This window comes from Gordionus sp. m RMFG-2023, chromosome 1, assembly GCF_954871325.1.
Source record: "Gordionus sp. m RMFG-2023 chromosome 1, tfGorSpeb1-WG-v2, whole genome shotgun sequence".
Lineage (NCBI taxonomy): Eukaryota > Metazoa > Nematomorpha > Gordioida > Chordodea > Parachordodidae > Gordionus > Gordionus sp. m RMFG-2023.
The window spans coordinates 1,415,055-1,559,233 of record NC_088775.1 but is presented as its reverse complement, the minus strand read 5'-3'; the positions used below and the strand labels follow the sequence as shown (position 1 = coordinate 1,559,233).

General features: G+C 28.1%; 2 protein-coding genes across 6 annotated transcripts; one reads left to right on the top strand and one right to left on the bottom strand.

The window, feature by feature from the left end:
* Nucleotides 1-53,704: 53,704 nt before the first annotated feature.
* On the bottom strand, nt 53,705-73,905 carry LOC135931031 (exodeoxyribonuclease-like). 5 transcript variants are annotated; one of them, XM_065467886.1, is made up of 12 exons: nt 73,857-73,905; nt 65,369-65,410; nt 65,235-65,324; nt 65,121-65,189; nt 65,009-65,077; nt 64,934-64,966; nt 63,898-64,104; nt 59,088-59,298; nt 56,920-56,991; nt 56,543-56,686; nt 55,904-56,084; nt 53,705-53,983 (listed from the first exon to the last, which is right to left on the bottom strand). In XM_065467886.1, the coding sequence occupies exons 2-12, from the start codon at nt 65,384-65,386 to the stop codon at nt 53,863-53,865; spliced, it is 1,215 nt and encodes a 404-aa protein (XP_065323958.1). In that variant the 5' UTR covers nt 65,387-65,410; nt 73,857-73,905; the 3' UTR covers nt 53,705-53,862. The 5 variants fall into 5 exon arrangements, with proteins under 5 accessions (XP_065323958.1, XP_065323959.1, XP_065323957.1 ...); XM_065467887.1 differs by lacking the exon at nt 73,857-73,905 and adding an exon at nt 73,479-73,514; XM_065467885.1 differs by lacking the exon at nt 73,857-73,905 and adding an exon at nt 65,719-65,852.
* Nucleotides 73,906-74,283: 378 nt separating this feature from the next.
* On the top strand, nt 74,284-101,965 carry LOC135922156 (uncharacterized). Its single transcript, XM_065456584.1, has 4 exons — nt 74,284-74,584; nt 98,378-98,851; nt 99,854-100,941; nt 101,159-101,965. The coding sequence occupies exons 1-4, from the start codon at nt 74,532-74,534 to the stop codon at nt 101,827-101,829; spliced, it is 2,286 nt and encodes a 761-aa protein (XP_065312656.1). The 5' UTR covers nt 74,284-74,531; the 3' UTR covers nt 101,830-101,965.
* The last annotated feature ends 42,214 nt before the right edge of the window (nt 101,966-144,179 follow it).

Genomic DNA, 144,179 nt, shown 5'->3' with positions numbered 1-144,179 from the left:
TTTCTTCATATTTTGAAGTACTATGTCTGAGCCATATTAAAAAAATTTTTTATTATATTTTAAAATAAAAACTACTATGTTTAAAAGTGAAATTAAAAAGGTAATGTTAATATGCACCAATAACCAGTATCAGGTATAAGATGAATAATTTTAAAAAATATCGCAACTTAATTCTGAAAGGTCGAAACATCGTATCCCCAAATTTTAGCTTTTATATTAATAAAATGATATTTTTTAAAATTAATAGCATGATTATATCCGCGCCAATTTTTTCACTTTTAAAAATTATAGCGCCTAAATTTTTCCCATCGAATTGATGTGTAACTGTTAGGGATATATTAATTTAATCTATGGATATCAACAATTCGTTTGTTCATTCATGTATATAATTTTATAAATTATAGTTGTTTATTAATATATTTAGTGTGTGACTTACTTTGTTTATTTGTCTCGTTTACTAAAAAGTAATAAATATAATATTTGAGACCATAATCAAATTTTCAAATAGATGTCACCTCTATATGCTTATATTTCTTTTATTAATCAAATCGAAAATGCATTTTATCTTCTTAAATGATCATAAATTAATTGGCCTGATTTGATTTGTTATCGCGTAATTACAGGGTAAACATCATAGAGAAAACAATTATAGATAAACTTTTACAGAAAAAACATTTATAGAGCATGTCAATTTATAGAGACTGTAACTTGTTATATTTCCCCAAATATATCTACTAACTTAACTAGTTGCATTACATTTCCAAAGTAACTTTTAACAACACTATCTATTATATTTTATATTCTTATCTTTAAAAATATATTTCGCAAATTCCTCACAAATCATATCGAAATTTTGTTCTACCATTAATTCTTCTAATAATCGAAAAATCTTGGGTAAACATAAGCAAATAATTTTCTGTGCTAATTGTAATAATTTTCTAACAATAAAAACTACCCAATTATTCGCTTATATAAAGTAATTCTAATATTTAATATTATTTCATATCCTTTTATTCTTCTCCCTATGACTATATAGTGCCTGAGTAATAATTATACAAATTTACACAAAAATGTTATATATTATATTAAAATTCTTTATAAAATAATTCTATAAATTACATTCATTATATAAAATAATTCTCTATAAATCTATAAAATCATTCACTATAAAATCATTCACTATAAAATCATTCACTATAAAATCATTCGCTATAAAATCATTCTCAGTTAAATTATTCTCTATAAAATCATCTCTGTAAAATCATTCTCTGTAAAATTATTCTCTATAAAATTATTCTCTATAAAATTATTTTCTATAAACGACATTCTCTATATGTTTTCTCTATCAATGCAAAACTTTCTCTATAAACGGCATTCTCTACAATTATTTTCTCTATAAATGCTTTCTCTATTTTTATTTTCTCTATAAAAGTTTTTCTATAAAATACATTCTCTGTAATGGTTTATCTATATTGACGTGGAACCATTTGATTTTAGCCCTATAAAAAATAATTTTGATGAAACACTATATTTTACAAAAACCAATTTGAAAATAATAAGCTTCCAATAACGAAAATATTTTCTAGCAAAATTATGGTTTTATTTTATACCAAACTACTTAAAATTATTTTGTATTAAATGTCATTATTTTAAAAACAAATTTATTTAGTTGATGTTTTCTTGTAAAATTTAATTTGCCTAGCGATAAAAATAACCGTTCTCTTAAAAATGCATATAACATATATAGTATGTTACACTCAGTTTCAAAGATGTGTGCTAAAGTGAATAAATTTTAAAATAATATACAAGATAAAAATAATAACGAATAATTACGATTAAGGTTATAAATTGCATTTGGAAAGATAGATAGCTATAGATTAAAAAGTGCTCTCTTAATCTTTAACTATAATATATAAACTCATCATGTGTCTGAAAGGGATAATGGCTCAAAATGCGATAATACCCAGGGGGTTTATGTTAAAAGTTTTGGTATTTTTAATTAATGGTTTTGTTAATATTTTCGCTAAAAGGATTATATTAGAACGCTTGTCGTTTTTTTAATCATTTTTCCTAATCATAAATTATAATATCAAACACTAAAATATTTTAAGATACTTATTTAAATAAAATTAAAGAATTATCAATGAAATTAATCCACAATTGTCTTGTATAACACCTATGAATCTTATATTCCACTGATCGAATGCCAAACTCAGTTTTTACCTGCAAGTTTATGTAAAGATCCAAAATGTTATAGCTTGTTTTTATAAATGAAATCCCTATTATTCGTCCCTCACCTGATAATATTGTTGTAGATTACGATGACGGACTCTGTTTTAAGAAAATGAATCTCGTACTTTAGAGTCGCATAAAAACTGTTGAACTGCAAGTTATTTTTTCCTACGAAGTTCAGAAATTTAATTTTGATGTATTCCAATTTTACTTCTCATGACATAATTTTTTCAGTACAAAATCTTCGTTTTATTAAATTTTGCAATTTACAAAATTATCTTTTTCATTTTACTTGGTGTTAAAAATGGGTTTATATTCGATAATTTTAAATATTTTGTGTTATAATTTATGAAATTCTTTCCCTACATATTAAGAACCCATAAAATATAATAATTCCTATATCTATGGTATTATCAAATACTAGCATTTTTAAATGTTAATTTTCTAAAAAACAGACTAAATCATATTCTAAAAATATGAGGTTTCTTTTTTAATAAAATACGAAATGTCATTTAATTAAACGTTTTATAGTCATAAAGATTTCGAATCACGACATTTTTTTTTAAGTCACCCAATACAAAATGTTTATAAAAGCATATTAATTAATGTGTTACCCATTTCTTCATGATAAAATGCTATAGCCATTTTAAAATAAATAAAATTACTCAAGATAGAAACAGAGTATAAAAATATTAACGGAAATGAGCGCATAATCAGGCGATACGTGTAAATATTTCACGCAATCCCTATAATTTTAGTTAGTTTTAGAAAAATTAAAAATAATTCAAAAGCTAATGACCAAATCGTTTGAGACATAATATAGGTTTTCGATTATTTTTCTAACATAATTAAATCTTAATTATTTTGCTATTTTCAAACATTAAATCACTTATTTAGGGCTTTTTTTAAAAAATTTAAAAAATCTGACTGTTTGCAATATGTATATTCCAGTACCTCTAAAAATACCTACCATATTATATTTTAAACCATTTAATAGGATCATACATATTACTTGATTAAGAAGCATAATATAATGATTAGTGTTTGTTTTACTTTCGTTAAATTTCTCTGATGTGTCTATATTTAAAAAAATATAAATATCAAAGTGAAAAAACGTATCTATTGTAATCATTGTGTTGGGAGTCAAGACTTTATTTAATACATAGTAGTTTTCTCAACATAATTATTATTAAAGTGTAAATTGACATTTTAAAGCATTCGCAAATGCATCAAAATCGATTATTTTTTCCTAAAATAAATGAAAGGGCTAGAAATGATTATTTAAAAAGATTTCACTCCACCATATTTAATTTTAAGCTCTAATAAATTTCAAATTTAAATTTTTTACCAAACTTATTAAATTAAAGTTTTTTAATACCTTTACTAATACACAGTAATAGGATCTAGAGCCACCTAAGATGAAGAGTCCCCTCAAAATATTGAAATTTTTTTTAAACTACTAAAAAAATTAAATTATTATTGATAATGTTAGCTAAATCAAAGGTAATTTTATATTATGTTAGCTAAAAAAAAGTTTACTTAAGAATATAATTTTTAAAAAAATTTTGAGCCCCCCTGAGATAGTAAAGTCTAGTTACGTTCCAGTTAGATTTTTCAATATTTTAAAAGAATTCCAAAAATTAGGCAAACGAATTTAGTAATGGTGGACTAGATCTTAAATTCGTTCAATATATAATATATTTTGAGAAAAAGAAAAAAATAATTAATGTATTACTTTGTGGTGCGTAATCTTTACATACTATAGTGATTTAAAATATTTTTGTAACAATTATACAAACTGAAAAAAAATAAATAAAACATTTAATCATTGTGATTACAGCATATAAATATTTAAAATCATAGAAAAGTTATAACTATTTATTTTAAATTTATCTTATATAATAAGTTTGACATAAGGTTTTATTATTTTATAAAATTGTTTGGAAATTTATATTAAGATTATATACACATTCCTAGTGCAAATAAATATATAAGCTTTAAACTATTATGTGAAGCCGGATATATTGACGACATTGATATCTTTTCTTTCGATTTTAAAAAGAAATATATAATGAGATATGATATAACCAATTTTTAATCCTTAGGTTTTTTATAGAAATATTATTTTGAATTTCATTTCCTTAAAATTCTTTCTTTTAAATGAGCAATAATACACATTGAATATTTACCTTGTTGAGAGTTCGTTAAAAATAAAAATAAAATTATATTTATTAATAATTATTTTTATATCTAATATTGTTTTAAAATTGTTAATAAATACTCAATTCGAGGTTATTTGTTAAAGAAATTGCGAAATTCCAATGTCGTAAAAAATGTTTTATTTAAGTTGCAGGTGTAGGATTGTGAAACCAATACTCATTGTAATGTCAATACCGTATTGATATTATCATTGTAGAATCAATACCATATTGATTTTTAAGAGATCTTTTCATCGCTTCAAATATATTGCCATTAAAATTGTAAAATATTTACTCATTATATATTTTTTCATAGCTTCAAAAAATATAGGCGGCCATTTTTGATTTGTCAAAAATTTATTTAAAATAGTTTTAATAGTTTTAATAGTTTTAAATGGTAATAGGAAAAAAAAACCCATGGAAAAAAAATTCAAAAAAAAGGAAAATTGTTATTTTTTTTTAAATTTTTCTTATCAATTTTTCTTAAATTTTTTCTTCCCAATTTTACTTTAAGTCATTGTTAATCTTTATTTTTCTGAACTTTTATCAATTTTTTTCTACTCAATTTTCATTTAATTTTTTTAGTATAACCTAGCAATAATTTATTGATAAATAATTTTGTAAGCGAACGCCACAATCATTTACATCTATTAAACTCAAAAAAAAACACAAAATATTTACGAAAAAATATTCAAGTAATAATGTCTAAATGTTAAAAATGGGATATATTTCCTGATCCATTATATATATACATGTATTTCGAAATGTCTACTATGAGCGCGCTTAAAACTGTCATTAGTACGATTATTAATATGTTAAATTATTGATATTTATTTTTTCAATTGTGGGACCACATCATAATCAGGGGATGCTTTTACCATTTGTGTCAAAGTACCCATAGAAAAATTTAAAAGCTAGGTCTGGAAAGCCAATACAGAACCGATGAAGCCCTAAGTTTCTTTAGTGGCATGATGGACGGCTTAGAATTTGTTCCTTTATATAATATGGGCAATGGCATTCCTTAGATCGGTTACTCCGAGTAATGGTATAGATATTCTTGAATATTTCGATAAAAATTACATCAATGGAGTATCAAGGAAGGTCACAAGAAGCAATTCTCAATCCCAGGCACCAGGCGCGTAACCAATGGGGGGGGAGGGGGAAATTTCCCCCCCCCATCGTAAATTTGACTATTTTCATAAATATCATTTTAAGCTAATAAAAATTTTACCCCTACCCCCCAGACCACCCCTCCCCACTCCATCAATCAAAATTTTACAAATATTTGAATATCAATTTTCCAACATATTATTCAAAAATATTAATAAAATGGAAAAATATTTAGTCAAAGAGATTGAAATCAAACTATAATTTATAAATAAGGTTGCGCATGAAAAAAAAGTAATGTGTCGTTAGCAGCGATATCATTATTGAATTCAATTGATCAATCAGAGTTTATCATTGCTGCTAGTTGCATCATTGCTGCTAGTTGCATCAATAAATTACTATAGCTCACTACTTTGTAGAAATTTACAAAAACCAAATTTAGATTTGGTTCAGGTTATTGATTTGGCGGAAATATACATGAACAGGTAGATACAATAAGAATGAATGTAGACGTTGAATCGAAGGCTAAATTTTATGATATAATACTAATTAAACCTCGTCTAGCACCTAGGCCATTATTGAGATGAAAATAAATATTGGCTCAACTGAAGAATATTATAAAATATCCATTTTCATCCCATTCTTAGATACTTTTTTATTGCAAATAAAAGTACGGGTTTTAGATAAAAAACAAGTCTTTAGCAATCTTCAAGTTTTATTACCCAAAGATCCTTCTTCATTTTCTAATGCCACTATTGGTAAAATTAAATATTTAGAAAAATTTTATTCCTATGAGATTGATACTGAAATAAATTTAATCAGTGAATTCGAATTGTGGTATAAATATTTATACGTTTAGCTATTTTACCTGAGCATGCTATTGATGCGCTCAATCGGTGTAAAAAAACCTTAGCTCAATTTCCTAATATTTCGAAGTTGTTTTATATTCTTGCATGTTTGCCTATTACAACATGTACGAATGAAAGGACTTTTTCCAACTTGAGAGGGTTGAAAACATATTTACGAAGTACTGAATCTCGGCTAAATGGGTTAGCTCTGTTAAATATACATAGAGATTTGGTTCCAACGACAAACGAAATAATTAAAAATCTTATATTTGATAAGAAGTTAAAAAAACTTGTTAATTTAATTATTTTCTAGTCAATATTTTAAACTACTATTAGTATTTTCAATAAAAAAATTATATTCTACTTATATTGTATGAGAATTTAAGCTGAGGCTAGTTTTTAAAGCAAATTTTATAAAAAAAATGACATTACACTTTATTTCAACTTTACATTTAAAAAAACTTTATTAAATATAATATACCTATCTTGAAATAATAAAAAAGAGGCTTGTAATATCCTATCCATAAGCACGAATTAGTAAATCCCCCCCCCCCTATAAGAAAATCCTGGATACGCCACTGCCAGGCACGTTGGTAAAATAAAAAATATTATGGTATGGCTAATTATTTTAAAATTGTTTAATTTTTTATAGTTTATTCCAAAATTTTGATGTCAGTAATTAAAAAATCGCAGAAAATTTATTAAAAATTTTGAATTTTATTCCCTTATAACGCTTCTTGCCTTTTTAATAGTAAATACATATAATATTAACATATGAATATAAGATTATTCCTTTATTAAAAGAAATAGCGATATAAAATCATTTACACCCCCCCCCCTCTCCTACAGTTATGAAACCGCTGGCCTCATCAAATCTACAATTCATCCAAAAATCTTATATGTGATAAATATATATTGATTTAAGATAATTAATATATTAAAAATTAATAGAATCATTAAGAAAAGAATATTATATTAAGGAGATCTTTGAGTCAATGGCTTGTTGGGGGGGGGGGGGATTATAAGATTCTCATTAATATCTTTTATTGATATCAATGATGTAGCCAAAATTTTGAATTCTGATATAGGATAATAATTTTCAAAATTTATAATAAATTTGGAACTATGTATAATTATTTACTCATAGAAATATTTTCACTTATTGTTTCTATTTTATTGTTCCCTTGTACTGGTTTATAAAATTATTAAGCACCAAGTTATAAGAGTTTCAAAATTAAAGCAAAATAAATAGTAGAGTGGATCTCGCAAATTGAAGTTAGGAGGGATGAAACCCTCTAGGTTTGGCGACCGTATTAAATTAATCAGGGCTGGCCTGAAAATCTATCTCAACCGAAAAAAGAGATTAAACATTAAATTAATAAAATTTAGATAAATTATTTAGTTAGAAACCATATAATATATTGGCATAAAGCTAATTTGAGGTGTCTAAAATGGAATAAAAAATAAATAAAAAATAGGCAATATTTTATGCCAAACAATTTGATCTATTTGATACTAATCCAGAACATTGATCGCTTTCCAAAAATAAACAAATTTTGATAGCCTCATTTTAAAAATAATACAACCTATCTTGGAAAAGATCTGCCCAATAGAGAGACCTATGGCTTTATATATGTTTTAACCTGAATGTTGTCTTTACGTTCCCTCTATTATGTACATTTAATTCAATGCTATCTTCTCCTACTATACATGCATATTACTATGGCATCTCTTCCTATACCGAAAATAAGTCAAAATTTAATCAATTTGTCCTTAGATTTTATCCATAGGCTCTCAATTTAAGAATTCAATCCAAATAAAAATTATCAAGGAAAATAAAATTTTCAATCAATGAAAAGTGAAAAAAAAGGCTTCATTCTTGAAGTTTTAGATGCGTCATAAATAATTATAAAAATCGTTGTTTAAATGAATAACAAAATTAAATGTTTTATACTTTTTGTTTTGTTCCCATTTCCTTCTATTAAAGATTAAGTTAAAAAAATTGTTATTATTTGAGGTTTAAAGAAATTTCGGCTCGGCTATATTTTATTTATTTTTTTTAAGTTCAAACCATCTTATAAAAGAAATTTTATTAAGAGTGAGAAATATATAAAATGGCCTCAATTCGAAGTTATTTTTTAAAGAAATTGAGAAATTCCAGTGCCGTAAGAATATTTATTTTAAATTAAATTTTTATTAAAATGCTTCGAGATAAAATGGCTTTCGTTTTTAATATAGATAGAAAAAAAAATCAAATATAAAACACTGATAGAGATGGGTAGAAAAATAAAAAAAATTTAGCTTATACATTAAAATTAACAAATCATCTTGGAGTTTTCCACTTGACATTTTTATGATTTTTGAGCTTGAAATGGATTTTAATTTATAAACCTAATAATTATATAAATAAAAACTGGATTTAAAAATATTAATTTATGGCGACGTTAAAGCACTGTCAATTCTTAGGTATTTTCGTAATCTTTGATAATTTATAATCACACATTGTGTATCTTTTTAAAATTATAAAAAATTACGATAACGTATAAACGTGGAAAATATTCAATTAAATATTGGCATAATTTTTTATTCAGCAATTATGAATAAATCAGAATTAAATAAAGATTTTATGTCTATATTTTAAAATTTTTCCAAAAAAATCTGTTGAATAAAGTTTTTGAGTATTTTGAAATTCTTTATCTTTTCCCCCAGTTTAAATAATTTTAAAAATATAGCTTTAGAATTCATACCAACTAAAAACATCATATTACATATAAAATTTAATTGGGGTGACTAGATTAATTTTTTTTTAATTTATATGTAATATTAAATAATCACTTTCAAATAAATTAGAAAATCTCCTTGTCAACAATTAAAAATATTTAATGATTAAAGCATTTTTTATCTTTAAACTTTTTAGGATTTCTTAAACTATTGAGTAAAACATTTGTTGCTATCTATTTTAATATATTACTTTTAATATTTGTCGTATTTTCCTTCTTACATTCTTTATAAACTTTGAAAAAAATTTTATATATAAATATAATCATTTAAAATCTCATAATATGTATTATTCCTTCATAAATTCCCAATTCGACTCATTTTAGCACTCAAAATAAAATGTAAAATATGATTTATTTAAAAAGAGACATATTTAAAATATTTTTTTTTCCTTTAGATAAACTTTTTAACCTATTTTGAGATTAATTAAGCGAGATATTAAAGACAGAATGTCAGTCTACATCTATATTTAAGACACTTATAATTTGAAACAATTCAGAAATGATTACTCACAGAAAGTATACAGCAACAATTACGGCGATTTTTAATTAATAAAGATTTCAGCTAAGACAAACATTGCATCTTCTTATTTATAATTACAATTATTACTTTTATTAACAATATATAATAATATATTAAAAATAAGCACCATTTTATAAAACGAAATTGGGTTTACAAGTTCTAAAAAAACACGAATAATTATTTTTTTTAAATACTAATTTGAATTTGTTTTAAAAACAAAATTCCTTGTTTTATAATGTAGGGCTTTTATTTTTCGACCTATATTTTTGGAAAATTTAAAGTTTCGCTTGACAATGTCCAAGTGAAGAGATAACGATTAGTAATAAAAACATAATTTGTTGATTTGGAATATTATTTTTTTACGTGTATATTAACAGAAGAAGAGAACAGAAGTTATACCATCTGGCATTAGGGGTCTTATAATAAATTAGCAGGCTCCAGAAGGTTTGGTATTCGGGCTTTCCTAAGAGTATGAGTAAAAACTGAATGAATCGCTCTGTGCCTTTCATGTCTGCCTTTATCAATTAACACCATATGCCTGATTGGAATCGATCTATATTCAACATTTTATACACATGCATGTGGTTGAAGAATGATACATCCAATTTGGTGTCTTATGGAAACTCTTGTTCGTCTAATGAGGTTACCTATGTTAAGATTGATGCTTCCAATCATTCATATCCACTAGTAAGCATTTTGTAAGAAGCTAAAGATATCCAAGCAATCAAGGCCAAATTTAAAAGATTATCTTTAGGAGTGATTGAGTGGTTCATCAAACGTGATGCCAAAAATGAAGATAGTTATAAATCGACCTCTCATTTTCGACAGTTAAAATATATAAATTCTAAATTTAATATATTTCTAAAAAATTCTAGAAAGCAATTAATGATTTCATTATTTTAAAAAAACGAATATATAAAAATATGTAAAATTAAAAATATTTGGTGAAGGTATTACTTTGAAAATATCTTAAGGAAGGTATTATTTTTAAAAAATTTGCCATTCCCAATAAGTCTTTAAAAAATTTACCATTCCCAATAAGTCTTAAAAAATTTCCCCATGAACACCTCAGAGTATAAAAAACTGCTCATAGGTAGAAGAAGATAAATTTTACTTTCTCAATTATAGACTAAACCCATTCGTGGGAATTTAATTGTTAAAAAAACATAAATTAGATTTAGCCATATTTAAGATTAAACCCTAAATATACAACTCTATATAATCAATCGCTACTTCATTTAATGGTGCTATCATACAGATATCATATATTTATGTCTAAGATAAAAAGAGTATTTTGTATTTTAATACGTATGCTCATAAAGATGATAGGACCCAAAGGTTATTGAAATAGTTAATATTTATAAACCTTAGGCCTCGAAATTTTCCCAAAAGATGTCAGGAAAAATAATCGGATAAATTGAAATAAATTTAATTTTTTGAACTTAATAATTTATTTATATACTGATATACAAATATGATTTACTTTCATTATTGTGGTAGCTTACTAGAGTGATTAAAAAAAAAATTTCAACGATTGTAATATAATGATTGTAGTAACTATATTCTAGAGGTAAAACCTCTTAAGTTGACTTAAATAAACAGATCGTCTTTCTAAGAAAGTTATACTGAGAATCACTATAGCTAGCTTTTACTATATAACATTTTAATAAAATATTTTTATCTAAAGCATATAATAATTAATGTGTTACATTGAAGTTTTCGCTTATTTTCTTATAATAAATTTTTATAAAAAAATCAATTAAAATTATATAAAAAAAAAAATGAGTATATAATGATTTTTAGTGGATGAGCAACTATGCACTGTAATTATATTGAATGGACCCCTTGGTAAGGTTAATTAATCTACTTTTTATTATAAATTGAGTGAATAATTTTGGTGATGAACAAACAATTTATTTAATTTAATGGCCTTAAACTATATCATCACGTAAATCTTATGCTGGTGTTACGGGATTTTTGCCATTGATGAATTACTATGATAGAGATCAAACAACGAAAGATTAGTTTTTAGTCTATATTTGTTCCCTGTAAAAATTGAGCAATGTTTACTTTTATTATCATTATATAAAATCTATTTCACATTTTTTCACTATTAAAATGAATATAGAAAGAAGGTGAGGGTAGAATAATAATAATACTAAAGGATGCTTCACATAAATCTATACAATAATATACGTTAACTATAGTTATATAATTTTATTTATGAATATTTTTTTGAAAAGGACGATAGCACAGAATGGTTAAGAAAAAAATAATCAGTTTTGGAAACCATATAATTTTAAGATTTCTAGGAATCGTGACTAGATAAATCCATTTAATTTTTTTGAATATGATAGAATTTAGTCAATTTTTACATTGTTTAAATTGAAAAATAAAGGAGTAAAATTTAAAAATAAAAATAAATAAATAATAAATTATAAATTATTATATAAAATGAAACAATTCCAAATTATGATTCTTATTCTTATGAATGATTCTGATAAATTATTTATTCCATTATCATTTCAATTATTCCAAAATTATTTTATTTGAGATATATTGATCATAATATTTATAAACATTGATAAAATGTTAATAAATAACGAGATGAACAAGCCATTGTGAAGATGATGTTCAAGCGAATGATTAGATGATAAGGATAACAAGCAACGAACAAACCAATGAAAAAATATGACTGAGGCTAAACAACAACAAAATATCAAATGAAAATTTTACTAAAAAAAAATGAAAAAAAAAATTTTTTAGAGGAGGAAGAAGTGAACAAGTTCAAGTTCGTTCAACAAAATTCGAAAATTCAAGTTCAAAATTCAAAAATTCAAAGTCAAGTTCAAAAGCGAGAATATGACCTACGACATATAAAATGATTGTTATAAATAAATAAAATTTTGTAAAAAAATATTTATATAAAATTTTGAAAGAGAAATGGGATGATCAATACAAATAGCAAATCAACAAGCAATGTTCAACCAACGACGTTTCAACAATGATTTTCAACCAACGATGTTTCATGATGTTATGTAATCGATTCAACAAACGATAAACTGGTCAAACAAACAATCTAAAGACATATTTTTGTAAAAATCTTTTCTTTTTTAATGACCTTTAAAATTATATTAATTTTCGTAAATGATAATATGTAAATAGTATTAAAATAATAATATTTATATAGCTGTAACAATTGTAAATATCTAGAGTAGTAATTTTTATAAAAATTAAAATAAATTAAATAAAGATTTTAAAATATATTTGTTTTGGTTTCTCTTTACCTGCCATCCCTAAATTCACTAAAGATAAATTTTATTGTAGGGATTTATAAATGTATGTAAAAACAAATAATAATCAATGTCTTACAATCACCTTTCAATATATTTACTAATTTTTTTTTTAAATAAATTAAAATTATATAAGAAAAAACAAGTACAAATAAAATGATTCTCAGATAATCAAAGGCGAGTATGTTTTCCAAGTATCCCTTAGTAAGGTAGATTAATTTTCTTTTGCTTAATAATTTAAATGATGAACATGGATCATTTTAAATTAAATTTGCTCTGCCCTATAATAAGTAAATTTCCTTATCACGATAGTAGTTAGACCATAGATGTTTGTTAGTATTATAGAGATAAAAAAAAAGAAGTGGGAACTGCTTTATTTTTATTCCATGACACAAATTGAGCATCACTTACATATTTTCACATATCACAATCTCTTACGCATATATTTATAAAGTTGACTATAAATTATAGTCAGTGCAGAATAATTTTTGTAAAGGAAGCTGTACTCTGTTCTATATATTATTTGTTATTTATAATTAAAAAACGTTTATTGTAAGCATTCTATTTTAAAGTACTTTGTACAAGAATACTGATTAATTAAGGAAAAAATAGACAATTTTAGATGGCCTATATGTGAAGTAAAGGACTGCAACCCAAAATTTATTGGAACCAAAGAAATTTTAAATGAAAAATAATATTACTTAAAGAATTAAAGAATTAAAGAGTTAACTAGAAATATGTTTTTGAGTAATAAATCTTTAAGACGATCCTCATCCGAGATAAGAAAAAATGTAAATACATAAACGACTTAATAAGGTAAAACATTAGACCTTTTTGAAATTTTTTTATATATCCTTTCTCTTCATATAATTTAGCTACTTTCGGGTTAAAAAATGTTAAAAATATTATGAAGACTGGGCCGGCTCACTATTTTCTAATGCTAAAAAATAAAACAAGTTATATTACGTTTAATTTAATTTCTATATAAATGATATCGCTTAAACATAAAAAAAACAGTTTTAAATTAAAAACTTTTTGAATAAATTAAAATTAATTAGAATCTTAGGTAATAACGATTGTTAAGAATAGGTTTAGCCATTAATGATCAAGATTTTTCAAGTGGATAAAAATGCTCAATTTTTTTAAATTATAATAATGATATTCTCCTAAATAAAAAGTTTAGCATGGTGCATATTTGCATCGTTAATCATTAACTGGTTAAAAATAATAAAAAGTATAATACCATAAGATAAAAAAACAATATAAATCTTTATTCTATTTTTGTAATTTATGATAAAAATGAGAAAATGTTTATATATTATGAAAATCCTAGAAACCTTTATTATGAAATGCGATATGTTTGGCACATACATATCGAGTGTGTATGGCAATATCTGCATTCGTCTTTTTCCATCTATAATTTTTTGATAAATAATATCAAGATGAATCAGTAGGGTTTTCACAATGCAAACTGGCTTGCGTGTCCTGTTCTTAAATTCTTTTCAAATTTTAGTGGTGTTTGAAATAGGTTAGTAACTTCTCGCCTAAATGCAAGCAAACTCTTCTTGTAATATTTATTCCTGAATTTGCAGATTTTCCATGAATATACAAAGCCACATCGACAAAATTGGTGAATATTGGCCACCACTATTTTTTCTGTTTTATTTTTATTCTATATGTAGATCTAGATGTGAGATTATCACAAATATCAACTCCACGCATGTGTTTGTTGTAAGCAATATCATATTTGGCTGAGGAATTTTTATTTTAAAAAATTCTGGAGTACCTTGAAACATTAGAAAACGAAGAGATATTGGCATGTCGATGCAACGGTCACGAATTATAATTCCAATGGACTATAAATATATTGTTTCATTTTTTGAACCTATAATCATAATATATTTTTCTTTTTTTGCTACACCCTTTATAGTTTCAGCTGGGCAATGCTCCATTCTATTATCCATCACAGTTCCACTTGTAATATATCCCACAAGCTTTAAGTATGACAAAAGTATAAATGAGGTAAATAAATTATAAAAATATATGATAATTTGGATTTTGTAATGCCTTTAATTCTATGATCACATTTCCACCTACCATATTCATTATACCTTTTTCCTTGAATATCAAATGATACGTAAACGTCGAAAGAAGCCAATATCCAAGATTTGTATCCGAATCTAATTGGTTTGTATTTTATGAACATTTTGCAAGAATGTCTTCCTCAGTATGATATCATCTGTTTATCTAATGATTAAATGATGTTTGAAAATTCAGTATTGTTGAAATTTATTATTCAATTTATTAAAGTAAGGCCTAACTTTATAAAATCTATCATGCAATTATCCATTTTAGTATTGTCTGCCAAATAAATATTATATTTAAAACTTCGAAATTGTAATTTAATTTTGATTGAATTGACAAAACAGGTGCATAATAAAAAGAAACTAAATTAAATAAAATGTACAGCAAGTAAGAGGTTACAAATAATTTTAAATTTATATGAATGATTTTAAATATTTTGGAATATTTATTAACCGAATATTTGTATATAATTCCATGTAATTTGATCGACTAGATAAAATAAATTATAAGACGAACAATATATTAGATTTAATCTCAGGGGTTTCAAAAAAAAATTTTTTTAATTAATATCAAAAGACATTTTTTTAGCTAACATTTTCAAAATTACCTTTTTGATTATAAAAAAATTCCAAAATTTTTAGGAGCTCGAGTCCCCCCCCCCTTTCCTTCTTCCAGTCATTGTATTGGTTTTAGGTATAATATAATAATTATAATATGCTTAATTTGATTTTGTTAAACTTTTTAAAATTATTTATATTGCTCTATGCTGTGCATCAAGGGCGTCGCTAGACTTTACAAACTCAGGGGGCTCAACTAAAAAAAATTTTTATGGTGGGCGAAGCCCCTCATATTCCCAATTTGTGGGCCTTCGGCCGGGTTATATTAATATATTATACTTTTTTAAAATTTTCTAACTTTTGAATTTCATATTTTGACATTTATTATATTTTGCATACAAAATATACTAACAAATAAATAATTAAAACAATACAAGACATATCTAAAAATAATATTTTTTAATACAAAATCTATTTATTACATTATAAAATATTTTCGATGGTTGATATAAAAAAAATTTGCATCTAAAGAATTACAATGATGAAAAAGGTTAATTAATTCATACATATGCCTCAATTGATAATGGTTTTTAAAAACCACATAAGGCTATATAATTCTTAGCAACTTACATTAACAAAAGGTCATGAAATAATATAACTCTGTTACCATTTTAGACAATGTTTTATAGAATGGACTAATAAGAAAAAATTAATAGGCCTTACCAAATTAACAATTCTTGAAGAAGAGAATATAAATGACCAATCCAAATTATAAAACTATATGGTAGTTAGAGCTTCCTCTTAGATGACATGATGTAAGCTAGAGAAGTAATCGAGAAAATTATTGTGAGATAAATGCATAGTAATAATTTATTCCAAAAAAGTATAAGAAATATATTTTTAAAAAGTAAGTAGACATATAGTTAATATTCCTCTATTATATAGAATTAGTTACAAAATACTAGATAAAATTTACTTTTACAGACATATTTGACAGTTAGAGAATATATTACAGTTAATATTTTAATAAATTTTACTAATCAATGCTTTTGATAATAAAAATAGCAACAATTTGCATTCAATTATTTAACGCCATCTATTTATTTAGATTAAAAATGATATTAAAAATTAATCTTTATATTATTCATCCCACAATGTCTTTAAAATATATTTTCTGATGTCCTTATCAATATTTTATAGTTTTCTGTAAAATATATAATTGGCTATATGGGTAAAAATTATTTGATTGTCATATGATAATAAAATTAGATATACTGTAAATCTACGACTGTTTATATTGTGTTTTAATTTTTTTATTTAATTTATGATTTTATTTTATCAATAGCTTTTTAATTATATTTTACTTTGTTAACAAACACACATTTAATACTACTAGAAGGTATTATAAAAATTGTAAACTATTTATAAAATAAAATTTATATTAAAACTATATTAAATAAAATAATAATTAAACATTTAATTAGGTATGATCTACGGGGCTTAATGACCCATGTATGGATACACAGTTAGAAAGACAGATTTCAGTTGATATTCTCTGTCGAAGGTAGAAGCCTTCTTTAGGATCACCTATGATTAAACGTAACCTTTGCCCTATTGTTTTGAATAATTTTGGGACTTGGGGTCCAAATGATCCACAGGTATCTGAGACTACCCGCAAAAACAAAACATAATTAAGGTTGCTATATTTGTTTGTTTTTGTGTTTTCGGCTATCGTGATAGAGTTAGAAGAAAAAGGTCTGGCAAAACGATTCCGCAAATATAATCCTAGGTGAGAAATAGACCTTGGTTCCAAAGGAGCGTCATACCATCTGGTCTGTTTAATTGTCGGGGCTGATGCTGGATGTTTCCAGGGTAGAAGGAAAGACTATCGATGTGGGTTTCACATAGGACGCATGATTTAGGTGTTACGATTTCACATCCTAAGCAAAGGCCTATGGCTATTCTGAGTTCTTCGTTGGTTAATAACAAGCCTAGATTAGTACTAGGTACAGTTTCTAACCATCCATGATAGCATATATGTGAAGTTGGAATTATTGGATCTGGCAGAGGGGTCATATTATTGTAATTATGTATAAATGGGTTAGAGTTTAGGTGGAGAGAGAGCGATGGAGATTTTCTTTGAACAGCTTTGAAGTGTAAGTAATCAACACAATAGTAAAATTCCAGTCTCTTTGTTTTAAATCAGGATATGAGCAATTTGGGGCATTTTTGCTCCAGGTGTCTAGTGCTGCTATACGATGTGAGTCGATATCCAAGTCTCCCAGTGTGTGTTGAAATTTAGCAACTGAGGATAAAAAAGCTGAAATGCTTAGGGATATGGGGGATTGTATACCTATACCACCTAACTTTAGTGGAAGGGTGGTTTGCATCCATAGGAATGATGAAAATTTGTTATTTAATATGGATTTGAGAGTATTTTTAAGTGGACTTCTAGGTCCAATAATACATCAGGGGATGTGAAAATTGTAGATGAACAAAAGGCATGTAAAAATTTTTGAATGAATATAAAATATTTCAGTAAATAGAAAGCTTGATGAGCAAGTAAACATTTTAAAATATTTTTCATTCTATAAAATTTAGCAAGGAATTCATCTCTAAAATGAAATAAAGCTTTTTCCCCTCCAATGGGTGAACCTAAATAGGTAAAGTTGGCTTTGTTTAATAAAAAAAATTTTTGGGTGGGCGGTCCGATTCAGAAGGGGAATAAAATTCACACTTCTGAGGGTTTAGTGACAGTCCTGTAATAGTGACTGTGATTTATAATTGATGGAATTTTTATGATTTCGTATAAAGGGCCTACTAGTGTGCCATCGTCCAGGTACCATACATTTAATTTAAGATCACAATTGAAACTCTTTTATTATTAATTGAATGTCCTGGCAGAATAATGCCGGACCTAAAGGGTCTCCTTTTGGATGTCCTGTTTAGAGTGAATGATAGAATCATTAAATTTTAAAAAGGTGGGTTGGTTGTAACATGCTGCGATGTATGTTGTATGTGGGAAAGTTTCACAAAAAGAGAGTATAAAATGTTCCCCCCTATGTGAATTGAAGACATTATATAGGTCGATTTTGAGAATGCATTGATCATGTGTAATATGTTGGATGACACGTGTCAAGGGGGATCCTCACATCCTCCAGGAACATTAAAACAAAGCTGGTTTAATTGTATTTGATTGGATAAGTTAGATTTATATGGGAGCAAATTATTTTGGAAATGATTCGCCGGAAGGGTGACCCTATTTAGGCCTGATGTCCCCATTGGTTTTATTTAAGGATATTAAGCGGGTTCCAAAAATGATGGGCTGAATGGAATTAGGTATATTATTATGAAAGATATGATTGAGCATAATGGTGAATTGTATAAGTATATTTTGATATAGGGGTATAGTTGGTTTAATTATATCTTGGAGATAAATGGCTCGACCTCCTGAAGAATCTCTTTTGAATGACTTTATTGCTTCCAATATTTCCATCTTGATTAGTTGAATGAGATTATTAGATGGCGGAAGGACCCTTTGTGAAAAATCTTGAGGATTATTAGATTGCATGGCCATGAGTTATATCATTATTGGGGGTCATTGTATCACTTGAACAGACTATGTTGATAGCTGAATTTACATTGCATAGGTTTATTTTATTTTCAATAAGATTGGCTTTAATTTTATCTGTCAAAAACTTATTGAAAGAATGTGGAAGTTGTTTGGGAATATCAAATTAACTATTATCATTTGAATTTAATGTTTTTTGATGTTTTGTGTTAAGTTCAATTTTATGTTGGGAGATGTAGATTTAAATATATAAATGATAATAATTTAATCCAATTATCTAAGCTATTAATATTTTTATTTATGAAGGTTAAAACAGCTAAAAAAAATTGTGAAAATATAATTCTAACACCTTTTGGAATACGAGCTATTGTGGGGGGGGGGGGGGGTGTGGCTTTCTTTCATAAATTTTTCTACCCATTCTTGTGCCTCAGCAATAAAGGTTGAATTAATGTTATTATCTGGGCATGAAGATATAGTTAAAGGGATTGTTGGAGCTTGAAGTTGTAGTTGTAGGTATTGGTTCCAAATTAATACAATTAATAAGAGCAGGATAAAGAAAGAAACCTTTCATATAAATAATTGCGACTATGCTAACTACCAAGTGAATGTATGGAAATATTCTAAATACTAACCTAATTTGCTAAATACCGACCAAAATATATTAAAATGTGCTTTCCAAAAATCACGATTTTTCAGATATATATTATAAATGAACAAAATATCCTGTTTGAAAGCTAAAATTTAAATAAACGTTTAATTTTTTATAACCAATGGGTATAAAGTCGCAATTATCACAATCAATCATAAAAAAAGTCGCAATTATTCTCAGTCGCAATTTTTTATATGAAAGGTTTTTATATGAAAGTTAGTGAAACGACAAAACTTATCTCAGATTCAATCAGGGTCAGTAAGATAAATAAATTAAAATACTCACTTTATAAAAAATTATATTTGATATGTTTTTTTATTTAGTAATTTTATTTATCTATTATTAATAATTATATTATTTGACTTTTATCTTAAAATTTATCTTTGGATTATATTCCATTACATCATTTTTGGTTCACTTTTTTTATATATAATTGCTTTTTCCCGAAAATGTATAAATTATGATGAATAGTTTTATAAAAAAAATCAACTTTTACATTATTTCTTTCTGAGTATTGTTTAAGATATATGCATACATTTTTGGGGGTCAGGGAGAGGGGGGAGGACTTAGAGGGACATTTTTTATTAGCTTAAAATGATATTCATAAAAATTGATAAATTTCTGAAGGGAGGGAGGATAATTTTTCCTTGCCCCGCCCCCAGGCTACGCCTATGTATTAAATTTTATAAAAGATTATCTTCCATTTTTAATGATATATAAACGATTACACAATTGATCATGATTTCATATCTAAAATATGCAACCATATGCTCTCAACAGCTGTAGTAATAATCTTAAATTATATAGCCACAGAAATAATAGATGCTGGTTAATTTACAGTCATAGCCATGACACTCATGATGGTAACCCTCTTCAGATGAAATTATGCAAATATATTGAAGCCTTGAGTTATTTACAGGGCAAGGATGACATATTAGGAATGAAACATTTTGTAACTATAAAATAAGAACCAGAGTGATATCATGAAAGCAATTAAAATTTTATATATTATTGTCGCACTATCTCTAGTTGGTATATTATTTCTTAAAATAATAGTAGTTTGTAATAATATCTTTAATATTTTTGTATTGAAAATTTAACTCAAAACTTTTTTTCAAAGAAGAAAAATTATCTTTCCTAAAAACACGTAAAAAAAGAGAAGAAACGATATCTAATTTATTACATACATTTGTGGGATAAATAATAAGATGTTTAATTTAAAAAATATTATAAATAAATAGATGGCGTTATATATTTGAATGCAAATAGTTACTTATATGTATTATCAAAAGCATTGATTAGTAAAATTTTAAAAATAATAACTGTATTATATTATATAACTGTCAAATACGTCTGCAAATATGGCATTTTTCCTAATATTTTATAAATATATATATAATAGAGGATTATAAACTATATGTCTACTTACTTTATATAAATAAATCTCTTATACTTATTTTGATTTGGACCTTGAAAATAATTTTAGAAAGATACATGATAATTAAATTTAAAAATCAATTATATAGTTGATTAGTGATGTTAAACTTGGCTAATTACAATTAAATCTGTTAATTTTCAATTAATAAATGATTATATTAATTTAATTAGGGTTATATATAACTTAAATAATAAAAGTCCATCAAGATTCAACTGTTAATGCTAAATTAATATTTAGTGAGTGATATTAATATATTTTTAACATAGAATTTTATCGCAAGCTGACATAGTTAAAATATAATTTATATATATTAATCTAATCTAATAATTAAAATAGTATTCATTTAATAAAAATTTAGATAGGCTTATTAATTTTTAAATAATAAAATTAAATCTATATATTACTCAATAGAATTATAAAAGAAATTGTTAAGGGAGCAATTAAAAATATTAAGGAGTCATTAAAAAAAATTGTTTTGTTTCAGGGGGACTATTCAAATTTTTTACGGGGCTCGAGCCTCTGCGCCCTCCCCTAGCGACGTCACGGCTGTGCATATATGCACCAATCAACATTATGTGATTACCTATTAAAATTTTAAATATTTCAAAAAATTTCAAAAATGATTAATAAGTATTGATATATCTATAAAAAATCATACACAAACTAATTTTCATCGAAGTAATTTCATACTCAGCTCGTGAGATAACTTAGAAAACTTTTCATTTTAGACTTCATAATTCCTATATATTTGAGGGCATCTTAGAGACATAAATTAAGAATATGAATCTCGTATTTCGGAGTCGCTTAAAAGCTGTTGAACTGCAAGTTATATTTTCCTACGAAGTTCAGAAATTTAATTTTGGGGTAATCCAATTTTACTTCTCATGACATAATTTTTTCAGTACAAATCTTCGTTTTATTTTGCAATTTACAAAATTATCTTTTTCATTTTCTTTGGTGTTAATAAAAGGGGTTTATTATAGTAAAACTTATTCTATATTTTTAAATATTTTGTGTTATAATTTATTAAGTTCTTTCCATACATATTAAGAACTAATAAAAAATGATAATTCCTGTATCTTTGGTATTATCTAATACTAGCATTTTTAAATGTTAATTTTCTCAAAAACAGACTAAATCATATTCTTAAAATATGAGGTTGCTTTTTTAATAAAATACGAAATGTCATTGAAAAAAATTAATTAAACGTTTTTTAGTCGTAAAGATTTCGAATCACGACATTTTTTTTAAGCCACCCAGTATAAAATATTTATAAAAGCATCTTAATTAATTTGTTACCCATTCGTTCATGATAAGTTTCTAAAGCCATTTTAAAATAAATAAAATTACTCAAGATAGAAGCAGAGTATAAAAATTTAACGGAAATGAGCGCATAATCAGGCGATACATGTACAATATTTCACGCAATCCCCATAATTTTAGTTAGTTTTAGAAAAATTAAAAATAATTCAAAAGCTAATGACCAAATCGTTTGAGACATAATATAGGTTATCGATTATATTTCTGGCATAATCAGATCTTCAAATTCAAAAATAAACCCACGCATATAATTATTTTGCTATTTTGAAACATTAAATCACTTATTTAGCGCTTTTTTTAAAAAATTTAAAAATCTGACTTTGTTAGCAATATTTATATTCCAGTACCTATAAAAATACCTACCATATTATATTTTAGACCATTTAATAGGATCATACATATTACTTGATTAAGAAGCATAATATAATGATTAGTGTTTGTTTTACTTTTGTTAAATTTCTCTGATGTGTCTATATTTAAAAAAATATAAATATCGAAGTGAAAAAACGTATCTATTGTAATCATTGTGTTGGGAGTCAAGACTTTATTTAATACATAGTAGTTTTCTCAACATAATTATTATTAAGTATAAATTGACAATTTAACGCATTCGCAAATGCATTAAAATAGATTAATTTTTCCTAAAATAAATAAGCGGGTTAAAAATAATTATTTTAAAAGATTTCACTCCACCATCTTTAATTTTAAGCTTAAATAAATTTCAAATTTGAATTTATATTTACTAAACTTCATTTTTTTTAAAATAAAAATTCAATTTTTTATTAAAATTCATATACAAATATGATAAAATATAATTATTTAAAAATTAACATTAAAATATAGAGAATATAATAAAATATGTCATATATCAATTTAAGTTAAAAAAATATAAATGTATAAAAACATTTAAAAAAAAAAAGAAATATCAAATGGCGAGGTCGGGCCATGATGTTTTAAATATTTGATAATTAGATCTAATTATAGATACGGCGATTTTCTGCTTGAGTTTGCAAAATGGAGAAAGGTATGATTTTTTTATTGATTTGAATATTGTTTTGAATAGATCTAAAGCCGCTTGTCTGCTATTGGAACAAAGTGGTTATCACACATTAGGTGTGAGTATTTTATATTTTTAGAGATTCGGCTCTGTTAAGGGGATCGTGGGAATTATTAGATGGAGCCATGGGATTAATGCAGGTAAAATCCCACATTAAAGGCTTTCCCATGAAAAAAGGTACGACGGTTTTGCCGTCAGGGCGTTTTTTATCTGAAAAGGATGTAGGTTCTAAAATACAGGGAAAATTGGCTTTATTTAAAAAAGAAGCTATTATTGTATTTATTTTATCATGTCGGCTTATTTTTGATATAAATTTACAGTGGAGAGCTTGTCTCCCATACGCATCTGCCGATTGATTGCATTTATTGCAAGTATAATGGTTTAGGTTATGTAGGCCCAAGCGTAAATTGATTGCACAACGAAAAGCGTCGTTATCTATTAGCTGGTTATTTAAAATACTGGGATATGAATCTAACCATTCATGGCCAGAGTTGTTGAAATTAAGAGATCTTAAGAGGGATTTATATTGGTGATCATCGCTCAAGTTGAGGTAAGCTAAGGAACGATATACCAATCCTTGATCCCAATCTTTTTGTTTCGTTGAATCTGGCGGGGCTGTGTTTGGTAAGACATTAATGTTCCAACAACGTAAGGCTTCATCTAAATGCGAGGTAATAATTTTTGTTGAAAAGGTTCATGAGATGAAGGAAACAAGGGAGATACTTAATGCCGATCTTAGGCCTAGTCCTCCGGATTTACAAGGGAGAGTTGCTTGAAGCCATGAGTTAGAATCGAGTTTCATGTTTAATAACTCTGTCATCATTTATAGAATATTTTGTTCATATTCTTATAAAAGAATTTCAGAAGAGAAGGCACCAGAAGTTTTTAATCAATACTGGATTTGTGGTAATAAAAGGGCGTTTGAGAATGTAGTATGCTTGATGGATGGGTAATTTTTTTAAGATCGATAGTTTGGTGAATAGTGATTGAAGGTGATTATTTAAAAAATTAAAAACTCCCTCTGAAACCTTCTAACGGGGCTATTAATATACTGATATCTTGTAAGGATGTCCATCTAAAGTTATCTAATATGGTGTCTGTTGGAGGCGGAGAAGGATAAATTTCGCATTTATTTATATTTAAGGATAAATTAAGTTCATTAAAGTGTTTGTTGATTATATCTAGACAATTCTCGATTGAAGAACTGGTCCCCGATATAGTACAATCGTCAAGGTACCAAACACATTTTATTCCTATTAATTGAATTAAAAGCATTGGATATGTCTAATTTTTCTATATAATCCAAATTTGAGGTTAGATAAAACTAGTCGACTGCAATGGATTGCAGCTTTACAGCCTTCTTTTACTTCAAATCCCAGTTGGTATGGAGATAAGCTTAAGGTTATTATAGATTTGAGTCGATTACAAATAATTTTTGAAATGGTTCGTCGATAAAAAATTCCAATAGCTATTGGGCGCACTTGATTTTCCGCTTTTTCAAGTGCAATTAGTCGAGCACCAAAGATTATTGGTACTAGTTTATGTGGTAATTTCCCTTTGATAATAAGATTAAAAATTTTCGTTAAAGAATTAAGTAGAAATTCGGAACTGTCTAAACCCATAAGGTCAATAATAAATGAGGATCGAAGGTAATCCAGTCTTGGAGCAGAATCCTTTGGAAAAGATTTAATAGCGGTTAAGGCTTCTTCGGGAGTGATATTATATTTATCTTTGAATTTATTATAGCCAGTATTTTAGGAGTGTATTTGGGGCTAGGATGTTTTTCTAAAAGTTGATTTCTTGTGGTGATATTATCGGGTGCCAGAGTGTTTGCGTTAATCTAGAGCTTGGAGAGCTCCTTTTATATTGAAATTATTAATCTTATTATATATTAATTTGTCTGAGGGGTTACTTGAAGTCTTTTTAGCAGGATCATTGATATTTGGTGATAATTTTTCAAAATTAAGATCAAAGTTTTCAATTCTTTCTTTGATGGTTTGTCATAGTGGGGTTGGATTATCTTTTGGTGGATTTGATAATATTAATGTTGGGAAATATATCAATTTTCTTCAATTTAGATCTTCTGGATTTTGTAAAATATTATTAATAATTTTGATATAAAAAGGATAAATTAATTTAAGGGCTGCTTTTGGGAATCGTGATATGGTTGGGCTAAAATAGCTTGTTAAAAATTTTGGGTATTCCAAATCAGGAATTGGATAATTTTTATAAAGGTCTTTTCCTGTGTTGGATTTATATTTGGTGGATTAAATAATTGTTAGAGTCATTAGGGTTGAAATTAAAGGTGGTGGTGGAATATCAGGTGAGATGCTAAGTGATGAAGGTTCATGCAGGGAGGCTGGAGGTTTATTACTGCCTGGGCATCTTGAAGTGAGTGGTCCATGGATGGTTATTAAATTGTTATTTTTTCTGTTAATAATTCTAAAGCAATATGAGCAAGTTCTCCTATTGCTCATGTTCTAGTTTTGTGATACAGTTGAGTTATGTGAATTGCCTTTAGATCCAAGTATGAAATTGTGATAATGTTAAATTATAAGATACTATTGTTGTAGTTTATAACTATTTTCTTGGCAACATCGTTTTTTATTACATTCGTTTATAGGTTCTTTCATGAGGTTGACTTCATAATAAACCATAGACAGTATTCAATATGATTTCTATATCATTATTTTCATTGCATGTTTTTATATTGAAAGATTCATGATGTTATTGTCGCTTTAATTGATTAAAATATATTAAAGCTTAATTACTTATTAAATTTAGAAGAAAATAGCTGTTGGATAGACGAAAATTTTTTATTTGAATATAATTTTAAAAGAAATCTTATAGCCCTCTGCATTGTAAAGGCTAGTGACGCGTCCCATCTATGTTTTACAATATTTTATAAGAATTCCAAAAATTAGGCAAATGAATTTAGTATAATGGTTGACTGGATCTTAAATTCGTTTAATATATACTGAATTTTAAAACAAAAAAAAACATAATAATTAATGTATTACTTTGTGTTGCGTAACGTTCACATACTAAAGTGATTAAAAATATTTTTGTAACAATTATACAAACTGAAAAAAATAAATAAAACATTTAATCATACACACACTATATTATAACTATTTATTTATATATAAATTTATTTTAAAAGAAATTTTATTACGAGCGTGAAATATATAAGTAGTCTGAATTCGAAGTTATTTTTTAAAGAAATTGCGAAATTCCAACTTCGTAAAAAAGGGTTTATTCAAATTGCCAGTTCAATTATTATTTATTTAAAAATAAAATGCTTCGAGATATAATAACCAAAATTCCCTTGTAAACATAGATAGAAAATCAAAAAACCCTGGTAGAGATGAGGAAAAAAAGATAAAATTAATGTTTTGCACTAGGCGATTTCTTCTTTTGTTCTTCTATTAAATATAAAATATAAAATTCACAAAAAAAATATCTTCAATTTTGAGTACGAAAAGATTTAATGTCAATTTTATTAGAAAGTCTATATTATTTTTTAGATTCCAATTAAAAATATGCAAAACTGGGCAAATTGGACTATAGGGAAAACTACTATGTAAATTGTCAAGATTCATGTTAATATCTTTTATTGACATCAGCCACTTAACCAAATTAATTTTTAGATTAGAGGATGATAATTTTCAAAATCTCTTGTTAAATTGGGAACTCTGTAAAATTATTTACTCATATAAATATTACTTTTACTTATTGCTTCTATTTTATTGCTTCCATGCACTGGTTTATAAAATTTACGAACCATTTTATAAAAGTTTGGAAATTAAAGGAAAATAACAATACATTTGGCCATCCGGTTACATATCAATAGTAAAGTGAGCTTCGCAAATGGGAGTTGTGGGTGAAGCCTGCTAGGCTTGGAACCCTTATTTAACTCACTGGTTGGCCTGTCAATCCGTCCCAAACAAGGAAGGAAATTAAGAAGAGATTAAACATGAATAAATTATGAAAATCGAGATAAATTATTTAGTTAGGAACTATATAAAATCTTGGCAATGAATCTAATTAGGGGTTACTCAATTAAAAGAAGCAATAAAAAAAATATGGGCAAGGTTTTATGTCAGACATTTTAACCTACTTGATACTAACCCAGAACATTAATTGCTTTCCAAAAATAAAATAAAGCTTTTTTGACAGCCTCATTTTAAAAATAATACAACCTATTTTGGAAAGGATATCTGCACAATAGAGAGACCTATGGCTTTTTATTTTTTTTAACCTGAATGTTGCCTTTATGATCCCTCTCTTAATGTACATTATTTATAGATATATAATTAATTCAATGCTATCTTTATCTACTATAAATGCACATTACGATGTCACCTCTCTTCCTATACCTTTTTTCAATTTTCAAATTCATATGAAGATAAGGAGTAGCCAAGAGCTTCCTGAAGGCTCGATGGTTGGGGCTTCAACGCCAGAACTTTGTCACTCGGCTTTTCCACCATTGTTAAACGGAATCAATTTAAATAGGGAAACCGAATATTTTAGCTCCTAAAATTATTTTACGCAAGTTTAGAGATTTTTGCTAGTAGATGTCAGAATGGTATCGAAGGCTTGGGCATTATTTTTGGCCAAAAAATATTGAATTAGTTGTTTTTTTTTAAATAGAACCATTTAACACACCATACAAGTTTCATATATAATACAAATTAGGGCTTCATTTAATATAAATATTAATTTAAAGAAAAACTTCATTAATAAATAAAGGATACGAGTAAAATACTGCATTGTTAAAATGTAATTAATCATAAACACAATCATCTTTATTTAAAAAATAATTTTCAGTTTGTTTTTAAAAAATATGCTTAAATATTAATAATTTATTAAATAGAAAAAATTTAGAATATCAAATAATATATAAATCCATTGTAGACGCGAAATAAAATAATATATTAATTAAATTAAATTAAAATATTTATTAAAATAAAATTATAATATTAATTAAAATTAATTTAAAATATTTATTAAAATAATTATAATATTTGAATGAGCTCTTATAAAATATATCGCAATTATTACTATTCCATTTTATTTTATATTCAAATAATCTATATTTATTATACTATATTATAAATTTTAAAATTTAGATATTTGGGTGATAATGTAAAGATCATTTTTATTTTTAATAAAATAGTTTTATTCAAATATAGCTGCCGCCATGTGTTTCCATCATTGTGACATCGGACTAAATTAAAATTAAATATAAATTTTAATTAAGAACATATGGAGACTTGTCAAGCTATAAATGAAAACTTCAAAGATAAAAAATTTATTTATTATCACGATTTCTACAAATAACCTTTTTTATAAAATATATCGCTATTTTTACTATTTCATTTTATTTTATATTCAAATTTATATTATTTTTTATAATACATTTACTATATAAACTTTAAAATTTAGATTCATTGGATCATAATGTAAGAATCTTTAGTTTTCGTAATCTTTGCTAAAGCCATGTGTTTCTATCAAAATTTATTTTTTACTTAATATCAAATGTTTAAAAATATATATATATATTTACCTAGCCTTATTATACTACTCACAATTTTATTTCTCAATTATAAAATTTAATAAATATATATCCATAAGAGGGCGTTAAATGCCTAAATATAAAAATAATGATTATTGGGTAGCGCTAATATTAATTTTTTTAATTTACTTTTAATTATTTTTATCATTCATAATTACTTGCCGACAAACGTGAAAATCATTACTATCTCTTTGGCCCATAATTGCCTAGATGTGCAGGATCAAAATTACAAACAATACCTCTCATAGTTTTCTTGCACATTACACATACCCTCAAACTTTTAACAAGCAATTTTGTAACATCAATTTAAATATTCACAATCCTACAAACAGAGTTTTGCTAAGAAATTTTAATTTTTATAATTATTCTTATGTTTAAAAATAATAAAATAAAATAAAACAATTTCAACAATTTGTAACATCTGTGCAAAACTAAGTAGTGACAAAGGGCGATCTTTTATATAAACATAGTTACAAAGGGTCAACATGTCCTTCCTCTCAGAAATCTCCAACCAATGAAATTATAACAATACCCAAACCCATATTAAATAATATTGAGCCTCATCCTCCCCCTATTAACACAGATTTTCTTGAAAGATTTTTTGAATGGAAAAAAGGATCCACTTTAACACATCTACCAAATAAATCTAGAAACCTAATTTCAAATTTTGTTATTAAATTTATCACAAAAGTTAATGATAACTTAAATTGTTTAAAATCATGGGAAGACTTATTAACCTTCACTCACAAATGTCTTATACATCCCGCTAACAAAGAGACCCCATTACATGAACAAATAAAATCAAGCATTGATAATTTTGACACTATTTAAATGATTAACTACAATCGTAATGTTAAAAAGCAAGTAGATGATATAACACACAAATGAAAAATAATATCAAATAAAATAGATGAAGGCAATGGCGTCGCTAGGGGGGGGCGCAGTGGTTCGAGCCCCCTGAAAAATTTGAATGGCCCCCTGAAGCAAAAAATTTTTTTTAATGGCTCCTTAATATCCCCTTAAAATAAATTTTTTTGATTGCCCACTGAATGATTTCTTTTATAATTTTATTGAGTAATATATAGATTTAATTATTTAATTTAAAAATTAATAAGTCAATCTAAATTATTCTTAAATGAATACTATTTTAATTATTAGATTAGACTAATACTTATAAATTATATTTTCACTATGTCAGCTTGCAATCAAATTCTGTGTTAAAAATAGAATATTAATATCACTCACTAAATATTAATTTAGCATTAACAGTTGAAGCTTTATTGACTTTTATTATTTAAATTATTATATAACCCTAAATTAAATAAATATTAATTGAAAATTAACAAATTTAATATAGTAATTAGCCGAGTTCAAAATCACCTATACTATATTATTGATATTTAAATTTAATTACCATGCCTCTTCTTAAAAAAGGTCCAAATCCAAATAAGTATTAAAGAATTATTTATAAAAATAAGTAAACATATAGTTTATAATCCTCTACTAGATATAATTGGTTATAAAAGATTAGGTTAAATACCACTTTTACATACGTATTTGAGAATAATATTTTAATTATTCTTACTGATAAATGATTTTGATAATTAATATAAGCAGGAATCCAAACCGAACCTGAACTGAACCGTTAAACAGCTAAAAACTGGTATTTTTTATAGAACCTGAACCGAACCTAAACCGCTAAAAAAATTCTAGCCGAACCTGAACCAAACCGCTAAAATGCCTCTGAACCCGTTCGAGTCTCATTTTTATGCTTATAAAATAATATGTAAGTTATAATTATTCAATTATATTCGAGTTATTTTAAAGATTATCATCAATCACATTTGATTGATAAGTGTCTGTCACAATTTTCATAAATTTTAGTATATTGTCATTTTACAACATTATTTAAATATTTTAAGCTTATAAAATATAATGCTTAGAGAAAAATTAAATCCAAAATATTATTATAAATGACACATCAAATCTGATATCATATTGGCAGTGCCGGCTACCCAAGTTAGTGTGGAAAGATGTTTCAACAATTAAATTTATGCTATCTCCTTGTATATATAATTTGAGTGAGACGAATTTTGAAAATATAATAATTGAGCTGCTTAATAAAATTAAAAATTAAAGTAAAAAAAAGGAAAATATTGTTCATATTAAAATTAATCTTTGATATATATTTTTATTTTTATGTGCAAATAATAAAAATAAATTTTTTATATATCTGTTTTTTAAATTAATGATAAAATAAAAAAATATTTTCCCTATACATAATTCGAATGTAGGTTTGAATATAAATCTGTTCAAACCGCTTTTTAGAGGTTCGAACGGAACCGATATTTTAATTTTTTACGAACCGAACCTGAACCTTGCCGTTATTTTTATCCGAACCTTAACCCGAACCGAACCAATATTCGTTTCGGTTTGGATCCCTGAATATAAGTAATAAATTGCTTTTAAATATTTAACGCCCTCTATATATTTAGAAAGAATTTTAAAATTTAACATCTTATTATTTATCCCAGAATGAATGTAATAAATTAGATAACTTTTCTTCTCTTTTTTACATGATTATAGGAAAGCTATTTTATATTTATTTGAACAGTTTTGAGTTAATTTTTAATACTAGTATATTTTTGAAATTACAAACTACTACTATTTTAAGATATAATATACCAACTAGAGGTGGTGCGACAATAATATATAAAATCTTAATTAATTTCTTTTATCATATCATATCACTCTGGTTCTTGATTTATAGTTACAAAATGTTTCATTTCTAATATGGCATCCCTGCCTTGTAAATAACTTAAAGCTTTATACATTGGCATAATTTCATCTAAAGATTTTTAGTGATTTTGTTTTATCAATTTATCTAGCATAATAAATTCTGATATAAGTTAATATAGTGAGTGTCATGGCTATGACTGCGAATTAACCAGCATCTATTATTTGTGTGGCTATGTAATTTAAGATTATTATTACAGCTGCTGAGGGCATATGATTGCATATTTTATAAGCAATAGTGGTCAACTGTGTAGTGTTTATATATCATTAAAAATGGAAGATAATCTTTTAGAAATTTAATATCTCACAATTTTTTCCTCAATTACTTATCAAGTTTCCATCATGTCATTTAAGAGGAAGCTCTAACCACCATACAGTTTTATGATTTGGATTGGTCTTTTATGTTCTCTTTTCCAAGAATTGTTGATTTGGTTAGGCCTGTAAATTTTTCCTTATTAGTCCATTCTATAAAACATTGTCTAAAAATGATAACAGAGTGTTATTAGTTTTTTGACCTTTTGTCAATGTGAGTTGCTAATTTTATAATATGTAGTTTTTAAAAACCATTATCAATTGAGGCATATGTATGAATAAATAAATCTTTTTTATCATTAGTAATTCTTTAGACGCAAAATTTTTTTATATCAGCAATTGAAAATATTTTATACTGTAATAAATCGATTTTGTATTAAAAATAATATTTTTAGAAATGTCTTATATTGTTTTAATTATTTATATGCTAGTTTATTTTGTATGCATAATATAATAAATGACAAAATATGAAATTCAGAATAATTATTCAGAGTTAGCAAATTTTTAAAAGGTATAATATATTAATATAAAACCCGGCCCAAGGCCCGTAAATAGAGGGTATGGGGGGGCAAAGGCCCCCATAAAATTTTTTCAGTTGAGCCCCCTGAGATTGTAAAGGCTAGCGACGCCCCTGGATCAAGGTGACATAGGTGGTGCAATTAAACTCATATCCTCAGATAACCATCTTTCTCCTATCATTGAAGAAACATTACAACTATTGAAACAACTACATCCTGAAGCTTCTACAGATAATCTATCCATCCCTCCTATCCACCACACAGTAATTTTTACCAGTGATGAAATAGTCAATGCTATCAATTCTTTCAATAAAAACTCAGCAGGTGGTTTTGATGGTTTCAGACCCTCCTATTTTCAATACTTAATTAATTCAAAAAATCCTTCCCATAGTTCTGACATCAAGGTTTTAACAACTTTTTGTAATGACATAATAAATAATGATATTCCAATACAAACTCACCAAATCCTTTTAGGTGCACGTCTAATTGCTTTATCTAAGCCAGATGGTGGTACCCATCCTATTGCAGTAGGCTCCTTTTTCAGAAGATTAATAGCCAAAATCATAATCGAACACATCAAACATGATGTCAGCATTTTAAATTCTTATCAACTAGGTTTTGGGATCAAGGGTGGCTGTGAAATAGCGGCTCATACCTTAAAAATATACTTAGAAAACCTACCACCTGATTCTGTAATATGTAAACTAGATTTCAAAAATGCCTTCAATAGCCTACATCGTACCTCATTTTTAATATTCTTCTATGAAACTTTTCCCTGTTATTCTAAATTTATTGAATCCTCATATGGTTTTCATGCGCCTTTGACATATGGATCTTATCAGATTTTATCCCAAGAGGGGATTCAATAGGACCTATTCTTTTTTGCCATCATCTCATCTACCAAATTACACAAAATTTTAACCTAGATCTTAATCTATGGTATTTAGACGATGGGACCATCTGTGGCCCCTCAGCTAATGTACTAAGCGCCTTAAAACACCTGGAAATCGATTCCCAAGCTATCGGCCTGGTACTCAACATAAATTAAACAGAATTATGTTTCTTAAACAATAAACCACAAAAGTTGTAAGGCTACAAAATCATTGCTCTTGACAGCTTAACCTTACTTGGGTCCCCATTAGCTAATACGACCAAGTCGGAAGATTTTCTCCACAAGATTTTTAAAAGTTTTTACAGTATGAAGCACATCCTAAGTCTCCTACCAGCTCATCATATTTTTAATTCGCAAATGCCTGTACATACCTAAATTTATGCACATTATCCGATCATCATCTTTTTTCAAAAACAATGAATTCATATCTAAAATAGGCTGTTTCGATTTTTTTCCGCTCAATCTTTTATCCTTATCATCATTCGTATTATCTAGATTATCTAACAATTCTATGATTTCTGGCTTCATATGCCCTATCGATCGTTTATTAGACGACGCTAGTAACAAATGGAAGGCAAACACACCCATTAACACCGTATTACCATCAATCATCACACATAAAAAATTTTCACACCTTTAATCTCGAAATACCAAACAGATATATCAGTCAATCCGCCTTTAGATTGCATTCAACTCCTTCAATTATCAGACAGACTTGGTGGTCACGAATGGTTAGAATCACTCCCTAGTCCCTACCTTGGTAATCTCTTATCAGATGAACAAGTGAGAGTAACCATTGGTTTACGTCTAGGTTGCGATATAGTACAGCCTCATGCCTGCATCAAATGCAAATCAACCGTTGATTCAAAGGGTACACATGGCTTAAATTGTATTTTTAGTCAAGGGCGACATCAACGCCACTCAGCTGTAAACCATATAATAAATAGAAGCTTAACAGCTGCACACATTCCAAACAATCTTGAACCAACAAATTTATCTCAAGTAGATGGTTTAAGACTTGATGGTATGACAACCATACCTTGGGCCCTCGTCAAATCACTCATATGGGACTACACGTGTGTCTCATCATTCCCTTCAGACATAAATTTCAATTTAATATCACAGGCTGAAATTAAAAAGACAAACAAATACAAAAATTTCAAAAACTTGATATTCACTCCAGTAGTGACTTCTACTAACGGGCATTTTTCGCCTTCAACATTTATGTTTTTAAAAAATCTGGGTATTAAAATTCGACTTTTCACAAATGAACCCAGAGAATTCCTTTTTATTCGACAAAAAAATTCAAATAGAAATTTTTAGACAAAATTATGGTTCCTTTTTGGGGACTCAATTATAGAATTTTATTTTTAATTTATATATTTATATAAATTTATAAATTATAATTTTTTTTAATTAGGTTTTATGTAAATTTTAAAATAAATAGAATACGTTTGGAAAAAAAAAATAATATTTGGACGTAAATGCATGTGGAAAAACCTAAAAATTCTAAAAAATAAAACGATAAAGTTTTTTGATATTTAATTTTATGAAGTAGGTTTTTAGAAATCTAAAAATAATAGAAAAATTGTAAAGGCACATATTGCTGGCGTAATTGATCAAAATCTCTTCATTTTTTTTTGGTTTTTAAGTGTATATAAATATTGTATTAACCCTTTTTTTTATGAACTATTTAACAACACCGGCTCGAATTGAGCCGATTTTTAAAAACGGCTAATACGACATAGTAGTCAGGAAAGTATTGCCTAAGCGCCGATATTTCGCCGATAGATGCCAAATTCTATGTGCCATCTTTGATCAAATCTTTTAGAATTGCATAATATTTTGGATGAAATATTGAGTTAGCCGTTTATTGAGCCGTTTAACAATCACACCATATAAGTTGTATACATCAATCAAATTAGGGGAAAAAAATTTTTATTTTAAAGAAAAACTTCATTAATAATTAACAATTTCGTTCAATTTTTTTTTTTAAAAAATTTTTATTAATGATAAATACTGTTTTTAAAAATTTTGAAAAATGGTCTTGTACTCTTAAAAAACATTTTTATATTGGAAAATTATATAAAATAAGGAAGAAATAAAATAGGTAAGTCGGAAAAATCTTAATGTTGGAATTTCACTATTCCATGGCATGTGTCATCAGCTGAAAGTAAAAAAAAAATTTTTCAAATGTGCGAAAAACGCCATTTTCTGATTTGCGATACTGACAATTTGGGTAGATAGTGGGGAAGGTGAGGTTGGGGAGGTGGGAGGTTATTCACGAATTGAAAATAACATGTGTTGAATCATAAATAAAATATTTCTATATTTTTAATTTTTTCAAGTTAGAAAACATCTAAAAAAAAGAATGAAACTCGACAACGAAACATTCTCCCGCCATAATTTGACGGATGGGAACTTCTATACACCGAAGTATGTCATCAAATTTTTTTTCCAATATGGGATATATTCTCTCACGCTACACGGGATGTTGGGCAATGCCCTTTTCTTGGCCTACATGGTAAGTCGCGAAAGACGGAATTCCCAGTTTCTATTTATTCTACTGAGGTTGATAAGCGTTACCAATTTTTGCGTTAATCTTTGCGATTTCGCGTTATCGGTATTCAAAGAGTTTTTAATGACATTTCAATTTTCCTTATTGATTTTACTCTTGGAATTATGCTTGGACCACTTCATGGAGGCCCTATTAAATACTTTAAAGTTATTCAACGTCTTATTGATTGTTGCCATGAGCCTGGAGCGATATATGATACTGGATTGCTTCCATTGGCACAAAAAATATTTCGTGGCTGGGAATATGAAATATTTGATGACAATCATTATAACCATAACAACGACAATAATGTTTCCAGTTTATTACAATTATTTCCATGTCTGGGCCGACTTTATTCACGTTAAATCGAATATAACGCACCTAGAGGATATATATTTTCGCTATAAATTATATTACCGCTTAGATAATGGCCCTGGCCCATTCTACATTATTTATCAGAATATTTTCTTCAATATAATTTTGTTCTTTGTGATGGTAATTGTTTAGTAATATTATATATATTTGCCAAAAGCAGAAAAAAATACTGGCAAAATTTATGAGTGAAGTTTTTATTAATTTTAAAATCGGATGATATAAAAAACACCATACCATCAACCATTACCCTAATATCCCCTCAATCTCACTCCCTGTGTGCTCTCAATATATTCTGAAGATGTTGAGAGAATAGGCTAATCCTTTCATTCCATCTAGATTCTAATCCACGATCTTGATGGTATCTATCCCATTCCTTCAGAACACCTGTGTGTTCTCACAAACCTCCCATCTTCAATAAAATAACTGCTTTAACAATATAATTTTAAAAGGAAAGAAAGAAAGAAAGAAAGAAAGAAAGAAAGAAAGAAAGAAAGAAAGAAAGAAAGAAAGAAAGAAAGAAAGAAAGAAAGAAAGAAAGAAAGAAAGAAAGAAAGAAAACCTAGCTTCGTTCCCATTTTTGGTGCTAGATTAATTGCACCATACTTTTTTTTTATTTTTAATTTGAGAATAAAAATTATAAAACAATAAAATGTTTTCCCCTCTAAAGTTTCCTTAATTAAACTTTATATTTTTCTTCCATTTATTTAAAAATATATTTTTTTAAAACAAAATATATGAACAGGTAATAGTGACTTTTAGCTTCAGGACCGCCATAAGGAAGTTGGTGCATCGAATGAATAGTACTAACCTCACTCGACTAGTTCTGCAGAAGAAGGCAAATCGTACTCTAAGGTTGCTCATATGTTTATCCGGTTTTAGATTAGTTAGTCTTTTCCCCCTGGCCGTGATTTTTATGTTAGTACGTATTAGCCCACGGAAAAGAATCTCATCAAAATGGGCAAATTTTCTAGAAAGCCTTTATTACTCGACCAATTTTTACATTTACTTCATTTTCATGCATAGCGTTAACTCATGTATACTGGGATTCAGCACACTTATCCGAAAATTGAAAAAATTTGGGAATTCTGTCTCCCCTAGTCCAAGACCGGCATTTAGGTTGATAGAGCTTTATGGTCACTAGAGAATTCAGAAGTCACTCCTTTTCTAGGAAACTCACATTTTTTTTGAGATCCTTAATTTTTAAAAATTTGTATACTCATTGAACGAAAATTATGAAAAATAATATTATTTTTTTTGGAGTAAATAATTAGAGTCAAATATTCATATTGTAACATTTATTTTAATTTCAAATTTTCGTAATTATATTCGTTAAATCTTTGTCACCATGATTTAATTATTGAATAATAAATAAATCATTTAAATTGCTTTAAAATACAGTTAATTATGCCTTCGGCAGAAAGACATTGTAAATTAATGATTCCTACTAAATTTTCTTAGAGCTTTGATCTCATCAGCCTTGAGACTGTTATATTTTTTCTGATATATATTCCAGCCAGCACCATATCCGCCATCATAGATTGGACTTCGTTTCGAATTTTTGGGGTGATGTAGATTGAGCATTTTTTGGGAATATATTTATCTTATAATTATAACTGATTAAAGGATCTTTTATATTGGATGGTGTATGTAGAATATTGCTACGAATAATCCAGAAGGAATAAAAATTATGTGCTTTCATCTATTTGCAGCTAACCCTAATTTTTTTGTTGAAACTGGCCCAACGAAAAGATAGCTTTTATATGCTAAGAAACAACATCAGAATCGAATTTTGATTTAAGGTAATAACGATTATGGTCAATTTGTTGGCTTACCAGAATTGTTTTTATCTAGCTTCCTTATTTATATTAAGATCTTTATCGCGCCAAATCGTTATTGAATTTTAATAGGCTTTTGAGCTTTCATGTTATAGCGGTCCATTTTTTTTAAAAATATTTGGGGGTCATTTATGGGGGCCAAAGATTTTTTCTGGGGGTCTGGTTTGTTGGGCCCTAAAAACTAGTCCAACGAAAAGGTAGCTCCTCTATGCTAAAAAGTAGTAACAAATCGAATATTGATTTAATGTAATAACAATTTAAGGTACCAGAATCTAGATTTAATTGTGGTTAATTGCGAGTTAAAATTTAATAATTAATAATTTTTTTAAAATTTTGCGGCCATTTTTGAGGTTCAAAATTTATCCGAAGGGCCGAGTTTGGGTACCAAGACCCACCCTCCCTGTGGCTACGGCCCTGTTAATGTCTCAGTGGGCGAACCTTTTGAGGAATAAAAATTTTAAATAAAAATTTAAATAAGTGTTATTATGTTATTTATATATATATATATATCAATAAAATATTTGTATATTTCTAGCGTTTGCGCATTATAAATTTTATCGTCTGATCACTATATTTGTGTATATTTCTAGACTTTGCGCATTATAAATTTTATCGTCTGCTCACTATATTTGTATATTTCTAAACTTTGCGCATTATAAATTTTTGCTCACCTATTTTCGTGATTTCTCATATTCCCGTATTTTAAAGGTAATTGGTATATATTTATATAATTTTGAATCTTTTTTTTTAATATAATGAATACCCTGAACTCCATTTCTAGAACTTTTCGTCCAGGATACAGTTGCCATGAACGGTATACTTATATCTAAATAATCCTCTTTACTATTAGTTTGTTTAATAGGAAAAGATATACAGACCCGTCAGCTGTCTAGTCAGCTTACTCTGTATAGTCTCGTGCTAAACAGTTAGCTGTTTAAAAATGATAAGACCAGTGACACTGAATATTAGAAAATGTGACAAATAGATTCCTCTCCTGAACCGAGACAAGCTCAGCTTCCGCGAATTTATAATGTCCCTTTTCGTGCTTGTCAAGTCCTCCACAAGATCCACCATTTTTAATCTTGCTTTTTTAATTGCTATTGAAAGAAAATAAATCCTCATAAAAATTTTTTTACAGGTTTCAACGACAGAACTTTGTCGCTCGGCTATGCACCATAACATGTAGCGTTGTTAAGCAGTTCTAACCCTAATATTTTAGCCCAAAAATTTATTACGCAACTTTAGAGATTTTTTTGCTCATGACGTCAGAAAGATTCTTCGGACATCTATTAACGTATTCTCCAGGACTTGGGGCAATATATTAGGATTAAAATATTGGAATTAGCCGTATCTTTTTTAAAATCGAATCATTTAAACACGCCATATAGGTTTTATAAATAATTTCCCAAATTAGGGTTATATAACAAAACAAAAAAAACTTCTATAAAAAAATAATTTCATTTTCATCATTTTTTTTTAAAATAAAATACTAAATACTATAGGAGATATAAGACTTGATTTATTCAATTATAAGCATCTTAAATTTTAAATTTTTGAAATTTTTGTATATATTTTTTTATTAATGATTAAAATTTCGAAAATAATCAAGTAATTTTTAGACGGAAAAATCTGAAAATGGGGGAATTTCCCTACCAACGGCATGAAGTCTTAAGGTGAAGTGAAGAAACACGAGAAAAATATGTTTTTTTTTTGAAGCATAATTTGCCAAAAACGTCAATATTTTTTATATTGTTGTTTTGTTTAATGTCCAAATGCGATTATCAGATACTACAAATTGTAGGACGTTTATATATATATTTATTTGTATTTTCATAAAATAATAAGAGGGAAAATTTATTTTTTAATTTTTTTATTAGATATATAAATTAATGTTTGATATCCTAGAAAGTGAGAAATAACCAATGACATATAATAATACCTAGACTGACGATTCATTCATTAAAATGCATTTTTAAGCGTCGTTAAAAGCAAATCAGCTGGACCCGCTATTTTGGTAACCTTTATAATAATTATTTTCATGTTAAAAACTAATATCAAATTGATAACTTACTTTCTTATTATCTCGATGATCAGGCAATTCTTTAATAAAGTTTGCATCAGATATAATATAAAATTAGGCTCTCGTTTAAAATTTTAATATTTATTACAGTAACCAAGATGGCGTCTCTAGCTGATTTGTATTGATGTTCACTTTTAATGAATGAATTGTCAGTCTAGGTATTATTATATGTCATTGGAAATAACACATGTTAAAATTGTAAATAAATAATTATTTATTTTTTTAAACTTTTAAGTTAGAAAATCGCGAGAATAAAAAAAAATGAAATCCGACATCGAATCATTCTTTCCCCATGATTTGATGGAAGGGAATTTCAACGAATCGAAATATGGCATCACATTTTTTCTAAAACCTGGGATATATTCTCTCACGGTTCACGGGATGTTAGGCAAAGCCCTTTTCTTGGCCTCCATGGTAAGTCTCGAAAGACGGAATTCCCAGTTTTTATTTATTCTGCTGAGGTTGATCAGCGTCACCAATTTTTGCGTTAATTTTTGCGATTTCGCGATATCGGTATTCAACGAGGTTTTAGTGATATTTCAAATTTCCTTATTTGCTATGCTCTTGTACTCATGCTTGAACCACTTTATAAAGGCCCTGATTAGTACTTTAAAGTTATTCAACGTCTTATTGATCGTGACGATGAGCCTGGAGCGATATACGATTCTAGGTTGCTTCCATTGGCACCGGAAATATTACGTGGTTGGGAATATGAAATATTTGATGACAATTATTGTAACCATAACCGTGACAATAATCTTTCCAGTTTATTACAATTATTTCCATGTCTGGGTCGACTTTGTTAACATCAAGTCGAATATAACGCGCCTAGAGGATGTAATTTTCCACTACAAATTACATCACCGCTTAGAAGCAGGCCCTGGCACATTCAACAATATTTACCAGGAAGTTTTCTTCGAAATAATTTTGTTCCTAATGATGGTAATTGTTTTAGTAATATTATATATATTTGTGAAAAGCAAAATAAATTGGGCAAAATTTTATGAGTTAATTTTGGTTAAATATTTAAATTACCTTATTTTGATGGGGGGGGGGGGGGTAGGTTTGGTTTTAACAAATAAAATTATACAGAGTGAAACCTGTCTAATTTGCACACCATTGGGACAACAAACCTTTGCCCAACTGAGACAGTTTACCTAATTTATTATGACATTTGTAAATAATAGGGGCCTCAAATTTTGTTCATATTAGGCAGATGCCTGAATTATCGATAATCCAAATTAGACAGGTTTTAGTATATAAATAGAACGTTTAAGAACTCAATCTCTCAATTTTAAATCATTCACAGAAGATCATTTCTTAATTCGCTCATGGCGGACCTCTAGCACCCATAACCCTTACTGTAAATTTCTCGTTACCTTGCTTTTAAACTACTTTTAGTTTGTACAAATTTTAATATAGATTTTTTTTTGATTTCAAAAAAAAAACGAATCATATCAAAAACACCATACCAACAGCCATTACTTTAGTATTCCCTCAAAATTTCTCACTCTGCGCTCTCAATTTACTTCTGAAGATGTTAGGAGTATAGGCTATCATTTCATTTTATCGAGATTCAGTCCACGATCTTGATGGTATCCGTTCCCATATTCCTTCAGAATACCCTCAATGTTCTCACAAATCTTCCTATCTTTACTAAATATAACTTATCTTTTACAATAAAAAATTTTAAATGGTGAAATACTTAGCTTCGTTTTTTTACAGTCATTTTTGGGCGCTACTAAGCTAATTGCACCAACATTGATGTTAATCAATGTAAAAGTTTTCGCCATAGTTTCCCTGATTATACCTAATTTTTCTTTTATTTTTGAAAAAAATTTATGACAGGTAATAGTGACTATTAGCTTCAGGGCCGCCGTAAAGAATTTGGTGAATTGAATGAATAGTACCAACCTCTCTCTACTAGTTCTACTGAAGAAAGCAAATCGTACTCTAAGGTTGCTCATATGTTTGTCCGGTTTTAAATTAGTTAGCTTTTTCCCCATGGTCGTGAATTATGTGCTAGTACGTAATAACCGAAGGATGAGAATCTCAGGAGAATGGATACATTTTCTAGAAAGCTTTAATTACTCGACCAATATTTACATTTACTTCATTTTCATGCGAAGCGTGAGTAACTCATGTATGCTGGGATTATTCAACACACTTATCCGGAAATTGAAAATATTTAGGAATTCTGTCTCGCCTGCTGCAAGACCGGCATTTAGGTTAATAGAGCTTTCAGGTCATTAGACTATTCAGAAGAAGTTCGTTTTATTAGGGAATTTCTGTATGTTTAAAAAATTGTTTTTTTATAATAAAAATGCTTAAAAATATTTACATAAAAATAATGAAAAATATTAAATTCCTTGTGGTAAATAATTAAAGTCGAATATTCATCATATGTAACTTAATTTAATTTTATTAATTTGATTCATTAAATTTTTGTCGCCTTGATTTTGTATACACTTTGGATATCGTAAATTATAAGAATAAATTAAATAAACAATTTTTTAAAAAAATTTATATATTAATGTGGTTACATTTTAATGTTTGAGTAATTTCAACAATAGTTTTTTAATGTGATCATATTTGATAATGTATTAACCTAGAGACCAAATAGAACTATTTTACCACAGAAAATGCTAAAAGTTCAACTAAATTTATATGCACATGCCATTTAAAAAAAAAATTTTTAAAGGAATATAAACAAAATTCTTATTGTTTATTTTATTATTAATTTGGGAAAAAGTAATATATTTTTATTAGCTTATTACAAACTCTCATTTATAAATTTTAACAAATATATCTCCATAAGAGGGCGTTAAATGCGTAGAAAAATATCATCTTATGGAAAATCAAAAAATGATTATTGTTTAGCTCTTTATTTTTTATATTTAAATGTAAATACATGTGGAAAACCTAAAAATTAAATTTAAAAAAAAAGGTTTTTTTGATATTTATTATGAAGTAGGTTTAAGAAATCGTAAAATAATAGAAAAATTGTAAAGGCACACATTGCTGGCGTTAGTGATCAAAAACTCTTACATTTACGTGTTAAGTATATCCTAGAAAGTTATTTAGAAAATATTATGACTTCACCCGAATGCCGAGTCCAAAACCGGTTACTTATACATATTCAATTGACCAAATTTGCTAGTAATAAGTAAATTTATATGTTAGGGCATAGGTTTATAGATATAAGTCTATCAAACTTGGGTCTACTAAGGATTATTCCAATCTTTCTCAACCCTGTTTATATGCATGGGAATGCAGATTACCAAAGAAAAACCTATAATAATTTCTTTACAGATTTAGAGGGATTTTAATTTTTTGGGACAGATGATTGAAAAACCTCATTTAAATTGTATATTTATATTTATTTGCTTTCGTTCTTTAATACAATTATTGAATCAAATGTATATTTTTTGACATTAATTTAAATTAAAATAATCAATTTTATTTTTAATAAATTACCCAAAAAATTATTTAGGCAACTTTAGAGATTTTTACTTTAAGGTGTATCCTCGAGGGTTTTTGGAAATATTTTTGGCTAAAAAAGAAAGAAAAGAAAAGAAAAGAAAAGAAAAGAAAAGAAAAGAAAAGAAAAGAAAAGAAAAGAAAAGAAAAGAAAAGAAAAGAAAAGAAAAGAAAAAGAAAAGAAAAGAAAAGAAAAGAAAAGAAAAGAAAAGAAAAGAAAAGAAAAGAAAAGAAAGAGAGAAAGATTGGATTAACCGGTTTTTCTTTAAATCGATCTATTTAACACAACACCGTATAGGTTTTATAATACATAAATCAAACTAGGAAATTTTTTAATTTAAAGAAAAAAGCACTTCATTAATAAATAACAATTTCAATTTCATTTTTAAAAACTCCTTAGGAGTGTAGGAGTTTTAAAATTTTATATAAAAAAATTTTTTTAAAAATTTGAGATAATCACGTAATTAGAAACTTGTAAAAATAAAATAAGAAATAAGATGGGTAGACGGAAAAATCTCAAGCCGAATTTTTGGCTCAAAAACTGGCTGAGTTTTCGGCTGAGCCAAACAACACCATGTGTCATCAGATGAAGGTAAAAAAAATATTTTAAATATAATTTGCGAGAAACGCCATTTTCTGATTTTAATGCCATTATCAGATGTGTGTGTGTGTAGAGGGGGGGAAGGGTGGTTTAGAATTAATTTTATCCTTTATTTTCTCGAAAATGAGAATAAATAAAACATTCGTTATTTTTAATCTTTTTAAAGTTAGAAAACATCTAGAAAAAAAAATGAAACTTGATAACGGAACATCCTCCCGCCATAATTTGACGAGAAGGAGTATTTGTGGGTCAAATAAAAATTTACCATAGCCAATACTAGCCCCCAAAAATAACTGTACGAAAATGCTGTAAATACAAATTACCTGCATACTTTACATTTGTCGATTTTAGCAGAGGGATGGTGTCAAACCATGATGCTCTATGGGAAACGCTGTGAGAGTGTGAGATTGAACCCAACATCATTCTTATCCTGAATAATCAGTATTCTAAATTGGTTGCATATTTCAAAATAAACGATAAAACATCCCCTTTCTTAAGAATAAAAAAAAGGGAGGTAAAACAAGGTTATACTTTATCGCCACTTCCTGTTCGATATTATAATATATAAAGTCATAAAAGAAGCACTGGGTGCAGCTGATCTAGTTTTGATTTTGGGTCTAATGATACTACACGTTTTGTAAATAGAATAATATCGTATGCAGATGACATAGTGGTTTATTTCCAAGAGTATATAGATGAAACCAAAAGCTTACTCTTTCTACTAGAGATTTTGAGTCAAAGAGTTGAGCTAGTGATAAATTTTAACAAGACATTTATTCACTCCTCCCCAAATGCACCTCCGCCCGAAAATCTTACCGTTAGAGGTAATGTAGTTAAAATCGTAGACAAAATTAAATAGTTAGGTGTAACGTTAGCTGATAAAGGCAGCTGCCAAAGAGGAAATGAAAATCAAAATACAAAATACAAAAGGCGAGGGGGTGCTTTTTATATGAATATGAAAATACGGAAAACTAAGGAGATCTCAGTGTTCGCCATATTAAGAATCTTTAACTCAATGATTATCTTAATATTACTATTTTTGGTGGAGACGTATGGGAAATAGATAAGTCAGCTATCAGGAGACTGCAATCCTTCATAGATAACTGCCTCTTGCCTCCGGACAATCATTGGAATTTTTTTTTACCGAAGAATTATCTCAAAACCCTAGTCTTTGGGAAAAGGTCAAATCATACTCCAATTAACATAACATATAAAAATAAACTCAGAATTAAAGTTCTCAGCTCACATAATAGGGAACTCCGACCACAATCCACTACACGATGCCATAACATACACGTATAAAGGAAAATGGTACGCGGAATAATAAATCTCTATGGTACTACAAAACTGTTAAAGATGTGATGAAACAATTCATAAATCTAATTTTGCATTAAAGAGAGATATTTGAAATGAAAAGTAGCAACCCAGACTTTGGCTTAAAATTGTAAAATTATCATCAAAACCTCTAGTCAATTTCAATTACTAAGAAAATTTTTTTTATGATGAATTAGATCTCAAAAGGATACGATATTTTTTTAAATGCCGGATTTTCATAGTATCTTAGACTTAAAATTTATGCACCCTCCCAACCTTTAAAGTAATTAAATTACACTGTAGTTCTTGAGGCATAGGTTCTTATTTTGTGCCACTCCTTTTTATTAAGCCTATAGATGTTTAAACAACCCTTTTCGAACTGATGTGCGTTACAAGTACGTGCTTACTTGCCCACAAACGTCCTCGTATATTTTCTATTATAATACCTAAATTTAAATTATTTCAATTGGATGGACATGAGGGAAACCTAGCGTAGCTCTGTTGTACTTTAAACGCTAGAGGGAAAAAGCGCAATATTATCACGGATCACGTAACACGTAAATACTCAATTTATAAAAGAGATTAAGCAAAAATTATCAGTTAGTTAGATAAGATATAATCTTAACAAAACTTACTCTCGGCTAAATTAACAAGTTCATTCTAACATATATTATTAGTTATCAATTAGCTTTTATGATAATACTTGCTAATAATTTAGGGAAATAATTTCTACCAATAAGAATAAAAAATTAAATTACTGACCACTTTTAATAAATATACTTGTTTTTATAATAATCTCTTATTGATTAATATATATTCAAAAAAAAAAGAGTTTATTTTCTCATTTTATATAGAATATGACAGAATGGGTAATAATTTAAGTTTAAAATATAGTATTTTTTGTATATTGCAAAAACTTGTTATTATTTTTTAACTATATAGCTCTCTCCAAAATTAATGATCACGAAAAACGTTTATCGGAGAATGAAATGGGAAAATAATTCGCGATATATTAAAATGTTTTTTATAATCCAAGTTTATATTTTTTTTTGGCAAAATATATATACAAAGTAAAACAATTTACAATGGGCGATTTTTATGCCCCGTGGATCAAATGTATGGTGCAAAAACGAGCAAAGTAGAGGCTATAGAAGCACGAGAAATAAACTTGAAAAATGACGTTTTTTTTTGCTCAGCTGTATATATATCTCGGACGCAAGATATAATGTCTTTTTTAACAAATCCTGAAATATTAGAAAATATTTTAGTTATCCGTTTCTAATTCACTTTTTTTAAACATATAGTGTATAAATTTCAATTTATTGAAAGAAAGAAAGAAAGAAAGAAAGAAAGAAAGAAAGAAAGAAAGAAAGAAAGAAAGAAAGAAAGAAAGAAAGAAAGAAAGAAAGAAAGAAAGAAAGAAAGAAAGAAAGAAAGAAAGAAAGAAAGAAAGAAAGAAAGAAAGAAAGAAAGAAAGAAAGAAAGAAAGAAAGAAAGAAAGAAAGAAAGAAAGAAAGAAAGAAAGGTATCTCATTTATTTATCAATTAAAAATAAGTTAACGAAGTTTAATTTTTTTTAAAAAAAAATCTATTACATTACCTGGTAAAATTAAATGAGAAATTATAAAAATTAAAATTAAAAATATTTTTCTCTATGATTAATAAAAAATATATTGTTTACGATTAACCGGAATAACCCGAAAATAACCGTTATAAATAATAAACCGAACCCGAAACGATATGAATTATTTCAAAATAGTGCGAAATGGAACAAAACTTTTACCGAACCGCTATACTTTAACGGGTTGAACCCTTGTATTTATTTAACACACCATATAAGTTTTATATGTAATACAAATAAGGGTTTTTATTTGTTATAAATATCACAGACATGCAGGCCCGGCCCGGATAAAATAAATTGAATATATCCGGGCCGGGTGTTGAACCCGGGTCTGGCCGTAATATTTTTTTTTTATAAAAATTTATACATCATGAATTTAATGGTTGTTATAAGATTATATTTACATTATTTATCAAGATAAAAATTTAATTTATAATTCAACATCATTGAATCATAGTTACATATTACTACATTGCTAAACTACGTTGATAAAATGCAATTAATCAATAAATATTATATCGTATTTTAAAATGAATTTTCAAAAAACATTTTTTATAAAGGTACAATGGATGAATGTTTTTATTAAATATAAAATAATTTTTAATCCTTTTTTTTTACTAAATAATTAATGGGGGAAATAAAAAATATATTACTAGCTTATTACAACTAATAATTTTATTTCTCAATTTTAAAGTTTAACAAATATATATCCATAAGAGGGCGTTAAATAAAAAAATTTGGAAAAATAATCATCTTACGAAAACAAAATGATTATTGGGTTAGCGCTTTTTTTTAAATATTCGGTTGCAAAATACATGTGGAAAACGGGTTTCTTTGATATTTATTTATGCGTAGGTTTAGAATAAAAATTGCAAGGAAGGCACATATTAAAGAAAGAAGAAGAAAGAAAGAAAGAAAGAAAGAAAGAAAGAAAGAAAGAAAGAAAGAAAGAAAGAAAGAAAGAAAGAAAGAAAGAAAGAAAGGGCGCTATTGATCAAAATCTATTTCTTGGTTTATAAGTGTACGTTTACGTGTTAAGCATTATCCTGGAAAGTGTTTTAAAAAATATTATGATTTAACCGAATCCCGAGCTCAAACTCGACCACTTACTAAATATTCGATTGACCAAATAGTTATCACTTGTTTTTATTTGTCTATAAATACGTGTATAAAACATTATTTTAAAAATATCGTGATTTGACCGATAACCGATTTGAAACCGACCCCCAATAACTATGTACTGCAATGCTACTATTTTTTTAAAAAAAATTATGATTTGACCCGAACTCATAACCGACCACTTACTAAATATTCGATTGACCAAATTTGCTAGTAATAGTGATTTATATGTTACGGCACCGTTTTTAAACATAAGTCTATCAAACTTGAGTCTGCTAAGGATTATTCCAATCTTTCTCGGTCCGGTTTATTTGCATAGGGGGGGGGGGAATCAAGATTATCAAAAAAACCTATAATAATTTCTTTTCAGATTTAAAGACAAATTTTTTTAAAAAAAATGTAATTTTTGGGTCAGATGATGAAAAGCACTCATTTAATTATAAATATATATGGGCAAAATATTGGATTAACCGTTTTTTTTTAAAAACCGAACTATTTAAAATATCATAGTGTTAAGTTAAAACTCAATATTTCATCCAGAAAAATATTAAACAAGCCTGAAGATTTTCCTCGTAGAAGGAGCAGGAACAAAGGTTCTAGACATACATTCTCGAAATTTCTATGCTCGGGAAATATTTTTCGGGCTAAAATATCGAGTTCGGTGCAAAACGAGCGGTTTAACAACACTTCTATATTAGGTTTTATATACATACATTCAAATTAAGAAAATTCTTTAAAAAAAAAACTTCATTAATAAATAGTAAATAATTTCTTAAAATTTCTTATATTTTTTTTATTTGATACAAATCACGTAATTTTAAAAATAATTTTATTCAAAATGGGAACTTCCTTAGCCATGGCATCCGTCATCAGTATCAGGTGAAAGGTAAGTAGAAAAAAAATTATTATTTTTGATGAGTAAAACGCCATTATCTCATTGGTTTATTTTGATATCCAATGCGTTTATCTGATACTGCAATTCGTAGAACGTCAATATATTTTTTTTTTATTTAATCTAATTTTCTTTTTCTTAGAAAAATGAGAATAACAGGTTTGAATCATAAATAAAATCCTTTATTTTTAAATCTTTTTATAAGTTAGAAAACATCGAAATAAAAAAAATGAAACTCGACAACGAAACAGTCTCCTGCCATAATTTGACAGAAGGGAACTTCACGTCTAAATATGGCGACGAATTATATTTTGAATATGGGATTATATATTCTCTCGCGCTACACGGGATGTTAGGCAACGCCCTCTTCTTGGCCTACACTACATGGTGAGTCGCGAAAGACGGAATCTCAGTTTCTATTTATTCTACTGAGGTTGATCAGCGTCACCAATTTTTGCGTTGATCTTTGCGATTTCGCGATTAGGGTATTCATCCATGTTTTAATGACATTTCAAACTTCCTTATTCATTTTACTCTTGGACCTATGCTTGCACCACTTTGTAGGGGCCCTAATAAATACTTTAAAGTTATTCAACGTCTTATTGATTATAGCTATGAGTCTGGAGCGATATATGATATTAGGTTACTTCCACTGGCATCGAAAATATTTTGTGGTTGTATATGAAATACTTGATGACAATTATTATAACCATAACCGTGACAATAATGTTTCCGGTTTATTACAATTATTTCCGTGTTTGGGTCGACTTTGTTAACGTTAAGTCGAATATAACGCTCTCAGATGATATATATTTTAGTTACACATTACATGATCGCCTAAGCATATTCTACCTAGTTTATCAGGAACTTTTCTTGATAATAATTTTGCTCTTCATGTTGGTAATTGTTTAGTAATATTATATTATATATATATATATTTGCGTAAAGCGACAAAATAATAGTGACTATTAGCTTCAGGGCCGCCGTAAAAAAGTTGATGAATCGAATGAATAGTACTAACCTCACTCGACTAGTTCTGCAGAAGAAAGCAAATCGCACTCTAAGGTTGCTCATATGTTTGTCCGCTTTTAGATTAGTTAGCTATTTCCCCATTATTGTGATTTTTTTGTTATTACGTATTAACCCACGGATGAGAATCTCAGGAGAATGGGCATGTTTTCTAGAAAACCTTTATTACTCGATGAATTTTTATATTTTCTTCATTTTCATGCAAAGCGTGAGTAACTCGTGTATTCTGGGATTCAACACACTTATCCGGAAAATAAGAAAATTTAGGAATTCTGTCTCTCCTGCCCCAAGACCGGCATTTAGGTTGATAGAGCTTTATAGTCACTAGAGAATTCAGAAGACCATCTTCTTTGGTGAACTCACTTTTTTTGAGGCAACTTTCAGTCAATAATTTTAAAAAAATTGTATTTTAATAAAAACAACTTGTACAAAAATAACAATGTTACTTTCCTTGTGGTAAATAATTAAAGTCAAATATTCATATGTAACCTTAATTTAATTTCAAATTTTCGTAATTTTATAAAATTAAATTTTTGTCGCCGTGATTTGTAATAAACTTTGTAAATCGTGAATTATAGAATAATAAATAAACAATTTGTATTATTTAGTAAATTTTACATTTATTTGTTTGACTACCTATCATTTAGGCCTCTTAGGGATGAGAAAATTATTTTAAAAGTATATATATATTCGATACATTCACTGTAGTACAGATACTTCTGGTATACAAATACATTAGATTCTTTAAATAAAAAAAAGGATATTATAAATTTGAAATTATTTTTATCATATGGCCTAAGTCCATTTTATTAAGGTTATATCTATTTGATCAAATTAGTAAATCTAAGCGAGCCGAGCCCCCTTACAGGAACTTAAGATTTACAAATATAATTTTGATTAAAATATTGGCATATCACGTGACGATCGTTTTTGAAATGAGATTTCACAAACTCAGTATTTATGAACTCATTTAAAAAATCACCTGACATAAATGTCGTTGGACGACAGTGTTCGGACATAAAGACATTCGGACAAAATACCCTATTTTTTTAAAGTGTTTAATTTTTTTTTTCTAAAACAATCATTTTTGACCAGTATCTTTTGGTCCGGGGTTCTTTTGGATATTTTTGTCCGGGACATTTATGTCAGTGATTAATTTTGAATCTGAAAATCAACTATTATGAAATATTTAGGTTACCTTTGAAGATTTACTATTTTCTTTACAAAATTTGAATATACATGAATGGTTTTGAACAGATGATATATTTAGAATGAATGAATGCAACAAAAAACAACCCAATATATGGAGGTCTCATGCAAATAGACCAAAAATTAAAAATCTGACCACTTTTTCGAAGTAGACGCATTTTCTGATAGTAGTTAATGGGAATTTGATTAAAACTCCAAATTCTGGTCAAATTAGGGAGTTTCCCAAATTATCGGGAGCCTAAATTAGACAGATATGACAGTACTTCAATCAAATAATTCATAAAATAAGAGGAAATCTTTAAAAAAAAATAAAATTGTCCTAAATCGAATTAAAACAGACGATTTTAAAATATTTGAGTTAAATTGATTTTTAAAAAAAATAATATCGTTTGGCAATTATTTCCTAGATTTAAATAACAAAAAAATAAATCAAAGAAGATTTAAATCATAAATTTCGGAGTGTTGGTTGGGTGGCTAATGAATATCGAATCAACAAAATTCAATAAAGTCATCAAGACAATTCTACCAACAGACGAAGACGAAGTGATAAACGTGACAAAAACAGGTAATAAATATAAAATTTCTAAGGATCGCCAAATTCTCACGAAAAAACCTAGCAAGTGGTCATCGGGCCGCCAAAGTGACGAATTATCAAAAATTTTGAATGAAAACAATTTGGCCAAACGAACCAAGAAAACGCACTATGGTGGCAAAGATACGGTTAATATTCCTCCTAAAATTCCTAAGCCTGCCATAATCGCAGACGGTATTCATGCCCGAGGCCATTTAGCCTCAATTATTTCAGCGAAAAAGGTATTAAAACGAAAATAGTCATGTATATAAAGCACTATCATAAATACAATAATTGTTTCAAGAGGGAAATTGAAATCGTATGGAAAGCAAATGACTTTATACGATTTCCAGCCGTTTAATTCTTATAATTTCGATTTCATTTTTTTTAAATCGGTCTGTTCGTATTTATTTAGTTTCTAAAGCCGGTTTTTAAGGGCGGTTTCGAGCCAGGTTAATATCCGTGCCGGGCTTGCAATTCTCTTATTTTAAAATTAGTCCTTTTTTTTGTTCTTCTTATTGCACATAGGGATATATAAAAAACGAAAACAAAATAACACGGTTAAAAATAATTTTTAAAGAAATTTTAGCTCAAAAAATCAAATTTATAAAGATTAATTATCTTTTAAAAACTTTATTTAGCGAGGTAGATTGTGATATGGCAAATTTAGCGAGGTAGATTGTGATATGGCTTAAAATTCTCAAAATAATATATATTTTATTGTTTCTGCTTCTAAAGCTCTGATACTCGTAATAAAACACAAAAAATGGCGTTTTTTAAAAAAAAAAAACTTTTACTTCTTGTTATTAAATATTTAAACGGCAAAAAAAATGCTATTATTCCGAGATCTTATTCCAATCAACATGACAAATCAATTTTAAGTTTTTTTTATAAATATAAATAATAACACGTGATTGATTATCAGATGGCACTAATAAAACTCAAGAATTTAATCGACGAAACCCAGAAAGAAATGGAGGCCATCAAAAACAAATCTTACGCTGCGGAGAGAACGTTAAAAGAATCTTCCGCTTCAAAATAATAATTTATTAGACATTTTTAGTATTGTTAGAAGTCACTCATATCTTTCTTTCTACTTTCCTTTCCTTCCCTTCTAACCAATAAATCTTATGAAATTTTACCGCATTTTAAAGATAAAACTTCACCATAAATTACGGTATTTACAACATTTGTATTTAAAATTTATTATATTTTTATTAAAAATTAATAAATATTACAAATCTACAAATTGATATATATTTCCCCCTTTTAAAATCCTTTAGGAAAATAAAGTAAAAACTGATAATATTTTTGTTATAATTTTGTCAAAAAATATTTAAAAGTGTAATTTATATACATGACAAGTTATAAATGATAAAAGAGCGATATCTAAATATAGAATTTTAAAAAACATGTGACTTAATTATTTCAGTCCAATTCTAGGAGTAGAGTTATGGGACAATGATCGCTACCAAACACTTCTTTCCTGATGATGCTGTCACATATCCTTGGCAATAGTCTTTCGGATACTATAAAATAATCGATTCTCCTTATATTAAAAAAAAATATAAATAATTTAATGAATAATTCTAACCCTATACATTTTCCTTCTTCAAATAAATAACAAATAAGTTATCTAATCAGATGTAATATGACGTAATTTAATCTAATGATTAAAATAGACTAATTGGGGATCCTCCCCCTAGGAACCTCCCATTCCTAAACTACTTACTCAAAGTGATTTTCTATCTAAACGAAAATGAAATACTTGTAAAAATTCAGACAATTTTTTTAATTTAATATTATATTCCATTTAATAAATGTAGATGCTGAAAAAAAGGTGTTTTTCGACAATCAAAATTTTATATATAAATTATAATCTTTTATAAAATATCATTTTAGATTAATAGAAATTAAATTAAGGTATTTTCCAGAACGTTCCAAAACATGAAATGGGTAAATTTTTTTGGCCGGAACAAGAATGGGGTACCAAAATGCACATATGTTCTGGGTCGCTGATAAAACACGTGACTTTTTTATTTTTTTAAAATAGAAAATATAAAAAAAAACAATTTGAAGCAAGTTATGAAAAGAATGACCTAAATCACTATTTATTTATTTTTTTTTAAATATGATATTTTATTAACATTTGATTAATTAATATTAAATGCAAATTTAATTTATAATTTTTAATATAAAAATAAAAATGTTATATTTAAAATGAATTAGTTATTATAAATATAGTTATTTTATTTATAAGAGTATTTAAAATTATAGCGAATAAATTTCACGGATAGATGCTTTCCATGATGAATTAGCTCATATCAATTTCACGGATAATTTAGTTCATGATAAAAAAAAATAGAAGAAGATAACTTTGAAAATTCTTTTGTCGATAATTAAAGAAATATAGTTTTTTTTAAAAAAAATAAAATAATGACTCTTATTACAAAGAGCGCGTGCGCGAAATCCCGAAATTGATCGACGTTTGATTGGATAATTTTAATTTTTTTTTAGTTTTTTGTAAAAAATAATGGCTCTATATTACAAAGAGCGGTGCGCGAAAATCCGGAATTGATCGTCGTTTGAAAGGATGATTTATAACCGAAGGGGAGAGAAGGTGAGTCTGAGTAGTTAGAGTTTGATGGAAGAAAAAAATATGAAATGAATTGGGTGATAGATAATAAAGTTAAATGATAAAAATAAAACATGGGGATTGTCAATTAAAAGAAAATGAATATATTCAGTAAAATCTGTCTAGTTTGTTGTGACCAAAATGCCCAATTTATAAAGACTTATTAGTAGTTAATAGGAATTAAATAGGTAACCCCAAATTTTGGGTCAAATTAAGGAGTTGCACAAATTTGAAAAGTTCTACTGTATAAAATATTTCGTAATTTTTTATGGTATTTTATTTTGCAGGTTTAAGAGAAGAAATTGCTTTTATTCGTTTTAGTGATTATTATACTGAGAAGTGTTTCGGGAGCCTAATATCAGGTGTCAATCATTTTAAAAGAAGAAAAAAAATGTACGTAATTCGGCAATATATGTGTATGAACTCTTTGATTTATATTTTTTTTAAATTTTCTAAAATTAACGCGGAACGCAAGTCGCCATCTTTTTTAGTCATATTAGATGCCCCCATTTCAGACATACCTTAATATAAAAACCGCGGTTTAGTAATTTCCCCCCAGAGTACCTGGAAGAAAATATTTTGGACCAATGAGCCCCTACCCCCTTAGCGACGCCATTGTAATAGAAGAACCCCTTATTTATTACGATTTGTTTGTCAACAATTATTGTTTTTCGTTAAATATTTATTTACTATATCGCATATCCTTAAATACTGGATAGAATAGCCCGCCATTTGAATGATGATTTTTATTTCTTTCTTTTCTATCTCTCACTCTCTCTTTTCAAATCGTTAGGCTCTAAAATTATTTCTAGGAAAAAATAAAATACTAATTACCATCCGATATTTTTGATACGCGCGCTAAACATGTAACTCCAATAAGTGTACTGCCCTTCCATATCCGGATAAAAGTGTCGGAACGTATCCACGAATCCGCATCGCAAGAGTTCGCCGAAACTGTCTCGTTCTTCCTTGGTAAAGCCCGCACTTTTTGTATTAGTTTTAGGATTTCTGAGATCTGTTTATTTATTTAATTATAATATCTCATTCAGCAGCTGTTCTTGTAAAAGGCCCTCTTCTATAATTTTTTATTAAATCAGATGTTAAAAAGTGGAGATTTCCCTGCAACGTTAAAAAACTCCTTAGAAAAAAAATTGAGATTAACAAAGTGAGCTAGGTCTATGATAGTGATCGACAGTCAAATAGTAGAAAATAAAAAATATTTTAAATTTTTAGGGTACATATATATTAATAAATTTTTTTATGTTTCCAGTATAAGAAGTGGGATAATAATGTAACCTCATAGATAAGTCAGTGCGAACCTAAAAAAGATCTCTTTTCCAAGATCTAAGGCTAACTAATCGAATTTTTCCCATTTAATTTATAATTAATTCTCCGCTTTATAGAAAAGCGTTTAATTTTCCAATGAGCGATAAACTGACCATAAAAAATCACGTTTATTAAGAGAAAAAAAACCTATTTCGTTGTGCGCGACATTCAAATCACCGCATATTATGACCGGTTTCTTGGCATCAAGATCGGTTAAGTAATTTCGGAAGCATCTATCCCATTCCAGTCTGTATTCGAGTCTGACAAGCTTATTGCCAGAATTAGGGATATCTAACAAATTTTTTATTATTATTATTATAAATAAAAATGTTATATTCTTTAAAATATAATAAATTCCTTTAAAAAATTATTGCCGAAACAAGAGCGATAGATGTTTCATATAAAAATCTTCTTATACAATAAAAAATCTTAAAACCATATGAATAATAGATGATAGAAATAGAATATTCTAGAAGTGTCAGTGCTAAACAATGAGTTGTTTTTTAAATAAAATTAAAACTTACACACATTGACCAGATAGAATTGGTCATATTCAGCTGTTATAACCCTTCCTTCGTTGTCGTGTTCATGTTTACCTTGTTGAATGGATAAGAAGTTATATATATATATATTTAGACGAGTTTATTTGTATCAAATATTAAATCCGGCAGGAAACCGGGTAGTAGAGATCTGTAAATCACGGCCCGGTCCGTACTCAACCCGAACGAATTTTGGACATGACCGGGTCTATTTGAATAATTTCGGTTAGGGTCGAACTTAATATTTATATAAATAAATTTGGGCCGGGCCGAGGAGACAAATAATTTGTATTTCCGGTCGGGCTTTTCGGGAACCGGGCTAGGGATTAGGCCCGAGGCAGATCACTTATTTATAGTAATCTTCCTGAGCTACCCCTTCCCCCCTCAGTCTTTAATCCAGCATATCGGAGCTTTATATAGACTGAAAATCGCTGGAAGCTACTTCCGGTTATATAAAAACGAATAAAATGTTAATTTTTTTAAAAATTATTATTATTAAATTTAAGTGTCCAAAATCTATTTATATTTATTTTTCAACTTCACTTTTTTTTTGGTTAAGAAATACTGTATTTAGATGTAATTGACCTAAATTGTTTACTGAACAGTTTTAGAAATTTTATATATTTAAGGCTTATCAAAAAGAAATCTTTAAAAAAAATCATCCTTTGAACATTAGGTATTAAAAAAAACAACTTAAATCTTCTATTTTAAATTATCTAACGCACGGATAATTGATTATTTTGTTATAATTCGTTGGCTTGAATATTATATAGCAAAATTTTTGGGAGAGAATTTTTTTTTAAAATAACACTACGATGCAAATAGAGGGATTATTCTAAATTATATTTTATATTTTTTTTATTGTTGATTTGGAGGAATAGAGGAATACACAACTCAGGAATGAATTGATTTATCGCGGGGAAAAGAATTCTGTTATCTAAAATTGGATATAGAACATTATAATACTCAGTCGATACAAAATAATATAGTCATCAAATTTTGATCGATCCTTTTTTTTTATTATATATCCGGTTTCGAATCCAGATTTTAGCGGATAATACAAAGTTTTTTGATCAAACTCGGTTCCAGCAAAAACTCGTAAATCCGGTGGATCCGAAAAATATGATAATTCATTAACTATCTAAAAGCGCATGACGGCTAAGCCTTGAGGTGAAACATCTGTTAATGCGATTAGTTTTAGCTTTTATATTTAAAAATGGATAGGGGGGTTTACCCACATTGTCACTTAAGAGACCATCTCGGTTCTAACTAATTCTATATCCAAAGCGGTCAACTTATTATTATTGCTCGGGCGAAGAACACTCAAAAAATTGGACATTTTGTAACGACTTACGGCGGGTATACTCATTACTAGGCCAATTCGAAAACCAACCCAATTACGAATTATTCGTATTCGATTCATTCGAAAAAATCGAATAGTTTACTATTCACAATTACACTGATCGAATAAGATAGTATATTATTTGATTCGTTCGAAGAACCTAGTATTCGTTATTCACTTCATTTCATTGTGATAAGGCCCTACTAATTTGTCAAATTTTTTTGTTATTTACAATTAGCGTCGTTAATCGGTTAAGCCGAGTCGGACTTGGCCTAAATTCGAGTTTTGAGTCGTAAAACTCATTTCGAATTGAGCGGAACAATGAGCCGTACGAGTTAGCTAGTTGAGTCGGTTTCGTCGATTTTTAAATATTTTCCTCGTGGAGCAGATAATAATAGCGTGCCGATTCAAAATAAATTCGAGTCAAGTTAAGTGTCGTATTTCACGACTCCAACTCGAATTTAGAATTCTAAAAATTCGACTTTTTAACAAAATATTTTGTAATCTCATCTCATTCCCTTTCGTATTTTTTTTTGATTTTTTATATAAAATGGCGGCTTAAATTATAATCTAAATTCCTAGGCAGTTCATTTAGACGAAACTCTGTATACTACATCGGGCACTTAGGGAAATAATAAAGGGCACGTGTCACATCACTCTACCCCGAAACTTGAAACTTATCTACGACATTTTTTTTTACTAATATTCTTTTCCTCACGATTAGAAAATTTACGTTTACATTCAATCAGATTTTTATTTCGACAAAAAATAAATTTTGTTTTTAAATTTACTTTAAAAAAACGAAATTTACCTATTCCATATTTAACATCGCGCGGTTTTATTTTGCTGATCAAACCGGTTCCCGAATAACCGGCTTTTTTAGCCGGATTCCAGTGGATATGATAATCCTTTAGCAATTCTCCTTCCGAGTTGAGGTCCGGGATTTTGTGAGATTCCGATTTTATTTCTTGCAAGCATAAAATGTCGGGTAATTCTTTCTCCAGAAATTCCAATCCATTTTTCTTTGGGGGAGAGTATAATTTAATTTTTTTTATTCACGAAATATTTTTTATCTTTTTTTGTTTCTTAAGAAATTACATTTCTAATTCAGTAATTTTTATCTTTCTTTCTATTTAATAGACACAATATTTCTAACCATTTTTTTTAACTAATTTCTTTTCAGAGCTTCTCCGTTCTTTTCTTTCTTCCTTATTTCATTCATTTTTTTAAGCTTTTATTTTATTCCCTTTTTCTATTCACGTGATCTTCTGTTCCTTTTTTTAACCTGTTTATTTCAAAAAATCTGCATTATTAGTCAAAAGTTATGCTAAAATTAAACTTATATATTCTAAAGATTTCATATAACCATTTTCAAAATTCGAAACCAAATCTATGATATAAAGAAACGATTGCTAGTAATCATATATTTTTTTTTATATAAAATTATAAAATGGCGACTCCTCTAGACCTAGTGACCTCATAGACACCAATTATTCTAACCCAACATCAGGGCTGATATATTATTGATTCCTTTATCCCCCATGAAGCATTATAATGAAATTCCATGTTCTCCCATATTTTCAGTCCCCTACGAAGTAATGTTCCATCTACAACAAATCATCAAAATTTCGATAATCGCATCCCAAATGTTCCACTATACCCCCTTTCATAAAACCCCCCTCTACTCAATTAATTATGTTTATATATATATAAAACTGCTTAACCATTTAATGCATCATAAAAAATCTCGGATTATAACAATATATCCAAATTATAATTAACTATATATTAAAATTAAGTCTTGCCGTCATTTCTCAAAATTCAATAGGAGTCATTTGCCCTAACTAACAGGTAAAGCTAGGATTATCCCAAGGGAGGGGTCTTCTTCCTCGTGATACGCTTCGTGGGTTGAGTACAGTTTTATATACACTTTTTTTGCAAAATAAATACTCTTTTTAAATGAATCAATTTCAGGCCGCGTTATCTGATTATTTTCAAAAACTCATTTCTAGTCTAAGATATTCAGCCCTTTAGGTCTGCGGGCTTTTAAACCTGTGTGCCCCAAAAAATATTTAGGCCATGTCTTGGTTGGTCTTATATATTTTTTGAAACTTATATCTGTTCAGAACCGCTCTATTTAGAATTTTGGATTAGGAACACCCTATACTGTTTTAAGCTCGTAAAAAAATTTAATATTAAAATTAATTTTTTTTTAAGCCATTAACTACCAAAGATATCTATATTTTCTCTGCAAAAATTCTCTTACATGATAATATCGTTAGAAAATAAGGGAATTAATAAGATTAATAAGATTAAATAACAATAAAATTTAATAACAAAAATAAAACAATAAAGTTTCATCTTTGGTTTTACATTATATATGTCGTAATTTTTAAAGGGATCATGACTATCCGGGATCTTCACGGGATTTAAAGGGATAGCTAAAAAATTAGGGTTGATAATTGAGGAATGATAATACGATGGATTATCACGTTTTAATCGTGATAAAGAGGAATCTTATTTTAAAAGCGTTTTCCACGAGTTTCGTTGCGTTTTTAATTTTCAATTTTGTTTTTTTTGGCCTTATGATATAAGATATGTCTAGTATAGGGTATCATTCGATAGCTAATCAAAAGATTTATTCAACTGGAGGTCAATCTCTGCCCCAGTGATAATACCGTATAGTTCTTTATCCTTTAAAAAATTGAAATTTTAAAGGGATCCCTTTAAATCCCGTGAAGATCCCGGATAGTCATGATCCCTTTAAAAATTACGACACATATATAAATATATTTAGTTTTCGATTTTATTTTTTAGGGGATGGAGGAAGGTTATTTCCCAGTTTACTCTGTTGCGTTAAAGTCTTCACTATTCAAGCAAAACCGGAAGCAAGATGGTTAAGAATGTTAGTCAAGATCTTACATCCAAAATTAACTTTTATTAGCTCCTCCCTAAATCGACGGAGTTTTCCCTAACTTCCTTAAGCAAATACAAACTACCACCAGAAGCTATCCAAAAAAGGTAAAATGTCGATAAGTTTCCTGCGCTGACTATTATTGACAGAACAAGAATATCGTTTCCTCGGGTCCAAATTGTCCATATTTGTAGCGATTTTTTTTAAAAAAATCGTCTCTCACGTAAAATTGATTAAAATCATAATAATTTAAAACAATATAAAATACTTGAGCGATCAATTAATAAATAATTTACGAATTTTATGATTAACTCTTATTAAAATAAAATGACGAAAAATTCAGATGGAACAATATAATATTTTGAGCCAAGCGAGTCCGGCTATTTGACAGAACAAGTATAATTTCCTCGGTCCAAATTGTCCATATTTGTCGCGATTTTTTTTGAAAAAAATCGTCTCTCACGTAAAATTGATTAAAATCATAATAATTTAAAACAATATAAAAAAATCAAGAGATTAATAAATAATTTATGGCCACTCTTTATAAAAAAAAAAAGTGACAAAAAATTCAGATGGAACAGTATAATATTTTGAGCCTTTTTATTATAAGCGACTCTTTTTTTTTTGTTTTTGAAAGAAAATGAATAAATCGATATTTGTATTCCTAACGTTTTCAGCGTCCATTTTTATTTTCTTTTATAGAAGATTTATTTTTTTTTAGCGTAAAAAAAAAATAAAATGAGAATATATAAATATTTTAGATTAGCGAGGAAAGTTGGGTTACAATATTTACGACAACAAAAAATATGCTTAAATATATTATTTATATCGGGAACGAGAACGCTCCTTCTAAAAAAATGAGTTCGGATTTGGGTTCGGGTTCAGTGAAAAATGGTTAGGAAACTAGAAGAATAATGACTTAATTAAACATCATTTTTTTTAAATTTATTTTAATTAGTATCAACATAAAAATAATTTATCATCATAATTATAATACTACGAAATACAATTTAAAATTTTTACTAAATATAATAAAAAATAATTACACGAAAAAAAATGATCCAAAAATGTTTAAAAAGAATGGTTTGGGTTCATCGAATCGGGAGGTTTAGGGTTCTTCGTCCCTGAGTTTTATTGGTTAAGCTTCTTTTTTTTAAAAAAAAAAAATTGCACTTTCTAAATATTCTTATTTTTGGTTCTTTTGAAGATTTTCCCTCGGCTTTATCAATCGTTAAGTAGTTACTTAATGGTGTTGGACGTTATAGTTTGGTCAATATACATTATATAGGTAATTTAAATAACAGAGTAGTAAAGACCTTAAGGTGTCAATTATTCCAAAAATATAATCTCAAATTTAAATATTAAGCATATATAAAGTATAAAGTTTAAACATATGTACCGATTGTAACTTTTCAAACAGATCCCAGATCAATGACTATCATTAATGCAAGTTTTAATGAAATTAATTACTACTTTAGTGTTGAATAAACATTTTCATCATCAATAATATATGGTCAATAATATGGAAATCTCAATTATATTTTTTTTAAAGATAATATGATTAGCATAAACTCACTGGTTTTTATCTGATTTTAAATATTTCATAAGACTTAACTCAATATTTTATCTAGAAAAATATTATGCAAACCTAAAGATTTTGGGGATCTATTCGTGTAATCTCTTGGTTCAAGCATTTTTTCTGGCTATTTCTAAAAATAGGCTCAAATAGAGCCATTTAACACAGAATTGAAATTGTCAGACAATTATATTTTTATAACTTACCCAAATTTGTAGAAGATCAGTTTTTGATAATAATAGTACATCAAACAATATCTACTCATATTAAGAAAATATAACAATTATTAAAAAATAAAACTCTTTAAACCTATAAAATAATGCAGGTGGATATGTGATTCCTGAAATATAAGAATCAGTAGGAATGTTGTTAGGGAGGGGCAGAATATTCCATTTTATATATGCATTACAAATGTTTTTTTATGGTCAATAAAAATCTAAGCCTTACTATATTTTCAACCAAAACAACTGGAAAAAAAAATAAATAACGAAATATTTATGAAATGAGAAAAGCATATGCTTATCAAAATTCATATAATTGTTTCACAAATTTATTATATAAAATTATTTACATTTGTTTTTAATTTTTTTTAAATTAAAAGGTTAGAAAAATAAACAAAAAATGTTGATATATCAATAAAGCATGTTATTGAACTTTGATTATTTATTAAGTGTAGTTCATTTTATTTTCGTGTACTATCATACTTAGTAAAAAAAAGAAAGAAAGGTGTATAGTTTTTTTTTTCTGTTTGCAGATAAAGCGTATTTTCCTTTTCTTCCTCAGACACTCTTTTACTACTTTAATTAATATTTCCTTATATCATGGATAAGTAAGTTAGGACCTTGTTTATAGTAAGTACAGTTTGTTTAAGTGGTCACTTTGTAATATACTAAAGGCAAGTAAATAAATTGTATAATAACTGAGAATCATGTTATAACTAGTGTTGTTAAATAACTCATTTTGAGTCTATGTATAGATTGTTGTTCCTTCTATGAGCAAAATCTTCAGGCTTGCCTATTATTTTCTGGATAAAGTATTAAGTTTCTAGCTGTTTAACAACACTAGTTATCACTCATTTGAGCAAACATGTGCCCACTATAAAATAAGGCCTTATTAATAAAAGTGAAAAACTTTAATACAAGCCCTTAGTCCATCCACATTCCAACAAGTTATTTTAAAATTCCATAGCTTATTCCTTGATGATTTAGATTGGGAATCAAAATTGATTTGATTTAAATTGGTGAATATTTTGTTCAATAATGTTTTGGGCTTTTTATTGAGGGTATCCATCTTATTTTCAAGATTTTTTGAGGATATTACTGTGGATTGAGCAGATATCTGTATATTTATGATGGATAGATTAGGATAATAAAATGAAATTTTTATTGGTTATTTTAAAATCCTAAAAAATCCAATCTTAGCATTTATTTTATGTTTCCTAAGCTAAATCTAATAAAGGAGCTTTGGGACCTAATAAAAGCAAAAAACCCAAATGATGTTAATAAATTAATGGCTAAAGTACTTATTTTATTTTACCATGGGAGAATTCTTTTAAAATAAACTATATTTCAGATTTAATTGATACTTACTTAAAAACAATCTTCTTTTCTTATTTAATTCCTTAAAACTGTATTAATTATATCTTGTTAAATATTATTAAACTTTATTATTTAGTTATACTATAAAATATTTCATTTAAACATTAATAATTTTATTATTATAAAGAATATAAGATCATATTAATGCAGCCAAAATATTCAAATAGAAATTTTTAGATGTAATTATGGTTCCTTTTTGGGAACACAGTTATAACAATATTTTTTATAGAAAACAAAATTTTTTAAAAGAGTAATAGAAATTACATCAACCGATATTTCATATATACAGGTAACTTTACAGTCATAAAGAAAAATAGTTGATAATAATATTGAATACAATTTTTTTTTAGTAATATATTTATTGAGTAGATTTAAAAAAATATATATGAATATAACAATATATTAAAAATTTTTTAAAAAAATTAATAAAAGTTAGGATATCTATATTCATTCATTTGTTTTGGGGATTGAGTTTTTAGTGGTGATCATTGAGTAGATTTAACATTCTAAGATTTATTTAATCAAAAAAAAGGGGGTATATTTACAGTATTATAATATCATTTTAATACCTTCAATGTAGCTTGTTTCTTTTTTGTTAATTTCTATGCAAAATATTTTATATAAATTATGATAATTTTAAATACCTTTTCATCAGTTTGTTTGGGACTATGATTGTCCTCTTCTAAAATCTCTGTATTATTTGATTCAGAATCCTAAAAATTATTAGGATACATTTCTATATATGTATATTTAAACCTCTTCTTTTTCTTTGGGCTTTAACTTCTGAGGCTTAGCTATTTTTTTCATTATAGTGCCTTTTTCAGCCTATAAATAAAATATTAACTATTAAAAAAAATAGTTGAATCATACAATTGTAGAACTTTTAGCAGATCTTAATCTAGAAGAAATAGGGACTCCCTTTTCTGGGTGAACTTCTTTGGGTATAGAATCAGTTCCATTCTATCACAAAATATTGATTTAAAAGATGCATATAAACAATTTACTTCAATTCCATTAGCCATTATTGGTTTAACAATCTTTTGAACCTAAGGAAAAATTATTTTCAACATGTATAATTTTTAAAAAAAAAAACCTTTTTCTTAGCAGGCATTTTAGTAAAAAGTCTTAACAAAATAGTGGGAATTTTAAAATGCGGTTTTTAAAATAGACAAGAAAATATTTTAAATAAAATATAATTTAAATTTTTTTTAAAAAAAAACAATGTGGTGTGTAACATATTCTATATGTTAAAATAACTAATGTGAAGAAAAATTTAACTAATAAATTAGTTGTATATTTTACGATATTTTTTTTCAAATTTAAAATTACTGCTTTATTAAAAATAATGTCTCACATCACAAGCAGAAGCGTAGAACTAGAACGTTTGCTTAAGGCAGTGATGCTCATATTTGAAAAGGAATGGTGCCTACTTCTATTCCTAAGATCCATATATGATTGGGAGTGGAGGTGTGGGGGGGGGGGTGTATTTCCTGTAGAGTACCTTAAATATAGTGTTTTATTTTAGCTAAAATAATTTAAGTAAGCATCGAGATTCGGCAAATATATGTTCAAGCTTTCTGTTAGTTATGTGCAAAATCTTTTGGATTACATTTTATTAATTTGGTTATAATCTTAATCGGACGTTTTTTTTAAATCGACCCGAATCGGGCTTTTTAATAACACTATTTGAAAAGTGAGGTGTGGAGATAATATGGCGTTGGAAGCATATAAATTTCACAATAAAATTTAGTAAGAGGGTAGGAATAAATATAAATATATTTTTTTTTATATGTGTAGTGATTAGCTATTGAACACGAGGATTGACAGATAAGAATAATGAATCAACATCATATTGTTTTTATAGATGGGGAAAAGTTCAAGAATGATTGGGATTATGGAATGTAGGAATTGTAAATATTTAAAATTATATGATTAAATATACATGATTAATATTATTGCGATATAAGTTATAGTATAATATAATTTGAATTCCCTTTATTTATTTCTTAATGGAGAAGTAGGAGAAAGTAAAAATACTTTAGAAAGGTAATCTCGGTAGGGCGAGGGGGGCTTAAAATTGCCCATGCCAGCTTTATTAAGTTTTAATTAAATTTAAAAATTAAATATGTGAATAGCTACAAAAAAAATTTTCACATTCAGGAGAAAGTTTTAAGATCAGAATAAACAAAATCTATATTATTATGTATATAATATAAAAAAACAAAAATAATCCTTCTATATAAATACGAAAATTATATTTTAAAATAATAGATTGTATTTTTTTTTGTTTCAGGAAAAAATTTTTTACTTGGAGTTGAGATATAATGGCTTTAAGTTTGTTGCCCATTAATTTTAAATCTTAAAGTTCAGCTTGGCCAAATAATGTGCGCAAAACTCCAATATTAATTTAAAATTTTAATTTTACAGTGAAGTTTTGTACTAGTCTTAAATTTATATTCATTTTTTTTATGTATATTTTTCATATATAAATTAAAAAAATTTACACAAAATTTAATGGCAAATAATTGTCTAGGATTCATAGGGTAGTTTATACTCAACATAATGCCTGAATTATAATCCAGGTCAAATCAGACTTTCCAAATCGCTCACAATAAATAATATTAATTTTTTTTTTAAATTCCGAATTCCTATGGAAAAAGAGCTAAATTCTCGCATAATATCTCGTTTTTTTAATTTATTTATTGATGGGCCAACTTATAGTGTTTGTTGAACGGCTCGATTTGAGCCTTTAAAAAGGGCTAACTCAATATTTTAGCCATAAAAAATATTGGCCAAGCCCTCGGGATTTCGTTAATAGATGCTCAAACCTTTGTGCCACCCTGGAGCAAAATCTCAAGACATGCATATATATTTTCCTAATAAAATATTGAGCTAGACCTTTTAAAAATGCTTTTATGGACATTCAGTTTTGTTAAAATTTATTCGATATTTATCCTTTTACTCCCTGTTTTCAATTCTTTTCTTTCTTTTTTTTTGCATTCTTTTGTTCACATTGGTGTTTTTTTTAAATAATACCTTTGTAGATATTGATGAATTAAAAACATTTGTCTCCAATATGGACGATGATCCATTTCCGGTTTTTATATCCTCTCCACGTAAATATTAACGGTTCTCAGGGATAACCGGAGATGTTCAACGATACCTTGCTAATGGTGAACTTTCTTAGCAGACTTTACCTTACCGCGAAACATAATAGAGTGACAGCTACCATGGCAAGGACACATGTCAGACAAAGATCAGTTCGCCATCTGTACTTATCACTAACATTTTATTATTGTTCATAGGTCCCAGCTGTAGGAAATTCTTTTATTTTTTTTCTTTTAACTTATTACTGATCTATGTCCCATGAAAGAATAAAAATTTGTGCAGCTCCCTAAATCACTGGGCATTAGTTTAACTAGCGGCGTAACTTATAAAAGCGAGGGGGACCACTCTCAGACCATCAGTTAAGGGGCTTTCGGCCAAGGTTTGAGAAATTGATGCACACAAATATTTATCAGTTTTAAAAGCATTTTTATTAATCCCTTAATTAATAGTTTTACTCTCAACTGCTTCAAGAAAGCCAGAAAACTATCCTTTGCTTGCCCATAATTTTTCTTCGGAGTATTAGTATATTAATAATTATTTCCAGAAATTTAACAACAGAAAACTTTTAATATTCATATTTAACAAATTTAATATTAAAAATATTATTTTATTGAGGTATTTATTTCTAATATTATATGATCTTTGAAGCTTTTAAACATATAATCTGCATTTTGCTCTAAGAGAGGTCCAAACCTCCCCCCCCCCGTCGTTAAGGCACTGATGACAATCAAAATAAATAAAGCGATAATCAATTTCTGTGAAACCGATGACTCTTTTAAAATAATGACTAAAATAAACAATTTATGTAAAGTGACAAGGTTATTAGAATAAAAAAAACATGCTAACAAATTCTTCTAAAACCAATAAAGCTTTTAAATATAAAAAACTGGCAAATTACTACGAAAATAATAAAGCAGAAATGGAAATATTAACATTAAATACCAAGAAGACGTCCAACAAGCCACACATACGCGCGACCAATGGGGGGGGGGACCTTTAAAAATCTTCACCTGCACACCCCACTCCCTCACAAAAAATTATACTTTGAAAGAAAAATTAGTAAAAATTAATAACTCAAAAAGATTTTTAATAAAAATCTAATATAGCTAAAGGACCTACAATAAACGAACCTAAGTATCTCCGATAAAATTAATGGAGAATAATTTATCTAATAGTCCCCCCCCCCTCTTAGAAAAATCACGCTTATGGAGCCGGACAATTAACTTCCCAAGTCTAACCTTGTAAAAAGCTCATATTCCCAAAACGAAACATAAACTAGGCAACTTATTACATACACCGAAGTAATGTTTAATATATCTCAAGCGAAATAACTACTACAACATTTTATTTTTATTAATCCAATAATATAATAAAAGTAACGCATAGCATTGTGGTAGACAAGGGGGGAGGGGTTTTTGGTGGTTGAAACCTATCATACTCCTTAACTCACGAATTTTTAATTTAGAAAAAAAAAACAAGCAATTAATTTATATTAATATAAGTCAACACAAAATTTATATACGAAAAAAGTGAAACACAATGTAAAATGATAAGAATAAGGAAGAAATAGAGTGAATCTAGCCAAGGTCTATGGAAAGAAGACCATTGGCTTCAAGGATAGCTATAGCCAGTCTCTGTCTGAGGCAGAAACATTCTCGAGGATCGTCAGTATGCTTGCCGGATGTGAGATCCTAAATCCTTGTACGAATACTTGGAAATTTTATGTTTTTTTTTTGCTTAAGTATGTTTGGACTTTATTTTTGATATTTTTCAGGCGAAATGAGCAGAACAGACTTCAATTTTATTAAAAATACTAGTTTTATTTCATAATATTGCATATTATATATGTTTGATTAAAAATACAATTTAAATAAATAAATTAAGAGCCAGACCAGCTATTAAAATAATTTTTAAATATTAGGCGCTTTCTTTCTTTCTTTGCGAGCGAGTAAATTTTTTTTTAGCGGGTAGGCGGGTTAAATAATTTTCAAAACAAGGAGTGTGAGGGCTTTTTAGCTGGAAACTCTCCCATTGCAGACCTCTAATGCCGCTACTAAATATAAAAGTGTCAAAGCTATAGCTATACCGAGTCTCATATTTTAAATAATGAATGATAATAGTAAAACTTAGTATTCTTGTATTGCTTTTCTGCTTTGTAGAGTCATCCTACTGTCTTTCTATCTTTAGTAATTTTAGTATATTTTGCTAATATTTTTATTTGTGTACTGTTTACCCGGGTGGAGTGAAGATTAAACTGAAATGTGTATTCTTTAAGTATTACCCTACGCTTTTAAAATTAGTGTTTTCAAAAGTTTTGGCAGACTTCATGCTTAGGACTGCGTTTTCAATATCAGATTCATATCAAACTTTTAGAAATAAACTCAATTTAAAATTTAATGAGAGAGTCTATTTTATTTCCTATATCTATTAAATTATTTTATTTTTAATTTAATTTTATAATATTTTTATAATATTTTTATTTTATATTTAATTTAATTTAATTTAATTTTATATTTAATTTTATTTAATTCATTGGTTTCTTTATTTGATTAGTAGCTGATATAATATATTATCAAAAGGTAAATGATTTATTTTTCAAGATAAAATTAAGAAAGGTGAATAAATATAAAAATAGAATTTAGGGAAAAGGGATAAATTAGCTGAAAAGAACAAACATCTGTAAGGATTATTGAATTATAAGATTCAATGATATTTTGAATCGGGTAAAATTAACCTTAATATTATTAATTTAAAAATTCGATTTTAATTTTTTTTTTGTACCAATTTTCCGACCATCGCATTTTTAATATCTATATCTAATTCCCCCCCCCCCTCCCAATGTTAGGGCTTAGCGGATCTCTATAGAGTATAATTTATATATATATATACAATTTTAGTGCCCAGTACGGTTGGAATTTGCATTTTTGCCCCGGTCCATCCAACCCGAATCAAATTTTTTAATTAAGGATGCCTAGCATGGCCCAGTACTTCAAAATCCAGATAATATATCGTATGGAAAAATTAAGGAATCATGATTAGGATTTCGGTTTTCATGATTTTGTTATTTATTGAAATAAACACAAAATAAAAAAGAGGTGTAGGAAAAAGGAAATCGTTTTTATGAATGAATGATCATAATAGAAAGTGGCATTTAATGATTAATAATTTAAATTAGAAAAATTTTGGCGCAAGTTTTAATTTTCCTTAAACATATTCGATAAATAATTATATAGTTTAAAGGTTAGTTTTCTATCTTATAACCAAATATTAAATCAAAATTAAAAAATAAAGAATATAAATGGAGATATATATATTCGAAAATATGAGGTCTATTAGACCACCCCCCCTCCCCCAAACAGAACAATTACACCGGAAGTTATTTTAAATGGTTAAAAATTACGAACAAAATAAAAATTATATTATTTCGATAAAAAAAAAAATTTAGGCTTTAGAAATATAATTTTTATTTCTAATTCTCTCTATTAAACACCTCGGGCATTTCTACTTTCCTCCAGCGAGGCCCGGCTCCTTGATTTTTTTTCCCCCGCCCCATCCAGCCCTGGCCGAATAGAAGTTTTTCAGACTTTACCAGCCTGGTATCATGTCGAACATTCCAGATCTCCAATAAATATAAATATATTTTTAGTTTTTAAAATGAGTAATAATGGTTTAATTTATTTTTATTTTTTTAAAAAAAAAATGAAAGGTTTTTCTTTTTCTACACGGGGAAAATAAAAAAAAAATTTTTTTTTTTGTTATTGTTATTACCTATAATTAGTCCCAGATAGGCTAGACTAAATTAGCTACCAGTTTAAGTCAACGAATTCTTTAAAATTTACTTAATCAAAATGTAGATGTCCTATTATAATTAGTATATAAACAAATTTTTGGTTATAGTTAACTAAATTTTCTGTGATCATATGTTTATTAAAACAATTACAGAGATTAGTATTAGTTAGACGGCTACCGCCTAACTCAATACCTTATCTTATCCGGAAAAATATTACGCACGCCCAAAGAATTTGGTCATGGATGGCACAAAGGTTTAGGCCATCTTATCAGCTGAATCTCGAGGTCTTAGGAAACGTTTTTCCGGATAAAATACTAAGTCAGCAGTTTACATGCATCATTGGATTATTTAATTTTGCAAAAAAGACAAAAAACTATTTTTTTTTATCTAAACGTAAAAATTCCAGTTTAGTTTGGCATGGGACAAACGGATATACTAAATTGATGAGTAAATAAATGTTTTAACATATCTTTCATTCTATTAAATTTGGCTAGAAATGTATCCCTGAAATTAAATATACTTTCATTACGATAGGTGAACAATAAAATTATCTTGGTGCTGTCTGATTCTAAATATGAATAGAACTCACTTTCGTTTGGATCAAGTGACAGCTCTGTTATTGGAGTTTTAAAAGATTTGTGATTGCATGTGTTTTTTTAGATCTCAACCAATTTAGACAAGCTAGCACTAGATTGTTAAAGCATCGAGGTTAGGGAAAATGGATGTCCAAGCATTTCTGCCAGCTATGAGCAAAATCTTAACGCTTACCCAATGTTATTTTGGTTATAATATTAATCGGACCGTTACTTTTAAAAAACCGACCCGAAGCGGGTGTTTTTTAACAACACCGGTTACATCCGACGGTTTAACGAATCATCTGTTAAATGGTTTTTTAAAAATTTTTTTTCATCCTTCCGTGTCACCCGTTGCAAAGAGCGAATGTTGTCACGAATCCCACTCAGTTCATGAGAGGTAAATAAATATAATTTTTTTCTTTCCAATGAGATAAATCTCGAAAATTTCATCTTGAGTATTCCACGGTTTATTTTTTTATATCACATTCATCCAAAAATTCCTATTTTTTTAAAAAATAATCCTTGGTTGATTTAAATCACGATTTTAAAAGTCGTAAACATCATTTTTGTTGATTTTTTCTAAAATATTTTTAGGGCTAATCAAAAAAAAATATTCTAATAAATGCTTATTGACGACTTTTCTTTTCTTTTTTTTGTTAAATCTTGAAAATCACAGAAAGATTGGAATCAGTTTGGCAATATCATGTTCTGAAAAATCCTTTATCATTCCAAACTTCTGGGAAATAATAGGGATGAATTACCTACAATATAGTGAATTAGGAATGAATTCAACTAGATTATCCTTTACACCACAAATACAAAATGATAAGTATTTCTAAAAAAGGCGATTAGCGTTTCGCGACTCAAGTCGCGCGATCGGTAACTATAAACGCGATATGATATTTACTGTATTTTGTATTTATAGGCGGTCAAATCGCTATCGCAATCGCGCCACTACTAATTCAAGGTTATGCCTTGCAAATTTAAAATAAAACTGTTTTTATGTTACATAACTAAAAAACCAAGTAATTTTTTTAAAAGAACAAATCCTTCCTTTCTTTAAAAAAAATTCTCTAACAGAAGAACCGTTTAATGCATCTAATTGCCCCCCCCCCCCTCAATAAAAATTACCAATCATTCCACTAACGACTCCATTTTTAAAAATGGCTGACCATATATTTTAGGGCAAAAAAGTATTATATACGCGAGCCCTGATGATTTTGCTCGTAAATGGAAGAAAAGGTGTTGGGGCATTCTATCTAAGAAAACATGAGGTTTGCCTAACATTATTTTTTGGAGTAGTCTATAATTAATTTTAAATTTAAAATTATCATTTGGTGTTAGCAACCATTTTAAAAAAACGCAGTTTACTTTTTTTTATTCTTCGTGTGTGTTTGTAATATTGTATAAAATGAAATAGAAATACTTACTTTTACTTTATACAGGAATATTTAGAAATTAAAGATACAAGGAACGCAGACAATATAATTTTCAATTCTCAAAGACAATTCTTTTCTTTTTTATATTTTGTTAGGAAAATTATTATGCAAGCCTTAAGATTTTGCTCATATTAACGGAATTATTTTTTCTGGCTAAAATATTGAGTTAGCCTTTTAAAATTGGCACAAATCGAGAAATTACCAAACTTTGACCATCTCAATCGTGACTAAATCAAGCTTTTGGCCAAAAAATAGGAATTATGTCTCTAAGTTGAGTCTCGACTTGAAGATTGATTGGAATATTTTTGGTTAAAAAATATAGTTACGCTGTTTTATAGTTGACTAAAGTTAGGTAGTTGAAACAACACTAATAAAACACGTTTATAAAATAAGCTATAAATTTGGGGATGAAAGAAAAGAAATGAATGAATAAAAATGTAATTTTTGAAAATTCTCTTATTTTTTTAAAGGCTATTTAAAACATTTTTATTTCGTAAAAATAAATTGCGTTATATTAGGTAAAAAAAAATAACAATAAAATAATTATATTATCAAAAGAACAAAATAAAATAAAAAAAACTTGAATTAATTAGTTTAAGTTGTCGATGAAATTAAAAAGTGAAAATTTGATATTTTAATTTTATTATTTGTTTTAAAAAATTATTTTATTATCAAAATAAAGAAAGAAAGAAAGATAGATAGATAGATAGATAGATAGATAGAAAGAAAGAAAGAAAGAAAGAAAGAAAGAAAGAAAGAAAGAAAGAAAGAAAGAAAGAAAGAAAGAAAGAAAGAAAGAAAGAAAGAAAGAAAGAAAGAAAGAAAGAAAGAAAGAAAGAAAGAAAGAAAGAATGAAAGAAAGTAAGAAATAGTATTAAAAAATTAGGTAAACATTAATAAAAACATAACATAAATAATAAATAAAAAATAAATAAAATATTAAAAAGAAATAATAAAACGTTTTGAAATGTTTTTTTTAAAATTATTTATTTTTATTATTTTTTTCGATTTTAATTTTATCTTTTCTTTTATTTTTTTTTAGTTCGTTAAGTAATAAAAAAATAAAATAATTAAATTTTAATTTACCTTGAATTATTAATTTTAGGAATTCTCCATAACCTATTATCGCGTCTCTAATTTTTTGTAAATCAAAATTCCCTAGAGATGTCTTTGTGAAAAATATCATCTTTCCTTTTTCACAAAAAATTGCAACCAGACGATTTTTATATAAAAAAAAATTAAAATACATTTTCAAATGGACGATAGTTCGGACGATAATGAATCCAATTCCATTCTCAAAAAGCAAAGGTAATAATTTCTTTAGGATATTTACCTTGTAATTAAGTTTTATATTTACCTTAGATCAACAAATTTTATTTTGGTTTTTTACATTTTATTTTTAGTAGCTATCGTTTTACTTAACATCTCTTTCTAAATGATAAAATAAATTTGATAAGGGAAAAACTTTATAATTTATTTGTAAATGCAAGATTGATTCTAAATCTTTTGCCAAAAAAATAATCATATTTTGAAATTAACTTGGCCAAACGATTTATAATTCTTTCCAACAATTTTATAAATAGATTATTTTAAATAAAATTATCTTCCACTCCATATCCCCCCCCCCCACATATTCACACATGGATTATGGATTTTAAGTTTTTATCAATATATATTACTCATTTTTTTTCTTCTCTCTAATCAATCAATTACAATAATTAAAATATATATATGATTTTATATAAAACTATTGAATAGTTTCACTCAAACTCGTTATGATTATTGAAAAAAATTTTCCTTTTGTATTTTTTTTAATGACCATTATCCACATGCATATGTGCTTCTGTTATTGTGATATTTTTTGTTAATGGTTTTTAACATTTTTATACTTAGACTGAGACTGACAATGAAAAACAGCTGAGGACGCCATTTCGATTACCCATATCATTAAAAAAACGAGAAGCTAATTTATTCCTAATGTGACAAAACTTTATTTAAGAATTGCCTGATCACCGAGATAATAAAAAAAGCAAGTTATCCATTTAATAGTAGTCTTTAACGCGAGAATAATTTTTATATGGACTACCAAAATGGCCGGTCCAGTTGATTTGCATTCAACGACGCTTTTCTAATGCATTATTGTGAATGCATCGTCAGTCTAGGTATTATTATATGTCATTGTTACAGCTCTAGTATCTTTCCTAAAATATTTGATAATGTTATAGTATCTTTATATAGATGTGACTTAGAAAGGTTAGAAACCCTGCCTAAGCCCGCAGAAAAACTAACTAGCACCAGGTAAGTGTTTTTAAGGGGGGGGGGGTGTGAAAAATTCGAAAATAGCACTCTCATCAAGGTTTAGCAAGATTAAGTTGAAAATATTATTTTATTGTGCACGTGACCGAAATTCCGAATCAAACCGTATTATAACAACGGTGTTTTTGTTAAGTTTTGAACAGTCCCTTTTTTAACTTATTTTATTATTTTTATTTTTTGTTGTAATGTTAAATGGATAAGGTATCTTAATAAATTTTTACGCGGTTACCTTTTGCGTTTGGCGTTTTTTTTTCTAAGATTTTTCTTTAGGCATAAGAAAAAAGACATACCTTTTTTTTCTAAAAAAAAAAGAAAAATAAATATTTGAATACAACAGTTATGAGAATTCACCTCACCCCCCCCCCCCCTCTCATCCCTTATATTTTTCTTAAAATTGCAAACAATATAAGATCGTTATTAACTTTTAATATTTTTGAAACATTCTAGTCAAATTTTCCAGTAAAAATACATGTTTTATAAGAATAAAATAGCTATTAAGAGAAGCCAAAAACATTTACAATCCCCCCCCCTCCCATTCCGTTCCATCATATTCCTAAGAAAAATTAGAACGCATCGCATCGACTTGTTCGAATGTCTATGATCTTGCGTGGAAAAGTTATAAACTAATATATATTTTTTTGAAAAAAGTTAATGAATTCAAATTTAAATCACGTGTCTTCGATGCCGATGTTCAGTAGTTATTGAATCTCCTATCAATACCATATGCATTGATTTTAATAAAATTGTATCAACTTAAATATTAAATCAGCTAGTGAGGCCATTTTGGTTTCCCTTAATAATATAAATCATTTATATTACAATTTCGTGATAACTTATTAAAAATAAAATTTATCAGACTTTCATTTATTTATAAAAATTGATTTCTATGGAAAAAATGGCGTCACCAGCTGATTTATATATCATAATGTCAACGACGCTTTAAAATGCAATTCATATTGAATCTTCTTTCTAGGAAGGAAGGAAGGAAGGAAGGAAGGAAGGAAGGCAAATATTATTATAATGTCACTCAACAATACAAAAGGAAGGGTGTAGGATTCATACTTCCGGATAAACGGAATCTTTATTTTTGTTCACGTCAATATAAAAAAAATGCATCCTCCATTTTTGTTTATTATAGATTCAGAAGGAGGATGAAATACAAGTTAGAGATTTTAGGAAGCAGAGGAATGAAGAGAAAAATTTTTTTAAAAAAAGAAAGGAATGAATAAAAATACAAAAGTAAAAAGAAAAGAAAAACAAAAAATAAAACTAAAACAAAATAACGGGGAAAAAAAATTAAACCTAGATCCAAAATTACAAATTAAACAATTTTTTTTTTCTCTTCTTTTATAAAATTAATATATTTACTTTTTATTTAAGTAATTATCACCTTCTATTTTTTAATATAATTTTTTTAATTTTTTTTAAAAGGTCATATTTAATTATCATTTTTTGATTATAAAAATAAAATAATATTTATATTTTTTGATAAATTTATGTTTTAAAAATAATTTTAATTCTTTTCATAGTTATGCTAATGACGTTCCCTCTTCTTTTTATCAAGAGGAAGCACATCAAAGTTACCTACTATTAAATAAAAAATCAATTTTTTTCTCGAGGATGTAAGTGGTGGGAATTTTTGGGAATATTTTTAAATGATTATCCTTTTTATAAATCACACGCTCACAAAATTAATTTTTTTTTTACTTAACAATTCGAAGCCAATAATAAGAAATTACGTATTTCGTAAACAGTTAATAATTTATTCGAAAAAATTTTTGATATAAATTAAGGCAATAAAAATGAATAAATAAAAGAAAAGAAAAAACCGAAATGAAATGAAAGAAAGAATAAAAAAAAAGAGAAATGAAAAATATTTAAAAAAAAATGTAATCATATTAATATTACTCTGTAATTAATGCTTTGTTTGTGTACATTGAAAGCAATGCGATATAGATAGTTCAGACGTATGGTTTATTCTGTAATTTAAGTATCTTACTATTATTCCGCTTACTATAAGCCTTAGATTGCCATAGCAGCTCTTAAAAACCGTGGCCCTTTCCAACGCGTACTTTTTTTTATAACGCTAAGGGGAAATTTATATTTTTCAAATATCGGCTGGTTAATTTTTTTTCTAAACTTCTCTTGTGTGTCTCTATAAAAGATTTAAAAGACAAGGGAAAAGCTGGCTAAGATGACCTTTTAGGGTGAACATTTTATCCGCTTGACCGCTCGCCGCCTTAAATAATATATTATATATTCTATTTTTGGGGTATAATATTATATTGATGATAGATTGATGGGTGTCATTAAATGAGAATTTGTATTTATATTCAATAAACAATTTTTTTTAACGGTTGAAAATTTTTTTTTTTCTAATGGATGGATGGATGGATAGGAATCTTTGTTTTCGATAAAGTGTCTTATAGCGGACCGCTATTATTTAAGAAACTCGATTCGGTCCCAGCTGCTTCATTCGTAAACTTTTTTTGCTTCGTTTATTTATTATTAGATTTAAAATTTCAAATTATTGTGTTTTTTTTTTCTGACTATTTCATAAGTTGAAAATGATTTTCCTCGCTCTTCTCTTCTCTTCTCTTCTCTTCTCTTCTCTTCTCTTCTCTTCTCTTCTCTTCTCTTCTCTTCTCTTCTCTTCTCTTCTCTTCTCTTCTCTTCTCTTCTTCTTCTCTTCTTCTTCTCTTCTCTTCTCTTCTCTTCTCTTCTCTTCTCTTCTCTTCTCTTCTCTTCTCTCTCTCTTCTCTTCTCTTCTCTTCTCTTCTCTTCTCTTCTCTTCTCTTCTCTTCTCTTCTCTTCTCTCTCTCTTCTCTTCTCTTCTCTTCTCTTTTATTTTCTTTTCTAGTTTATTTAAAGTTAAAATTTTTTTTATCGCATATTTTTTTCTTCTTTTTTTTTTACTTGTTTTTAAAAAAAATTTTTTTTTAAAATGATAACAAAATAAATGAACCTTGAATATTTAAGGCTAATTTATTTTGCCATGCTTAGCAAAACCTTGAATTTATATCCAAAAATGATTTTATAATTAATTTAAAAATCCAAACCATCGTAAAATGAAAGTTAAAAGTTGGACCGGACCTTAAAAAGGATCAAATGATCCAAGTTTTTAACATCTAGGGTAGGTTGTAGCGGGGCGTTAAAATATAAATTAAGAATTTAAATATGAAAAAATCCGGCCCTAGCTTGAAAACGGAAGTTTCCAAAACAAAAACTGGGCTCTCCTTAGAAATTTAATTTCCGGTCTCATTGTATATATTTTAAAAAAAATACTTAGTTTTTTTGTTCTCGAATCCTATTTCCAATCTCAAAAAATTCTTAAAATCATATTCGAGATAAATACAATTACTTTAGGCTCTAAGTAGAGATCTGCAAAAGTAGGCCCAGCCCGGGCCCGAACCCGGCCCTAATATTTTTTTTGAAATTCGGGCCGGGTTGTGTCGGGCTTTGGAAATTTTTTTTAATATCTAAATTTATCAATTTTATGTTAAATTTTTAAATGTAAAATAAAAATATTGGATTTTATTTATAGAAACTAGACACCATATAACATACATATATCATTTATTTTGAGTAATTATAAAAATTCATTTCTATATTTACGTAAATTCGGGCCGGGCCGGTAAATTTTTTAAAAAATATATCGGGTTCTGGCCGGGCCGAGCTTGAAAAATTAGGCTCGATGCAGATCACTAGCTCTAAATTCTAAAATATCAAAAAAATTACGATTTTGCAAAACTTTTGAAATTTTATAGGAAAAAAAAAATATATAAGCCTTTTTTAATATAAAAAATTAGAACACATATCCTAATTACTAAAAAATTGTGAAAATTTAAAACATACGCTTTTCTCATTAAAAAATGTTTAAAACTTTTGAAATTAAGAAGAAATCTATTTTTGGGCGTTTTAATTTCATCCAAGAAAATTATGCCATTTTGTGATTTATTTGATTTGTAAAAATATGATTAATTAAAAGAGAATGATTTTTTTTTAAGAAGAAAGATGATGCTTGAAGGATTTAGGATTTGCATTTTGGAAAAATAATTTTGAGTTTAATTATTATTGATGAAAACTTAATAGAATAATTAAAAATTTATATTTTTAAAAAGAATTATATTCTTTAATTTGTTATGGATTAGGCTATCTTTTATTTTTTGTTATATGATTGGTTGATATTTTTTTGTCATATGATTGGTTGATATTTTTTTTGTTAAATGATACTTTTTAATTATCGAAAACAATTGGTTGTTTATTTTTACAGATATTTATAAAATTAACGAGAAATCTATTTTTGGGCTTTTTAATTTCTTTCAAAAAAAATTATGCACATAAAATATAATTAATTATAAGAACTCGGTAAAAATGAGTCGACAAGAATATTTTTTAAGAAGAATCTTTTTTAAAAATATTTTTTAAGAATTTTTAAGAAGAAAATTTTTTAAAAATATTTTTAAGAAGAAAATTAAAATATAAAATCAAATGAGAAGAAAGTTGCTTGAAGGATTTGGGATTTGACATTTTGAAGAAATAATTTTTGAGTTTAATTATGATTGATATGAAACTTGATAAAATAATTTATATTTATATTTTTAAAATGAATTATTTTGATAGAGAATTTGTTATGGATTGGCTATCTTTTATTTAATTTACACGTGTCTTGTGATTGGTTTAATTAAAATATTTTATTTTTTTAAATATTACTTATCAGAGTTGTTAAAAGATCTAGATACCTGTATCTAGATATAAAAATGTGGTATCTGTATCTAGATAGATTTTTGATTAAATAATCTGTATCTAGATATTATTTTAGACGTTGTATCTGTATCTAGATACATTTAAAAAGTATCTTTTAACAACTCTGTTACTTATTATCGAAAACCATTTTGTTAATTTTTATTTACAGATAATTATTTTTTTTTAATTTTAATTTTTTTTAAAAAAATGATGAATTTTTTTTAAGATTTAATTTTTTTTAATAGTGAGTATAAATGTTTTAAAATATTTATTTAAAGATAATATTTTTTTTGTAGACCCGATTAATAGAAACATAAATGGCCAGTCCTTAGAACGTCTTTGGCCCGGCGTCAAAACAAAATATTATTAAATCTGGTAGTGTTGTTAAACGACTCGTTTTGAGCCGCTTTTTTTACACAACGGCTAGCTAAATATTTCACCTAGAAAAATATTAAGCAAACCCGAAGATTTTGCTCATGAAAGGAACAAAGCTTTAGACATATTATCAAAAATGTCGAGGCTTAGGCAATATATTTCTGGCTAAAATATTGAGTTTGCCGTCTAAAAAAATCGCTTAACAACACCAAAATCTGAAGAGGTCCCAAGTTTAAACGCAAGAATACATATCAAAATATATATTTATTTAAAGATGGTAGAAAATATAACCTATCGAATATCTTTAACAATGTTGTAATTTCCTATATTATAAAGGTATAGAGAAAATATATCTTGTTATATAACATTTTTTATATTTTAAATTTGAGAACTTTCTTTCTTTCTTTCTTTCTTTCTTTCTTTCTTTCTTTCTTTCTTTCTTTCTTTCTTTCTTTCTTTCTTTCTTTCTTTCTTTCTTTCTTTCTTTCTTTCTTTCTTTCTTTCTTTCTTTCTTTCTTCTTTCTTTCTTTCTATAAAATTAAACCTTAGGGAATTTGGTTATTGCATTTTTTTAAAAATACTATTATTTTGTCATTAGTAGATTATGAATCATCGATTATGGGGAACAAAGTTCGCTGAATTACCTAAAATTGTTATGGGGCAATGACTTATTAAGCGATATGTGTAATAATTTTCAAAATTGTCTATAAGGCGGGTATGCTGGCTGTAATGATTTGACTCGATTTTTTAAAAACGGCTGACTCAATATTTTATCCAGAAAAGATCCGGCGCCAAAATGAATTCGGCAAGTTCTTCAAAAAAAACCTTCGATTTGCTTAAGTGCTAAGAAAATAAGATTTTAGAAATAGCTAGGGACCCCGAGGGAACCGTAACGAATCGATAAACCGTTATATATATCCGAACCATAACCGTAACCGAACCGATATTATTTTTTGGAGGAATAAAAAGAACCTTTATAAAAAACAAACCGGTTTAGTTTTTATATTTTAGAAATGGAAATAATTTGAATATCCAGAATTATATAAACTTACTCTTATAGTACTGGCGGTTCCCGCAACACAAGTTTCTGAAAGGGCTTTTTCGGGGCTAAAATTTGAGTTATCGTCACATCACAACGAACAAAAAGGAATCCATTTCTATTAGAAAATAGATTACTTATAAGTTCAAATAATATATTTAAATGAGTTATTTCGAATCTTATATATTTTTTTTTATATGTAATTCATAGATGCTTATAATAATAATAAATTAGAAGATGGTTGTTGCGTAAAGAACCTTTATAAATTTTTATAATTAGCTGAACCGAACCGAACCTTTATAAATTTCTTCTTAAGAACCGTAACCACAAAACGTAACCATTATAATTTTTTACATACTTGGGGTCCCTGGAAATAGCACTAAAGATATCGATCTAGATTAACCGATAGAAAAAACACCAATCTGTTTGCACGTGTGCCTGTATAAACAGGTTATCAGGAATATTGGGTTTATCATAAATAACCGGAAATGCTAACACCATCTAGTGAGGAATTACACTAATAATGCAGTATAACAAAAAAAACCGCCTTTTATTTTATTTTTATACCAGCCGTCCTATTTAAGTCACATTAAATACCAAAAAAAAAATTAGATTGAGAATGAGAATTTGATATATAATTTAATTCTCTCAACTAGGAAAATCGATTTTTTTATATATATATTTGAAAATTAAAAATATATATTCTTTCTTATTTTCATCAAAAAAAATCAATATATAATAAAAAAAAATTTTCTATTTTAATGAAAAAATTGTTTTTAAAAAATTTAATAAAAATAAAATACATTTGAAATTTGAAGACCCTAGAGGAAGTTAATTGCCTTAATAGGTGTCATAAGTTTAACATCATATTTTTTCGCAAATTTTTCTTTAAAAAGGAATTAATTATCTTAGATATAGATATAAAATTGTTATTGATTTTGGGAATTTATTGAGTTTCACTTAAATTTAATTACTATTTTTTTTAACCATTCTTAAAAATGTTTTTTTAAAAATAAAATATTAAAACATTAAAATTAATTTTATTCTTTTTTGATTTTTAAAAATTTTTTTTTAAATAATAGCCAATAAATTTATCAAAAAAAATCAAGTGTTAAAGGATCTAGATATAAAAATGTGGTATCGGTATCTAGATATTATTTTAAACGATGTATCTATATCTAGATGCATTTAAAAAGTATCTTTTAACAACTCTGCAAAAAATACGCTTATTTCTAAACCTCCCTATTAAATATTGCAATATTTGGCATAGCATTCCAAATTAACTAAATTTTCCAAGAAACATATTTGAAGAATTGCCTCAGGAAAGATCAATAGGTTAAAAAGGAGGTATGAATCTTTCGAAAACTTTAATGAAAATGAATGAAATAAACAATTTTAAATATAAAAATAAAAACATGTCCAAAAATAAATTATTCTAAAAAAATTTTTTTTTTGTTTTATAAAATTTCAAAAATTTTCTAAAGTTTTAAAACTTTTTTTAAAATGGTTTTTGGGACACAGGCTACAAAATAATTTTTTTTGATCTTTTATGGGAAGAATTTTTTTCCCTAAAATCTCAAATCTTTGTGTTTTTTATGCATGAAAAAAATCTTTAATGATTAAATATTTTTTTAAAAAAATAGAATTACTTTTTCCTTAATATGTTTATATAATTTATTAATATTATTTATTATTTAATTTCTAATTTTTCTTTTATCTTTTTATATTTTATTCTTTATTTTATTTTATATTTATTTTTTTTACTTTCTTTTTATCTTTAAAACGGCAATGAATGATAGATAAATATTGATAAAATATGTAAATTTTAAATCGTGATTCGTTGAACTCCTCCTTCCTTTTAATTCCCATTCCCTTATTTTTCAAAAATAAATATATATAAAAAAAATTTCTCTTTAAAACTTTATATAATTTAAATTTATTGTTATTTTTTAAAATTTTAAATATTTTTGGTTTAGAATTTATATTTTTACTTTTTTTTGTTGAAATGATCATTTGTCACCTTTGTACAAAGAAGCATAGTGAATTACTTTCAATTGACCCCCCCCCCCATTTTCTCCTCCCACATCCCAAACCTTAAATGATCTAGTGGAAAAGACTTAGAGTAGAGAAAAGTTACTTTCTGACTATGAGAAATCCGCCTACCCTATTTTGGGTGTTTTATAAGTTTAATCTAACATTTTATTGTCACAGATGTTGTACTCATATTTTCTCACTTAGAATACGACGGATGCGGAAAACGCTTCGCGGTTCCTTTCATGATGGTTTATCACAAATTATATTTTTAAAATGATTGACATCTTTAGATAATTTTCTTTTCTTTATATTATAATTATAGCTCATATATCTGCAGGCTCCTTACCCTAATTTGTGTTTTTTTTTAAAATATGTTTTTCTTTTAAAAAAATTTATATAATTATACTTATTAGATATAAAAATTTAAAACATATAAAACCAAACTGATTAAAATAATAATGAATAACATATTAAGTAACGATTAACTTAAAAAGTATCGTACTACTTTAAATACGTTAATTTTTTTTAGAATAATAAAGTTTTTTACATGATTATTTTTTTATATAAGTTATACGAGTTTAATCACGAGATATTACAATATTATATTTTTTTATAATAATTTATTATGAATTATTTACATATTATAACCTTCAGAATATTTTATATTAAAATAAAATTAAAATTATTTGTACAATTGAAATTAAACCTGCCAGGGTCAAAAGTTTGCCCTGAACCGGTTTTGAAAAACATTATTTTCAAACCCGGTCCGAATTTAAAAAACCGTTTATGCGCCATCCGGTAAAGTTTTTTAAAAGCCGATCCGGATTGTTAAAATCGTATCAGACAGGCGGATTCCAGACTCGACCTGCAGAAACTCTGATTAGATTTAAAATAAGATCATTTATGTACTACCGGAGAATAACCTATATTCATACACGCATATACTTTATTCGATTATTTTTGCTAAATATTTTATATATATAATATAATCATAATCCTATTTTTAAGAAATAAGGTCACCGTCGGATATCGATTTCAGAATTTTATTCCCCCCCCCCCCCCACAAAATATAGACGGGCATCGTGCTGGCTGAGCTTGATTCCTGACATATGAGCAGTTGATGAGTGGAATGGTTTATAATGAGTTCTTTAAAAAAAAAAAATTTATATATCAAAATAATCTTATTTTTTTTGGTTAAATATATAAATGAGACAAAATAGAGCTTTGAAGATGTTTAAAAATTATAAAATTATAAAAAAAAAATGATATCAAATGTAAAAAGGTTGTTTGTTCCTCGTTCTTATCCATTCCTTAAATAACCTTGTCGGGTTCAAGTTGAATTGTATCGATTATTTTTAAGTAGCTTATTACAGTTACATTATTTTTAAAATACAAAAGTTAACTTGATTAGAGCGACTTAATTTCGCAAAAGTAAAGTTAAAAATTATCATGAATTTTATTCTTACGAGGATTACTTTTTCTATTTATAAAAAAATTGATAAAGAACAATTACCCTGACCTACTGAAAAAAAAAACAATTCCTTATCTTTTATTGTGTTACCAATCGAATTTTAGATTGAAAGTCAGAGGGTGGGGGGTGGGCGGAACAAAGGGATTTTTACGCTCCTGTTCCATTCACGTTCCGACCCAAAAATATGCGCGTCTCGCATCCCGATACGCATTCTTGAATTACTATTATTTCTAACGTAAAATTTTATTTTCCTTTGGGTATGAGGAAGACAGGAGAGTGATATTTGGCATTTCATGACATTCGAGTATATAACCTATCAATCAGATGAAGAAAAAAAACGATTTTACCAATCATTCCCTTTCCTATAAAGCCTTTTTGAATTTTAAAAAAATAATTTTCTAATTTAATTATTTTTTATTTTTTTAATCTGCGTTTTTTCAATTATTTTTTTCTTTTGTTTTTAAATTAAAAATTTTTTTTTTTTTAGTTTTAATTCTGTATAATGATTATATTTGTACCCATCCTATTATCTTGTGTTGATTGTAATTTGGGGAGCTTAATTTCAATCTCTCTTACTTAAAAGGCCTATGTGTCCTAAATCTGGTTTAAAAATTCGCAAAAATAAAACTTTCAGAAGTTTTTAAATTTTAACCAAATCGTATTTTAAAATTTTGATATTTTCTAAAATTCTCCTTAGGACATGTTTTTATTTTTATATTTAGAAACAGCTCATTTCCTTTTTTATTCGTTAAATTTTCCAAAGTTTATTAATTATATTTTTGATATTTAGGACACAGCCTAAGCCAAATATAGAGAACGATTTGGTAAAAAAAAATTCTTTCATTTTTTTAAACCCTAGCTAAGGAGATATGCATGCAGAACCATCTTAAGTTTTGATGGACATTTATACCTTGATATGTTATTTGCTTACGAAAAGTTAAATCAGCTTTCTTTGATTTTTTTTTGAAACACTACCTAAGATATGCATCATAACACCACAACCATCCCAATTTTTTTCCTTGGACAGTTATATAACTAAAATGTTATTTTGCTTAGGAAAAGTAAATCAGCTGTATTGGACATGTTAGATTTCTTTCCAAAAAACTAAAATAAAATTTTTTTTAAAAAAAATCATCCAATAAAGTTTATTTTTTTTGAATATATTAATTAATTTATTTTTAATTATTAATTAATTAATTATTAAAACTAAATCAACATTTTATATTTACAAATAAATAAATATCATCTCGAAATAAAATGAATAAAATTTATAAAAAATTACCGCCCCATAGTGCACACAAATTGAGCGTTTCCGTTTTGCACTAATTTTTTAACGAAAAAAAAACGTAACGCGTCCCTCGTTTAAATTTGAGGTTATCTATTTTATTAATTAAACCGTCGATTCAAAATTAATAAGTTCTAAAGAAAAAAAGGATGTCTTTGAAAATTATATTATCGTCTAATTTTTTTCTAAATATTCCTTTTTCAGGATTATAAGTAAGTTATTTGTATTACATTTTTAAAATGGTTGCTAACGCCAAACACACGTTGCCGTTTGAAATGCATTATTTACGCTAACGCAGCGTTTGAAACGCTCAATTTGTTCGCACTATTATTATAAATCATTTTAATAAACTTTTCAACCATCCCCAAAACTAGAATTATACAGCCAATAGCCATCGTCTATCCAATCCAATAATTAAGTATAATAACCAAAATAAAATAATTGTTTAGGAGCTCATTTATAGTAAACGCGTTATGTTCAAGCGTCGCGTTATTACAAAATTAAGCCAAAATAGGTTATAATATTTGTAGATATGAAGCGGTTAGTTGCGATGAAGTTGATAAAGAAATATTTGCGATACGATTTATAAAACTAATGTCGAATTCGATTGAATAATAAAAATAATTATCTTCCATTTTAGCTTTTATCCTAAATTTATCTTTAAAATAAAAATGAATCGGCTGTCATAACGCCGCGTTCAAATAACGCAACGCTCGAAGATAACGCCTTTTTACTATAAATTCATCCATATAAGAATAATATTTATTTATTTTTTTACAAGGTTTACAAAAAAAATATATTTACAAAATCTGCTAATCTACTTTAGTCCACTGATAAAAAAAAAATACTCCTGTGAGATTATTAATACCATTATTATTCTCACGAATTTAGACGTAAAGGTCATAATATATTATATTTTTTAAAAAAATAATATTTATAAATGGTTTAAAATGTAACTTTTTGTAATTTTTAAAAAAGTTAAAACCATAATTTTTTTTTTGTATCTTAAATTTATTAAGACAATTTTTAACTCTTATATTTTGTGTTATAAGTTCCTTAATATATATATATTTTTTAAATATTTATAAATGGTTTAAATGTAACTTTTTGTAATTTTTAAAAAAGTTAAAACCATATTTTTTTTTGTATCTTAAATTTATTAAGACAATTTAACTCTTATATTTTGTGTTATAAGTTCCTTAATATATATATTTTTTTTAAATATTTATAAATGGTTTAAAAGTAACTTTTTGTAATTTTTTAAAAAGCTAAAACCATAATTTTTTTCGTATCTTAAATTTATTAAGACAATTTTTAACTCTTATATTTTGTGTTATAAGTTCTAGATGCGAAAAGTTTAAAAAAAAATATAGAAAATTTATGAGGGAAGCGTAGATATTTTAAATTTGATCAATATCTTTTTATTTTTCGCTGTTCATCAAATCACTACTTACTTTGTTAATATATAAATTAAAATTAAATTATCATGAATTTGTGTGAATTTGTGTTAATATTCACGAATTTCCCCTTCCTGTTGTGACTATCCTTGAAAATATAATGATATCACGTGTTGTTATATATACGATGTTTCTTTGTGATATACAATGATAGTTTTTTAATATGTTAATAAAATTAGCATAATATTTTATGCAGTTTAAAATTTTTATAAATCGTGCCAAAGAAAGAAGTGGGGAATAAAAAAAATGTAGAAAGAAGGTCAAAGAAAGAAAGAAGAAAAAAATGAATGGAAGAGTTAAGACTTAACGAATGGAGGAAGGATTGAATAACTTTTAATAAGATAATTATATAAATGTTACACAAACAACTATAAAGAACAAACATAACGAAAATTCGCGGTATTAGTCCAATTCGCCCCGTTGGACCCAGAGAATTTTACTCCTGGGAGGGGGTATGACGAAAGATCATTATATAAATTGGTAGGAGGGGGGGGGGTAGTTTTGATTATTTAGTATGAAGGGTAGATGGTAAGATTTTAGAGATAGATGAAATATGCATTGGCTTATCTTAGAGATACAAGTTTCTACTTAGCTATTTTTAAAATCATCTCTTACCGTTACATTTTTTTAGAGCTTCGTTACTCTATAGCTCGTTTAAATACGACTAAATCTAAAAATGACCACCTAATGTGCTATTTAATTTACCTTAAAAACAGCTGATAGGATTTGTTGTATTTTTCTTAAAAAAAATCAAAAGGGCGGATTTTGTATTTGTACATTTTTTTCGTGGGTAGATAAAAAAATTTGGACAAAATTTTGTACAATCAATTATCAGCAACCAGTTCCGTTGAGAGTGCGACAAATTTATTTCCCCCATTCCAGTTTGCTGCCTTGTAAAATGATTTCAAAAAATAAATAACGAGAAAGCGAACAGATGTTTGATATCCATCATATGCGGCTTATTCGATTATAGGAAATCGATATAATTTATAAATTTTCGAATAACAATCGGTCTCCTGGCCCAGACGTTACAATATCTGTCAATCACTTACAACTCTAAGCCACGATAATATGATCTCCTTCCCCACCCCTCACCCCTCACACTCCTTTAAGCGAAAAAAAAAATGAAATTCAAATTAGTTGATAAATATTTCTTTTTGTGCTTCTTCCCTTTATCTTCCTTTGATTTCAATTTACCATGTTGCCTTATTGGCAGAAGCGCCTAGTATTTATTCAAAGGTGGTTTCAATGGCATCCATCATAACATTGCTCTGCATCCGAAGCTGATTTATCTTTCTGAATCAAGATGCACTTCTGTCCTACGTTTTTTTATTTGACTGGCAGTTATATCCTCCTAATGCATCTTCGCTTACCAAACTCAATCAGCTTCGGATAGCGTTGTTAAACGGATCGATTTTAATCGATTTTTAAAAACGGCGAACTCAATATTTTATCCAGAATAATACTGTGCAAGTCTGAAATAGTTTTCTCATAGATGACACAAAGGTCTAGTACAACCTATTAGCGAAATATCAAGATTTAAGCAATATTTTTTTTCTGGCTAATATATTGGTTGAAGTTGTTTTTTTAAATAAAAAACAATGTGTTTTTTTTAACCAAAAAATCCCTAATTATAATAAAAGAAAATATTTGAGATATGAAAAACAAAAGAAAGTGACTTTTGAAATATAATAATAATAGAAAATTAGGCTTACATTTTCTTTCCCCTCAATTGCAATGTAATGCATTTTTAGTAATAAAACATGTTTATGTTGTAGAAAACTTCGCTCTGATTTATATATTAGCACTCAACCCTTCACCGGGCACGGTTCCCGGTCGCAAGGGCGAAAGAACTTATCGGGGAATATTAGAGAAATCTCCATTTTTTATAGCGATTTTGTCAATATTATTTCCCCTTTCGACCTCGCACTTCCCGTCCCCATCCTCACCTAACCACTATAGTTTTTTTTAAAAAATTAATGAATATAAAGTTAATAGTTTTCTATGAATTTGTACTCCAAGAAACTCTAATAAAAGAGGAAAAGGTTTTATTTTTTTAAGTATCGCCTCTCCAAAATTGTAACTTTTAAATTGAACGTTTACATTTTTAAAAAGAAAAACAATTACGCTATGATTCTTCTATAAAACCAATAAAAGGAAAATATAAATTTTTTTTCTATTTTTTTATAAATGTTAATAATTTTATAGATAATTTTATTTATATCGATTTAATTATATGTAAACTAGTGATCTGCATCGGGCCTAATTTTTCAAACCCGGCCCGAACCCGAAATTTTTTTAAAATATTTGGCCCTGCCCGAACCCGGTTATTTTAAATAAAATTTAGCCCGGCCCGAACCGGGTACGTGCCGGGCCTAACTTTGCAGATCTCTAATATTAACCGGTATAAATTTTGGAATTTTTCATAATATAAATTAATGCTGGATTCAAAAGTTAAGGGCAGAATTTTTTTGAAATTCATAAAATATGTATATTCTTAACATGGCGGAAATTGGAGATCTGCAATTCGGGCCGGGTCGGGCCTTAGAAATTATCTAAATTTATCAATTTTATGTTGAATTTTTTATGTAAAATAAAGATATTAAATAAATCCGGGCAGGACCGGCGAAATTTTTTTAAAAAAAATTTCGGGTTCGGTTCGGGCCGGAAACTTAATCAAAAAAATTTCCGGCCGGGCAGGGCTAGAATGATTAGGTCCTATGCAGATATTTCCGGTAAAATCAGATTCGCGCTCAAAAAAATTGATTTAAAGTTAGAAAAGTAACCACATTGCCGGAAAAAAACACATTCCCGCTAACATACATATATATATAAAATTTGGATTTTTTAGAAAAAATTAGGCAAAAAAAAGATTCAATTTGAAAGAGCCTACTCAAAAAAAAATAATCTTTGAAGAATTATTTCGAAGAGAATTTCTTCAAATTCTGCTAAAAAAAAAATTTTAAGGCCCGGCCCGGATTTTTTCAAAATATTTTATATTCAATCATGGCGGTTCCAAGTATTTGGTTTTAAAATATACGGCCCGGTTTTGCCCTAAATCCGGGTCGGGCCTGCAGATCTCTGATATATATATATAAAGATGGTTTATTTCCACTGTTACCACCAATAGCGAACTCTTTTTTTTAATATATCTAAATGACATAATGACCAATGAGAAAATTTTTTCTTTTAAAAAATAAATGTCATAAAAAGACAAAGGTCATGGATACCAAAAAAAAAACCACCTTAATTTTATATATTTTATTGTTGAAAAACATTTTTATTTTTTTACAGGTGTTAATAATAGTAATAAATAATTTTATTTTCATTTATTCATTCATTTATTTATTTTTTTTAAATCTGTTTTTAATTATTTATTAAAATAATTTTTGACGATTTAAAATATTTTTTTGTAGTTTTTTTTTTAAATTTAAAATTATTTGAGACCTTTAAATTCTAAAATTAATTTTGGTTTTTTAATGGAAACCCTTACTGTTATAATTCGATATCTGCATTCAAAATATTCTCGGAATTCCTCTAAGGTTTCCCTTAGTTAGATTTAGTGTTGTTGCTAACTCAGAATTTTAATCCAGAAAAATATTACTCAAGCCCTGAATATTTTACTCCATAGCAATGACAATGACATATACCTAATTTGACGATGCATTCATTAAAAGTGTACATCGACGAAAAACAGCTGGAGACGCCATTTTGATTACTCATATTATTAATAAAAATTTGTAAACGAGAGATCTATTTATTCCTATATCTGACGCAATCATCGAGATAATAAGGAAGCAAGTTATCAATTTAATAGTTAGTTTTTAACGTGAGAAAAAATGGCGGTTCCAGCTGATTTGTATTTAACGACGTTTTCAAATGCATTGTTATATGTCATTGGCTCATAGATAGCACAAAGGTCTCTCGAGGGCTTTAGGCAAATATTTTTTTTGGCTAAAATATTGAGTTAGCCGCTTTTTAAGAATCGGCTCAAAAACGAGCCTTTTAACACCACTAGGTTAGATTCACATTCAAACTAGAGGTCTGCAATGGGCGAATTTTTAGCCAAAAAGCCCGTCGCTATGCTCGCCCTAAAAAATATTAAAAATTTACCCGCCCACGCCACACGTCCGCCAGAAACGCTGGCGGGCTAAAAATCCGCCCAATGCAGACCTCCAATTCTCACGCTATAAATTTTATATTAAAAGTTTAAAAAAAACAACTATATTTTAAATAAACTTTTAAAATGGAGTATTATATAATTTTTATTTTGTTCGTAAATGTCGGCATCTTTCTTTTTAATACAAAGGTTAAAAAAAAAATAAATAAATAATAATTAATCATACAAAATATTTATTTTTTTTCTTCCTCTTTTTACAAAGAATTTAAAAATGACTAATGATGTTAAATCACCTAACTTTGACCAATTCCAATATGGCGTGGTCAAGAATATCCCCTAAAAAAATTGACTTTAAACGTTTAAGTTTAGCCTAGAGACTATTTTTTTTAAATAATTAAAACTGGGCTAATCCGTTTTAGAGCCTTACCAAAGTTAGATGGTTTAACAACGATGACGATTTTTCCTCTCCTTACCGGAAGGAAGGAAGATTACACCTATTTAGCATTGTTGAAAAAGCCCGCTACGGGTGGATTTTTTAAAAAGACTGACCGATTAAGGTTATAACTTAAAAAAACATTATATTAAGCCCCGGAGATTTTAGCTCATAGCTGGCAGAAACGCTTGGACATCTAATCGCCCTAAATCTTGATGCCTTACAGAATATTATTTTAGCCAAAAATCTTAATGGTTATCCACCTGAATCGTCAAAATCGCTTCATTTGAAGAACTCAATGATCTTAGCCAGAAAAATTAAATATTCCTTAAAGACCTCGAAATTTTGCTAACCTTTTTGTGCCGATCTCTTAGCATATTCAGCCTCGGGTAAAATTTTTCTGGACAAAATACCGAGTTAGTCGATCTTTAAAAATGGTATCGAATGGAGCCATTTTGCGTTTACACCCGCATTTACTATCGCCTTTTACCACGTGTTACAACGGGATTTTTTTTATCTGGAATTTATATATAATATCAAAATCCAATTACAGAAAATAAGAACTGAGAAGACGAAGATTAAATTTAAAAAAAAAAAAATTAGAAATAAAGAAAAAAAAACATAAGAAAAGAAGAAAAAAAACGGTAAAAAATTGAATCAAATCAAAAAATAATATAAATGGAAAAAAAGCCAATTTTTGTAAAATTATTTCTTTTTATATAATATATTCTCCCGCTTTTCGCATATAACGAACAAAGTAATATATATATATATTTTTTTAAAGATTTTCATTAAAATGCTATAAATCATGAATAAATATAATAAACATATGCGTTTGGATTTTACAAAAAGAAATTATCAGATGAAAATCATGAATTTTACTCACAAATAATTGAATGGTGTTGGTTGATTACAATACCATTAGGTTTTTTTATTTTTATTTATTACTCTTCTCTCTTATCTTCCACAGCATTTAATATCCTCCTTTTATCCATTTTTTTAAAAAAAAATCACACTTGGCGTCGAAATTTATTCCAAAGCAGATCTCCACCATAAGCGTAACAGACACCAGGCCTTGCGGGGCGGAAGCCCCATAGGCTAAATTTTTGCGGATACGGAGGCGTTTAAAGTTTTGCTTCAAATCATGTAAATTTTGGCGGGGGCACCCAAGTTTTAGCGTTTCACCTCTGATCATTTAAACCTAACGATAACAGTGTTAGGATCTAGACAAAATATCAATGAAATAAAATGGTCTACTTAATGTTACAAGTCACCACCAGTGGAAAATTTAAATTTTAATAAGATTTTTTTGTTCTCTCTCCCCCCCCCAAAACCGCTATTAAGGATTACACAGCTAATAACTAACCTTTATATATGCTTTCGAATCAATAATCTTATAGGAATATTTCGTGATTCGACTTTTTGGAGGCCCTATTAGTTATCTACATCGGGCCTAATTTTTCAAGCCCGGCCCGGCCCGGCTCGAACCCGATTTTTTTTAAAATAAATTTACCGGCCCGGCCCGTATTTAAATATAGAAATTAATTTCCTTTTAAAAATATTGTAATTACTCAAAATAAAATATATATGTCATGTGGCGTCTAGTTTCTATAAAAAAAATCGCATATTTTTATTTTAAAATTCCAAAGCCCGACCCGACGCCCGTTCGGACCGGGCCGGGTTCGGGCCGGGTTTGCAGATCTCTAGGCCTTATATCCATTAACTAAAATTTTTTCATAAAATCAAAATTACTAAAGCTATTTTTAAAGTTTTCCGAAAAAAATTGAGGAAGAGAGGGAAAGCCAAACGGATACTTTTTATCAAATTTTTTTTTTTTTTTAAATTTCAATTTTTATAAAAATCGATTTAAATTAAATTTAAAAATAGAATTATTTCCGTATTTTCCTTGGGGAAAATCTATATAAAAAATACTAGATATTTCCGACTGGCTTGGACAGGCAGAGGCGATGTAGCAGACTTACCCCAAGTAAAATTTACTACATGTAGATGTATCCAATGATGGTAAGGAGCCCATTAAAATTTTTGTCGGGTACACCCAATGACACATAAATACTGACCTATTTATGGGCTCCACCCAGGTTTATATCTTAGACAAAAATATTAAGATTCCAAACGAAACCTGGAACACGAAAAATAAATCACTTTTTTTTAGAAATCGTGGTTAGATAAAAAACCCAGTTGTCAAGACCGGTGAACAGGTCTTGATTTTTTTAGTCGACCTGACCGGGGTTTTTTATTTTTCATCTCATTTCGCCAATTTTTATTTTTGCCGAGCTGGCTATCGGCTAGTGCGAAGCGATTTAACAACTGATGTAGAAGACTTACCCCAAGTAAAATTTACTACATGTAGATGTATCCAATGATGGTAAGGATCCCATTAGAATTTTTGTCGGGTACACTCAATGACACATAAATACTGACCTAGTAGTCATACTATTAATTTGTTAAATATTGAAGTTCGGCTGTAATCAATTTGATTGGATGTTAGTTAAAAAAAATGATTTTTAAATTTCGTCTAAAATGCCTTTTGCCACTTTTTAAATGTATTTTATAAATGAATCAATCATCATTATAAGGTTGATATTAATGTGATTGGGTGGTGCACCTTTGCAGATAAAAAAAATTCTTAACCTGAAAAAATAAATTGTCCATTATTTTTAAGATTGCGAATAATTAGATTTGAAATATAAAAAATAACATTTTTATCCTATATATAAAAAAAAGCCCTAAAAAAATATATTATTGACCTCCTTCTAAGGGGTTAATTTTGGATTCATTAATTTTTATTTCAAAATTTATTAGTAAAAATTAAAGTATATCAATTTTTTTCATTTATTTAATATATTCAAAAAAAAAATAAAATAAAATATAATTTCTTTAAAAATAAAAGTAATAAATAATTAATTAATTATTATTTTTCTTGGCATCAAAGAAAGAGTTGTTAAAGGATCTAGATACAAGTGTATCTAGATATAAAAATGTGGTATCTGTATCTAAATAGATATTTGATTAAAATGTTTGTATCTAGATATTATATTAGACGATGTATCTGTATCTTTGATCCATTTAAAAAGTATCATTTAACTATGAGATGAGTAGTAGTGTTGTTAAAAGGCACGTTTTAAGCCTATTTTTTAAAAACGGATAACTCAATATTTTGGCCAATTTCGATAATATACCGTCGGCCTAGAATTGGAGTGCTCCATCTGCGCTAATGTTTAAAAAAAATGAGAAAATCAAATATAGGAATAACTTATTGATCAATTTTGACAGTGTCAAAATTGGGAATAAAGTATTATCCCACTTCTAACTCAAAAATTTTGAAAATGTCGAGTTGGAGCACTCCAATTCTAGACCGACGATATGTCTAGAACTTTCCTTCTATGAGCAAAATCTTCAGGCTTGCCTTTGCATAATATTTTTTTTCTGGACGAAATATTGAGTTTGCCGTACTTAAAAATCGTCTCAAAACGAGAGCCGAGACGAAGAGCATATTTTTTTCTTTCTTCTTAGAAATCTGAAGGAAAAGAGAGAACCAAGACCCGGATATATTTGAAAAATTTTTTAAAGAAATGAAAAGAAAAGATAAAGAAAGAAAGAAAAATAATTAAATATAAATATTCCTTTTAAAAAAAAATTAAACAGATTGGGAAATTTTAAATAACTAAATATTTATATTTCCTTCTAATTTTTAAATTTCATCAAATTTCTCTCTTTCCCCCCTAAAGGGAATATTCGCCAAAAAGAATATTTTTTTTTTATAAAAATTCATCTAAGGAATCAAATCAACTCCTATTTTCTGTGATTTTGACGTGATTGGATCATCTCCAATGAATGACATATAATAATATCTAGACTGACGATGCATTCATAATAATGCATTTGAAAGCATTATTGAAATGCAAATCAGCTGGACCCGCCATTTTGGTGACCCACAGTAATTATTCTCGCGTTAAAAACTACTATTAAATTGATAACTTGCTTCCTTAATATCTCGAGATCAGGGCAATTCTTTAATAAAGTATGCGTCAGGCATAAGAATAAATTGGCCTGATATGGGTAACCAAAATGGCGTCCCCAGCTGTTTTCATTGATATACACTTTTAATGAATGCTATCGTCACGTCAGTCTGATCATCTCTCAATATTTTAATTTGATTTTAAGTAATGGCCACTCACAAATTTTTTACCGATATAATGTTATTTACCGATTCGATATTTTTATGATTTATTAACCATCTATTATTCGAACCGATGTCATAAACAATAATATTAATATTTTCAATTTAAAACTATCTTACTAACTTTCACACAAATGATTTAGGTGGTGTATTTTCTATTTTTTTTTATCTCATAGATAAATGTTTTAATTAATTTCTAAGAAGCTTCTTCAGGGCGTGTCCAGGATTTTGCTAAAAGGGTGGTGGGGTGGGGGAACACAAATGGGTGAATTTTCTTTTCCATTTTTGTAGACCTTTAAGCTAAGATTTTTATAGAGATAATTAATTTTTACTAATTTTTCTTTCAAATTATTCCTTACTAGGGATGGGGAGTGCGTATAGGGAAAATTCTTATTAGCTTAAAATGATATTTACAGGATAAAATGCTATTGATCAGCTGGCAGAAGACGTAGTAATATCTCCAATTTGTGCCAGTGTTTAATCAGTTGTTTTTTTTTGGAAGAAGTGGCGCAGTCGCCGCCAACAACGCGAGCCTTCGTAGGCGAGCAGAATTACCATTTATATATAGAAGGAAATAAATCGCGATAGGCATTAGCGAAATCTATTTCAAGGAATTTTGTTCTGGCGATCGTTTGAGAGATATATGCGGGTTACGTAGGCGGCAAGTTGATTGAGGCTTGGTAGGTGAGTCGCGACATTTTTGTTTTTATATCAGAGGATATTAGTTTGGTAATTATCCTTCGAAAGATAGCTCCGATTGCTATTGGTCGTATGTCTTCAAGTAGGTTTTTCTAAGGCAAGTAGTTGTAACCCCCTTCCCCCCAAAAAAAAACATTGACCCTTTATCTGAAGGTACGGAGCCTTGTCAATCACTAAATTGTTCAGATTCTATAGGAAAATTAGATGGATGCCATCATTACCAGCGGCTGTGTCGTGATGAAAGGATAAAATAGATTTTCTCTCTTCAGTTGGATTGGCCTAATAAAGGCTTGAGCTAATGTTGTCATTTATTGGAGTTTCGCTGGAAGGGCGACTTGGAGAATATTTTAGAAACTAGAAAATCATATATGGGTTAAAAACAAAAGCTAAACAGTATTTTTATCTAAATTATGAAGCCTATAAATAAACCAATCATATTATTCGAATTTAAAAAAACCTTATGCGCATGTTCAAAAAACCTATTATAAATTATCGTTTTACCAAAAAATTATCTAATTATCTACATTTTATTTTGCCTTTTTTAAAAAAAAAATATTTATTGATCGTCAAAAAAAAAACGAACAAAACACACAATTTTACATTAAAAAAAATGTTTTTTATTAAAAAAATTATTTTTTTGTAATTTTTTGTTCGTAAAAACTTATCTATTCCTTATAATTTTTAACAATAAAAGATGTAACCGATGTCATTTACTCGTATTAAATTAAACTGCTTCGAGAGTATTTTTTCTTTTTTTAAATAAGCAAAAATTTGTCTTTGTGTCACTTGCCGCCAATTATTATTTTTTCGATCTCTTTTCAAAAACTACAACTGTTTTGTTGAAAATCTTATTTTCCTCGTTTCCTGAATATATCGGAATATTATCTACCTTAAATATTTTTTAAAAAAAAAACTCTTTAAAAAGTGTATCATCTCGTGCTGCTCACGTTAAACGAAGACGCAATTTATCCGCAGAATCAGCGGAGACTAGATTAGGACACCAAAATCCCCGTCACGACAAAGGCTGTAATTCTCGCTTGGTCATAGATGAGGATAACGATAAATCATCAGTAACCAGCGATGACAGCGAAGATGACGACATTATCGCCGGTAAACAACCCACCAAGACGAAATCAAAGAAACTCCCGTTAACAGTCAACGATCCTCTTGTCGGTAACAAATACTCCCCGAAACAGAAAAACGTTTCTAATATGCCCAATCACGAGAACAGAAGCAGTGGTGGTAATAGAGTCAATAACAAATCCCTCGATAAAAATGGCGGATCTGGCAAGAAAGGTAACGGCCGTTCTTCTTGGGATTGCACCATATGCACCTTCAAGAATGCCAACAACACCTTCACTTGTCAAATGTGCGATACACGAAAAGGAACTTCTACACGGTAAATTTTTTGATAAAATACAATATTTTTCAGAGTTTAAAGTTAACCCCTAGCAACCCATAACCAGACATTCTTTTTAGATTTGGGTCTCTAAAAACTGGGGATTGACAACGAATCGTAGAACGGGTATTAACCGTTAACATTTATTAAATCTTAACCAAACCTGAATCCTGAAAAAATGTCGCATGAACTTAACCTTTAAAAATGCGCCTTAATAGGTTTGAACCCTTTGATATTTTAACTCATTTCTAAAGATAAATTAATAGTGAGTTTTGTGATAAATCAATATTTATTTTTATAAATATTTAACTCAGGTTAGCATTGTGTTCTCAATCATAATCCTTATATATTATACATTTTAGAAAGTCTTGTTAATGTTTTAGGGAATATTTTTCTTTACATAATTCTAACATGTTTGTACGTGAAAAGTTACCGGTTTTTAGAGGTTCAAACCGAACCGATATTATTTTTTTGGACCCGATCCGGAACCATAAACCTTTATTTTTAATGAAACCAGATATGAACCGATATTTGTTATACAGTTTGGATTCCTGCTAAGAACTAGCTGATTTCGAACTCGAAATCGGGTTCAGAAATTCTAAGCTCTATTTAGCGGGAATTTTTAATAGCAGAGACTTAGTCAGAACCGTTTTTCTGTCCGAAGGTATTCAGGGGATGGGCTGTCCATAAATCTTCCTCACTGTTTGGTCTACGTTCTCTATTCACTTCTTCCCATTTTTGAACTGACATTTACTTGTCGAAAAAGGTCAATTACGGCACATTTCAAATTTAATAGTTTCAAAAAAAATATATATAACACCATGACTATCTAAGGTAAATACATAAACCTGTAGAAATCATATCTAAGGTCTAAGGCTAAATTTGATTTTTTTTTCTTTATTTTAACGCTCCACGCGGATTTAAACTATTCACCCGCCATATGATTTATTGCGTAAAAAAGAAAATAATTTTATAATTCTTTTTCAAAATAAAATAAATCAGAAAACCTCGGTTAAGTACGCAAACATTAGCTCAACAGGTCTCGGCTGCGAAAAGCGTCAATCCTATTACTTCCGCTCTCGATTCTTCCGGGAAAGTTTCTTCGCCCTCAGACCTCGGCAAACGCGTGGATTTCGGTGCTATCGACAAATCTCCTCGTTCTCCCGCTATCGACAAAAAAACCAACGAGGAATCAAAAATGGGGCCTAACACTTCTGACGCAGTTATCGAAACTTCGGGCGGAATCGTTTTACCCGGCTGCCCCTCATCTCAAATCAAAGAGAAGGTCAAACCTAAAAAGGTTGATCGCGCTGATAACTTGGTCCACAAGGTAGGAGGGCAGAAGGAGGAGAAAATTATCGGTAAAAGAAAGTTGTCCGATAACTTCCATCATTCTTCACCTTTAATTATTCCTGTCACTACCGCCGACAAATCCATTAAATCTCCTCCCACGAAAAAAAAGGACAAAAAGAAACCGGCGTCTACACCGGATAGCGCGCTAAAACCCGCCCAGAAAAACTGCAAAAAAGTTGCCGTTAAAACAGCACCTAGCCCTGCTGATATAAACAATAATAATTTAATCATAAATATCGACAATAATACTACGGGAAAAACTAAATTCCCAGCCAAAAAACGCCCTAAATCTGAACCCAATACCAATTCGATACCCATTCCGAAAGATGACAAAAATTTCGCCGCGGCAACGAAAAAGGATAAAGAGCCCATTCTATCGTCCACCGTTAACTGCGACGATTTTGGCGGCGTCGGTATTAGCAACGATAACGCGGCAAGCGTTAAAAAAAGGAAAGGTCGAAAGCCCGGCTCTTGCAACAAGAAGAAAGTTGCCGCCAATTCTTTGCTGCTCTTAGCCACATCCGGTCACCTTATGATGGGGCCGAATCATAGCCATAACTCTTCGACATCCACCGATAATATATGTGCAAACCCTGCCCTTCGTGATGATATTTTTCGGTCGGATAATTATTGCAAAGAGGAACCAAAGATAGAAGAAAAATCTCAATCTCAACATCCACAACAATCTTCGAAAGTTGGCATTGTAACGCCTTTCATTAGAAATGAACACTCCACTAGTGAGTTATATTTCAATATAATCTTTACATGATTTCTCTGATCGGATATTTTTTTTAAAAAATTTCGTTTTCGATTTCCACCCGGATTTTTAATATTTTACTTCCGGAAAAACCCGGTTCGGCCCGCTGTTTAGATTTTTTAGAACAAAACCCGATCTTTAATCTTCTGAAATTTGTCATAAAATCTGGTAATAATTTGTTTTTTTTTATTTTTTAGAATCATCCACGATTCATCATTCCAAAAAACACCGTATTATATCAGGCCAAAGTGCCATCAACATTAATAAACCGCCAGACCTTAAGGATGTCAATAATTTTGATCCGCAACCTGGTAACAACCCGCACCCTAATTATTTCCCAACTACCCCACCCGTTATCCTAGATCTGGGGGCTTACGATGAAAATAAGGCCAAATCGCCCCATTCCTTCCTAGCCAAGCTCATGATGACGTCATCCGCTAACAGGGATACTTCCTCGCACGCCACCCTCGTTTCTTCTCCTCAAGTGCCGATCGCTTCCAACCATTTCGACCGTTTTATAAATTCTTGGAAAAAATTGGTAACCAAAAACGAAGAAATCCAACGTTCCTCCAATGGCAATAACTCCGATAATTCGCATTGCGCCATTGGTGACGAAAGGAGCGTCGATTTGACTGCCGGCCATGCCAGTAACCACGCGAAAACCCTCCAGCACCTCAAATATCTCGAAGACCATGATCCGAAATACCCCTGCGTTAATAATATTAACCTCCCCTACTCTCCAGATTCCTTTGCGTACCCGAATAAAAAAACGAATAACGTCGTTTCCGTTAATCGCGATAGAACGCGGCACACTCCCGCCGTTGTCAAGGGGACCACAGATTTTTCCTCCTTTTTACAACTTTTATAGGCCCACCTTTAACGTGTACAACATTAATCTCATGTCCAATAACAAGCAGCATAACCTTCACATGAACAACGCTATGCGGTCCTTCGAAGACTATTTTCGGAACAAGCCACCTTTCTATTACCCTCCCTCTTTTTTTCCTTCACCCCACCTGCCCTCTCCGTACACTCCTAACTTTGCCCGTAACGACAATACCTCATACGCCACCGCGGCGACAAGCGGTACACTTTCCCAAAATGTTCGGAATGACTATTTTAATGAGAGATTCTTATCGACCAAACAACCTCACCATTACAATTACTTAAACCAATTCAAGTCAAGCACCACGCCTTTATTTCCTCCCACATTTGATAACTCCATGCCACTTCCTCTTGTAGAGAGTTCAAGCGGGAAAAAAATTTGTTCCCGAAACTACGTAGATGCCAATTGTTTTAAAACGGGAAACTGTAATGAGACACAACTAGTAGGTGGGCATAACAGTTTAGTCACAGGTCCACTTGATTTGACTTCCTATCGGAAGAGCGACATACGCGAGGGTGTTTATTCCAAATGTTCCAATAATCCTGATTCTTACCTCTACCCCTTTACGGCCAACTACCAAACGTCTAAAAGCGATCTTGGAAACCCCCTGAATATTACGATTCCTTATCCGTTGGAGAAAAATAGGACTTCTTCGCATTTCAACGTAATTCCCAGTAATACCACATCCGGTTGTTCGACTCCTCTACTAAAAACGTTCACTCCCAAGCGGCCAGTTAAATTATCAGAATACTCCTTCAGCGATTTGCCACTTCGTTCAAACCACCCCGCTAGCATTAATAACAGTGCCACTAAAGAATGCAATTCTAGCTTTGACCTTAATGCAAGCTCAGCTGGTGGAAAAGCCAGGAAATTTTACCGAAGAATTAGGAGAATCAAAAGGATTCCCGCCCTCTCTCCTTCGGAAAAGCTGGAGAGCTTCTCCTCGATTGACAGCGAAGATGAGATGTACATCAACGAAATTCGTAAGGACTTGTCCAAGCTCTGGAAATACAACAAAGAATTGAAGGGGCCCGAACTCGAGGGTTTTTTCAAGAAAAATTTGCGAAATATGCGCAGAAGTACTGGAGAGTTGCGCGGTATCCGAGGGGAGAGTAAAGGCAGTCTCCCTCTATCTGGCGTTGGGCATCAACAACTTTCCAAGTCTAATCTCGAAATATCACGCCCGATCGCCAACGATATAGACACGAATATCGTCGTCGAAACCACCGAAACACGTGATTTAATAGAATCGACTATAAAAAATAACCATGGCTCTTTATCAGTTCCCACCGACAACCAAATAAACGTTTCGAACAAAAATTCCGTCGATAACGATATCATAACTCTCAATACCGTAAGTTCTAGCGTGGCGATAGGGCTGCCAGTATTTTCTCGATGCGGTCATAACAAAGATGGCTTCGATAAAGATCAAATTATCTCCGCGAGCCCCGAAATTAATTGGTTTATTTTTTTTTTACTTTCGAATAATTTATTATATTTTTTAGTTCCTATTTTCTTAACTTAAAAAGTTCTTCTTCCCAAAAGGGCTCAGAAAATCAGTAAATATAAATATAACCAGATTAGAGGTCAGTCCGACTCGTAGACATTTTTTATATCGGGGTTTTGTCCGGCCAGATGATCGATGCGACGATCTTTTTTTTTAGTGTATAAATGTTTGTCTCGTTGATCGGTAATTGGTCATTCAAAAAATAAATTTTGTTTTCAACTTTTAATTTGCGAGTAATTTCATCTTTTCTAAAAAAACAACACAACATTATATTACAGTTCCGCCTCGTTAGTCGCCACGTCCCCGTCGCTCGATAATGTGGCAGTCGATATCCAATCAAAAGATCAACAATTCGTAACCCCAAATTTTGACCCGTTTTGTAAAAGCAAAAGTTCGCGCCATTATTACAAACAGCTTATTGATTTGAATACCGCCAAAACTCACGAAATAACCGTCAACAATTTAACTGTCTTGATAACCGATTACGCGTTCACGTGATCGAATCATTTTTTTTCTTTCGAGTTTACCGCATGTTGAATTTGAACTTCATTTTAGACACTATGTAAGAATTGTAATTTCTTCGAAAACTTGATTTGTTAATATAATTATTTTCGCGCGATTTATTTTTTAAAATTCTATCAAAGCATGTAACCCGTTCATTTTCCCCGAAGGGGGGGGGGTGAGAGGGTTAAATTTCCTCCCCAACCAATGCATTATTTAACTATCACTTTTAATTCGATTATATCATATTCTATTATATAAATAATTGAGTTTGTGTCGTTAAAAACTGAATATGAAATACAATTATAAATTATTACCCCGTGAATTATTTACTTTTTTAAACTGAGAATATTGTATATGTTATAGGTCACTTTACCAATTATTATATTCTTCTAATTAAGACTTCTGGTATTATATAAAAAAATTCAACTTGTGTATTATATATATACATATATATATATATATAACTATGTAAACGAAAGAAATTTTTTATTTAAATTCCCTAAAAAAATCAATAATGAATTATTGAAATTGTTATTTTTTAAATAAAATCATATGAACCAATTAAATTTGGTCACAAAAAGTCGGGACAGTTTTACCGCGAATACTTGTAACCGGTGTTGTTAAACCGCTCGTTTTGAGCCGAAATTTAAAAATATTGCCTATAAGCTTCGAGATTTCGATAATATATGTCTAGACCTAACAGAAGGGCTTGCATAATATTTTTCTGGATGAAATATTGAGTTAGCTGTTTTGTAACCCGATTCAATATAATAATAACCTTTTTTTTTATCACGTGTGTAAGATACGTTAGTAATTTTTTCCATAAAGTATTATCGATTTTTTTTAAAAAAAATATATATATCAGAAACCTCAAGAGGTACTATTTTACATGGCGTGGATTTTTTTTAAAAAATTTATTTCTACCCAGCTCGTAGTTTATTTAAAATACTCGAACCGGACCTGCCCCTATTTTTTTTAAATATTAAAATATTTGATCCGCCCGGCCCGGGTATTTAAGAAAAAATGAAGCTTATAGTTTTATAGTATTAGGACCCTTCACGGACAGCTCCGGCTAAATTCGGATCGACATTCTCTCGGTTGGGACCGGACTATTAAATTTTAATTTCACAATCTCAATTAGCCTAAATGAGAATACAGACAAAATTTTTAGAAAATTATTATTTCTTTTAATTTATACAAAATTGATATTACAAGAGCATATAACTATAAAAAATATTAGTTATAAAGTGACCATTAACGCATTAAGTGGTCCAAACGATGAATTTGGACAATAGGGGATTTAGCGATTGGGGAAAAAAAGCTTTTACGGTTTGCTACAGAAGACGAAAACACGTTAATTTATTCCATCTGGGACTATTTATAGCAATATTAGGACCCCGAAATTACATAGAATCATAAAACTATACCCAAAAAATGCACAATTTACATCATCCCCCCCCCCCCCCCCTCAAAAAAAATTCAATGATGAAGTCTAAAATCTATTAAGGCAGATATGGTGCTGGAATTAGTGTTGTTAAAACGGTTCATTTTGAGCCGATTTTTAATAACGGCCTAACTCAGTATTTTGTCCATAAAAATATCACGCAAACCTGAAGATTTTGATCATAGATGGTACAAAAGTCTAGACATCTATTATATAACGATAATCATGATTATAATGTATCCGTTTACCACCTACTTCTTGAAACTTTCCTTCGATTTGCTAAATTTTAAGGTCAATATGACTGACAAAAAGGTATATACATGATACAGTTTTCATCCTCTTAGTGCTAAGCGCAACCTGGGGCTATAAAGTATACAGGATTTACAAGGAATTTTTCCTTCAGGCAATCTTACTTACCAACTATGGTACATTAACTTAGTAATCAATGCTATTAATTGTTAACGTTAAAACGTATTGTTTTTTTTCTTCCAAATAATTTGTAAAATAAAGATGATTGGTCTGACCATTCGTCATTTTTGATTGGCATAATCCTTTTGATTTATAAAATTATTATGTGACAGGTAATGGTAAAGATTCGATTGCACGATAAAAGTCAAGTGGTTCATACCACAAAGAAATCGTAGTTACGTTTTCTCGTTTTGGCCCCTGTCTTAAGGAAGGTAATCGCTATCAAACGTTGCTTACGTATTTATTGTGTGTCCAATTTGTCAGTTGTTCTGCCAAATTCTTGCTTCAATACAGCAAACTATCTCAAGGATCTTAAGTAACCAGGGAAGCGCCATTTTGTATTTAAAAGCCTTCTCCAAATCCTTCTTTACTGTCTTTAACGGGATTCAATAAAGCTAGTCAGGAAAATAAAATAAATTTTACTAATACTCTCTAGCCTACCTATTTTCTTTTTGATGTCTGTGTTGAGAATAATGAATGACATTTTATATTTTATGCAATATATAATGTATTTTAAAATGAATATATTTATGTATGTATCGATCTTTCAATATTCAATTAAAAAGCATTTTTGAATTTTAAAATTTGAATAATAAAAAGATTAAAAAAAAAAATTATAGTTGAATATGGAAGATTTTATTTCCATTTGATTCAAATATGAATTATAACTTATAATTTATGATTTTAAAGAGGTCGTTTTATCCAATAGCGACTATTTTTCAATTTTAATTTTTGATTGGTTTATATTTCTTTCTTTTTTTTTATATAAAGTGTATAAAAATAAAAAAAATACGGGTATATCTTTAAACGAGTCCCTGAAGTGTTCGAATTGTAAAGATCGACATTTTATAAGATGATTGATATGTGTTTTTTTTTGTTATTCATACATACCCAAAGAAGATAGGTTGAAAGCGAAGCTGAGAAGTGCGCGACAGATAGGAGAAGAAAAAAAATGGTATACGATAATACCAAGGAATTTTAAGATTGAAAGATGTCAAGAATATAATATAACGATTAGATGAATCAGGGGAACAGGAAAAACGAGATTATTTGGGATAAGATTGATAAGGCATAGAGATTTGATAAGGAATTTTATATAACCAATAGCGTGACGATAATGGGGAGGGAGGGGAGTTAGTGGAAATGAAAACTGCGTAAAAAAACACGTAAAAAAAATTATTTTTTTAAGGAAAAATAAAACTCAGGGGGCAAAAAAACAACATTAGGTGGGGTTAAAAAAAACAAAAAAATTTAAAGTGGAAGTTTTTTTTTAAATTGTTTTTTCCCCCCTCGATATATCTTTAATTACCGAAAATATAATTTAACATGAAACGATAAATGGCATCGTTTTAAATGAAGCTAAATTTTTGCGGAATTTAGCATCTTGAAAAGATAAATGTTTTTTATTTTTAAAAAAAACTAAGTGTGGAGAAATAGTAAACCATTTATTTCTCTTCTCTTTGGATGCGACAAAAAATGAGCTAATTGTCAATAGGGGCCAGTTGACCCAAAGCTAAGAGGAATAGATATTATGTTAGAAGGTAAACTTTTTTTATAAAAGAAATTACAGCTGTTTGAGGATATTTTGTTGTTATCACATTTCCCCATTAATTATATTTATAAATTATGTGTTTTTTTTTAATTTGAAGTTTTGTTGTGACCACTCTCAATTTTTCTCATTTTTCCCACTGCTAAAACCTCTTTGACTGACTTCAATGTGAGTCAGAGGGTAAACCCTAAAAATTTGATAATTGCCTATTTACAGCATCTATTTTTAAAGTATATATTGCAGAATCTGGAAGTTCCGACTTATTACAAAACAGCCTAAAAGGTTAAAAGAAACAAAAAAAAACAATGCCACCAAACACTTAAAAACACGAAATAAGGTGTTCTTGATTAAATGCTGTATTGTTTAATTTTTTTTAAAATATATCAATTTTATATTGAATTTTTTTTTAATGTAAGATAAAAATATTCGATTACATTTATAGAAAACTAGACGCCATATAACATATATCTTTAGTAATTATAAAAATTAATTTCTATAATATATGGTCGGGCCGGGTTGGGCCGTAAATTTTCTTTAAAAAAGTTTCGAGTTCGGGGCGAGTTGGCAAAACTTTTTAAAAAAAAATTCGGACCGGGTTTGAAAAATTAGGCCCGATGTAGATCACTAATTCCTATCAAAAATTTTAGGTTACTATGAAAAAAAGGATAATAATATATAATTTGTTTTTAATGTAAGGGAGAAGACTGGGGTTAGGTGAACCCCGGGGCTTGGCAAACCACTACTTAATCTCATTTTAAAATTAACTAATATAAGTTTTTTTTTTTAAATATTAGTTTATATCCTATATAGGGACAAAAAAAAGTCTTTTTAAAAAAATGAAATTTTGATAAAATTTTCGAAAGATTTTATGTTTTACAGGATAGAATTTTAAATTTTAATTTAAAATATTTAATCAATTTATATGTTAAATTAAATTTTATAGCAAAGTTTAAACATTCTTCTATAATTTGGGGGAAGTTAAGTGAGTCATTTATCATATCTAGATATTATTTCATGGTTTGTCAATTTAGAGCTAGCGGGGCTCGCTATATGGCAGTTAATAATAAAAAAAAAATTTTTTTTGAAAATCTTGAATTGGCAATTTCATGGATGTTCTATGGCATTTTATGGTAAGAACATAATCTCTCCTTAAATATCCTTATTTCTCTTTTTTTATGTCCCAAAATGTTTATTAAATTAACCAAAATTTAGAAATAAAATTACTAAAAAAGAAAATATTTGAACTTTTTAATTCCAAACAAGTTAGAGTGGAATCTACCAGAGAATATTCGGATCGGCTTAAAGGCTGGGATTCTGGGGCTGAATTACAATTCGTGATCAACTATCGCAAAACGAAAAACTTAAAAGTAAGAACTTGTTTTACTTGAAAATTTAATATAGTCAAATGTAATTCAATAGAAATTGCGGATAATAATAAAATCTGTGCAAATTAAACAGAAATTCTATCGTAAATTTTCCTTTAATATAAAATCGAGTTACCCCCCCCCCCCCCCAGTCTCCCCTATATATTATGGCTGTCTAGAATTCTGTTTTCTTATAAAAAATTAAATCATTTAAACTAGACTTACCTTAATTTTTTATCTGTCCAGACCATTAACCGACCGTTAGCTGACCGTTAATACACCGTTAACCGGACCGGTTTTTATTAATATTTTTTAGTTCGCGTTACTACTATTCCTATTTATATAATTCTGTTCCCGAATTTTTTTTTTTACGTATATTAATTTCATTTTTATATTTACCTTTTCTGGGTTAGGTTCAATTTAATATATTTTTTTCTTTGTTTATTTATTTTTTTCTTTATTTTACTTTCATTTGTTTTTTTTTTAAATTAATATTTTTGGAAATATAACTCTGAAAAAAAAAATCAATCATACTTTGATTCGATAATTGTTTAAAACATAAAAAATACATTTTATATATTTAATATAACGATAAAAATAAGAATTAAATTAGGTTTAAAAAACAAAGGGCCGGATATTCATATTTAGGACTGCTGTCTGGATCAGTTTTTTTCCAAGATTGGTGTTAGATCGTGTCCATGTGTATCTGTCCGGGGCTGGTTTGAGACCGGGCCGTAAACCTTCAGCACGGACTAGGAGTCAAGAATTCTCAACCCTCTCCATCCACTTGTACAACATCGATCAATCAATTGTATCATAAAAATTATAAAGGAAACAATTTAAAAAAAAAACAATTAGTGTTTTTTTTGAAATTTTAAACGACGATTCATACCCTATTTGTACGTTAAATTCATTTCTTCATAAAATTATTTATATATCTGTATACTAATGTTGTTAAACGGTTTGTTTTGAGCCGATTTTTAAAAACCGCTAACTCAACATTTTCGCCAGAAAAATATTGACTAAGCCTCGAAATTTAGACACTATAATGTCTAGACGTTCGTACAATCTATGTGCGCAAAATCCTCAGGCATGCGTAGTAATTTTCCTGGATAAAATACTGAGTTTTTAAAAGTCGGCTCAAAATGAGCCCTTTAAACATCACTAATCTGCAGAGTTGTTAAAGGATCTAGATATAAAAATGTGGTATCTCTATCTGTATCTAGATATATTTTTGATTAAAATATCGGTATCTAGATATTATTTTAGACTATGTATCTGTATCTAGATCCATTTAAAAAGTATTTTTAACAACACTAATCTGAATATCACTTGTTAGACAAAACATGCTCTTAAATTGGTTGTAATCTTTTTACGATTTTTTTTCTTTTCTTTATCAAAAAAATTAATGATATTTTAATTTAATACAACAAAGTTCCTATTATTTTATTTTCATTTTTTTTCCTGTACTAAAAAAAAATAATATAATTTTTTACAGAATTTTTGTCATTTAGAAACTCGGTCTCATAATGAATGTCGATAACGCGTCATTTATTCGTCTCAATCGGACGCGAGGCGATTTTAATCGATCCAAAATGGCGGAAATGGCGATATCCACTCTGAACCAAATTTTACTTGAAATACGGGATATTATTTTTAGTGATACGTGGAATGTTGGGGAAATACCGTATCGTTAGCTAGCTTGGCAAACCTGAAAATTAAAAATTCCGAGATGTTCTCGAGTCTGTTGATCGTAACCAATATTTTGGCGAGTTCTACTTTTTTCGTGCTTTGGATCCTTAAAAGAATAGCAGACTCGCAAAATTTATCCTCTGCTTTCATTACAGTAATATACGCCTATTCGATAGTAATCCTTCAAGATACTTTGGCCGCATTCCAGATTTTACTGATAATTGAGTCTGGAGAGGTATACGATGATAAGTTGCTTCTACTGGCACAGAAAGTACTGCGTGGCGGGAAATATCAAATATCTCATGCTATTGTTTATAGAGGTAATCGTGATCAAAATGTTCCCAGCTTATCACAATCACTTTTGTTCCCTCGGGGACCCGGGGTGAACCGTAACGAACCGTTAAATCAATATAAACCTTTATAAATATCTGAACCAATCGTAACCGAACCGATATAATTATTTTTTCTAGGAGTAAAAAGAACCTTTATAAAAAAAAGGTTAAACCGGTTTAAACCGATTCAAACCGGTTTAGTTTTTATATTTTAGAAAATGGAAATGATTTGAATAAATATCCAGAAATATATAAACTTGCTTTTATAGTAGTGGCGTTTCCCGCCAAGTTTCTGTAGAAAGAGCCTTTTCGGGGTTAAAATTTGTATTATCGTCACAATTAACAAAATGTAGATCCATTTATATTAGAAAAATATATTACTTATAGGTTCAAATAATCTATTTAAAAATGAGTTATTTTTGAATCATATATATTTTTTTAATATACATTTCATAGATGCTTACAATAAAAATAAATTAGACGATGGTGCTTCAATAAAATAAAATTTCTAACCGCAATGAACCTTTATAAACCTTTATAATTAGATGAACCGAACAGAACCTTTATAAATTTTTTCCTTAGAACCGTCACCAAAACGTAACCATTATAATTTTTTGCATACTGAACCGTTATAAATAACGGTTCAAGTCCCTGGTTTCCCTATATTCCAGAGGATTAATACATGCCCATTAGTGGCCCGAAAGTTATTAATAACAGCTAAGGAATATTGGCTTTGAATAACTAATCTTGAATTGCTATATTAATCCTTTTCTTGCGTTACATATTTGTGTATCGGTTCACGAGAAGTAGATGTCCAGCTTTTGTATCAACCGATATCCCACATCTTTCACAGTTGTTGGGTAGAGAATAAACCAAGTCTGATAGCCTAACTATATCTAAATTCCATATTCGTCAAAAGATATTTATTTAACATGCTTGGCTTTGAACCAGTCGTGGCCTGATTTATCTATTACCAATGAACGAAGGTTGTTACACTGCTGGGTGTCATTGCTCTATAGTAGATAATCGACAGAGCGTAAATAGCATCCCAATCTTTTCGTAAATCAGAGAGTGGACAAATTGGGCTAAAGGATGCAAAGCATTGTTTAACATGGTGTCCTCGAAAGGTTTAAGTAAATTGAGATATTAGGTTTTCATTTTATTTTTAATAAAGATGAAAGTAAAAACAAACTAAGGTAAACACTATAATTGCGGCTAAAGATCTCCTATAAAATTATATAGGAAAAACATATCTAATAGTGTTTACCACCTCCCCTTTAATATTTTATCGTTGGCTTATTTTGATAGATTAATTTCGAATATCATGGAAAAATATAAAAGGGATTTAAGTGCATATATATATATCGAAGATTATTATTCATAATAGTTTTTTAGAAGAAATTCATGATGGGATTAGAAATTTAATGGATATTAACGTTGGAATTTTTGGCTCCGATAGTTGATTTAAAATGACGAAGTAATAGATAAAATAATATAAATCAATTTACATTTTTTCGTACACTAACTTTAGCCCTAAATATGGAGGAAATAGGAGAAAAAAAAGCATGTTAAAATGTCTACATAGATTTCTGACCCTACAAAACCACTGGTGGTTAGCGCAAGTTTTAAAAATCTAATAGACGGCATGCGACGCGCCGCATTTTAACCGCTGTCAACGTTGACAGCTTAACGGCTCACCGACATAAATTTTTTATAATAACTTTTTATCATACTTTTAGGCCAATTACAAAGATAATTTTCATATGCTTATGTTCATGCGGGTTTGAGAAAGGGTTGTTAGTCATGATCTGCCTCTAATTCGTTAGCCCGCAACTTCAAGATCGAGAACTTATCGCTTCACGTTAGTTGAACCAGGTCTTAACACATGTCCATACCATCTTATTCTACTCTCCTTTATCTTTTCTGGTAAAGGAGCTACGCCCATCTTCTATCATTGTCCATACTATTCAGCCATGGTTCCTAGCCTCCTCATGCGCATTTCGATTACATCCGACATCTTTTTTTCAGCAGCTTGCAATGCCAATTTCCAAACTTACAACAATATCGGTCGGTCGATAGTTCAATAGTAAAACCTTCACGCCAGTGTCATCGTCCTGTTACACATCTAGCCTGATATACTTCTCTATTACATCCAAACCTTTTTGTATTCTAGTGTTGAATTCGTAAAGACAACCTCCATCTTGATGTATTGTGGAATCCAATATAGCCAAACATCTCAAATTTCGGGTATGGAGCAACTTTAGTTCCTTGACACCGACCATAAGCATATTTGTTGCCTGATACACTATCTTACGATGCGGGAGGCCATACTTCAGTTTCTTAGCATATCACAATGTCACCTGCATACAACATTGCGCCTGGAGCTAGCCTCTGCAAATTCTCGGTTACGAGGATGAGAACAAAGAACAGACCTAACACTGACTTGATGTAGCTCGAATTCTATGGGAGAGGCCTTGAGTATCCGACCGAAGTTAACTATTGAAGCTTAATCTTCGTACATACATCTAAAGAGTTGTACAGAATCCTTAGGAATTCCTCTTTTACGCATAGCATAAACCACCATATCAGATTTCTGGGTAACCTTTTTAAAACAATGAGCACCATGTACAGCTCCTTATATTTTGATCAGTGTTTGATGGGCAAAAATGGGATCAATAATGCCTTGTGCAAAAGGGAATTGATTTTCGGATACCTGCACTCCTCCTGACTGCGATTTTTTTCAAAATCTTTAAAATACCATGCAACAGATAGCCTGTCTGGGCATATAACTTTGACCTTTTCTAACTCGTTTGCCGTACAGCTAATCATATAGGCGGACCTTGGGATTGAATTTAACTGATCCCTTAAGCTTAAAATATATAGAAGACGTTGAAAGTACGGTCGCCACCTTTGAATCATATCGCATTGCTGATATACTTATGCCATTTTCCTTGCACATGACTCCAGCGTCTACATGGTGAGATATTCATTTGAATGCAAACCTCCCTCAGAAACCTATACTACATATCCCTCTATAATTAGATCTTTTTAAATATAAAAGGTACTTCCCTTCATAAGTTTTAAATGCTTTACTGCCAAACTGTCAAAATTTCTTGAATGTAAGAATTATTTTTTAGAATATGCATTCAATTAAAAACCACATCATTTACAATATATTTATTATTATAATATATTATTTGGCATGTATTTACTGATAAAATGCTTAATTACATATAAAGGTATATCAGAAAATTATCCAGAAATAGTTTTATTTGGAAATAAATGTCTATGATTGTGTCTAGATTTGTGATGCCAATGTATTATAGCAAGTCTTTAATAAAAAGTATTAATTTTTCAGCAATACATTTCAACTTTATTTTGTCTAAAATTATCCTACTCTTAGCTTGACTCCCTTAAATGCCTACCGCCTTAATGCCTGTTCCCTATCTCTCTCAGAAAAATTGGAATCAAACTGTTTCTACCCTCTCCCCCCTGTTCATTTAGACTGACCCCAGCTTTTTGCCAACTTTTGTAGTCTAATTATTTTAGCCAACTAGTCATACCCTTTGTCCTTTTCCAACGCCACTGTTGCTACCCATTAATACTCTTGACAATTTTTTCTGTCTTGAGAAATATATCATAACTTTTGCAGTCTTTTTTTTTATTATTGCTAATACAATTTTAGACCTCATTCCACTACAAGATCTCTCATTTTTGCCAGTCTCTTTCTATTCAATTTTCCCTGACAATATTATTGCTTTATGATGCGTGATGGTGATTCTTCAACATATCGTCCTTTAACAGATCGAATCTTTACCAAGCTTAAATGATATTCTCTTTTGCGGGAACACTATACTAACTATACTCCAACACTGTCTAACGATTTCATCCCAGAACTTCACAACTTTACCTCCAAAGATCCTCTTCTTGGTCAGAAGATAATCAACTTGACTTCGACGAGGCCTTATATGTTACCAAGTGTTTAGTTCTTTTTTTGGAGTCGTCCGCCTGGGCTAGTGGCAATAGTATTTCCCTTTCCTTATTTCTGACCCAGTTTACCTTTCGACGCTCAAATGACCATTGAAATCGACTCCCAGTTAAAAAGTATCCTCCTTTGGAGTTTTTGCACAACCGCCTACAGCTCTTTTAGAAAAGCTTTTGTCTCTATATCCGGGCGTCTAACCAGCTAAGCTTAAAAGCTCCCACAATTGGCGATTAGAGCGCTTCTTGACTTCGAGCGCTTTATCCTTATAAAACCCGCTTCTTTTCTTTTTACTGCCTTTTCATTGTAGTACAGCTTATACTCTTTCTCCGAGTTCTTTCATCTTGGCTAACAAACATTCAACATTCACTTCATTATTGCGTTCACCTACTCGATACTCCTGTCCATCAACGTTTCAACAGACCACTAGTAATTTTCTCACAGCCTATTTGACTCCCATGTCCTACGGTAACACTAAAAACTTAATAATTGCCTATTTACAGCATCTATTTAAGTATATATTGCAGAATCTGGATTCGACTTATAACTAAACAGCCAAAACGGTTATAAGAGAAAAGAAACAAAAAAAACAATACCACCAAACACTTAGAAACTAACCAAAATAGGGTGTTATTGATCAAAAGCTGTTTAGCTTAGTCTAAACTGCACTGAATAATGTAAAACATAATCATGATACAGTGTCTTATTGTTCACATAATGCTCATCTGTTAAATTAGTTTTTGACTCTCAAACCATATATCAGTTGGTTAATCTATATTATAATAATACTTATTTACAAGCTTTCATTTAAAGTATACACCTCAGAATTTTGGAAAATCAAAAAGTTATTCTGCCATCGGTTCATGAGAATAATAAGAAATACTTATCCTGGATCTTATATTTTGAACTAAGTTCCAAAGTATCTAGAATTCGAGTATTTTTCAAAAATAAATTTTAAAATAGAATTTCTAGCAAATTTATTTATAAATTAAAATTGTAAAAATTTTGTTATATTCCTTTTTAAAAAAAATAATTTTTTTAAATGCCCAAGTCTAGTATTGTTAAACGGCTCATTTTGATGCCGATTTTTTTAAAAAGAGCTAACTCAATATTTTATAGACAGAACAATATTGCCTAAGCTACGAGATTTTGCTAATATATGCCTAAACCTTTTTTCCTTCTACAAACAAAATTCTTCAGGCTTGCGTAATTATTATTCTAGATAAAATATTGAGTTCCGTTTAACAACACTATCCAAGTGTCCATATAAATTTTGTAACATTTTTAGCATTTTTTTTGGCAAAATAAGTTCTAATTCGGTCTATAAATAATACATTATAAAAACATAATCACGTTTAAAAAATATTCCTTGAAATTACTTAAAACATTTTAATATAACCACTTTGTCAGGTAATTTCGAGACAAAATTTAACTAAACTGTTAAACAAAGCTCATTATTCCAGCCACTTCTCAAAAATTTTGATATAGATTTAAAAAAAAGGTAAGGGCCTGTCATGTAGACATAATTTTTAAATTAACATTATTTCATAACTATTCATTAATTTAACTATGATTATATTAAGTTAAATTTGTTCAATTTTAGCCATATAAAGAGTGATAACTCCTAAACCCATGTTCATCCCAGTCTAGGATTTTGTACAAATATAAAGCAGTGTGATATCTATCTACAAAAAAAAATTGTTTATTGATTATTATTCTATAATTCACGATTTTCAAACTGTATACAAATAACGGTGACAAAATTTTTTAATGAATGTAAATTTAAGAAAATATGAAATTAAATTAAGTTATTTATCAATCATTAATTTAATATACCACAAGGAAAGCAAAAATTTTTAATGAATTTAAATTTAAGAAAATATGAAATTAAATATAGTTACTTATGAATCATTAATTTAATATAACACAAGGAAAGTAAAAATTTTTCATTTTTTGTATAAATATATATGAGTACAATTTTTTTTAAAAAAATTAAGGATAAGTTCCCTAGAAAAGGAAAAGACTACTGAATTCTCTAATGACCTAAAGCTCCGCAAGCCTAAGTGCCGGTCTTGCATCGGGTGAAACAGAATTCCCAAATTTTTTTAACTTCCGGATAAGTTTGCTGACTCCCGTCATGTACGAGTTACTCGCGCTTTGCATGAAAATGAAGTAAACGTAAAAATTGGTGGAGTGATAAATGTTTTCTAGGAAATACGTCCATCCTCCTGAGATCCTTATCCGTGGGTTAATACGTACTAACAAATAAATCACGGCTATAGGGAAGAAGCTAGCTAATTTAAAACCGGACAAACATATGAGCAACCTCAGAGTCCGATTAGATTTCTTCAGCAGAACTAGTCGAGAGAGGTTGGAACTGTTCATTCGATTCGCCAACTTTTTTACGGCCACCTTGAAGCTAATAGTCACTATAACCTGTTCATATATTTAAAAAAAAATAAGGTATTTTTTTATATTTTAAATAAGCCTAGCGCCAAAAGTGATTGTAGAAACGAAGCTTATTTATTCAGTTATTTTTAGTAAAGATGAGAAGTTTGCGCTGAGGTTCTAAGATGGTATTTAGGAACGGATACCATCAAGATCGTGGACTGAATCTCGATGAAAATGATAGGATAAATAAATACGTCAATCAACAATAATACTTATTGTTGATTGGGCGGTAAATTCTTTTTTTAATATAATGTCGAAAATTATTGTAATGAATTTAATAATGGAAATTAAATTAGATAAGAATTTATTTTAAAAAAATAGATGTTTAAATTACTTAAAAATTAGAAGAAATTAGAAATTGAAAGCTTAGGTAAATTAGAAATTGAAGGTTGAGAACTTATAAAATATTTGTCATCGCTTGGCCTATTTCATATAATAATTTATTAACTTCCTAAAATTTTGCTAAAATTTTTTTTTGCTTTATATATAATATTTAATATTTAACTAAACAATTTTACCATCACGAATAACAAAATTATTTCGAAGAAAATTTCCTGGTAAATAACGTAGAATGGGCCAGGGCCTTCAACTAAGCGGCGATATAATTTATAACGGATATATATATCCTCTGAGCGCGTTATATTCGACTTGACGTTAACAAAGTCTACCCAAACACGGAAATAATTGTAATAAACCGGAAACATTATTATCACGGTTATCGTTACGATAATTGTCGATAAATATTTCATATTCCTAACCACGTAATATTTTCTGTGCCAGTGGAAGAAACCTAGTAACGCATATCGCTCCAGGCTCATCGCCACGATCAATAAGACGTTGAATAACTTTAGAGTATTTAACAGGGCCTCTATGAAGTGGGTCAAGCTTAAGTTCAAGAGTAAAATCAATAAGGAAAATTGAAATGTCATTGAAATCTCTTGGAATACCGGTATCGCGAAATCGCAAAAATTAACGCAAAAATTGGTGACGCTTGTCAACCTGAGTAGAATAAATAAAAACTGGGAAGAATTCGATCTTTTGAGACTCACCATGGAGGCCAAGAAAAGGGCGTTACCTAACATTCCGTGTAGCGTCAGAAAGTATATCCCAAATTCAAAATAAAATGTGATGGCGTATTTCGGTGTATCGAAGTTCCCTTCCGTCGAATTATGGCGGGAGAATGTTTCGTTGTCGAGTTTCATTATTTTTTCTCTCTCGATGTTTTCTGCAACTTAAAAAGATTTTTTGAAAAAAGTGTATTTTATATAACGATTTGACACGTTATTCTCACTTTCTCGAGGAAAAAAATGATAAAATTAAGTGACACTTTCGACATTACAAATATCCAATATGAAAAAAAAAGAATTCTCAATCTATATTTTCTGTCGCAACATCTGATAATCGCGTTTGGACAAAGCAATCAGTAAAATGGCGTTTTGTCGCAAATTATACCCCTTCTAATATCTAGATTGACTATGAATTCGTACGTCAATGAAAACAGCTGTGGACGCCATTTTGATTGCCTTAATTATTCAAAAAAAAATTTAAACTAGAGGCCAATTTATTCCCTATGTCCTAAGCAAACTTTTTAAAGAATTGTTCTGTTCATCGAGATAATATAAGGAAGGCAAGTTATCAATTTAAATAGTATAGTTTTTTATACACGAAAATAATTACTTATATGGGTTTCCAAAATGGCGGTTCCAGCTGATTTCGCCTTCAACTAAACACTTTCATACGCATTATTTATGAATTATTTTATGTCATTGTTGCATAATATATCCAAAAAGATTAAGTAAAAGTTATAATCTTAAAAAAAATGAAATTTACTTTTATTTTTTCTATCCAAATCGAATTTAAATTTCGATATTTTTCAATTTTTTATTTTTAAGACACAAACACACTCTTTTCCTTCTTCTTCTTCTTAAAACAAAGAATATATAGGATATATAATTTTATAAAAACAAAAACGAATTTTTTTTAAAAATATTTGATAATTTTTCAATATTTCACAACTGAAGGGATATATATATATATAAATACTCAAAATGCCCTACTGCGAAATATAATTTGTTCAAACACATTTATAATGCGTATTATTTTATTTTTAAAGAAATTTAATGGGTTAATGCTATGGATAATTCCCACTTTGCAGATTTTTATTCTACCTATGATACTTTATCTCTTCCTTATTAAGTTCTAATGTATAAATATTTTTTAAATTATGTGATTATTTAAAATTTTAGAAAAAAAATTATTGAATTTTTTTTTGCAAAATTTAAAAATATTTTATGTTTTTTATTCAAAAATTCAAATTATTTTTTTGTTTTTTTCAAAATTTTAAAACTACTGCTCGCGTATTGGTAAGCTTTTTGTCTATTACGATGCACATATGTATTTAGACATTGATGCTTTCAGCTATCTTTTTAATCGATTGTTTATCTGGCAATAAATTTTCTTAGGGATTTTATGAAAATAAGTAATAGAATATAGAAGAAGAAAAAAAAATGTCTCATTGAAAAAAAAAAATGAGTTCTCCATAAAGCACGATTAACAAAATACGAATGTCACCTGGCCCCCATCCAATGACATATAATAATACCTAGACTGACTGAAAGCGTCGTTGAATGCAAATCAGCTGGAGCCACCATTTTGGTTAAACCGTATAGTAATTATTCTCATGTTAAAAACTAACTATTAAATCGATAACTTGCTTCCTTATTATCTCGATGATTGGCATAGGGAAAAAATTGGACTCTCGTTTAAAAATATATTTTTTTTATAAATAATGATATGGGTAACTAAAATGGTGTCTCCACCTCTTTTTCATGGATGCAGTCAAACCTTTAAATGAATGCAACTATCAGTCTAGATATTAATTATAAGACATTTGCTCATCGTCTCGTTCATCATAGTTTACCTTGTCTTAAAAAACCTACCAATCTCCGTCTTTCTTGGAAATTTCACATCGCCGTATACATTGTTAAAAATAATTCAAGAAATCTTTCTATCTATATAATTTTGTTCCCAAATTTTTACGTATAATTATGTTCATTTTATGTTACCTTTATAGGTGAGGTCCATTTAGTTTTTTTTGTTTTGTTTTATTGATTGATTTATTTATCATTTTTGGAAATATAACTATAAAGAAAAAAAAGAAAAAATTTGATCCCAAAAAACAACATTGATTATATTTTTATTGAATAATTTGTTTACATAAAAATACTTTGTATATATTTAATAAAATGATAAAATAACCGGGTTTTTTGGGCTTGAGAGACCAGACCTTGACATTCATGACTAACAAGAATCATTAAAAACCCTATCTCCCCTTGTATACCCGCATATAACAACAATTCGATCTATCATAACATCATAAAAATAAGTAAAAAGGAGACATTGTGTATCGCAAATTTTAAATTGATGTAATTGTACTAAAGAAAAAAAACAAAACTATTAATATCCTATTTTACGATATATATTCAACTTGATATATCTTCATAAATTATTTATGTGTCTGTAAATACATCAAGGCGTAGAGGACAAATTTCCCCCTAATTCGTCTAATATTGTACATACTACCCTACATTATAAAATAAAATAAAAGCTTTTCTAAAATCAAAACTAAAATTAATTATTTTTTTTAAGCGATAAATTTTACCAATATTAAGTTTCTATTCTTATTCTTTATTATATTTAAAATTATTCGCAAAATTTTATCATTTAGGAAACACTCGATCTCGTAATGAATCTCGGTAACGCATCACTTATTCGTCTCAATTGGACGCGTGGCGATTTTAATCAATCCGGAAATGAGGAAATGATCATGTCCTCTCTCACCAAATTTTACATAAAATATGGGATATTAATTTTAGCACTGCATGGAATGTTGGGAAATACCGTATCGTTAGCATGTTTGGCAAAGCTGAAAATTCAAAATTCGCCCATGTTTTTGATTCTGCTACGACTGATAAGCATGACCAATATTTGTGTGAGTTCTAATATTGTGGGGTTTTGGGCCTTTAGAGGTATAAGAGACTCTTCTCAAAATTTATCCTTTATTTTCATTATACTAATATCCAGCTCTGTGATATTAATCCTTCAAGACACATTCATCGCATTACAGATATTGCTGATAATAGCGTTGAGTCTGGAGAGATATGCGATGATATGTTGCTTCTACTGGCACAGAAAGCATTGCGTAGCTAGAAATATCAAATATCTTCTGATGTTGTTTGCTGCGATAATCCTGATTATAATGTTCCCAGCTTATCACAATTACTTTCGAGTCTCCTTCGATTTGCTAAAACGTAAGGCAAGCATAACAAACAAAAGGGACATGATTGTTATAGTGTTCACTCGGTTAAATCTAGACGGGACCAGGGGCTATATAATGTACGAGATTTATAGGGAACTCTTCCTTCACGCGATTCTACTCATCACTGTGGTATATACTAAATAAATATATTATTATTTATACAGTAGTGCACAAAAAACATATGATTTTATGCAATAATTTGCTTAAAAAAAAGAAGATATATTAATAAAACAGATCTTAATTTTTTTATCACGATTATATTGAATAATTTTTTGAAACTTTATTTTTTAATTTTTTTTGAATCCATATTTCTATATATAATCTTTAAAAAAATAACACATATATAAAAAAAATAATTAATGATTATTTTTATTAATCCATTGTAAAAAACGATAATGTGTTTCATGGTCCTTCCTTTACAATAATATGAACAAATATAAAACTCTACGCTAAAACTCCGCTAAAACCTGATATAACAACTCGTGGTAATAATATCTTAATAGCCGGCTAATTTCATCGTCTAAGGTATCGTATTAATAGCCAAACAGAAGCAAAAGAAAATAAAACATAAAAAACAAGAATAAAAAACACGATAAATAATAATGCTAATCAAAATCCTTATTAAAACAAATAACCAAAATATAGGGTGCCCTTCGTTTTAAAAAAAAACCATTTTAGAATAAACTAAAAAAGTAAATTAAATATCCAAATTAAGCCGACCAAGGTACAAGGGTATTATTGTTTTATTTCGTATTTGACTTTTCAAAACAAACATCCTTTTGATTAGTATATTAAACGATTTATCAATTTCTAGTTCTACTATATTTTTATACATTATAATATATATGTGACAGGTATTTATCAAGATTAGGTATATGATGAAGATAAAGAGGTTCGTATACCAAAGAAACCGTAGCGCGTTTTCTAGTTTGGCCCTGCTCAAGGAAGGTAATCGCAATCAAACATTACTCATGTGTTTGCTGTGTTTCCAAACCGTTTGTGTCCTACCAAATTCTTTATATAATTTCGCGAGATATCTCAAACCAACGTGGATCCTAAGCAACAAGAACGCACTATTATTGATAGGCATCCTAGAACCCCTCTTTTACTCCACCAATTTTTATATCTACGCGATAATTTACAAGCAGCGCATGAGGTGCCTAATTTTGACGGGATTCAAGAAATTTATCCGAAAAATAAAAATGATTGCCAATTCAGTATCGCCTGCTTGATTTTTTTTTTATTTTAACTTATCATAAATATTTTTTTCTGGAATCTTGTGATTCCTTTAATCTTCCTTTATATTGTGCTGACTAAAAGTGCATAAACTTTGTTTGAACCAAATTTAAAAATTATTAAACCTAACGATATCGGGCACGGAACCACTGGGGGTGGTCAATGGAAGTGGTTAAGGAGGCGCAAATCCCCTCACTTCCCAGATCACAAATTATATTTGTTAGAAATATAAAAGGTATTTCTTTTATTGAATTGCAGTCTATATTCCGCTATGAGATAAATTTTTGGAATCGAATCTATGAACGATTCGTGATTATACACCAAATGGCCATATCCAATTTGCTAACAAAAAACTAGTTCCTAGAAATCCTTCTGAGGGTAACAGAAGATCTTACTATTTAAAAAAAAATTATTGGCTCAATTATATTCAGAGGATATAAACGTAACTGGATATCAATCAATTTTAGAAATTTAGACTTGTTATACGATAAATCATGGATTTTTTTATATTAAAAATTTTGGCAACCAAGCACCATTACAAAGTATCCCTATATCAAGAAATACGGCATCAGGATATAAATGAATGGACTAATTCTAGTTAATATAGACAAAGATTTAATTCCCAATAGGGAACAACTCATTGAAAAATTGGCGAATGAATAATGGGCAAAGAAAGTTAAATTTTCTATTTACTTTATTTTGATTAAAAAATTTTTTTTAAATCATCATATACAATATTTAATTCTATATTTTTTTTTTGTGATTTACTTACCGGTTTATATATATATAAACATTTTTTTATATAACTATATTATATTCGCTTTTTAAATATTTTGTATTTTTGCAATATTTTTTATTTATTTGTGTTTCGAAAATAGTCATTTTTTATATAAAATATGATTGCTTCTAAATTATTTTTATATGACCATTAATAATATTTTTTTGATGACCCCCCCCCCCCCCCCTATAAATATTCTCAGTATAAACCCTTAACCCCCATCCTCCCCACTTAAAAGGAAATTTAGCCTCTTTCATGTCGAAACCAGGGAATGGGTAATAAATATATTATTGTCCGATAGATGTAAATATTTTTGTACCTAATGGGTCGTAATTATTATTTGATGGTGCCAAAATGTTGTAAAGTTCCGATATTTGTGTTTCCCTATATCCCCAGGGGATTAATGAATGCCCATCAATCTGCGAGTTATTGATAACAGGAGCATCACATGGTTCGAGATGTGGAGGAAAATTGGCTTTGAATGATGAATCTTGAATTATTTTGTTAATTTCCTTTGTGCGTTACATAAATGTATCGGTTCACTAGACAATGGAGTGGTTCTAGCTTTTGAATCAACCATCACCCCACATCTTTCACAGTTGTAGGGTAGATGTCTAAGCCAAGTTTGATACTCAAGTATCTAAATTTCTTTTTTGTCAAAAGATATTTATTCAACTTGCATGGATAAACTTTAAACCGTTCGTGGCCTGATTTATTTACAAATGAACTAAGGTTTGCTGAGTGTAATTGCTCTAGAGTAGATAATCAATGGGTGACCAGCATCCCAATCCCTTCGTAAATCAGAGAATGGATAAATTGCGCCAAAGAATATGATAGAAGAACCAGCATAGCAAAGCATTGTTTAACCTTAGATGGAAATAAATAAGCACCAGTTATCTAAAGCAGAGAGTGTATTTTGGTAATATTAAATAAAAAATTTTTTATTAAAATGCGTTTTGCTTACTTAAATGGTGAAGATTTATCAAATAAATTATCATATCTATGCCCTTTCGAGGTATTTAGCTATTCCAAAACAGAATAAACTTTCAACTAGAGCTGATAATATTGGCATAAATTCTTCCTATAAAAAAAATTATTCTGCCCTTGTAATCTTTCTAATGCAATTCATTACCGGGTTTAAAACTATTTTTTATATATTAAGTAGGCTATTTTTATGATGGGGATAAAATATAGATAGATATTAAGAAGATTAAAAAGACGTGAAATGAAGTGACATTTTAAGAAAAGAAAGAAAGAAAGAAAGAAAGAAAGAAAGAAAGAAAGAAAGAAAGAAAGAAAGAAAGAAAGAAAGAAAGAAAGAAAGAAAGGAAGAAAGATTTTAATAAAAAAAAGATAAAGGTCATATGTCCGATCTTTGTAAACCGAATTTTAACTCGAAATAAAAAGAGTTGCAGGGCCGGATATTTTGTTTAAGTCAGAATTTCATATGTATTTTGAGAGTTATTTGAATAATGGAGGGAGGGTTATTTTAATCAATTAAATTTTTTTTTAATTATTAACTTGTGATATTTATTAAAATGAAATATAAAATTAGGTGAAGGGTAATTTATTGTTAATTACGTGGGTACGGAATTAGAGAATTTATATCGAGTATTTAATTCAGTGGCGTCGCTAGGGGGTGGGGGTATTGCGCAGGGGTTCGAGCCCCCTGGAAAATTTGAATAACCCCCTGAAGCAAAAAAAATTTTTTTAAATGGAATATTAACCCCTTGAACTAAAAGTAAAATTTTTTTGATTTCCTTCTGGATGATTTTATTTTGTAATTCTATTAAGTTGTATATATAGATTTGATTTTATTATTTAAAAATTAATAAGACTATCTTAATATTTAATAAATGAAAACTATTTTAAATATTAGATTAAATTAATACATATAAATTATATTTTCACTATGTCAGCTCGCAATCAAATTTTGTGTTAAAAAAAGAATATCAATATCACTCACTAAATATTAATTTAGCATTAACAGTTGAAGTTTAATTGACTATTATTATTTAAATTATTTTATAACCTTAATTAAATTAATATAATCATTTATATTAATTGAAAACTAAAAAATTTAATATCGTAATTAGCAGAGTTCAAAATGACTAATCAACTGTATATTTTTTTTAAATTTTTATATCATACCTATTCCTAAAAATATTTTTAAGGTCCAAATAAGTATTATAAAAAGTAAGTGAGTAGATATATCGTTTATAATCATCTATTATATACAGTTGTTAATAAAATATTAGATAAAATGCCCACTTTTATAGACGTATTTGACAGTTATAATATATTACAGCTAATTTAATAATGAATTTTACTAATAAATGCTTTTGATAATAAATATAGTAACAATTTGCTTTTAGGTATTTAACACCATCTATTTTGATAAATCATTTTAAAAATTAAACATTTTATTATTCATTCTACAATAGATGTAATAAATTTTATATCTTTTCTTTTCTTTTTTTAAGCAATCTTTTTTTTTTTCAAAAAACAGTTTTGGGTTAAATTTTTAATACAAGTATATTTTTTATATTTTTACAAACTACTAATATAATAAGATGTAATATATCAACTAAAGGTGGTGCGACAATAATATATAAGATTTTAATTGCTTTCATCATATCACTCTAGTCCTTATTTTATAGTTACAAAATAATTAATGTCTAATATGGCATCCTTGCAGTATAAATAACTCAAGGCTTCAATATATTTGCACACTTATTTCTTCCAAAAAATTTTTAGTGTTTTTATTTTATCAATTTATCCAACATAATAAATTCTGATACTAGTTTACATCGTGAGTGTCATGGCATTACTGCAAATTAACCAGCATCTATTATTTGTGTTACTATATCATTTAAAATTATTGTTACAACGGCTGAGAGCATATGAATGCATATTTTAGATAAACAATAATGGTCAACTATGTAGTCGTTTATATATAATATATCATTTAAAATGGAGAATAATCTTTTAGAAATTTAATATCTCACAATAATTTTCTCGATTACTTATCTAGCTACCATTATGTCATCTAAAAGGAAGCTCTAACCACTTAATAATTTTATGATTTGGATTGGTCGTTTATACTATTTTCTTCAAGAATTGTTGAATTGGTTTGGGACTATAAATTTTTCCTTATTGGTCCATTCTATAAATGTGTAAAATGGTTATATTAGTTTGATAACATTTTTGTCAATGTAAGTTGCTAAGAATTATATTGTTGCATTATGTGGTTTTTAAGAACTATTATCAATTTAGGCATATGTATGAATTAATTAATCTTTTTTATCACTTGTAATTCTTTATAAGCAAATTTTTTTTATATCAGCAACCGAAAAATATTTTATACTGTAGTAAATATATTTTGTATTAAAAAATTTTATTTTTAGAAATGTCTAATATTGTTTTAATTATTTATTTTATAGTTTATTTTGTAAGCATAATATAATAAATGAGAAAATTAAAATTCTGAATAATTTTTCAGAGTTAACTAATTTAAAAAAAGTAATGTTGGGAAATACCATATCATTAGCTTGCTTGGCAAAGCTAAAAATAAAAAATTTCGAAACGTTTTTGATCCTGCAAGACTGTTAAGTATAATCAATATTTTAGTTAGTTCTACTTTTTTCTCATTGTGGATCAATAGAGAAATAAAGAGCATGAATATTATTTGACCAAAATTGAAAATTAATTTGGGAGAAGGGGGAGGGGGTCAGAAGGTCAAGTGCTTTTCCCCAACCCCATCCTTGTAGATTATGAATTATATTTAAAGAAATAAAAAGGTTTTATTGCAGTCTATATTCCGCTATGGGATTGATTTTTGAAAATCAAATCTATCAACCATTTGTAATTATACACCAAATGATATCCAATTTGCTAGCAAAAACTAATACCTAGAAATCCTTCTGAGATTATCAGTAAATCTTGATATTAAAAAAAATATATAAATTATGCTCATATTACAGAGAATAAAAATGTAACTGGGATGTTAATTATATTTAAAATTTAAATCTTGTTAAGCAAGATCATGTATTTTTAGGAGTATATCAAAATTACTCTATACTTTGGCTACCAAACACCATTACAAAGTATGAAATCTTATCTCAGAAATACATATAAATGAATTAGACTAGATCTACTTAATATACATAGAGATTTAATTATAAATATAGAACAACTTATTGAAAAATTGGCGTATAATCACAAATAAGGTTAAATTTCTATTTATGAACACTTATTTTGATTAAATTTTTTTTAAAAATCATCATACATTCAATATTTAATTCTGTATTTTAATGTGATTTACATACCAGTGTTTATAACACTTAAAATTCTATATATTCGCTTTTAAATATTCTGTATATTATTGCAATATTTTATTTATTGTGTTCGAATTTTGTCATCTTTCAATATATGATTGGTTCTTTTCATAGGCGTATCCAGGGAGGGGAACAAGGGAAAATCCCCCCCCTTCAGAAATTTATCACTTTTTGTAAATATCATTTTTAGCTAATAAAAAATATCCCCCTTAGTCTTCCCCCCACTCCCTGACCCTCAAATATGTATGCATATATTTTAAATAATAATTTAAAAGAAAGAATAAAACTATCATAATTTATAGATTTTTGGGAAAATAAATTTATAAATATATAAAATGAACCAAAAATGTTTTTTAATAAATGGAATATAAGCCAAAGATAAGTCTTAAGACAGAAGTGAAATATATTATAATTATTAATAATAGATCCATAAAATTACTAAATAATATAATATATCAAATATGATTTTTTATAAAGTGAGCAATTTTAATTTATTTATCTTAATAAAAGTAAAATATAATTATAAAACTATTGATAAAATTAAATCATAAATTAAAAAAATATCAAAGCACAATATAAATAGTGGAATATTATATGTCGTAGATTTACAGTATATCTAATTATCAAATGACAATCAAGTAATTTTTACCAATATAGAGAATTATATATTTTACAGAAAACTATAAAATATTGATAAGGACTTCAGAAAATATCTTTTAAAGACATTGTGGGATGAATAATATGAAGATTAAATTTAAATATCATTTTTACTTAAAAAAAATAGATGGCGTTAAATAATTGAATGCATATTGTTGCTATATTTAATATCAAGAGCATTGATTAGTAAAATTTGTTAGATTATTAACTGTAATATATTTTCTAACTGTCAAATATGTCTGTAAAAGTGGAATTTTACCTAGTATTTTATAACTAATTCTATATAATAGATAATCAATTATATGTCTACTTTATAAATAAATTACTTATAATTGTTTGGAATAAATTATTACCATGCTTTTATATTAAGGTATGTACAATACAAGTAATTTATTATATATTTTTATTTTATATAAACTAATAAAAATATATTTCATATTTGTTCCAGGCTTATTAATGTTCCAATAAACATTTCAATATAACTACCTCTACCCCACCGCCCTCCTTTCCTTAAAATTCGTGACTAAACAGCTGATCTATGTTAAGTATGGATATTTTTTATAAGAAAAACCCAACTGTGACCCCAGCGTCTACATGAGCGGGAGGGTTAGGAACAGTTTGCATCCTATTTTTTTGAGGGGGTAAGGGTAGACTGCTTTAATGGGGGTAAGATAAATTTTTTGGGGGGTATTAAATTTTGAGATGAAATAGGACACAATTTATTGCTGTAAAAATTAATACTTTTATTATAGAATTATTATTATTATACAATTATCGACCAAATCTATATATTGCAAACAATCATACACATTGTTTTCCAAATAAAACTTTCTTATCAGCAAGCTCATAATGCCATAATAATTAATTCATTGTAAATAATGGAGGTTTTAATTGAATTTATTATCTAAAAAATAAATTCTTTATATTCACAAAATATCGATAGTTGGTAGTAGATAGAGATTAATTTAAGTTAACCTTCTAAAATCTCCTAAAAGAGTATCAATAGAATAATAAAAAGACACTGAGGCCGGAGAGGGCGGGTTTTTTTAGGGGGGTAGGCAAAGGTTTTTAAGGAGGTTTGCATCCAGTGAAAATCCTGTCATGTAGACGCTGTGTGGCACTCTAATTCCTTTGGCTAATTAAACTCTTTATTAATTTAATAATCAAAATTATATAAACTATAATAAGAAATATAAATGTAAACTGTATATATGATAATAATATGTAGAAGAACAAAAAAATGTCTTGTTTAAAATATACATCCTCCTAGAGTGATGGCAACAAATCGAAGATACTTTTTTGTTAGAACAGAAGGGCTCATTGAGATTATTGATTTATGATGTGGCGCTTTTGGCTAATAATTAGTTAGACTCAGGAGATTTAGCTTATTTCCCCAAAAGGAACATTTTGTTGAAACCAGGGAATGGGTAGTAAATATATTGTTGTCGGGCTAGATGTGTTTTGGAGTTTTTTTTCCCGCTTATATCTAATGGATCTTAATTTATTATTTGATGGTGCGAAAATGTTGTAAAGTCCCAATACATGTGTTTTCCGATATCCTAGAAAATCAACAATTAATAACAGAAGTATTCCATGGTTCGAGATGTAAAGGAACATTAGCGTTGATGAATTTTTAATTATTTTAGTAATTCTTTCGTATGTGTTACATACTAGTATCGGTTTCCTAGATAATGGAGTGGATGTCTAGCTTCTGAATAACCCGTTACCTTACATCTTTCAGAGTTATTGGGTAGAGATATATCTAAGCAAACCGGGATAGCCAAAGCATATCTAAATTTCTTATTTGTCAAAAGATATTTATTTACCATGCATGGATAAGCTTTTAACCAATCGTGGTAGGATTTATCCATTACCGATGAACTTAGATTAGTAAACTGCTCGGTGCCATTGGAGAATAGATGATCAACGGAACGTGGCTCAGAGAGTGGACAAATTTCGGTAAAGGATGTGTTAGCAGGACCAGCATAATAAATTATTGCTTAACACCCTGTCCTCAAAAGGTTTAATTAATATGAGAATTAGATTTTTATTTTTTTAAAATAAAGATAAAATAAAAGAAACTAAGGCAAGGGGTGGTGATCGTCATGGGCTTCACTACTTTTACAATCTTAGGGCCCTCATCAAAAACCCCTATTTTACGGGCCTACGGCGCGGTTTTACCCGGCCTCCGACCGAGTTTTATATAAATATATTATACTTTTGCAATTAAAATGTGAAAACTCTGAATATTTATTCTGAATTTCGTATCTTGTCATTTATTATGCATTGAAATAATGAAAATAAAACAGTACAGTCCATTTCTAATGATAGTAATTTTTTAATACCTAATATTTATCCATTTATTGCAATATCAAATATTTTCGATTGCAGATATAAATAATTTTATGTCTGTTTTAACCACATTGATAATGGTTTTTAAAAGCCACAAAAGGCAATATAATTCTTAGCAACCTACATTGATAAAATGTCATTCAACTATTATAACATTGGGCTACCATTTTCGACAATGTTTTAAAGAGTTGACTAATAATGAAAAATTTGTAAGCCTATACAAATCAATAATTCTTGAAGTAGAGAATATAAACGACTAATTCAAATCATAAAACTCTATGGTGATTAGATTTTAATGACATTATGGAAGCTAGATCAGTAATCGAATTGTGAGACATTGAATTTCTAAAGATTATCGTCCATTTTTATTGATATAAACGACTAGACAGTTATTGCTTATTTTAATTTTACAATCAAATGTTCTTAGCAGCAGGAGTAATAATATTAAATATTACATAGCCAGGCAAATATAAGATGTGGTATATTATATCTTAAAATAATAGTAGTTTGTATTAATATCAAAAATATACTCGTATCAAAAATTTAACTCAAAGTTATTTTATAAAGAAGAAAAAAATTAGCTTTCCTTAAAACACATGACCAAAAATATATCTAATAAGATTACATCCAATGATGAATAAAAAGATGTTTGATTTTTAACAATATCTTTTAAATAAATAGATGGCGTTAAAGAATTGAATGCAAATTGTTACTTATTTTATTATCAAAAGCATTGATTAGTAAAGTTTATTAAGATATTAATGTAATATACACCATAACTGTTAAATAAGCTTGTAAAAGTCGCATTTTATCTAATATTTTTAACCAATTCTATATAATGGAAGATTATCAACTATTTTATTTAGTTTTTATATATAAATTTCTTATACTTGTTTCGACCTTGGAAATATTTTAAAAATTTTGAACTCGGCTAATTACAATATTAAATTTGTTAATTTTTAATTAATAAATGATAATATTTATTTAATTAAGGTTATAAAATTATTTAAATAATTAAAATCAATTTTTTTTATTTATTATGCAATATATACCATCAAAATTTAAAGAGAAAAGTATCAATAAAACATTTATATTATTGATTCGATATATTAAGACCGATTTTAAAGCTATAACCACGGTCTAGACCGGTTTTTCGAATCGGTATTAGATCATGTCTATGGGTGACCGTCTAGGTTAGAGTTAAACCCAAACTGGCGCCTTTCATCACTAACAAAGACTTCACAACCCTCTCCCATTTGTATACGCGCACATAAATAACATCGTCGTTCTATCATTTTATATCATAAAAAAATTAACAGGAGACAATTATTAATAAAAAATTAATCTCGAGCGCTTTGCAATTTTTTGTCCGTTAAATTGTAAATTTTTATCATAAATAAGTATAACTCTACTTCTTCATAAATTATTTATATATCTGCATATCTCGAGTAGCAAGAAGGAAAAACTTGAATCAAATTTGTCGTATTTCTTGCGTAAAAAAATTGTATATTTCTACAAAATGCGATAATAAAAAATAGATTTTTATTTTTATTTTAATCAAGGTTATATCCAGATTAATATTATTTATATTATATATATTTTATATAAATTCTATACTTATTTTTCGTAATTCATTTTCTTATGCTAAAAATTTATAATTCATAAGAATTTGTTTATTTGGAAAAAGTCGGTCCACCAATGAATCTCGATAACGCGTCATTTATTCGCCTCAATTGGACGCTAGGCGATTTTAATCAATCCAAAATAGCGGAAGTGGCCATATCCCCTCTGGTCAATTTTTACGTGAAATACGGCTTATTACTTTTGGCACTGCATGGAATGTTAGGAAATACCGTATCGCTAGCTTGCTTGGCAAAGATGAAAATTAAAAATTCGCGAATGTTTTTGATACTGCTACGACTGATAGGCATAACCAATATTTGCGTGAGCTCTACTTATTTCGGGCTTTGGCTCTTTAGAGTAATAACAGAGTTATCTCAGAATTTGTCCTTCGTTTTCATTACAGCAATATACTCCTCTTTGTTAATAATCCTTCAAGACACTTTCATCGCTTTCCAGATATTACTGATAATAGCGTTGAGTCTGGATAGATATGCGATGATAAGTTGCTTCTACTGGCACAGAAATTATTGCGTGGCGAGAAATGTCAAATATATTCTGATGTTATTCACAGCGATAATCCTGATTATAATGTTCCCAGCTTATCGCAATTACTTTCAAATCTACTTTGATTTGCTAAAACATAAGGTAAACGTTACAAACAAAAGGAACATAATTGTTGTAGTTTTTACCCGGTTAAATCTAGACGGAAGCAAGGGCTACATATTGTACGAAATTTTTAGGGAACTCTTCCTCCACGCGATTCTACTCATCACTGTGGTATATATTAAATAAGTAGTAAATATTATGATTATCAATAAAACCCTTACAGCCCTTTAATAGATTTACCGATCTTAATTATTTTCACGATTTTATTTAATATTTTAAAACTGTTTTTTTGTAATTTTATTTTAAATCCATAACACATAATTAATATATCGCCATTTTATAATAAAAAAAAGATTAATAATTATTTTTAAAAATACATTTTAAAACTTTAAACAAATGATAATAATTTTTCATGATCTACAATAATATGATATAGTGTTGTTAAAAAACCCCGATTCGGGTATCGATCTTAAAAACCGGTGTTGTTAAAACCCGGATTCGAGTATCGATCTTAAAAACCGGTGTTGTTAAAACCCGGATTCGGGTATCGATCTTAAAAACCGGTGTTGTTAAAACCCGGATTCGGGTATCGATCTTAAAAACCGGTGTTGTTAAAACCCGTTCGATTCGGGTATCGATCTTAAAAACCGGTGTTGTTAAAAATCCCGATTCGGGTATCGATCTTAAAAAACGGCCCAGTTTATAATATGATCAAAATAACGTTATGTAAGACTAATGATTTTTGAATATAGCAGCTGGCAGAAATACTTGGGCATTATTTATTGGCCAAATATCGATGAATTCATAATATTATTTTATAGGCAAAAAATCTTAATCGTGCTTTAAAATATTGGCCCAAATCGGGGTTTTTATGAACAAATATTAAACTCTCCGCTAAAACCTTAACAACACATGGTAAATTTATTTTATAAAAAACATTAACTTCGAATAATAATAATATGATACTAGGGTCGGCTTAATTCCTTAATAGCCGGATAATTTCGCCGTCTTAAGTATCCTCTTAAAAGCAAACAGAAGCAAAAGAAAATTATTTTTAAAAAAAATAAATAATGTTAATCAAAATACTTAAAACAAACAACCAAAATATAGGGTGCCCTTCGTTTTAAAAACCATTTTAGAATAAACTAAAAAATAAATTAAATATCCAAATTAAGCCGACCAAGGTACAAGGGTATTATTGTTTTATTTCGTATTTGACTTTTCAAAACAAACATCCTTTTGATTAGTATATTAAACGATTTATCAATTTCTACTATATTTTTATCATAATATATAACAGGTATTTATCAAGATTAGGTATATGATGAAGATAAAGAGGTTCGTATACCAAAGAAACCGTAGCGCGTTTTCTAGTTTGGCCCTGCTCAAGGAAGGTAATCGCAATCAAACATTACTCATGTGTTTGCTGTGTTTCCAAACCGTTTGTGTCCTACCAAATTCTTCATATAATTTCGCGAGATATCTTAATCCCAGGTGGATCCTAAGCCACACGGAAGGACTAGTTTTAATGGGCATCCTAGAACCCCTCTTTTACTCCACCAATTTTTATATCTACGCAATAATTTACAAGCAGCACATGAAGAGCCTAATTTTGACGGAATTCAAGAAATTCATCCGAAAAATAAAAACGGTTGCCAATTTAGTGTCTCCTGTTTGATTTTTTTTTATTTTAACTTATCATAAATACATTTCTGTAATCTTGTGATTCCTATAATCTTCCTTTATATTGTGCTAACTAAAAGAGCACGAACATTATTTGACCAAAATTAAAAATTAATTTTGGGGATGGGACAGGTGGTCAGAAGGGCAAGTTCCTCTCCCCCACCCCATCCTCGCAGATTATAAAAAAAGGTTTTTTTTTATGAATTGCAGTATATTCTGCTATGGTTAAGATTTTTGAAATCAAATCTATGAACGATTTGTGATTATACACCAAATGGCCATATCCAATTTGCGAACAAAAATTAATACCTATAAATCCTTCTGAAATGTAACGGTAAATATTGATATTAATTTTTTTTTTTAAATAAATTTAACTCCATAAGATATAAATGTAACTGTGAGTTTAATTAATTAATATTGCAATTAAAATCTTGTTACGACATGTATTTTTTACAAATATATTAAAAATACTCTATATTTTGGCAACCAAGCACCATTATAAAGTATACAATTATGTCTCAGAAATATGGACATACTCTACTAAATATTCGTAAAGATCTAATTCCGAATACAGAACAACTTCAAAGAAGTCTAAATTTCTATTTATGAAAATCAATTTTGATTGAAATTTTTTAAAATCATCATACATTATTTAATTCTATGTTTTATTGTGATTTACATATTTATACAGCTCTAACATCTTTTTTAACTATATTATATTCGCTTTTAAATATTTTGTATTTCTAGCAATATTTTATTAATTGTATTCAAAATTGTCGTCTTTCAAAATATTTTTTCCGATAAATCATATGATGATTTCTAAATAAAATTTTAATGTTCCAAATAACATCTCAATATAACTACCCCCTACATATAAAAGTTCTTGAATCCACGCCTGACCTATGTTAAGTTCTGGATATTTTTTATAAGAAAAACTCAACTGTAGAAAATATCTAATTTCCGGTAGCTAATTTTATACAGATAATATTTTTTTTAAATTTAATTCCGCAAAAATTATATAAAGTATAATATGAGATAGTAATGTATACTGTATATATGATGATAATAATATTTAGAAGAAAAAATTATGTTTTGTTTAAAAATATACATATCCTCCAATAGTGATGGAAACGAGTCGAAGATGATTTTGTGTTTAAACAAAAGGCCCATTGAGATTATTCCCATGCCGCACTTTAGGCTAATTAGTTTGACTTAGGAGATTTAGCTTACCCAATACGAACATTTTTCTGAAACCGCGTATGGGTAAAAAATATGTTGTTGTCGGGCTAGATGTAAATATTTTTGGAATTTATTTTTTTCCCTGCTTATTATACCTAATGGATCGTAATTTTTATTTGATGGTGCGAAAAAGTCTATATAAGTGAAGTCCCAATAAATGAGTTTCCCTATATTAATGTATCCCGATAAGGTTTCAACTCAAGTTATTAAATAATAGAAGTATCTTTTTGCTTTGAGATGTTAAGGAATATTGGCTTTGAACAATGAATCTTTTCGTGTGATACATATTTACATCGGTTCACTGGACAATGGGGAGAATGCCAGCTTTTAAATGAACCAATACCCCACATCTTTCACAGTTGTAGGGTAGAGATATGTCTCCAAGCCTGATAGTCAAAGTCTAAATTCCTTATTTGTTAATAGATATTTATTTAACATGCTTGGATAAGCTTCTAATCATTTGTAACCTGATTTATCTCTTACCAATCAACGAAGGGCAGTAAATTGCTGTGTGTCATTGGAGAGTAGATTATCGACGGAGCGTGACTCAAGGATGTGTTAGCATGACCAGCCTAACAAAGCATTGTTTAACATGATGTCCTCATTTATTTATTTTTTACTAAAGATGAAATAAAAAAAAATAGAATATATTTTTCAAATTGCAATATTAAATATTTTCGCGTTTATAAAAATATTTTCTGTCTGAAGAATTATAAGTGATAAAAAAAATTCAACCTCAATTGATAATGGTAATTAGTCAATATTCTTAGCAACCTACATTGAAAAAAGGTCATTAAATTAATATAACTTTGAGTTAACATTTTAGACAATGTTTTATAGAATAATAATAAAAAATTTGTAGACCTAACTAAATCAATAATTCATGAAGAAGAGAATATTAACCACTAATCCAAATCATAAAACTATATGGTGGTTAGACCTAGATGAAATTATGGAAGCTAGATAAGTAATCGAGGAAATTATTGTGAGATATTAAATTTTTAAAAGTTTATCTTTTTAATGATATATAAATGACTAGATAGTTATTGCTCAGTCAATTACTCTCAGCAGGAGTAATAATCTTAAATATTACATAGCCAGACAAATAATAGATGCTGGTTAATTTGCAGTCATATACATTACACTCACCATGTAAACTCATATCAGAATTTATTATGTTATATAAGAGTGATATGATGATAGCAATTAAGATTTTATATTTTATATTTTATTGTCGCACTACCTCTAGTTGGTATATTATGTCTAAAATATTATCAAAATACTCTTATTGCAACTCAAAACTGTTTTACAAAGAAGGAAAAAATAGCTATCCTAAAAACACATAAAAAAGAGAAGAGAAAAAAGATATCTAAAAATTAAAAGCATTGTGGGATGAATAATTGTTTAATTTTAGCAATATCATTTATATAAATAGATGGCGTTAAAGAATAAATGCAAATTGTTCTATATTTATTATCAAAAGCATTGATTAGTTTATTAAAATATTAAGTGTAATATATTCTATAACTGTCAAATATGTCTGTAAAAGTAACATTTCATATAAAAATTTGTAACAAATTCTATATAATAAAGGATTATCAACTATATGTCTGCTCACTTTTTTAAAGAAATTTCTAATACTTGTTTGGACCTTGGAAATGTTTTTAGGAAGAGGCATAATAATTAAATTTAAAAATGAATAATATAGTGGATTAGTAATTTTAAACTCGACTAATTACAATAATTAAATTTGTTAATTTTTAATTAATAAATAATTATATTTATTTAATTAAAGATATAAAATAATTTAAATAATATTCCATTTTTAACATAGAATTTGATTGAAAGCTAAAATAGTGAAAATATAATTTTATATGTATTTATCAAATCTAATAATTAAGATAGCACTCATTTAATAAAAAATTTAGATAAGTTTTTATTAATTTTTAAATAATAAAATCAAGTCTAATATATAATACTTAATAGAATTATAAAAGAAATCATTTAGCGCACAAAAAAATCATATTTTTAGTTCAGACGGATATTAGGCAGCCATTAAAATAAATTTTTTCGCTTCAGGAAGCTATTCAAATTCTGGGGCTCTAACCCTCTAACCCCCCCCCCCCCCTTAATAACTTTAGTGCTTTTTGAGAGCTTATTTTTAAATTTAGAAGTCTGATTTTACCAGAAATGTATTTCAAAATGTTTAGAATAACAATCTTATCAACTGTAGATAATTTTGCTATTTATCTTAGTTATAATTTATATAGAAAAATCTATTTAAAAAAACAAATATAAATTATATTAACTTTAAAGGTTTTTGCCAAAATTGCCTGATATTTATACGGTGGGCATTCAAAACATGATGACATTTCCGGTAAAAAAAAATGGACTATAGATACAAAAAAAGTCGTATCTGCATCTAGATACACTTTGTTTTAAAAGGTTTCTATATCTAAAATAATATATATAAGTTTTTCATTAATTATATAAAAAACAAATACCAGATTGATGCACAAAATTAATTTATGAAAATATCTACTTCAAATTTTGTAAAATATAGATATTCCGCTAATTTAAAAAAAATTTTTTTTTTTTTTTAAATGAGACATTGCTCGAAAATAACAATAAAAATATGGATATTGACATTTTTTAAAAAAATTTTTATATGGTGTTTTAATTGAATCAGAAACAAAATCTAAAAATGTTGCTTATACGTATTTTGTGCTGTTCTCAATTTTCTCATATATCTGAATTTTTCTTATACTAATTCTGTTTTACCTATGATATATTTGTTTCCTTTTTTAATATTAATAAATACTTTTCAATTTTATAATTCCCTATATTTTCGCTCCAATATTGTTCTAACTACATGATCATATATATATAACATTTTAAGGGCCATATAGTGTACTTAGTGATTATCAAAACATAATGTCACTAATCCCTTCGTTTTTTTAGTATATCTTCGAAAAAAGGAGCACCTTATACCTAAAAACGTGTAGGGGGAGACCGGGGTTATATTGTCCCATGAAGAAGCGAATTTCCCAAAATATCTAAAATGTAAGTTTTATTCTTTTACATATATCTCTCGTATGGTAGAATTTATTATTTAGGAGAAAAATATCATGGTACCTACCACCCTTTTGTGGTGAGTGTAGGCGGGGGAGGAGGCGTTGGACCGGTAACGCTGGCATCTCCGCCTTTTATAGATCTATTGTGGCAGATTATCGGTTTCTTTAATAAATTTTTCTAAAATAAATATTTTTCCATAAAAATGTGAATCCTAATAAATAAATAAAATGGCAAATGTTTCACTTGATATTCACTTAAAACTATCATAAATAGTAAACCATCTGTATATTTGTCATTTCATGACCCTAGAAAAAAACTGGCTAAACGGTTTCTAGGTTTTATTATAAAATATTGTTATATTTATTAGATTCAAATCCCTGCTTAAAAATGCTTAATATACACACAACCCCCCCCCCCCTAAATTTAGCCCCAAGTCTTCACTTACCATAAATCCTATTGTAAAAAATTTTTTTCTTCACAATATATGATTATCATCCTTAGAATCGATATTAAGTCCAAGTAAAACTCATAAAAAAATTTTTTTAAAATGTAACTTTTGACGTGTTAAAGTTTAAATTTTCTGCGAAAAACCATATTTAGAAAACATTATCTTTTTCAAAAAATAATATATGGTTAATTTTAATTTTTTCTTCAAATATCAAAGTCTATATTCGTTTTTTTAAAAAAATTATTTGAGATAGAAATTACCTGCTCCTCCCCCCTTCCCGGGGATAACACTAACCCCCCGGTCTCCGCTATATATTGTGGCCATCTAGAATTCTTATTCCTTTAACATTTAAATCATTGGTCTTAATCTTATATCTTCCTTTTATTAAATTTGAGTATATTTTTATTTATCTATTAATATTTTGGAAATTTACTATGAAAAATAAAAAGAGTGATTCGATAATAGTTATAACATTAAATAATTTTTTATATATATTTAATAAAATGATGATATAAAAATAAGAATTTAATTAGGTTTAAAAACAAATGACCCATTATTTTTATTTAAGGACTACGGTCGCACCGATTTATTCGAAGACCGTAGTCAGGTCATGTCTATGGGTGTCGATCCGCTCCGGGTGTGAGGCCAGACCGTGACCTTCGGCACTAACTAGGAGTCAAGGATCTCAACCCTCTCCACTTGCTTTAACATCGATCAATCATCAAATCATAAAAATCAAAAGGAAACAATTAAAAATAATTAATCAATTAGTGTTTTGCGCCTTTAAATTGATCTTAAAAATAAACTATTCAAACCTTATTTGTCCAATAAAATTCACTTCCTTATCAATTATTTAAGCCTGTATAATACCCTTTATAAGAGACAGCGGAAAATGTTGCCCCTAAATTGGTTGTTATCATTTTTTTTATGTATCAAAAATTTGATAATAATATTCATATAACAGGAGTCCAATATTCTATTTTCATTTTTTCTATATACTATAAAAAAATAATTTTACAGAATTTATCATTAGAAAACTCGATCTCACAATGAATCTCCATAACGTGTCATTTGATCTTCTCAATTGGACGCGAGACGATTTTAATCAATCTGAAATGGCGGAAATGGCTGTATCTTCTTTTACCAAATTTTACTTGAAATACGGGATATTATTTTTGTCACTGCATGGAATGTTGGGAAATACCTTATCATTTGCTTGCTTGACAAAGCTGAAAATGAACAATTCAGAACCAATATTTGGGTGAGCTCTATTTTTTTCGGGCTTTGGATCTTTAAAGGAATAATAGACTTATCTCAAAATTTATCCTTCGTTTTCATTGCAGTTATACACGCCTATATGATAGCAATCCTTGAAAGTACTCCCGCCTCATTCCTAATTTTACTGATGATAGCGGCGAGTCTGGAGCGATATACGATGATAAGTTGCTTCCACTGGCACAAAAAGTACTGCGTGATGAGTAATTTGAAATATCTGGACATATCGCTTATAGCGATACTCACGATTATAACGTTCCCATCTTATCACAACTATTTTCGAGTCTCCTTCGATTTGCTAAAGTATAAGGTAAACTTAACAAACAAAAGGGACATGAATGTTATGGTGTTTACCTGCTTAAATCTAGACGGAAGCGAGGGCTACATATTGTAGGAGATTTGTAGGGAACTCTTCCTCCACGCAATTCTACTCATCACCTTGGTATATATTGAATATTATTGTTTATAATATATTAGTTAGCGCAAAAACATATGATTTTTTTTTTGCAATAATTTGCTAAGAAAAATGATAAAAATTGATTAATAAAACCTTTAAGCATTATTCCTAGTTTTTCCGATCTTAATTGTATGTTTAACGATCTCATTTAATATTTTTCTTGCAACTCTTTTTGATACTTTGTTTTTGTAATTTTGTATTAAATACCATAAAACAAAATATGTCATATTATATTAATAAAAATATTTATTAAATTATCTTTAAATCCATATAAAACCATTAATGATTTTTAAAAAATTTGATGGAAGGCAAGGGAGTTTTAAAGATCATATTTCTATCTTAATAATATATTTAACAATATTTTAAACAATTTATTTATAATCTCCTTCACTAAAATTTCGTTGAGTTTATATATATATATTATTTTTTTATAATGAAAAATATGAATATGTTACAAAGTTACAAAAAAATACAAAAAAATATTCAATTTTTTTTTAAACAAATGATTTTAAGGTTTAAAGAGAACTACTAAACATTATTTTACGAAATTTAAGTTAACTAAAAAAAAATTTGCACTTTGAATAAACCTTTAGTAAAAAAAAATATTATTAAGCCTATCTTAACAATTTTCATGATCCTTTCACAATAATACAAAAAAACAAATATTGAACTATCCACTAAGCTTAAAATAACAACACATCTATAAACTTAATACCTTAAGCCGGCTAGCCGACCTAGGAGATGACCTAATTGTTTTATTTCCCAGCTAACCATTCGTTTGTTTAAAAAAAAATCATCCTTATTTAGACTAGTATATAATCTATTTATTTATAATTTATATTTTGGCTTCTTCCAAAAATACTCCATTTTTTTGAATTATAGGTATTTATCAAGATTAGGTACACGATGAAGATAAAGAGGTTCGCATACCAAAGAAACCTTAGCGCGCTTTGTAGTTTGGCTCTGCTCAAGGAAGGTAATCGTAATCAAACATTACTCATGTGTTTGCTGTGTTTCCAAACCGTTTGTGTCCTACCAAATTCTTCATATAATTTGGCAAGATATCTCAAACCCACGAAGCATTATTATATTTGAGCATAGAACCCCTCTTTTACTCCACCAATTTTTATATCTACGCATTTTACAATCAGCACACGAGGATAATTTTGACGGGATTCAATAGACTCGCCCGAAAAATGAAAATATTTGCCAATGCAGTATCACCTGCTTGAATTTTTAATTTAACTGAAAAATAAATTCCTTAAATATTGTGAATTCCTATAATCTTATATTGTGCTAACTAAAGAACATGAACATTATTTGACCAAAGTTGTAAATTTAATGGGGGGGGGGATGCTAATTGGGGGGTGGGGGTGGAGGTTCAAAGGGGCAAATCTCTCTTTTTGAAATCAAATTTATGAATGATTTGTGATTCGTTAAATGTCTAGATCTAATTTGCAAGCAAAAACTAATATATAGAAATTCATCAAAGAGTAGATTTATATCTATATATTAAAAAAGATTAAAAATTTGGCTCAGTTTTATCCAGAGAATATAAATGTAATTGGTGGTTAATTAATTTTAGGAAATTTAAATTTTGTTAATGAAAGAACATGTATTTTTTAACAAATATAATAAAATTATTTCTTTATGCTTTGACAACAATAACCACTAATTATAAATAACAAGCACAAATGAGAAGAATCTTTCTTCATTTCAAAGTATAAAAACCTATCTCACAAATACGACATCAGTATATAATGAATGGACTTGTTTTCTTTAATATAAATAAAGATTTAATTCCCACAGAACAACTTATCGAAAAATTGGCTTATAATCGCAAAGAAAGGTTAAATTTATATTTATGAACGATGTTATGATTAATTTGTTAAACCGGCACACAATTTTAATTCAATAATTTAATGTAATTTATGTGGTAATTATGTATTTTTACATTTATATAACTTTATATAATATCCAATGTCGATCAAATAATGTTTAAAAATGTAGATTTCGTAGAATATATATATTTAGTTTTATATAAATCTTATGACAAAATTATATGTTATACATGTCAAACATCGATACAATGTCATTCTATCAAAGCTCGATACAATGTCATGTCAATTACTTTGGTTTAGGGAGATGAAAGGGATCACCTGACAACCAACTCCTTTGTTGTATAACATTTACATATATAATGATTGTATTTATTGAATATGTTAATAAATTGGAGATAGTTATAATATTTTTTTTAAATTATATTATATTCTTATAATACTTAAAAGATTGCTTAATTCATTGTGTAGGATATATATTTTTTAATATTAAGTTAATTAATTTATTTCCTTAACAAAGTTTGTGGAAGCAATCAGGATTCGTAGTCAAATTTTACATGAACCCATATAATTCTAAAATATAAGGTAAATATTTCGAAGCTGATTTTTTTGTTTTGCTTAATCAGAAGGTCCCATTGACATTGCTATTTTATGGCTCTTATGGCTAAGACTAGGGGATTTAGCCTCATTCACCAGATGAGAAGTTTGTCGAAAGCACCAATGGGTAATAAATATATTATTGTCGGACTAGATGTTAAATATTTTTGGAATTTATTTTTTGTTTCGCTTATACCTAATGGATCGTAAATTTATTAATTGATGGTGCGAAAATGTTGTGAAGTCCCAATACATGGGTTTCCAGATATCCTAGGGGATTAATGTGTCCCCATAAGGCCACAATTCAGAAGTATCCCAGGAACACTAGCGTTGATGAATCTTAAATTATTATATTAATACTTTCGTAAGTTACATATTTGCATCGAGTCACTAGACAATGGCATAGATATCTAGCTTTTGAATCAACCATTAACCCTACATCTTTCACAGTTAGTTGGGTAAAGATATGTCTAAGCCTAGCCTGATATGCAAGATATATCGAAATTCCTTATTTGACAAT

Excerpts from the sequence above, each read along its gene's own strand:
- LOC135922156 (XM_065456584.1), top strand. The coding sequence starts at position 74,532 with ATGGACGATAGTTCGGACGATAATGAATCCAATTCCATTCTCAAAAAG. Across the intron at positions 98,852-99,853 it reads CGAAAAGGAACTTCTACACG|AAAACCTCGGTTAAGTACGC; the intron begins GTAAATTTTTTG and ends AAAATAAATCAG. Across the intron at positions 100,942-101,158 it reads TAGAAATGAACACTCCACTA|AATCATCCACGATTCATCAT; the intron begins GTGAGTTATATT and ends TTTATTTTTTAG.
- LOC135931031 (XM_065467884.1), bottom strand. Across the intron at positions 65,078-65,120 it reads AGCCCAAAGAAAAAGAAGAG|GATTCTGAATCAAATAATAC; the intron begins GTTTAAATATAC and ends AATAATTTTTAG. Across the intron at positions 56,992-59,087 it reads CGATGTTAAATATGGAATAG|GTAAACATGAACACGACAAC; the intron begins GTAAATTTCGTT and ends CCATTCAACAAG.